General features: G+C 37.4%; 1 protein-coding gene across 2 annotated transcripts; it reads right to left on the bottom strand.

The window, feature by feature from the left end:
• Nucleotides 1-72376: 72376 nt before the first annotated feature.
• kdm4b (lysine (K)-specific demethylase 4B) lies at nucleotides 72377-141777 on the bottom strand. Of its 2 annotated transcripts, XM_079807001.1 has the most exons (22): nucleotides 141652-141777; nucleotides 134042-134447; nucleotides 132656-132831; nucleotides 132409-132523; nucleotides 130836-131029; nucleotides 126394-126443; nucleotides 121618-121721; nucleotides 115947-116084; nucleotides 109105-109301; nucleotides 105290-105531; nucleotides 103435-103616; nucleotides 103226-103349; nucleotides 100164-100342; nucleotides 98617-98815; nucleotides 89143-89219; nucleotides 89008-89063; nucleotides 88811-88919; nucleotides 83091-83276; nucleotides 82851-83018; nucleotides 80351-80470; nucleotides 75019-75111; nucleotides 72377-74855 (listed from the first exon to the last, which is right to left on the bottom strand). In XM_079807001.1, exons 2-22 carry the CDS (start codon nucleotides 134426-134428, stop codon nucleotides 74514-74516), a joined length of 3438 nt encoding a protein of 1145 aa, XP_079663127.1. In that variant the 5' UTR covers nucleotides 134429-134447; nucleotides 141652-141777; the 3' UTR covers nucleotides 72377-74513. The 2 variants fall into 2 exon arrangements, with proteins under 2 accessions (XP_079663127.1, XP_079663126.1); XM_079807000.1 differs by having other exon boundaries at nucleotides 82851-83276.
• Between the last annotated feature and the right edge of the window lie 2402 nt (nucleotides 141778-144179).

Genomic DNA, 144179 nt, shown 5'->3' with positions numbered 1-144179 from the left:
ACCTCTGAGACCTAAAGTGGCCGTAGTTGAAGAAACATCCACACGCTGAGCTCGACTCAAAAGAAACATCTTTTCTTGTAAATGAAGTACTCCATAAAAATGCTTTTTGAAAGCAGGACTTGTGGAGCCTTTTGTGCGACGGTTGTTTACCTGTGGTATTTTACGTGCTTTTGATGCGGCAACCATTTGTCCTTTCATTCCTGCTCGAGCTTGTTTGATGGACAAATAAATTCATAAGCAAGGGCTTTCTGCGCGCGGGGATCGATACATCAATCTGAGCTTTTACTGAGAGCGCTGTTCAGCCCAAGCTTGTTTTTATACCTCTAGATGAGCACCGGGGAACGGAGCGGGGGAGCCAATCAATCAATGAGACTCGCAACTACCTACAACAACAAGACACTTTGAGTCGAGCAGGAAGGGTCACACCTTACTGAAAAAAGAAAGTATTTCATCGTAATTGTACGAAACTGCAAATGTATAGGACCAAAATAAGAAATTTCCATGCCCAATTCTATTGAAGTTTCTCTCCAAACGTAGGTGTCTTTATGGTCTATGGGATGCAGCGGCTGAAGCACAGACTGATGTATTTTCGCTGTTAGTATCTCATGTGTTGAGGTTGGGTTGCATCACTGCTCTCCAGCGATCCGATGTGCTGACAGCATGTGGATTCCGGCTGCTGTAAATGAGCAAGTCAGACCCAGACCGACCGGACTTCACCACAGACACCAAACGCCAGGGCCCGGGATGGTCCTCAGGAGCTGCTCTAATGATGAAAGGAGGAGAAGGTGATGGCGAGGAACCAGAGGAGATCCGCAAACACCAGCTGTGGGTTTGAGACCGAGAGGAAGATCAGAGGGACGTCAGGCTCTCCGGTGAGAAACACAAGCCTCTGTCATTCTCCAGGGGTTTATGGGTCAGCAGGCTTCATCCCCAGACACAAACCTCACCACACCGACAACCTATTCTGGATCACAACATACCTCATATTGGTCATGATCAAAAGATATCCCAGAAGGCATTGTGACATGCTCAGTTTTTATCCAAGGCAGATAACAGAGTGAAGGAAATTGTCAATTATAACTTGCATACATATGTTAGATATTTATATAAACAAAAATTTAGATAAATAAAATGACTAATATTACTAAAGACACAAAATATTAATAAATATATAACTAATATAATGTAAAAAATTGAATTGATATAATAAATTATTATTAATAAATTAATAACATTTTGAGACGTTCCTCTTCCAGAACAGTGTCCAGGGGCCTCATTTATAAAACTTTGCGTAGGATTTGCGTCAGAAGTGGCGTACGGATGAATCATAGGACGTGCGTACGCACAGAAATATTCGGATTTATAAAACGGTGCGCACGCACATCCTATGCAGTTTTCCCTTAATAAATCACAATCAATTCTAAAAGTAGCACAGCTTTTGCGGCTTCATGTCACGCCCATAGTTGCCCATAAATAGTCCGTGAAACGCCCACAAGTTAATATTCATAAATTGCGAAATCATGGCAAACACAGAGAGGAAATCAAAAAAACGTAACTTCACTCAATGTGAAGTAGAAGTTATCGTTGGCGAGGTGGAAAAGAGGAGAAAATGTTGTTTGGAGGGCACAGTGTGGGCATTACTAATGCCAAAAAGGCTCTTGAGTGGCAAAAGGTTGCAGACGCTGTAAATGCTGTCGCCTCACAACCTCAGACCGTGGACGAAATAAAAAAGAAATGGTCGGACATCAAAGTCGAGACAAAAAAAGCGTCTAGCGCTCCATCGCCAGAGTGTGGGTGGGGGTGGGGGAAAGGGAACACCGGAGCGGAGCCCTCTTGATGAGAGACTGCGGCAATTATTGGGGAATCCCTATTAATCCCTATCCCTATTATCTACGTGGAAATGGGAAATAGTTCAGTGCAAATGTAATGTCTTGCAACTTTCTGAATGGTTGAGACATACGTCATATGTTATTTTATCGAAAATAAAACAAACTAAAGGCATTTGCATGAATACCATGATTCCGTAGCTGATGAAGAAATTTTTACTATGAAAACAACTTTCCCCAGTGGACAATTAATACATCTATCTATCTATTTATCTATATATCTATATATCTCCCTAATTATCTATCTATCAGTCAATCTAATTGCATCTATATCTGCTCCGCCAGACGGACACATTGACGAGAATATCAGTTTTGTACATTATTTCGTTCTGTTTACCATATTATTTATGAGGATGAATTGCATACCATGCCAATATTGTTGCAGAACATATTTCACTTTTTTTTTTTTTTGCATTTCTGTTGTAATTTTCGTTTGCTTTTGTTTGTTTTACACTGCAGATCGATCAAACGGGTGTTGGTGTAGGCTGTTAATTGTAAGACTTGCTTTGTGAAGTCTTCATGTTATTTATGAGAGGCAGTATTGCCATTTCTTTGACACAACGGTCTACAGTTTCACACAATTTCACGTGTTTCTTCATCTGCCGACGGTGTCGCCATTTCTCATTTCACCTGTGTTTGTGCGTACGCCTGGGTCAGAGCTTGCGTGAAGGACCGCACATTTTCCCGTCAAGTTTGCTTTTTATAAATACCAATTATTGCGTAGAGAGTGGCGTACGCCTTCTTTTGTGCGTACGCAACGTTTATAAATGAGGCCCCAGGTCACTATGTGATGCTGGTGGAAGAAAACATTTCGGACTTGTTCCTCGAAAGTGGCTCAAAAATATGTAGATCTGGTGACTGTGCAGGCCATTCAACTTCACTTTCACTTTCATGTTCATCAAATCATTTTCTAAAGTTTTGCTGGGTGTGTATTATCATGGTGATACACGGCACCCCCTTCAGGGTACAATGTGTAAACCATTGTAAACCAACACGCCACAACCGTCAAGAGTCCAACAAAAACATGCCACAACCGCCAAGAGTCCAACAAAAACACGTCACAACCGTCAAGAGTCCAACAAAAACACGCCACAACCGTCAAGAGTCCAACAAAAACACGCCACAACCGTCAAGAGTCCAACAAAAACACGTCACAACCGTCAAGAGTCCAACAAAAACACGCCACAACCGTCAAGAGTCCAACAAAAACACGCCACAACCGTCAAGAGTCCAACAAAAACACGCCACAACCGCCAAGAGTCCAACAAAAACACGCCACAACCGTCAAGAGTCCAACAAAAACACGCCACAACCGCCAAGAGTCCAACAAAAACACGCCACAACCGCCAAGAGTCCAACAAAAACACGTCAAAACCGTCAAGAGTCCAACAAAAACACGCCCCAACCGCCAAGAGTCCAACAAAAACACGCCACAACCGTCAAGAGTCCAACAAAAACACGCCACAACCGTCAAGAGTCCAACAAAACACGTCACAACCGCCAAGAGTCCAACAAAAACACGCCACAACCGTCAAGAGTCCAACAAAAACACGCCACAACCGTCAAGAGTCCAACAAAAACACGCCACAACCGTCAAGAGTCCAACAAAAACACGCCACAACAGCCAAGAGTCAACAAAAACACGCCACAACCGTCAAGAGTCCAACAAAAACCCGCCACAACCATCAAGAGTCCGACAAATACACGCCACAACCGTCATGAGTCCAACAAAAACACGTCACAACCGTCAAGAGTCCAACAAAAACACGCCACAACCGTCAAGAGTCCAACAAAAACACGCCACAACCGTCAAGAGTCCAACAAAAACACGTCACAACCGTCAAGAGTCCAACAAAAACACGTCACAACCGTCAAGGGTCCAACAAAAACACTCCACAACCGTCAAGAGTCCAACAAAAACACGCCACAACCGTCAAGAGTCCAACAAAAACACGCCACAACTGCCAAGAGTCCAACAAAAACACGCCCCAACCGCCAAGAGTCCAACAAAAACACGCCACAACCGTCAAGAGTCCAACAAAAACACGCCACAATCGTCAAGAGTCCAGTAAAAACACGCCACAACCGCCAAGAGTCAACAAAAACACGCCACAACCGTCAAGAGTCCAACAAAAACACATCACAACCGTCAAGAGTCCGACAAAAACCCGCCACAACCGTCAAGAGTCCGACAAATACACGCCACAACCGTCATGAGTCCAACAAAAACACGTCACAACCGTCAAGAGTCCAACAAAAACCCGCCACAACCGTCAAGAGTCCAACAAAAACACGCCACAACCGCCAAGTCCAACAAAAACACGTCACAACCGTCAAGAGTCCAACAAAAACACGCCACAACCGTTAAGAGTCCAACAAAAACACGCCACAACCGTCAAGAGTCCAACAAAAACACGGCACAACCGTCAAGTGTCCAACAAAAACACGCCACAACCGCCAAGAGTCCAACAAAAACACGCCACAACCGCCAAGAGTCCGACAAAAACACGCCACAACCGCCAAGTGTCCAACAAAAACACGCCACAACCGCCAAGAGTCCAACAAAACACGTCACAACCGCCAAGAGTCCAAAAAAAACACACCACAACCGTCAAGAGTCCAACAAAAACACGTCACAACCGCCAAGAGTCCAAGAAAAACACGCCACAACCGTCAAGAGTCCAACAAAACACGTCACAACCGCCAAGAGTCCAACAAAAACACGCCACAACCGTCAAGAGTCCAACAAAAACACGCCACAACCGTCAAGAGTCCAACAAAAACACGCCACAACCGCCAAGAGTCCAACAAAAACACGCCACAACCGTCAAGAGTCCAACGAAAACACGCCACAACCGTCAAGAGTCCAACGAAAACACGCCACAACCGTCAAGAGTCCAACAAAAACACGCCACCACCGTCAAGAGTCCAACAAAAACACGTCACAACCGTCAAGAGTCCAACAAAAACACGCCACAACCGCCAAGAGTCCAACAAAAACACGCCACCACCGTCAAGAGTCCAACAAAAACATGTCACAACCGTCAAGAGTCCAACAAAAACACGCCACAACCGTCAAGAGTCCAACGAAAACACGCCACAACCGTCAAGAGTCCATCGAAAACACGTCACAACCGTCAAGAGTCCAACAAAAACACGCCACAACCGTCAAGAGTCCAACGAAAACACGCCACAACCGCCAAGAGTCCAACGAAAACACGCCACAACCGTCAAGAGTCCAACGAAAACACGCCACAACCGTCAAGAGTCCAACAAAAACACGCCACAACCGCCAAGAGTCCAACAAAAACACGCAAAAACACGCCACAACCGTCAAGAGTCCAACAAAAACACGCCACAACTGTCAAGAGTCCAACAAAAACACGCCACAACCGCCAAGAGTCCAACAAAAACACGCCACAACCGTCAAGAGTCCAACAAAAACACGCAAAAACACGTCACAACCGTCAAGAGTCCAACAAAAACACGCCACAACCGCCAAGAGTCCAACAAAAACACGCCACAACCGTCAAGAGTCCAACAAAAACACACCACAACCGCCAAGAGTCCAACAAAAACACGCCACAACCGTCAAGAGTCCAACAAAAACACGCCACAACCGTCAAGAGTCCAACAAAAACACGCCACAACCGCCAAGAGTCCAACAAAAACACGCCACAACCGCCAAGAGTCCAACAAAAACACGCAAAAACACGCCACAACCGTCAAGAGTCCAATAAAAACACGTCACAACCGTCAAGAGTCCAACAAAAACACGCCACAACCGTCAAGAGTCCAACGAAAACACGCCACAACCGTCAAGAGTCCAACAAAAACACGCCACAACCGTCAAGAGTCCAATAAAAACACGCCACAACCGTCAAGAGTCCAACAAAAACACGCCACAACCGTCAAGAGTCCAACGAAAACACGCCACAACCGTCAAGAGTCCAACAAAAACACGCCACAACCGTCAAGAGTCCAACAAAAACACGCCACAACCGTCAAGAGTCCAAAAAAAACACGTCACAACCGTCAAGAGTCCAACAAAAACACGCCACAACCGTCAAGAGTCCAAAAAAAACATGTCACAACCGTCAAGAGTCCAACGAAAACACGCCACAACCGTCAAGAGTCCAACGAAAACACGCCACAACCGCCAAGAGTCCAACAAAAACACGCCACAACCGTCAAGAGTCCAACGAAAACACGCCACAACCGTCAAGAGTCCAACGAAAACACGCCACAACCGCCAAGAGTCCAACAAAAACACGCCACAACCGTCAAGAGAGTCCAACAAAAACACGCCACAACCGTCAAGAGTCCAACAAAACACGTCACAACCGCCAAGAGTCCAACAAAAACACGCCACAACCGTCAAGAGTCCAACAAAAACACGCCACAACCGTCAAGAGTCCAACAAAAACACGCCACAACCGCCAAGAGTCCAACAAAAACACGCCACAACCGTCAAGAGTCCAACGAAAACACGCCACAACCGTCAAGAGTCCAACGAAAACACGCCACAACCGTCAAGAGTCCAACAAAAACACGCCACAACCGTCAAGAGTCCAACGAAAACACGCCACCACCGTCAAGAGTCCAACAAAAACACGCCACCACCGTCAAGAGTCCAACAAAAACACGTCACAACCGTCAAGAGTCCAACAAAAACACGCCACAACCGTCAAGAGTCCAACGAAAACACGCCACAACCGTCAAGAGTCCATCGAAAACACGTCACAACCGTCAAGAGTCCAACAAAAACACGCCACAACCGTCAAGAGTCCAACGAAAACACGCCACAACCGCCAAGAGTCCAACGAAAACACGCCACAACCGTCAAGAGTCCAACGAAAACACGCCACAACCGTCAAGAGTCCAACAAAAACACGCCACAACCGCCAAGAGTCCAACAAAAACACGCAAAAACACGCCACAACCGTCAAGAGTCCAACAAAAACACGCCACAACTGTCAAGAGTCCAACAAAAACACGCCACAACCGCCAAGAGTCCAACAAAAACACGCCACAACCGTCAAGAGTCCAACAAAAACACGCAAAAACACGCCACAACCGTCAAGAGTCCAATAAAAACACGTCACAACCGTCAAGAGTCCAACAAAAACACGCCACAACCGCCAAGAGTCCAACAAAAACACGCCACAACCGTCAAGAGTCCAACAAAAACACACCACAACCGCCAAGAGTCCAACAAAAACACGCCACAACCGTCAAGAGTCCAACAAAAACACGCCACAACCGTCATGAGTCCAACAAAAACACGCCACAACCGCCAAGAGTCCAACAAAAACACGCCACAACCGCCAAGAGTCCAACAAAAACACGCCACAACCGCCAAGAGTCCAACAAAAACACGCCACAACCGTCAAGAGTCCAACGAAAACACGCCACAACCGTCAAGAGTCCAACAAAAACACACCACAACCGCCAAGAGTCCAACAAAAACACGCCACAACCGTCAAGAGTCCAACAAAAACACGCCACAACCGCCAAGAGTCCAACAAAAACACGCCACAACCGCCAAGAGTCCAACAAAAACACGCCACAACCGCCAAGAGTCCAATAAAAACACGCCACAACCGCCAAGAGTCCAATAAAAACACGCCACAACCGTCAAGAGTCCAACAAAAACACGCCACAACCGTCAAGAGTCCAACAAAAACACGCCACAACCGTCAAGAGTCCAACGAAAACACGCCACAACCGTCAAGAGTCCAACGAAAACACGCCACAACCGTCAAGAGTCCAACAAAAACACGCCACAACCGTCAAGAGTCCAACAAAAACACGTCACAACCGTCAAGAGTCCAACAAAAACACACCACAACCGTCAAGAGTCCAATAAAAACACGCCACAACCGCCAAGAGTCCAATAAAAACACGCCACAACCGCCAAGAGTCCAATAAAAACACGCCACAACCGTCAAGAGTCCAACAAAAACACGCCACAACCGTCAAGAGTCCAACAAAAACACGCCACAACCGTCAAGAGTCCAACGAAAACACGCCACAACCGTCAAGAGTCCAACGAAAACACGCCACAACCGTCAAGAGTCCAACAAAAACACGCCACAACCGTCAAGAGTCCAACAAAAACACGTCACAACCGTCAAGAGTCCAACAAAAACACACCACAACCGTCAAGAGTCCAACGAAAACACGCCACAACCGTCAAGAGTCCAACGAAAACACGCCACAACCGTCAAGAGTCCAACAAAAACACGTCACAACCGTCAAGAGTCCAACAAAAACACACCACAACCGTCAAGAGTCCAACAAAAACACGCCACAACCGTCAAGAGTCCAACGAAAACACGCCACAACCGTCAAGAGTCCAACGAAAACACGCCACAACCGTCAAGAGTCCAACAAAAACACGCCACAACCGCCAAGAGTCCAACAAAAACACGCCACAACCGTCAAGAGTCCAACGAAAACACACCACAACCGTGAAGTCCAACAAAGAAGAGTTGTGAAGAGTTGTTTTGAGCACACTTTTAACAAAAAAAAAATCCAATGATTAAATCTGAATGAAATATTATTTAAAAATACAGTCGTATGAATTAAAATAATCTAATTAAAATAAAGACTTTTTAACGATAACGAATTAACGAGTCCCATTGGCAAACAGGTTTTTTAGGTCTTTATTGTTTTTTAAAGTATAAACCTCAACATTTTATGCAATTATTGAAACAAAATATTTATATAAAAAAACTAATCAAATAAATGTAGCCTATATTGTTTGCGGATGTCTTGATATTTGACTTGAAAATCAGACCAAAATAAAGATTTAGCGAGTGCACCGGTGCACTGAATCACACGGCGGAACGGCAATTAAAGCGAACAGATTCATCTAATCTAATTCAAGCAGGGCCCGCGGGTTTGAACACCATCCCATCTGAGGTACGATAGAAAACCAAGAGATATTGAAAACAAATTTGACAAGGGAAAAATATGGAAACATCAGGCTTGCCGAATATCTCTCTCACATTAGCCTCAAAGCAACAGGAGAGATTTCACAGAACATCAACTCGATAAACAAGGATTGATCTGGAGAGATTTCCAAATCTAAAAGCAATATCGTCTCATTTTACCAGGTGTGTTTGCGTATCCCTCTGAGATCTGTGCGATTGGAAAAGCTGCCCATTCCAACGATAACCTCAGGAAGGCAGGAACCACCGAGATTTGAAGCCCAGGAGAAAGACAGGCTGATAAATGCAGAGAATCTGCACAAATAGCATCTTTAAATGTTTTAGAGGAGGCGTCCAGCGGCGCAGCGTTGATTGACAGCTCTGCTCTGTTCTGCCTTTATTGATGAGTGCAGAAAATAATGAAGTCGTCAAGCGAGAAGAAAACCCTCATTCCTTATTTATTCGACCCTTTTTCCTGTGAAAAAGAATGTATTGTAATCATCCCCAACCTGTCAGTCTTGTTTTACATAACCTGTTATGTAATCTGCACAATTATTTATATCATCTACTGCAGGAATATAAAAAGAGAGCGTGGGAGAAACTTAATTAATCTTCAATGAATTAACAAAAAATACAAATCCAGTCACACTGAGACGCGAGGCTCAAACAATAATTCCTAAGTGGCAAAAAGTGTTTTTTTTAAAACATTTATAAACAAATGATTGATTCATTTTTTATTTAATTTAAATACAGTCAAACCAAAGATGATTCAGACAGCAGATATCATTTTTGACTAGTGTGTGCAAGACACTAAAATTAATTTCTGTAAGTGAGGAGAGCAAAACAAAGTCAACTGTGACATATTATACCCAAACATTCTTCATACAGTGACTGCCAGTAACATTCAGACTTCAGATTCCGACACTTTGAGCTGAGCATGTACTGCTGAACTGTTTGTTCTTTAATTGCTAATGTGACCTTTGACACCACAGACTGAACACAATGAAGCACTGATTGGTCATTGGTTGAGCTAAATTGGTATTAACTAATTGTGTAATTAAAGTCCCACTGAAGTGCCTTGAAACGCTCAGCATTATCCAATGTGTTAGTGTAATTTCCACTGAAACAGGAAGAAGGGGCTGGGCATATCAAGCAGCTCCTCCCCTTTTTAAAAACAGCCAATAGCCTATCTCTTATTTAGCACACTGTCTGATCGTCCCCTATCCCCTATATAGTGCACTGTCTGATCATTCCTTATCCCCTATATAGTGCACTGTCTGATCATTCCCTATCCCCTATATAGTGCACAGTCTGATCGTTCTCTATCCCCTATATAGTGCACTGTCTGATCGTTCCCTATCCCCTATAAAGTGCACAGTCTGATCATTCCCTATCCCCTATATAGTGCACTGTCTGATCATTCCCTATCCCCTATAAAGTGCACAGTCTGATTGTTCCCTATCCCCTATATAGTGCACTGTCTGATCATTCCCTATCCCCTATATAGTGCACTGTCTGATCATTCCCTATCCCCTATAAAGTGCACTGTCTGATCGTTCCCTATCCCCTATAAAGTGCACAGTCTGATCATTCCCTATCCCCTATATAGTGCACTGTCTGATCGTTCCCTATCCCCTATATAGTGCACTGTCTGATTGTTCCCTATCCCCTATATAGTGCACTGTCTGATCATTCCCTATCCCCTATATAGTGCACAGTCTGATCATTCCCTATCCCCTATATAGTGCCCTGTCTGATCGTTCCCTATCCCCTATATAGTGCACTGTCTGATCATTCCCTATCCCCTATATAGTGCACTGTCTGATCATTCCCTATCCCCTATATAGTGCACTGTCTGATCATTCCCTATCCCCTATATAGTGCACAGTCTGATCATTCCCTATCCCCTATATAGAGCACTGTCTGATCATTCCCTATCCCCTATATAGTGCACTGTCTGATCATTCCCTATCCCCTATATAGTGCACAGTCTGATCATTCCCTATCCCCTATATAGTGCACAGTCTGATCATTCCCTATCCCCTATATAGAGCACTGTCTGATCATTCCCTATCCCCTATATAGTGCACTGTCTAATCATTCCCTATCCCCTATATAGTGCACAGTCTGATCATTCCCTATCCCCTATATAGTGCACAGTCTGATCATTCCCTATCCCCTATATAGAGCACTGTCTGATCATTCCCTATCCCCTATATAGTGCACTGTCTGATCATTCCCTATCCCCTATATAGTGCACAGTCTGATCATTCCCTATCCCCTATATAGAGCACTGTCTGATCATTCCCTATCCCCTATATAGTGCACTGTCTGATCATTCCCTATCCCCTATATAGTGCACTGTCTGATCATTCCCTATCCCCTATATAGTGCACAGTCTGATCATTCCCTATCCCCTATATAGAGCACTGTCTGATCATTCCCTATCCCCTATATAGTGCACTGTCTGATCATTCCCTATCCCCTATATAGTGCACAGTCTGATCATTCCCTATCCCCTATATAGAGCACTGTCTGATCATTCCCTATCCCCTATATAGTGCACTGTCTGATCATTCCCTATCTCCTATAAAGTGCACAGTCTGATCATTCCCTATCCCCTATATAGTGCACTGTCTGATCATTCCCTATCCCCTATATAGTGCACTGTCTGATTGTTCCCTATCCCCTATATAGTGCACTGTCTGATCATTCCCTATCCCCTATATAGTGCACTGTCTGATCATTCCCTATCCCCTATAAAGTGCACTGTCTGATCGTTCCCTATCCCCTATAAAGTGCACTGTCTGATCATTCCCTATCCCCTATATAGTGCACTGTCTGATCGTTCCCTATCCCCTATATAGTGCACTGTCTGATCATTCCCTATCCCCTATATAGTGCACTGTCTGATCATTCCCTATCCCCTATATAGTGCACTGTCTGATCATTCCCTATCCCCTATATAGTGCACAGTCTGATCGTTCCCTATCCCCTATATAGTGCACTGTCTGATCATTCCCTATCCCCTATATAGTGCACTGTCTGATCGTTCCCTATCCCCTATATAGTGCACAGTCTGATCGTTCCCTATCCCCTATATAGTGCACTGTCTGATCATTCCCTATCCCCTATATAGTGCACTGTCTGATCGTTCCCTATCCCCTATATAGTGCACTGTCTGATCGTTCCCTATCCCCTATATAGTGCACTGTCTGATCGTTCCCTATCCCCTATATAGTGCACTGTCTGATCGTTCCCTATCCCCTATATAGTGCACTGTCTGATCGTTCCCTATCCCCTATATAGTGCACAGTCTGATCGTTCCCTATCCCCTATATAGTGCACTGTCTGATCGTTCCATATCCCCTATATAGTGCACTGTCTGATCGTTCCCTATCCCCTATATAGTGCACTGTCTGATCGTTCCCTATCCCCTATATAGTGCACTGTCTGATCGTTCCCTATCCCCTATATAGTGCACTGTCTGATCGTTCCCTATCCCCTATATAGTGCACTGTCTGATCGTTCCCTATCCCCTATATAGTGCACAGTCTGATCGTTCCCTATCCCCTATATAGTGCACTGTCTGATCGTTCCCTATCCCCTATATAGTGCACTGTCTGATCGTTCCCTATCCCCTATATAGTGCACTATGTGCCATTGACCATATAGAAAAGTACATGTGTGAGCAAGTGACCGATTTCAAACGCAGCTTCGGCGTTTGTTTAGGGGGCGGGGCTTCAGATTCTAGAGAGCATTTGATTGGATGTGATGAGAAGCTGAAGTCCGCGGTGATGTCATTAAAATCCGTGATCCATTTTAGCGGAAGTGAGAGACTACGTTTCGAACGCTTATATCTCCTAAATGCAAATGTCGTCATTGTTTTGGAGTACACCAGCTCATTCAGAACCTTAAGGCAAACACAGTCATACTAAAAGACAAAAAAAACGTACATTTTGATTTCAGGGGGCTTTTTAATTTAACAGCTGATTTAGTCGATTGTAATCCATTACATCCCTTTCTATTAAAGTTATCCGACATTATCAAGATTTGTTGTGACACAGTTTAACTTAAATATTTTATTACCATGTTCTAAACTGTGATAATGTGAGGAAATGTCTGAATAAATTCTGGTTTGACTGTATATAATACATTTTTATATAAATAAATGCATTTCAAATTAAAACATTTTTTAAATATAAAATAAGAAGCACACTAACCCCAAGTATGAGTAATTCACTTAGCAAACAACACTAATCATTAATAGCTTGCTTGTCGTTTTCATAGAAAACACTTTTCCATTTGCCTTGCTCTCCATTAGTCCCTTGGGAGCCCAAAAAAAACAGACAATGGGCAGGAAAAGGCTAAAACAGACGATTATCACCACCTACAGAAAAAAAAAGGAAAAGATAAAGCAAATGGAGGAGTGAGAAATCTATTGGCTGGTCTGTGGCATGAAAGTGCAGCGGTAAGACCCGGAGTAAGGGCTTTCGGCCGCGCTCCCCAGAGACGCATGCTGTGCTGTTTGGACTTTCATTGGAAAACTGCTGCCTGCTCTTTAATGAAAACTATATTTCACACCATGGGGGATGAAAGGCGCTCTTACTTTCCTCTCGTACAAACACACGCTCGCTCTCCCTCTCTCCGTCTGACAGCTCCCAATTCCTCCGGTGTGTGCCAAGCGTTTGATTAGACGCAGCGAGAGGGCGAGTCGGCTGAGGCAGATGCATGATAACCTTACACTTAACTTCATTCGTTCACCGTGTTACCCGTCATTCACACCCTTGGCAATACAAAAACAAGTAATAGCAGCTTTCACTGCTCTGGGTTTAATCAGCTTCCAACAGGCCAACGGGCAGCAGGAGAGACCACACGCGCTGGTAAAGTCAAAGTCCAGAGGTTACAATCCCCAGAAACACTTCTACAGGTGCGACACGTTCACAGCTGCTAACATCAATGATTCTGGAGATGTGGAAATTTGCGGCATGGTAGGGATTTTTGTGATACTTTAGTGAGTATTGTGCAATTTAAATTCACCTCGGTTTACTATGGCTTTACTCCAAATATCTCAGTTAAACGATAGAAGTTTACTATGGTTTTAATCCAAATATCACAGTTAAACGATAGAAGTTTACTATGGTTTTACTCCAAATATCACAGTTAAACGATAGAAGTTTACTATGGTTTTACTCCAAATATCACAGTTAAACGATAGAAGTTTACTATGGTTTTACTCCAAATATCTCAGTTAAACGATAGAAGTTTACTATGGCTTTACTCCAAATATCACAGTTAAACGATAGAAGTTTACTCTGGTTTTAATCCAAATATCACAGTTAAACGATAGAAGTTTACTCTGGTTTTACTCCAAATATCACAGTTAAACGATAGAAGTTTACTATGGTTTTACTCCAAATATCACAGTTAAACGATAGAAGTTTACTATGGTTTTACTCCAAATATCTCAGTTAAACGATAGAAGTTTACTCTGGTTTTAATCCAAATATCACAGTTAAACGATAGAAGTTTACTTTGGTTTTACTCCAAATATCTCAGTTAAACGATAGAAGTTTACTATGGTTTTACTCCAAATTTCTCAGTTAAACGATAGAAGTTTACTATGGCTTTACTCCAAATATCTCAGTTAAACGATAGAAGTTTACTATGGTTTTACTCCAAATATCTCAGTTAAACGATAGAAGTTTACTGTGGTTTTACTCCAAATATCACAGTTAAACGATAGAAGTTTACTCTGGTTTTACTCCAAATATCACAGTTAAACGATAGAAGTTTACTATGGTTTTACTTCAAATATCTCAGTTAAACGATAGAAGTTTACTATGGCTTTACTCCAAATATCTCAGTTAAACGATAGAAGTTTACTATGGTTTTACTCCAAATATCTCAGTTAAACGATAGATGTTTACTATGGTTTTACTCCAAATATCTCAGTTAAACGATAGAAGTTTACTATGGTTTTACTCCAAATATCACAGTTAAACGATAGAAGTTTACTATGGTTTTACTCCAAATATCTCAGTTAAACGATAGAAGTTTACTATGGTTTTACTCCAAATATCACAGTTAAACGATAGAAGTTTACTTTGGTTTTACTCCAAATATCACAGTTAAACGATAGAAGTTTACTATGGTTTTACTCCAAATATCTCAGTTAAACGATAGAAGTTTACTATGGTTTTACTCCAAATATCTCAGTTAAACGATAGAAGTTTACTATGGTTTTACTCCAAATATCACAGTTAAACAATAGAAGTTTACTATGGTTTTACTCCAAATATCTCAGTTAAACGATAGAAGTTTTACTCCAAATATCTCAGTTAAACGATAGAAGTTTACTCTGGTTTTACTCCAAATATCTCAGTTAAACGATAGAAGTTTACTATGGTTTTACTCCAAATATCTCAGTTAAACGATAGAAGTTTTACTCCAAATATCACAGTTAAACGATAGAAGTTTACTCTGGTTTTACTCCAAATATCTGAGTTAAACGATAGAAGTTTACTATGGTTTTACTCCAAATATCTCAGTTAAACGATAGAAGTTTACTCTGGTTTTACTCCAAATATCACAGTTAAACGATAGAAGTTTACTATGGCTTTACTCCAAATATCACAGTTAAACGATAGAAGTTTTACTCCAAATATCTCAGTTAAACGATAGAAGTTTACTCTGGTTTTACTCCAAATATCACAGTTAAACGATAGAAGTTTACTATGGTTTTACTCCAAATATCACAGTTAAACGATAGAAGTTTACTATGGTTTTACTCCAAATATCACAGTTAAACGATAGAAGTTTACTATGGCTTTACTCCAAATATCTCAGTTAAACGATAGAAGTTTTACTCCAAATATCTCAGTTAAACGATTGAAGTTTACTCTGGTTTTACTCCAAATATCACAGTTAAACGATAGAAGTTTACTATGGTTTTACTCCAAATATCACAGTTAAACGATAGAAGTTTACTATGGCTTTACTCCAAATATCACAGTTAAACGATAGAAGTTTACTTTGGTTTTACTCCAAATATCTCAGTTAAACGATAGAAGTTACTATGGCTTTACTCTAAATATCACAGTTAAACGATAGAAGTTTACTATGGTTTTACTCCAAACATCACAGTTAAACAATAGAAGTTTACTATGGCTTTACTCCAAATATCACAGTTAAACGATAGAAGTTTACTATGGCTTTACTCCAAATATCACAGTTAAATGATAGAAGTTTACTATGGCTTTACTCCAAATATCACAGTTAAACGATAGAAGTTTACTATGGTTTTACTCCAAATATCACAGTTAATCGATAGAAGTTTACTCTGGTTTTACTCCAAATATCACAGTTAAACGATAGAAGTTTACTATGGTTTTACTCCAAATATCTCAGTTAAACGATAGAAGTTTTACTCCAAATATCTCAGTTAAACGATAGAAGTTTACTCTGGTTTTACTCCAAATATCACAGTTAAACGATAGAAGTTTACTATGGTTTTACTCCAAATATCACAGTTAAACGTTAGAAGTTTACAATGGTTTTACTCCAAATATCACAGTTAAACAATAGAAGTTTACTATGGCTTTACTCTAAATATCACAGTTAAACGATAGAAGTTTACTATGGTTTTACTCCAAACATCACAGTTAAACAATAGAAGTTTACTATGGCTTTACTCCAAATATCACAGTTAAACGATAGAAGTTTACTCTGGTTTTAATCCAAATATCACAGTTAAACGATAGAAGTTTACTCTGGTTTTACTCCAAATATCACAGTTAAACGATAGAAGTTTACTATGGTTTTACTCCAAATATCACAGTTAAACGATAGAAGTTTACTATGGTTTTACTCCAAATATCTCAGTTAAACGATAGAAGTTTACTCTGGTTTTAATCCAAATATCACAGTTAAACGATAGAAGTTTACTTTGGTTTTACTCCAAATATCTCAGTTAAACGATAGAAGTTTACTATGGTTTTACTCCAAATTTCTCAGTTAAACGATAGAAGTTTACTATGGCTTTACTCCAAATATCTCAGTTAAACGATAGAAGTTTACTATGGTTTTACTCCAAATATCTCAGTTAAACGATAGAAGTTTACTGTGGTTTTACTCCAAATATCACAGTTAAACGATAGAAGTTTACTCTGGTTTTACTCCAAATATCACAGTTAAACGATAGAAGTTTACTTTGGTTTTACTCCAAATATCTCATTTAAACGATAGAAGTTTACTATGGTTTTACTTCAAATATCTCAGTTAAACGATAGAAGTTTACTATGGCTTTACTCCAAATATCTCAGTTAAACGATAGAAGTTTACTATGGTTTTACTCCAAATATCTCAGTTAAACGACAGAAGTTTACTATGGTTTTACTCCAAATATCTCAGTTAAACGATAGAAGTTTACTATGGTTTTACTCCAAATATCACAGTTAAACGATAGAAGTTTACTATGGTTTTACTCCAAATATCTCAGTTAAACGATAGAAGTTTACTATGGTTTTACTCCAAATATCACAGTTAAACGATAGAAGTTTACTTTGGTTTTACTCCAAATATCACAGTTAAACGATAGAAGTTTACTATGGTTTTACTCCAAATATCTCAGTTAAACGATAGAAGTTTACTATGGTTTTACTCCAAATATCTCAGTTAAACGATAGAAGTTTACTATGGTTTTACTCCAAATATCACAGTTAAACAATAGAAGTTTACTATGGTTTTACTCCAAATATCTCAGTTAAACGATAGAAGTTTTACTCCAAATATCTCAGTTAAACGATAGAAGTTTACTCTGGTTTTACTCCAAATATCTCAGTTAAACGATAGAAGTTTACTATGGTTTTACTCCAAATATCTCAGTTAAACGATAGAAGTTTTACTCCAAATATCACAGTTAAACGATAGAAGTTTACTATGGTTTTACTCCAAATATCTCAGTTAAACGATAGAAGTTTTACTCCAAATATCACAGTTAAACGATAGAAGTTTACTCTGGTTTTACTCCAAATATCTGAGTTAAACGATAGAAGTTTACTATGGTTTTACTCCAAATATCTCAGTTAAACGATAGAAGTTTACTCTGGTTTTACTCCAAATATCACAGTTAAACGATAGAAGTTTACTATGGCTTTACTCCAAATATCACAGTTAAACGATAGAAGTTTTACTCCAAATATCTCAGTTAAACGATAGAAGTTTACTCTGGTTTTACTCCAAATATCACAGTTAAACTATAGAAGTTTACTATGGTTTTACTCCAAATATCACAGTTAAACGATAGAAGTTTACTATGGTTTTACTCCAAATATCACAGTTAAACGATAGAAGTTTACTATGGCTTTTCTCCAAATATCTCAGTTAAACGATAGAAGTTTTACTCCAAATATCTCAGTTAAACGATTGAAGTTTACTCTGGTTTTACTCCAAATATCACAGTTAAACGATAGAAGTTTACTATGGTTTTACTCCAAATATCACAGTTAAACGATAGAAGTTTACTATGGCTTTACTCCAAATATCACAGTTAAACGATAGAAGTTTACTTTGGTTTTACTCCAAATATCTCAGTTAAACGATAGAAGTTACTATGGCTTTACTCTAAATATCACAGTTAAACGATAGAAGTTTACTATGGTTTTACTCCAAACATCACAGTTAAACAATAGAAGTTTACTATGGCTTTACTCCAAATATCACAGTTAAACGATAGAAGTTTACTATGGCTTTACTCCAAATATCACAGTTAAACGATAGAAGTTTACTATGGCTTTACTCCAAATATCACAGTTAAACGATAGAAGTTTACTATGGTTTTACTCCAAATATCACAGTTAAACGATAGAAGTTTACTATGGTTTTACTCCAAATATCACAGTTAAACGATAGAAGTTTACTCTGGTTTTACTCCAAATATCACAGTTAAACGATAGAAGTTTACTATGGTTTTACTCCAAATATCTCAGTTAAACGATAGAAGTTTTACTCCAAATATCTCAGTTAAACGATAGAAGTTTACTCTGGTTTTACTCCAAATATCACAGTTAAACGATAGAAGTTTACTATGGTTTTACTCCAAATATCACAGTTAAACGATAGAAGTTTACAATGGTTTTACTCCAAATATCACAGTTAAACAATAGAAGTTTACTATGGCTTTACTCTAAATATCACAGTTAAACGATAGAAGTTTACTATGGTTTTACTCCAAACATCACAGTTAAACAATAGAAGTTTACTATGGCTTTACTCCAAATATCACAGTTAAACGATAGAAGTTTACTATGGCTTTACTCCAAATATCACAGTTAAACGATAGAAGTTTACTATGGCTTTACTCCAAATATCACAGTTAAACGATAGAAGTTTACTATGGCTTTACTCCAAACATCACAGTTAAACAATAGAAGTTTTACTCCAAATATCACAGTTAAACAATAGAAGTTTACTATGGTTTTACTCCAAATATCACAGTTAAACGATAGAAGTTTACTATGGCTTTACTCCAAATATCACAGTTAAACGATAGAAGTTTACTATAGCTTTACTCCAAATATCTCAGTTAAACGATAGAAGTTTACTATAGCTTTACTCCAAATATCACAGTTAAACGAAAGAAGTTTACTATGGCTTTACTCCAAATATCACAGTTAAACAATAGAATTTTACTATGGCTTTACTCTAAATATCACAGTTAAACGATAGAAGTTTTACTCCAAATATCACAGTTAAACAATAGAAGTTTACTATGGCTTTACTCTAAATATCACAGTTAAACGAAAGAAGTTTACTATGGCTTTACTCCAAATATCACAGTTAAACAATAGAATTTTACTATGGCTTTACTCTAAATATCACAGTTAAACGATAGAAGTTTTACTCCAAATATCACAGTTAAACAATAGAAGTTTACTATGGCTTTACTCTAAATATCACAGTTAAACGATATAAGTTTTACTCCAAATATCACAGTTAAACAATAGAAGTTTACTATGGTTTTACTCCAAATATCACAGTTAAACTATGGTTACAATGCAACGTCTATGGTAAACTTTCATAAAATACCATTTGAACGGAGTTTACTATGGTTTTACTCCAAATATCACAGTTAAACTATTACTGAGATAATCTGGGTTTGGCTTGCTCAGTCCATTTTCTAACATCAAATTCTTTCATTATGTCTTGCAAAACACACATGTTACTCTTATAATGATTAAATATAGACTTGATTTTGATGTGATTTCTAATCTCTTGGAAAAAAGACGAAACTCCCACCGGATGCTGAGGTTAATTCACAACTGCCCGAAAATAACTCATTATCCTTAAGTAACGAGTATGGAAAATCATTTAATTAAAGTGAAAGGTTCATTGTTTCTGCTGTAATATCTGGGCTCTTAAAGAGCTGTGGGAATGGCATCTCCACGATTTATTAGATTAATTTTGTTTGGTAAGAGGCCAGGGAGAAACACTTTAATAAGAAGGGAATTTTTTTCCCTTCTAAAATTAATAAAAATGTAATTTAAAAATAAATAAATAAATAATAGCTAATAAAATAATAAATTATGCTAATAAAATAAAAAGTTCAAAAATATATTATGTATAAATATATAAAAAATGGCTTATAATATAATAAATGAAACGTAATAAACAAAAAATAAGAATAAAATTTAGAATATATATAAAATATAATTTATAATCAACTATGCTAATAAAAATGGAAAATTATTGTTCATTGCCGACATTTTTAATGTTGGTTAATGTTGGCTATATCAGAAAGAGACATCTGAAGGCCACTCAGGCTCAAACACGAGCTCTTCTGAGTCTCTTCTGATGTCCCATCGCTGACAGCCATAAGTGCTCCCCATTTATCCAGCGCAGCTCGTGTTGTTAACCTTGCTAAAATGTGAGCGCTTCCCTCTGTAAGCACACTGCTGTTGGGACACGTGTACTGCTCTTGACAGTCTCATGAAGGACGTGAGGGGTGTTTCTGAAGACGTCACAGCATGCGTTCACACCGGGGGACTTTATTCCAGCGCACTAGAGGGTTCGAATTCTGCACTCGTACCCTGGCCGTGGGTCAGTGACGGGACCATAGAGAGACAGGGGTGTGCCACAGGTCAAACGATAGAAGTTTACTATGGCTTTACTCCAAATATCACAGTTAAACGATAGAAGTTTACTCTGGTTTTACTCCAAATATCACAGTTAAACGATAGAAGTTTACTATGGCTTTACTCCAAATATCACAGTTAAACTATATAATTTTACTATGGTTTTACTCCAAATATCTCAGTTAAACGATAGAAGTTTACTATGGCTTTATTCCAAATATCACAGTTAAACGATAGAAGTTTACTATGGCTTTACTCCAAATATCTCAGTTAAACGATAGAAGTTTACTATGGTTTTACTCCAAATATCTCAGTTAAACGATAGAAGTTTACTATGGCTTTACTCCAAATATCTCAGTTAAACGATAGAAGTTTACTATGGCTTTACTCCAAATATCACAGTTAAACGATAGAAGTTTACTATGGCTTTACTCCAAATATCACAGTTAAACGATAGAAGTTTACTATGGTTTTACTCCAAATATCTCAGTTAAACGATAGAAGTTTACTATGGCTTTACTCCAAATATCACAGTTAAACGATAGAGGTTTACTATGGCTTTACTCCAAATATCTCAGTTAAACGATAGAAGTTTACTATGGCTTTACTCCAAATATCACAGTTAAACGATAGAAGTTTACTATGTTTTTACTCCAAATATCACAGTTAAAAGATAAAAGTTTACTCTGGTTTTACTCCAAATATCACAGTTAAACGATAGAAGTTTACTCTGGTTTTACTCCAAATATCACAGTTAAACGATAGAAGTTTACTATAGTTTTACTCCAAATATCACAATTAAAGGGTTAGTTCACCCAAAAATGAAAATTCTGTCATTAATTACTTACCCTCATGACGTTCGACACCCGTCAGACCTCCGTTCATCTTCGGAACACAAATGAAGATATTTTAGTGTAAATCTGATGGCTCTGAAAGGCCTCCATTGGCACAATGGCACGGTTCACTCTCAAGACCCTTAAAAGGCACTAAAGACGTCGTTACAAAGTCCATCTCACTACAGTGGTTCTAAAATAACTTTATGAATCGGCGAGAATAGTTTTTGTGCGCAAAAAATCCCTAAATAATGACTTATATAGTGATGACGATTTCTAAACACGGCCTCATGAAGCTTCGAAGCGTTATGATTCAGTGAGTCGAATGAGCAGTTTGGATCATCAAATTTCAGCAGTTTGGCGGTTTGACATTCGTGACATTGACGTCATGAGGGTAAGTAATTAATGACAGAATTTTCATTTTTGGGTGAACTAACCCTTTAAAAGATGGAAGTTTACTATGGTTTTACTCCAAATATCACAGTTAAAAGATGGAAGTTTACTATGGCTTTACTCCAAATATCACAGTTAAACAATAGAAGTTTACAACGATTTTACTCCAAATATCACAGTTAAACGATAGTTACAATGCAATGACTATGGTAAACTTTCATAAACAACCATTTGAACGGAGTTTACTATGGTTTTACTCCAAATAATTTAAATGCTTACCATGCAAGAATCATGATAAATGTTCATAAAAGATCAATTCACCATGGCGTTTCAATTATGCTCCTACAAATACCACAATAAACCAATAGTTACCACACAAGTACCCTGGTCAATTTTCATAGAAAGTGATTTTTTCACAAATAACACGTTAAATAGTGGTTACCATCCAATAATCATCATGCCTCTATGATGTTGTAAATATAATCGTACTGATTAACAGGTGCTTTGAGACAAAAGCAGAGAATAAAATGGAAGCTCAGACTTGAACTCATTTTCAGACAACAGCACTTCGGCGTGTCTCAACCTCGTCTTCCTCATACACTCTTTCCTCTCACGAACATGTGTGCATTTTTTAAGGTGGGTTTCTATGGCAACTGCTAGAGCATCTCTTACAAGATGATGGAGAGACACAAACTCAGCAGGAGGAGAGAGAGAGAGAGAGAGGGTTGGATAAAAGCATGTCTTTTGTAAATGCCACTGAGACACGGGAGAAACTGAAGCGGCCGAGATCCTGAAACAAACACAATAACGGTCTGCCGTTTGCCAAAGCATGAACATCACGTTAAAGAGATCAAATTACATCAGTAAATCTGTTCAATGATCATATTTTTGACAATATTCAGTATCTCTCAAATGTTTTACTCTGAAAGCTTTTATTACACAATGTTTTACGCAACAATTAAAATACAGTAAAAACCTAGTTAAAGCAAGGCATGGTTTATGTAATGCTTTTAGAAAAAATAAATAAAATGTATTTAATTTATCATTTTTATTATGTACATTTTTATAATGATAATCTAATCATTTGTATTTCATTCATTTGAATTTATATTCACCAGTAAAATTATGTATAGGCAACAACATTTTCCACATTTACTTAAAACATTTTAATTTGAATCAGTTTTCCATTGGATTTTGATTTGTCGCTTCATTCAAACAGACAGTGTGAACAGAAATTATTATTATTAATCTCGCACAAAGAAAAGATAGCCAAGGGCCAATTAAATACTTTTTCATAAAAAAAAATACTTTTACATGCTTAGGGGTCAATTAAATACCATATTAAATATCATAAATTCCCATGTGAAACCCATAAATTCCCATATGAAACCCAAATAATCACATGTGAAACACATAAATTCCCATGTGAAACCCAAATAATCACGTGTGAAACCCATAAATTCCCATGTGAAACCCAAATAATCACATGTGAAACCCATAAATTCCCACGTGAAACCCAAATAATCACGTGTGAAACCCATAAATTCCCATGTGAGACCCAAGTAATCACGTGTGAAACCCATAAATTCCCATGTGAAACCCAAATAATCACGTGTGAAACCCATAAATTCCCATGTGAAACCCAAATAATCACATGTGAAACCCATAAATTCCCATGTGAAACCCAAATAATCACATGTGAAACCCATAAATTCCCATGTGAAACCCCAAATCACGTGTGAAACCCATAAATTCCCATGTGAAACCCAAATAATCACGTGTGAAACCCATAAATTCCCATGTCAAACCCAAATAATCACGTGTGAAACCCATAAATTCCCATGTGAAACCCAAATAATCACATGTGAAACCCATAAATTCCCATGTGAAACCCAAATAATAACGTGTGAAACCCATAAATTCCCACGTGAAACCCAAATAATCACGTGTGAAACCCATAAATTCCCACGTGAAACCCAAATAATCACGTGTGAAACCCATAAATTCCCACGTGAAACCCAAATAATCACGTGTGAAACCCATAAATTCCCATGTGAAACCCAAATAATCACGTGTGAAACCCATAAATTCCCATGTGAAACCCAAATAATCACATGTGAAACCCATAAATTCCCATGTGAAACCCAAATAATAACGTGTGAAACCCATAAATTCCCATGTGAAACCCAAATAATCACGTGTGAAACCCATAAATTCCCATGTGAAACCCAAATAATCACGTGTGAAACCCATAAATTCCCATGTGAAACCCAAATAATCACGTGTGAAACCCATAAATTCCCATGTGAAACCCAAATAATCACATGTGAAACCCATAAATTCCCATGTGAAACCCAAATAATCACGTGTGAAACCCATAAATTCCCATGTGAAACCCAAATAATCACATGTGAAACCCATAAATTCCCACGTGAAACCCATAAAATCCCATGTGAAACCCAAATAATCACATGTGAAACCCAAATAATCACATGTGAAACCCATAAATTCCCATGTGAAACCCAAATAATCACATGTGAAACCCATAAATTCCCATGTGAAACCCAAATAATCACATGTGAAACCCATAAATTCCCATGTGAAACCCAAATAATCACATGTGAAACCCATAAATTCCCATGTGAAACCCAAATAATCACATGTGAAACCCATAAATTCCCATGTGAAACCCAAATAATCACGTGTGAAACCCATAAATTCCCATGTGAAACCCAAATAATCACATGTGAAACCCATAAATTCCCATGTGAAACCCAAATAATCACATGTGAAACCCATAAATTCCCATGTGAAACCCAAAAATTCACATGTGAAACCCATAAATTCCCATGTGAAACCCAAATAATCACATGTGAAACCCATAAATTCCCATGTGAAACCCAAATAATCACGTGTGAAACCCATAAATTCCCATGTGAAACCCAAATAATCACATGTGAAACCCATAAATTCCCATGTGAAACCCAAATAATCACATGTGAAACCCATAAATTCCCATGTGAAACCCAAATAATCACGTGTGAAACCCATAAATTCCCATGTGAAACCCAAATAATCACATGTGAAACCCATAAATTCCCATGTGAAACCCAAATAATCACATGTGAAACCCATAAATTCCCATGTGAAACCCATAAATTCCCATGTGAAACCCAAATAATCACATGTGAAACCCATAAATTCCCACGTGAAACCCAAATAATCACGTGTGAAACCCATAAATTCCCATGTGAAACCCAAATAATCACATGTGAAACCCATAAATTCCCATGTGAAACCCAAATAATCACATGTGAAACCCATAAATTCCCATGTGAAACCCAAATAATCACATGTGAAACCCATAAATTCCCATGTCAAACCCAAATAATCACGTGTGAAACCCATAAATTCCCATGTGAAACCCAAATAATCACATGTGAAACCCATAAATTCCCACGTGAAACCCATAAATTCCCATGTGAAACCCATAAATTCCCATGTGAAACCCAAATAATCACATGTGAAACCCATAAATTCCCATGTGAAACCCAAATAATCACATGTGAAACCCATAAATTCCCATGTGAAACCCAAATAATCACATGTGAAACCCATAAATTCCCATGTGAAACCCAAATAATCACATGTGAAACCCATAAATTCCCATGTGAAACCCAAATAATCACGTGTGAAACCCATAAATTCCCATGTGAAACCCAAATAATCACATGTGAAACCCATAAATTCCCATGTGAAACCCAAATAATCACATGTGAAACCCATAAATTCCCATGTGAAACCCAAATAATCACGTGTGAAACCCATAAATTCCCATGTGAAACCCAAATAATCACATGTGAAACCCATAAATTCCCATGTGAAACCCATAAATTCCCATGTGAAACCCAAATAATCACGTGTGAAACCCATAAATTCCCATGTGAAACCCAAATAATCACATGTGAAACCCATAAATTCCCATGTGAAACCCATAAATTCCCATGTGAAACCCAAATAATCACATGTGAAACCCATAAATTCCCACGTGAAACCCAAATAATCACGTGTGAAACCCATAAATTCCCATGTGAAACCCAAATAATCACATGTGTAACCCATAAATTCCCATGTGAAACCCAAATAATCACATGTGAAACCCATAAATTCCCACGTGAAACCCAAATAATCACGTGTGAAACCCATAAATTCCCACGTGAAACCCAAATAATCACATGTGAAACCCATAAATTCCCATGTGAAACCCAAATAATCACATGTGTAACCCATAAATTCCCATGTGAAACCCAAATAATCACATGTGAAACCCATAAATTCCCATGTGAAATCCAAATAATCACGTGTGAAACCCATAAATTCCCATGTGAAACCCAAGTAATCACATGTGAAACCCATAAATTCCCATGTCAAACCCAAGTAATCACGTGTGAAACCCATAAATTCCCATGTGAAACCCAAGTAATCACATGTGAAACCCATAAATTCCCATGTGAAACCCAAGTAATCACATGTGAAACCCATAAATTCCCATGTGAAACCCAAATAATCACGTGTGAAACCCATAAATTCCCATGTCAAACCCAAGTAATCACGTGTGAAACCCATAAATTCCCATGTGAAACCCAAATAATCACATGTGAAACCCATAAATTCCCATGTGAAACCCAAATAATCACATGTGAAACCCATAAATTCCCATGTGAAACCCCAAATAATCACGTGTGAAACCCATAAATTCCCATGTGAAACCCAAATAATCACATGTGAAACCCATAAATTCCCATGTGAAACCCAAATAATCACATGTGAAACCCATAAATTCCCATGTGAAACCCAAATAATCACATGTGAAACCCATAAATTCCCATGTCAAACCCAAATAATCACATGTGAAACCCATAAATTCCCATGTCAAACCCAAGTAATCACATGTGAAACCCATAAATTCCCATGTCAAACCCAAGTAATCACGTGTGAAACCCCATAAATTCCCATGTCAAACCCAAGTAATCACGTGTGAAACCCATAAATTCCCATGTGAAACCCAAATAATCACATGTGAAACCCATAAATTCCCATGTGAAACCCAAATAATCACATGTGAAACCCATAAATTCCCATGTGAAACCCAAATAATCACGTGTGAAACCCCATAAATTCCCATGTGAAACCTGGTAAGCGCTTCCGTAGCCTGATGGCAAAGACTGAAAGACTCAGGAGGAGTTTCTTCCCCCAGGCCATCAGACTCCTGAACTCAGTCACGTGACTCACTTCACCCCCGCACACACATAAACATACAGTCTTTTAACATTAACATCCACATACTGCAATTGCACTGCACTTTACGTCCCTATTGTTACTGCGTAACAACCTGTAATAAACCTTGCACATTATACTTCTTTATATATACATATTATATATTTTATGTTAACCACTTATTTTTAAGTCTACAGTTTATCTCACTTATCATATCCACATATTTTTTATATTTTTATTTTTATCTTATTTCCTATTTTTATCTTAACTTGATTTATTTATAATTCTACTTATGTTAATACTTTTTATTCTAATTTTATTCTATTTCTATTTAATTTCTTGTAACTGTTATTTGCACTGTCCATGGAGCGGACCTGTTTACATTTCACTGCCAGTTGTATATTGTGTATATAACTGTGTATGTGACAAATAAAACTCTTGAATCTTGAATCTTGAATCTTGAAAACCCAAGTAATCACGTGTGAAACCCATAAATTCCCATGTCAAACCCAAATAATCACATGTGAAACCCATAAATTCCCATGTCAAACCCAAATAATCACATGTGAAATGTATACTCCCATATGAAACCCATAAATTCTCATGTAAAACTCAAGTGTTTTTTTTGTAAGGGTTTTCTGTAAAGTTTCTTTGAAACGATACATACTGCTTTATTTCTCATCAAATCCTCCCAAGACGAAATTAAATTGTCAATGTATTTGTTTATTCCTACAAAATAAGTAGCGACAAAAAAAGGCACTGGAGTCCATTGAAGAGTCCATAAAGTGTGTGTGTGTGTGTGTGTGTGTGTGTGTGTGTGTGTGTGTGTGTGTGTGTGTGTGTGTGTGTGTGTGTGTGTGTGTGTGTGTGTGTGTGTGTGTGTGTGTGTGTGATCAGAAACAACGGAATCTGCTCCTACAGGCGGCCGTTTGTTTAATGGCTTCCTGTGCTGTGCTAATCAAACATACGCTTGACGGATTCGCAGAAACCACTGCATCTTATTCCCCGCGCTTAAGCAGAGAGACTCACACAATCTGCTGCTGTAGCGACAAGGGCGGCCGAGGGCTTCGGCTGAGTGGAAATCCAGCGTGCTCAGCAAAAACCAGCCGGCGTTCGTGCTCGGGGTGCGCTGCTCTCAGATCAGTTTACTGTAGCCACAGATGCACTTCTCAATGGAGAACAGAGCAGTCTTCTCCAGCGCTTTGGCCAAACTTCCTGCTTTTATGACAGGGACTCGGCTAAACTCTGCAGACTGTAAAAGCTAGCAAGTTGTGTGAAACATTTACATATAAGCGAACAGTGAGGATTTATGAATCTCACACACAGTACACAGATAGGGGAGCCTAGTTGTAACACGCATGTTTTAACCCTTTCCACATATGCCAGAATGATGAAACTTAGTGTATTCACTAGTTGCCAAATCAACATTATTTAGAGAAAAATAGCGCCAAAATTAAAAAATCTCTGGAAGATATTACTGAACATGTTTTTAACCTTAGCAAAAGTACATTTCTTACTTAAGTTTAGTTTTCATCTCTGTTTTTTGTGTTTATTTAAAATAAGACAAATGTAATATTATTTTAATGTTATATCTGTTATTTAACAGTTGAGATGTTCTTTATAATGCTGATCTAACACACGAGCCGGGGTTAAATCCCAGTTGTGCAGATGTGGTGTGTGTTAACACTGCGTTACAATGAGCCCCTATTAGAAATATGCCATTATATTCTATACTTTTATGAATTCTTTTGAGAAACCATGAGAAAAGGGTGAATAATGTCTGAGAGGTAATGTTCAGAAATTATTAATTATTATTATGTTTTGAATAGGGCTGTCAAAAGATTAATCGCGATTAATCGCATCCAAAATAAAAGTTTGTGTTTACATAATATATGTGTGTGTACGCTGTTAATTATTATTTATATATAAATACACACACATTCATGTATATATTTAAGAAATATTTGCATGTATATACTGTATATACATTTATATAATCTATAATATTAGATTATAGATATTATATAATGTTAGACCTAAACTGCATTTCGTTGCCTTGTACTTGTACTTGTACTTGTGTAATGACAATAAAGTTGAATCTAATCTAATATATATAAATATAAAAAAAATTCTTAAATATATACATGCTTGTGTGTGTATTTACATATAAATAATAATTAACAGAGTACACACACATATATTATATAAACACAAACTTTTATTTTGGATGCGATTAATCGCGATTAATCTTTTGACAGCCCTAGTTTTGAACTATGCTGTATAGCTGAATTTAGCCATGTGTTTGTAGTCAAACTCAAAAATGCTTATATTTTTAATGATTAAAAAATGCCATTATTTTATTTTAAAAAGTTAATAATTGTATTTTGTTGACAAAATATTTTAGTTTTTCTTGGATATTTTTTTGATTATTTCAGGTAACATTTTAAGCTGTTATTTGGTCATGTTACAATGTACTCCACTTATGGGGCATGTTGTCACATTTGACTTCCATTCTTTCGGGGTAAATCAAGAAAAAAGTATACACTGTATTAATGAAACACAACCACATAATTGTACTAGACGTGTGCAATTAATGTGGGAACCAATAAATACGCGGAATCCCAAGTGGATTTACACAAACTGAGAAAGTCAAAAAGCGTTAGGTTGTGCCCCGCTCTCCCCTACGTTATTAAATGAGGTAGCGATGCTAAGAAAGGTACTTGTTTAGTCACTACGCTAGTCAAGCTAAGTGTCAGTTACTCAAATTGTAGTTTAAAGTTATCAACCCGTGTACTGACTCCAGGTCAGCATTAACAGCAGGACGGAGCGTTCGTCTTATTTATCTCGGGTGGGTCGTCAACCATGAAAAGTGCTGAAGACGGAGGACAGAAAATGGCGATCCATCACCGCGAGCCCGTCCATTGATCTTCATAAGCACTGACTTTCCCTGAGAGAGAAAGAACAGACGCGTTTCTATTTACACATTTCTAGACGAGCTTTCCTGCGTCTGCGACCCATACACATGTGTGCTTGAGAAGGACTGGTGTTTTTTCCACTTTTTAAGGGCAGCGGCGTCTCGCGACACACAAACGCAACAGATGTTCACACACTTTCTGCGCGAGCTAGCAAGATGTTTGATAGGGGATGAGGCTGAGAGCGCTAATTAGCCAAACATACCAGACCGGATACATTAACAGAGAGAAACGTGTGAGTGTGGAAAACATCAGCTAGCTGTTTGAACACAACTGAGGGAGAAGCTACACACACACACACACACACTTTCTCTTCAGTGGCCACACCATACGCACAACTTCTCTCCAGCAGCCACACACACACACACACACACACACACACGTTTACAGCCGCTGTCGCCATGACCGATGATGATGTGAACAGTATTTCTGGTCTGTGAGTAGCCGGCCGGGCCTCACAGCGGATGCTAATGCTGAGGCTGGCGGGAAGAGGAGCTGGATCAAGACTGACCCCTACAGGTCAACAGGGGATTACACGCGGAACTGCCTTTGGCTTCATGGGTCCTCTGACAGGTAAACAAGCCACAGCTAGGCTAGAGACTCAGAGCCAGTTAGCAGAACCTCAAATAACAGTGTTGGAAATGATCATTGCAAAGTTATAATGCTACAAAGGTCTATTATGATGGATTTTACCCCCCCAAAAAATATATTATTTACTTGCGCTCATGTCTTTTCAAACATGTATGACGTTCTTTTTCCCATAATGCACAAAATGTCCAAGCTTCTGTTTTCCATGCAACAAAAGTGCACCGTATTTCATCTTTTTTTCTGATTTAAGTAAAAAAGGATTTTTACTGCTTAATTAAAATGAGCTAAAGCAACACAACTGCTATACATTTGGTACCAACTTAATTTGATTGTTTTCAATCCACTTAAATAGAAGTCAACTTGAAGTTTACTTAATCCGTTTGTGTTGAGATTATCATGAATGATTCGTGTTACATTAACTGAAACTGGGCGGGGCTTGTTAGTTCCCAGCATGCACTGGGAAAAATGACTCTGTGGGGTTGTAATTGTAACAAAAATAAATTCTATATTTTCAACAAATAAATCTAGGTTTGGTACTTTACTTAATATTTTGAGTAACTTATTTAATATAATGTTGTAAACACATGTTTTTTACAATTAAATGGTGCGTATATTATCTTGAGTAATGTTTACTAGGCTTTTTATATGTGTACAATACCTCTTGTAGTACATAACATTTTTTTTTTTTTTTTTACTTGAAGTCAGCTTTATGTAAAGGTGAAAAAATAAGCTACTGTGTTTTGCACTGTTACAATGTCATTTTAAAGTGAATAAATGTTTTGTATTGAGATGCTGGTTTACTGTTTACTGTTTCATGGTACTTTAAAAACATTTTTAGAAAATAATAACATTTATATTTTTAAAAAAGTAGCTTGGAAAAAAGTAACTTAATGTGTGGCTTACAAGGAGACATTTGTAAATATTACTTAAAAGATTATATTGGATATACTTAAAACTATAATTTTCTAAATTGATAAAATTGAGTTGCTATTACTTAAGAGTCTAAGTTGAAAACATGCAAAGTCTAATAGGATAAACACAAATAAAATGGGTTTAAAATACTCAAAAAGCTGATACAAATAGTCAATTTTATTGAGTAAAACGGGCACAGTATTTTTTACAGTGCGCTGTCTTTTCAAACATGTATGACGTTCTTTTTCCCATAATGCACAAGATGTCCAAGCTTCTGTTTTCCATGCAACAAAAGTGCACCGTATTTCATCTTTTTTTCTGATTTAAGTAAAAAATATTTTTACTGCTTAATTAAAATGAGCTAAAGTAACACAATTGCTATACAATTTGGTCCTAACATAATTTGATTGTGTTCAATCCACTTAAATATAAGTCAACTTGAAGTTTACTTAATCCGTTTGTTTTGAGATTACATGAGTGATTCATGTTGCCTTAACTGAAACTGGGCGGGGCTTGTTAGTTCCCAGCATGCTTTGCATATGGCCAAATTAAGTAAATGTGGTTATTTTATATGTAAAAGTGTTATTTTATGTATTTTCGAGCAAGATGAGAAAGGGGGAGACTTGATTGTGTTTAATATTGAATTATGTTGGAATTATTAGAACAATTTAAGTGACAGTGCACTGAAAAAAATACTGTGCCTGTTTTACTCAATAAAATTGACTATTTGCATCAGCTTTTTGAGTATTTTAAACTCATTTTATTTGTGTTTATCCTATTAGACTTTGCATGTTTTCAACTTGGACTCTTAAGTAATGGCAACTCAATTTTAATTTTTTAATTTTTTTTTTTAATTTCAATTTTTAAGTATATCCAACATAATCTTTTAAATAATGTTTACAAATGTCTCCTTTTTTTCCCAAGCTACTTTATTTTATTTTTATGTATTTTCTGCATTTTTATCATGAAACAGTAAACCAGCATCTTAATACAAAACATTTATTCACTTTAAAATCACAATGTAACTGTGCAAAACACAGTACCTTTACATAAAGCTGACAAAGTAAATTAAACACCAATTTAAAGGGTTAGTTCACCCAAAAATGAAAATGCTGTATTAATTCCTTGCCCTCATGTCGTTCCAAACCTTCGTTCATCTTCAGACAGACACAAGATATTTCAGATGAAATCCCAGAGCTCTCTGACCCCTCCATAGACAGCAGTGCAATGAACACTTCCAAGGCCCTAAAGGAAAGACATTGTTAAAATAGTCCACATGACTCCAGTGGTTCAACATTAATGTTATGAAGCAGTGAGAACACACTTTATGTGTAAAAACAAACAAAAATAACAACTTTATTCAAAAATAGGCAAATTTAAGTCAATAATACAAACATTTAGCCTGATCATTGCATATCTACCTAAAGCATTAAACCATTAAACAGTTCATATGTAGTGTCATTCTTACCTTTTTTTAGTGTTGTTGGGTTGCCAGCCAAGCCAATTCAGTCACCAATCAAAATGACGTCTGTCATGAACATTTGTGTTTTTGCAACAGCCAAATCCAATTGTTTAGTCTTTTAAATAAATGTTACTTATCTAAAAAGCCTAGTAAACATTACTCAAGATAATACAAACACCATTTAATTGTAAAAAAAAACAACAACATGTGTTTACTACATTATATTAATTAAGTGACTCAAAATATTAAGTAAAGTACCAAACATAGATTTATTTGTTGAAAATGACGTTTTTTTTTCATGTCATAACGGCTTTGCTGAAGGAGCTTTAGCATTTATGATGTGCGCTATTACTAGCTAAAGGTTTGTCTACTAGCTAGTGCAGTATTATAATTCAGTTGTGTAACATTAAAATATATTAAATTGAAGTGGATGAACGAATATATGAAATTGAATGCCTGAATCATGTCAGGGAGCCGTATAAAATTCATTTCTATTCTATTAATTGGGTCACTTAAAATGTATTCGCTCTAGGATGTTGAAGTTACTTGAACAAATTATGTTTGTTTAACTTAATTGATTCATGTGGGACCGATGAACACAATTAACCCTCTGAACCCGCATTTTGCTGGATTTTTCCACATGTAAATCCAACAGACTTTTTTTTTCAGGTATGTTTAGATATTGTAAAACCAAAATACTGAGGGAAAAATCAAAAAAGCATCATAAAAGTAGTCAATAACAAACGTATACTTTATTTTGTAAGCATTCTGAAGTTGTATTGTAGTTTTAAGTTTTTATTTACTGAAAATATTCTCTCGTTCAATTAAACAGAATTACATATTTGACACTAAAAATGTCAAATTTACACATTGCTTTTAATCTGTTCTTCATACAAAACTATTCTGTCTTCAGAAGATTTGGAATATATCTCAGAAGTCATACAAACTACGTTTATGACTTTTTATTGTGGTTTTTAAATAATAATAATAATTGTTTTGCTCTATTTGGAGTTTGGACTTATTACAGCATAAATAATTAAATTTTTTGGTTGGAGGAACACGAGGATGAGCAAATAATGACAAAATATTCTGCCACTTTAGAGAGCAAACACCAGTTCTGACAGCACAAAACAAATCGTCTTGCTTAAAAACACACACTAGCAACCAAAACACTGTGTGTTTAGTGTGGAAATATATATGAATGACTAAAGCATATACATAAACATGCAAATCAAACGTCTGAGATGTGTAATTCTGCCGTTTTAGCGGGACACAGGGACACTTAAGGGTGACGAGAAATCAATATTCAAAGCTATTAATGCACAGATGTAATGTGAGATTACTCTTGACACAGACTGCACTTGTTTAGCATGCTATAATTGAATCATTATCAGCAAAACGTGACGTTCTGAAGAGGCTAATCTGAGATATAAATCAGGAGCAAGAAACACTTTGTACTTTGAAATGTATTATAACTAATTGCCATTAGTGTTATTGTTGACTAAAATGGAAAATACAACTAAAACTTTAAAATATATACATTTAAATCTGAAATAAAATTAATTGTGATAAACTTACATTTTATTTCAGTTAGTTAAGGAGGAAACATTTAAATTTTTTACATTGAAGTACTAAAATTACTAAAATTGATATAAAAGTAAAGCTAAATAGATATATTTCAATGAAAAACTAATATAAATTACAATATAAATATTACATGAAAAGCATAAACTTTAAAAAAAACGTATAGAGTAGAAATGTTGCTATAAGTTTTTGACAAAGTACTACAATTACTAACATCGAAATAAAACTAAAACTAAATAGATACATTTCAAAGAAAATCTATTGTTAATTACAATATGAATATTACATGAAAAACTAACTTAAAGTTAAAAAACGTATAAATTAGAAATGTTGCTTTGGCAACAAACTAAAATAACATTTAAAGAACTAAAGTTGAAGTACTAAAATTACTAAAAAATTTAGATAAATAAAGCTAAATAGATATATTTCCAAGAAAAAAACTAATTAAAAAAATTACAATATAAACATAAACTTAAAAAAACTTAAAGTAGAAATGTTGAAGTACTAAAATTACTAAAACTTAAATAAATAAAGCTAAATAGATATATTTAAAAGAAAAACTAATAAAAATACATTATAAATATTACATGGAAAAACATAAACTTTAAAAAAAAACTTTAAAAACATGTATTAGAAATGTTGCTTTAAGTTTTTTATGTTTAAGTATTAAAATAAAAATAAAAATAAAGCTAAATAGATATATTTAAAAGAAAAACTACTAAAAAAATACAATATAAATATTACATGGAAAAACAAACTTAAAAAACATCAATTAGAAATGTTGCTTTAAGTTTTTTACATTGAAGTATTAAAATGACTCAAGTTTAAATAAAAATGAGATAAATAGATATATTTAAAAAGAAAAACTAATACAAATTCCAATATATTACATGTAAAAACAAACTTAAAAACACTTTTTTCATACAACGTATGAATAAGAAATGTTGCTTTGGCAACAAATTTAAATTTTACCCGACCGATAAAGGATTTCTAAGGCCGATACCGATACAAATGTTTTGGTGATTTAAAAATTCGATATTCGATATATCGGCCGATATATATATACACATAAAACAGAAACACATTTAAAAAAACTTTCCCTTACATAAGTTATTTGTAGTTAATCATGAATCTCTAAAATAATATGATAATGTTTGTTTTATTGTCATAACAGAACAGAGGAACATAAAAATATATTCAAATTCTGATAAATAACATTTATTAAAAATACAAACTTAAGATGTGAAACAAAGTCCTTTGGATGAAAACACAATAACAAAAACAAAACAAGAATATCAAAGATACCAGTATTAATAGACGTGGTAAGCTTCATAAATATAACTTTGAGAAAGACTGGAAGTTCAGTTAAGTTCTGATAAATAACAACAGCAAAATATATAAGCTGATATATAAGCTGCCTGCAGTAAATCCATTATGTGATTTGTTGTGATTTTCAAGCGCATTAATGTTAGCGGTCTTCCACTGATAGCCATGGCATCAGCTAGCGTTGTGGTTAGCTAAAGTCTATGATAAGACATCATTTAGAAATGGACAACGTCATACTGCAAAATATTGTAAAACATAACTTTTCAAAATAACGGGCAGGGTGAGACGATACGTCTCATGCTGTGAAACGTCACGCTATAACTTACTAGCTAATTCCGTTTCACTCTTGGCCTCTGGTGGACAAACTATGAAACGCCATCACTCATAATGTGGTTGAGCAGTGTTTCGTCTGTTTTTATTATTTTTTTAAATATTCATTTATCGGCCATCATAACGGCCGATAATATTGGCCTGCCGTTATATAGTGGTCGGGCTCTAAATTTTATAGGACTAAAGTTGAAGAACTAAAATGACTAAAACTGAAATAAAAATAAAGCTAAATAGATATATTTCAAAGACAAACTAACAAAAAATTACGATATAAATAATCACATGTAAAAACAAAAGCTAAAAAAACTTTAAAAATGCTAAATAGATATATTTAAAAAAAAAAAGCATAAAAATTACAGGAAGCACATAAAATTACGATAAATAAATTCAAAATATAAAAATAAAAGCTAATTCAAAATATTATACTATAATGCTAAAATAATACATAAATGAAAACTAAAACAGCAGCGATGACTGATCTACGAGTAGCTAAAAGCATGTGCGCACGTTCAAAACTAACCCATAAAGTCTAGAATTTAATTTTGCTTTCCAGTCCAAATATCCACATATTCTTAAATCTAGACACCTTTACTTGAGAAGGACTGCAGATGAATAAATCCTAAGTCTTGTTGTCTGAGAATTAAACCAGTTTACACTTAAAACAAAAAATATCTGCCAGATGGGTAAGTGTGTTAGGTTTAAGTCAATAAAGCAAAACTTTCGAAACTTCGCATTTTCTATGAGTGGTACAAAAACGTCCATAAAGACTCTTTGGCTTTTCCAGAGGCAGACACTAAAAGCAGAGATGAAAGTCAGGGCACTTACGCCGGGTCGCGGTGAATCAGAGATCAGGAACAGCTTTCAGTGGCTTTCCATACATTCTGTCAGGTAGATGGAGTGGACGGGGCCAGCGGGCGTTTGACATTTCTTTGACATTTCTTTTTCATGCATTTCTGCTTTATCGAGGGGAAGGAAAACAGAGCATTTCTCCCTTTTACAAACATGAATTTAAGAAATCCCTAATGGAAACTGCTGAAAGGCAACCTTTGTTGAAGCACAGCTCAGAAACGGCGTCCGTCCTGCCGGAGAAAAAGAGTGTGAAACTGCAATATCACACTGCGTTAGTGTTGCTGTCACAATGGACAAGATTATTCCAGTCTAGTCAAATAACACGGCAGCTTTTAGATTAAAAGCCCAGCGAACACGCGCTACTCTGACAGTTGTGATGACGGCGAATGCTTGGAGAGAAACTGTAGCGTGTTCTTTACAATCCACCTGCACTCTCAGCTCCGGGGATTCATCGTCATTCTAGCACTTTACAGCTCTACTGTTAAAGCAGGACAGGAGGAAGAACTTCAGCCCAGCTATAAACACATCAGATAATACTCACCAAAACATGCATGACAATACAACACAACCTGCACTAGAAAAAATGCTGGGTTAAAAACAACCCAAGTTGGGTTGAAAATGGACAAACCCAGCGGTTGGGTTGTTTTAACCCAGTGAATGGGATGTTTTAACCCAGCGGTTGGGTTGTTTTAACCCAGTGAATGGAATGTTTTGACCCAGCGGTTGGGTTGTTTTGACCTAGTGAATGGGATGTTTTGACCCAGCGGTTGGGTTGTTTTAACCCAGTGAATGGGATGTTTTGACCCAGCGGTTAGGTAGTTTTGACCCAACGATTGGGTTGTTTTTACCCAGTGATTGAATGATTGAGATGTTTTAACCCAGCGTTTGGGTTGTTTTAACCCAGTGGTTAGGTTGTTTGAACCCAGAGAATGGGCTGTTTTAACCCAGCGAATGGGATGTTTTGACCCAGCGAATGGGTTGTTTTATCCCAGTGATTGAGTTGTTTTAACCCAGTGAATGGGATGTTTTGACCCAGTGAATGGGATGTTTTGACCCAGCGGTTGGGTTGTTTTAACCCAGTGAATGGAATGTTTTGACCCAGTGAATGGGATGTTTTGACCCAGTGAATGGGATGATTTGACCCAGCGAATGGGTTGTTTTAACCCAGATTGAGTGATTGAGTTGATTTAACTCAGCGATTAGGTTGTTTTAACCCAGTGAATGGGTTGTTTATCCCAGTGGTTGAGTTGTTTTAACCCAGCGATTGAGTTGTTTTAACCCAGCAGTTGGGTTGTTTTAACCCAGTGAATGGGATGTTTTAACCCAGCGATAGAGTTGTTTTAACCCAGTGAATGGGATGTTTTAACCCAGCGATAGAGTTGTTTTAACCCAGTGAATGGGATGTTTTAACCCAGTGGTTAGGTAGTTTTGACCCAACGATTGGGTTGTTTTTACCCAGCGTTTGGGTTGTTTTAACCCAGTGGTTAGGTTGTTTGAACCCAGAGAATGGGCTGTTTTAACCCAGCGAATGGGTTGTTTTATCCCAGTGGTTGAGTTGTTTTAACCCAGTGAATGGGATGTTTTGACCCAGTGAATGGGTTGTTTTAACCCAGCGAATGGGTTGTTTTAACCCAGCGAATGGCTGTTTTAACCCAGCGAATGGGTTGTTTTAACCCAGATTGAGTGATTGAGTTGATTTAACTCAGCGATTAGGTTGTTTTAACCCAGTGAATGGGTTGTTTTAACCCAGTGAATGGGTTGTTTGAACCCAGAGAATGGGTTGTTTTAACCCAGCGAATGGGTTGTTTTAACCCAGTGAATGGGTTGAATGGGTTGTTTGAACCCAGAGAATGGGTTGTTTTAACCCAGCGAATGGGTTGTTTTAACCCAGTGGTTAGGTTGTTTTAACCCAGTGGTTAGGTTGTTTTAACCCAGTGAATGGGTTGTTTATCCCAGTGGTTGAGTTGTTTTAAGCCAGCGATTGAGTTGTTTTAACCCAGTGAATGGGATGTTTTAACCCAGCGGTTGGGTTGTTTTAACCCAGTGAATGGGTTGTTTTAACCCAGCGAATGGGTTGATTTAACTCAGCGATTAGGTTGTTTTAACCCAGTGAATGCTGTTTTAACCCAGCGGTTGGGTTGTTTTAACCCAGTGAATGGGATGTTTTGACCCAGTGAATGGGATGTTTTGACCCAGCGAATGGATTGTTTTAACCCAGCGAATGGTTTGTTTTAACCCAGCGAATGGGCTGTTTTAACCCAGTGATTGAGTGGTTTTAACCCAGTGATTGAGTGGTTTTAACCCAGTGAATGGGTTGCTTTAAGCCAGTGATTGAGTTGTTTTAACCCAGTGAATGGGTTGTTTTAACCCAGTGAATGGATTGTTTTAACCCAGCGGTTGGGTTGTTTTAACCCAGTGAATAGATTGTTTTAACCCAGCGGTTGGGTTGTTTTAACCCAGTGAATGGATTGTTTTAACCCAGCGGTTGGGTTGTTTTAACCCAGAGAATGGGTTGTTTTATCCCAGTGATTGAGTTGATTTAACTCAGCGATTGGGTTGTTTTAACCCAGAGAATGGGTTGTTTTATCCCAGTGGTTGGGCTGTTATATCCCTAGAATAAAACAGGTTTGTTTGATTAAAAGCAGAGGCTCTGTTCTTTCTTTTGACATGATGCATGTTGATAAAATGCTGGCGCTGGCTGGCGTGGAAAGGGTTAAATGCCAACAGCAGCAGAGTCTATAATCAGAAATGTGTCCCGCTGTAATCTGACAGGGGGCGTGGCCTCACAGGACGAGTCCCAGCGTTATCCTGCAGTCACAGCCCCTGCTTGACCAGACGTGTAGCGCAAACACTTCACATGTGGAGAACATGGCACAAGAACAGCTCATTACCCTCATACACATCCTGATCCACCAATAACAGGCCCTGCTCGCCGCAAAGTCCTTTACAGAGGTTACCGGTCCAACTCAAGCGCATCCGGGGCACAAGAGAATGGATGTGTTATGATAATCACAGCATTTTTCATGGAAATGGAATTGACATATGAAGGATAAACCACGCCGCTCCATTATGAATGGTGCTATATGAATAAATAATGTGGATCTCAAACAGAACAATGCATCTTGGGCCAGCAAATCTAGTTTGCAGAGACACACCTGCCGGAAAATGATGCAGAACACATTAATATTTCTATTCGCGTGTATTCATAAGGTTTTCCTCCCAAACTTACTTAGAAAGCATTCAAACTCTATAATGCTGGTCAAGAACATGTCTAGGTCATATTTCAACCAAAAAATAATAATAATGTTATGAGTTAATGCTCACACTCACTCACACACAAATAAAAATCTAATTGAACTAAACCTTTATTTAAAAGACATTTTTCAAATTACAGAATTGATAAATTGGGTGACAACATGTCTAATTGTATTGGAAATAATGTCACAATACAAAAAAAACACACAATATGTTTAATTTTCTTTAAGCAAAATATAATTTATAATTTATTTATTCAGATTTTGTTTCTAAATGTTCTGTAGACTTACCCAATCCCCTTTACAGAAAACGTACAGAACGATTGTCATACTCAAGAACGATTCACGAACGAACGATTATACTCAAGAGCATAATTTTTTAAGGAACACTAGAATTTATACATATTAGTAAGATTAATAATTGCAGCAGAAGTATTGTTCATTGTTAAGCCATGTGAATGAACATAGTTAACTAATGTTAAAAGATGAAACATAATTGTAAAGTATTAATTACAGTTTTTATGTGTGAGATTATTGTGAACTAAATCTATTAAAAACATTTCTGATAATTGAAATAAAGCTGAAATAAAACAAAAATGTTGGTTGGAAAAACTTAAACTAAATTAAAATTTGACTGAAAAGTTAAAGTTGACGTGCTAAGATTATTAACTGGGAAAAAACTGAAATATAAAAATATTAATAAATGAAACGGAAACAATATATTGGCCAATAACTGATAATTCTTTATGTTTGAAAACTGATAACTGATATATTGGGCGATACGATAATTCTTTATATTTAAAAAACGATAACCGATATATATTGGCCAATATTGATAATTCTTTATGTTTGAAAAACAATAACCAATATATTGGCCGATACCAATAATTCTTAATACTTAAAAACGTTAAACGATATATTGGCCGATACGATAATTCTTTATATTTGAAATCCAAAAACTGATATATTGTCCGATACCGATAATTCTATATATTTGAAAACCGATAACCGCTATATTGACAGATACCGATAATTCTTTATATTTGAAAACAATAACCAACATATTGGACGATGCGATAATTCTTCATATTTGAAAGCGATAACCGATATATTGGTCGATACAATAATTCTTTATATTTGAAAACCGATAACCGATATATTGGGCGATAATTCTTTATATTTGAAAACCGATAGCCGATATATTGGCGATACGATAATTCTTAATATTTGAAAACTGATAAACGATATATTGGCGATATGATAATTCTTTATATTTGAAACGGATAACCGATATATTGGCCGATACCAATAACCGTTAATTCTTTATATTTGAAAACTATAACCAATATATTGGCCGATATCAATAGTTTATATTTGAAAACCGATAGCCGATATATTGGCGATACGATAATTCTTAATATTTGAAAACCGTTAACCGATATATTTGCCGATATGATAATTCTTTATATTTGAAAACCGATAACCGATATATTGGCCACTAACTGATTATTCTTTATATTTGAAAACCGATAACTGATATAATGGCCGCTAACTGATAATTCTTTATATTTGAAAACCGATATGTTGATCAATACAATAATTCTTTATATTTGAAAACCGATAACCAATATAATGGCCGCTAACTGATCATTCTTTATATTTGAAAACCAATAACCGATATATTGGTTGATACAATAATTCTTTATATTTGAAAACCGATAAATTGGTCGATACGATAATTCTTTATATTTGAAAACCGATATAATGGCCGTTAACTGATAATTCTTTATATTTGAAAACCGATAACCGATATAATGGCCGCTAACTGATAATTCTTTGTATTTGAAAACCCATAACCGATATATTGGTCAAAAAGATAATTGTTTATATTTGAAAACCAATAACCAATATATTGGCTGATCATTCTCTATATTAGAAAACCGATATATTGGCTGATACCAATAAATCTTTATATTTGAAAACCCATAACCGATATATTGGCCAATAAATCGAAATCCAAATTATATCATTTTTGAGAGCCTGATTACAAAAACAAAAGTTTCACCATTAAAAGCCATGTCCCAACATAAATCACACAAATACAGTACCGTGGTCTAGTTTGAACCGGTGTAAGATTTCAAATTAATTTTACACTCCAATGGCTGAACTTTTGACTTTTGACCGATGAACTTTTTTCATCAAATAAAATCTGTTGCCTTACAAATGAATAAAAGAATGCCTAAATAATGCAAACAAGTGATTGGACAACATTACTTGCGTACAAAGAATCAAAATACATGTGCCATGCATTTTATATCGGCCAAATTTTCTTATCGTTAAAAATTTGCATATCGGCTGATATGGTGGCCGATATATCGTACCTTCCTAAAAACTCTTAAAACCGGGTTAATGTTGATCTTAGCTGGCCGCCATGCTGGTATACACTAGTCAGGCTGGTCTGGTTTGATGGTTTAAGCGGGCAAACTATTCATAACATAAACAACCGTACGTTGTACTTCCTACAATATCGTCAGACAGGAAGTAGCCAAGCTCTAGTGTGTCCTAGCCCTTCAACAGCAGCCGTCAGCGTGGCCATCCACAGCAGGAAACTTTTAATTGTTTCTTTGAGTTGCTGGTGTGCGTCTGACACTGCAGAAAAGCCCAGCGAGAACCGCTCACAGGTGACGAGGGGAAATCGATAGCCTTCCACTGCTGCGTCGCCGCCACAAAACACGCTATTCATTTCCGGCTTGCCGTGTATCTGTCAGGTGACGAGAATTTCTTTCTGATGACACTCTTTTTGCCTTGTGTACGTTCTCTTTCTGTTCTGTGGCTTCTGCTGACTGCTTGTTTTAGAGGACGGGGGGGGAGACTGTGTCTTTCATTCGCTGCTCTTTTATCATTTATAGCCAGACAGACAGAACTAGAGGTTGCGTAATAGTCCGTTATAAGCATTTATGCTACTGTTGTCATTTATTAAAGAAAACAATTGGTGCTGTATATCTTTTGAAACAATTTTCAAATTCCACAGATAATTTAAGAAAAGGCAAGTTACATTGGATTAAATGTGAATCCTGAAGGAGTGTATTTGGCACAGAAATACTCGTTTTTTTAAATGTTGTCCATGTTTAGCATGAGAATCAGCTCTTTAAAGTCCAAATGCATGAAATAGCATTAGACCCCCCTTTAAACGATTGTATATCCGGGTCAAATTGACCCACTAACAATCCGAATGACAGTGAGTAGTGACGGTTGACGGAGAGATAACCAATATATTGGCCGATAACTGATAATCATTTATATTTGAAAACTGATAACCGATATATGAGCCGATATTGATCATTCTTTATATTTAAAACCGATAACCGATATATTGGCCGATATTGATAATTCTTTATATTTAAAAACGTTAAACAATATATTGTCCGATATACCGATAATTCTTTATATTTGAAAATGAAAGCAGAATTATTGACCGATACCAATAACCGATAATTCTTTATATTTGAAAACCGATAAACGATATATTGGCCGTGACGATAATTCTTTATATTTGAAACCGAAAACCGATATATTGGCCGATATCAATAACCGATAATTGTTTATATTTGAAAACTATAGCCGATATATTGGCTGATACTGATAATTATTTATATTTGCAAACCGATAACCGATATATTGGCCAATAAATCTAAATCCAAATTATATCATTTTTGAGAGCCTGATTACAAAAACAAAAGTTTCACTATTAAAAGCCATTAAGACCCGCTAACAATCCGAATGACAGTGAGTAGTGACGGTTGACAGAGAGATAACCAATATATTGGCCGATAACTGATAATCATTTATATTTGAAATCTGATAACCGATATATGGGCCGATATTGATTATTCTTTATATTTAAAAACCGATAACCGATATATTGGCCGATATTGATAATTCTTTATATTTGAAAATGATAGCAGAATTATTGACCGATACCAATAACCGATAATTCTTTATATTTGAAAACCGATAAACGATATATTGGCCGATACGATAATTCTTTATATTTGAAACCAATAACCGATATATTGGCCGATATCAATAACCGATAATTATTTATATTTGAAAACTATAGCCGATATATTGGCTGATACTGATAATTCTTTATATTTGCTAACCGATATATTGGCCAATACGATAATACTTTATATTTGAAAACCCATAACCGATATATTGGCCAATAAATCTAAATCCAAATTATATCATTTTTGAGAGCCTGATTACAAAAACAAAAGTTTCACCATTAAAAGCCATTAAGACCCGCTAACAATCCGAATGACAGTGAGTAGTGACGGTTGACGGAGAGAGAGTTCTGCTGAGGGGGGAAACGCATCAGTTTTCATTTGATTTCAGGAGCAAAAAACTCTGACAGGGATCAAGCCTGAGAGTGACGGCGGCTCATCAGACAGTCGAGAGGAAGCCGAGCTTGAAGCGGGACGTCCGCGAGACGAACCCAGCAGAGCGTCAAGCGGCACATACATGGGATGTGTGGATGCTTGACATGATGATCTCGAGAGGAAAGAGTCAATGTTCACACCCCAAACGGATGGATTTGGAGACAAAAGCAAGCACACTGGACAGTATACACTACCTGAACGCTCCAACAAACATCTCAAACGGTAGTACGCTACATTACTGTCAAATATGCATTGATTAGCAAGTTGGGCGCTAAACAAACTTGTCCACATGGGTTCTTGGTATCGTCCTGACTCAAACATGACCAAAAGACAAAGTTAAAGTGGTTTGAAAATGGTTAAAAACAGTGACGAAAGAGCAGTTAGTTCACAAATTAGTGCGTGAAATCTGCATTCACAAACAAACCATGATTCATCAATAACATTCACACTAAAACTTTTTCTAAATTTTCGGAAAAATGTAGGAATAACTTAAACCAAACCAGGGTTAATATAGTTAACTAAAACTAAAATGATGAGAAGTGAGAAGTTCTCCTGTGTGATTCAATGACTCACTCATGAAGACTTCACTCGTTTAATTACTGGACGAATCAGTGTTTTTGAACGAATCTCTTGAATGAATGATTCAATGACTCGCTCATAAATACTTCACTTGTTCATTACTGGCTGAATCAATGTTTATGAACAAATGATTCAATGACTCACTCATGAAGACTTCACTTGTTTCATTACTGGACGAATCAGCGTTTTTGAACGAATCTCTTGAATGAATGATTCAATGACTCGCTCATAAATACTTCACTTGTTCATTACTGGATGAATCAGTGTTTTTGAATGAATCTCTTGAATGAATGATTCAATGACTCACTTATAAATACTTCACTAATTTAATTACACAATGAATCTGTGTTTTTGAACAAATCTCTTGACTGAATGATTCAATGACTCACTTATAAATACTTCACTCGTTTAATTACTCAATGAATCTGCCTTTTTGAACGAATCTCTTGAATGAATGATTCAATGACTCACTCATAAAGACTTCACTTGTTTCATTACTGGATGAATCAGTGTTTTTGAATGAATCACTTGAATGAATGATTCAATGTCTCACTCATAAAGACCTCACATGTTTCATTACTGGATGAATCAGCGTTTTTGAACAAATCTGTTGAATAAATGATTCGATGTCTCCCTCATAAATATTTCACTTGTTTCATTACTGGATGAATCAGCGTTTTTGAACAAATCTCTTGAATGAATGATTCAATGACTCACTTATAAAGACTTCACTTGTTTCATTACTGGATGAATCATTGTTTTTGAACAAATCTATTGAATGAATGATTCAATGACTCACTTATAAAGACTTCACTTGTTTCATTACTGGATGAATCAGGGTTTTTGAACAAATCTGTTGAATAAATGATTCAATGTCTCACTCATTAAGACTTCACTTGTTTCATTACTGGATGAATCAGTGTTTTTGAATGAATCTCTTGAATAAATGATTCAATGACTCACTTATAAAGACTTCACTTGTTTCATTACTGGATGAATCAGCGTTTGAGCGTTTTGATAAATGCCTTTCTCTGGGTTGTTCTCAAACTTGAATGTTCCGGTGTGTTTTTATAAAAGGTTTATAGACACAGATGAATCGTTCTCATTTAGGCATAAGATCGCATGGGTGTTTGAATGGAGAACACACTCTTTCAACGATTAATCGTGCAGCTCTATTAACTGGTTCATTCAGAAATGCAACCTTAAAAACTATATGAAGTGCGTGACAGAAAACACTTTTATTCTAAGAGTGTAAAAAACCCCAAAATATGGTAATCCAAACTTTTGTAAGACATTTTCTGACATGCATTTACGGATCTACAGTGAGAAAAAAAACGACAAATTTAGCTCATCGACGTTGGAAATGCATGCCTGCTCAGAAGAAAGCTAAAGTGAAGGACGGCGGTATAAATAAACTAGGGGATGAGCAATCTTTCTGGGTAGTTATCAATCACTGCTGTGTGCTCACTGAGCCCAGTCCGCACCATGACTCACTGCTGTAGCGAGAGCAGCGGTGTCCGTATCCCAGCAGTCACGGGTCAAACCACACTCTCTCACTCTCGCAAACACCCGGTGTTGTGCTTATTCACGCACACGCTCCACTGAGCTCTCTGGATGGCAGGAAACGAGGCAGTCAATAGAACGAGGCCCAGGCTGTCGATAGGGGCTCTGTGCTTTCGGATTTGTGCCCTGCTAAAGAGTCCAGGGCTAATGCGTGTGCCAGCTCTAACGGAGAGGTGAAGTGACCTCTACCTGCCACTGAGAAACTAGCCACTGCGATGGAAACCTGGCTTTAAGTGCACCTGGTTACACTAGACTTCAAGCATCAAACATTATTTTGAACAACGGGATATTGTCACACTCTAGTGCTCTCCTTCTATAAATGAATGGGTGGATGGATATCTAACAAAATGTTTAATTCATTAGCATAATGCAAACTACGAAGGGCAAACTATACGACACAATCATAAACAACATCTGTTATTGAAATACTGAAACATTGCAAAATCATTCACGGCCATCAACCCCACAATCTTTGACGTTGACGCGCCCATTTTTACGAAATATCACCACTAAATATAAATATGCGTTGTCATTTGTGTGCACAAAACTACAATATTTGAGAGCGAAGACCAAACATAATAAAGCCAACCCTACATGACAACAATGATATACAAGCTGGGTTATAGCTAACAATATACTGATACTATGCTATACAATAACCAACGCCAGCTCATGATTTCTAAAATACTTGCAGTTGAAATGAACAAATCTAGATGTAAAATGAAGATGAACACTATTTAGGCAATAAAACCCCAGGAAAGGTTTCATAAACTTGCCCTTATTTGTTAATTTATTAATAATTGATTATGAATGGTCAAGATCAGTGCAGTTTGAACAGTCTCTTTAACTCCCTATGAATCCAAATGATAGTTTATAGCATCAGCATTTATTTCAGCAGCAAATCATATTCAAAACAGCTATGCAAAAAAACATGCATCTGGTGAATAACAAACAAGTACAGCAGCAAAACTTGGATCAATTTGCCCATATAGCCGGGCTATCAACTTTATTTGAACAAATTAACAATAATCTGCTGTATCAATAGCTGAGCACTAGCTACCTCTCTAACCAGTGGTTTATTATTCACCTGTGATTTATTATTACCACACAAAGACAAACTATAGCATTTATTTCAGAAGCCATATTAAAACACAATGCCACAGAGAGTACAACCAGCAAGCACAATATTAAAGAAATCTAAAATGGCCGACCTGGTTTGTTTGGTGTGATTGCCGCGATCGACGAGCCGCTTCCATTAGATGGGCGTGGCAGGAAATCGTTTGCGTGTAGTCCGGTGCTTTAGTTTAGGTGTGTTCGACTTCTGGTTAACTAAATAAACACTTATGAATTCCTCTTTACTGATGGTTAATAGTTTGGCTTGTCCTGTGCTGTAATATGTATTTGGCAAATGAAGCCAAACAGCTACAAACAACACAGTCATAAGGAAGCCATTACTTCTCTGAGCGCTGAGAGGCTTGAACCAATCACACGCATTTGTTGTTGCTGGGCGGTAAATTGATTTTTCTGTCCCTTTTTTTTCCTTCTTTCAAAAGAATAGAAAGAATTTGCATATTTACGTATTCTATGCAATAATTTGCTTTGTATTATAATGAAAGGTATAAGAATATACATGTACTGTCAAATCGATTAATCAATTCCAAAAAAAGTTTGTGTTTCCATAATATATGTGTGTGTACTGTGTATAATTATTATGTAGGCTATATATAAATACACTCATTAATTTATATATTTAAAGGAATATTTGCATACTGTATGTATATTTATAAATGTAATATTATATAAATATTTTATAGGCTATTTAAATATAACACATTTTTCTTACATATATACATTAATGAGTATGTATTTATATATACATAATAATTCAACACAGTACACACACATATTTTACGTAAACACAAACTTTTATTTTGGACGCGATTATTCATGATTAATCGATTTGACAGCACTAATATATATCTTTTTTTAAGAATAGATAGAATTTGCGTATTACGTGTATATATATGTATTTTTTGTGTCCGAATTCATTATTTTCCTAAAAAAATAAAAAATAAATACATGTCATACATGATAATTAATTCAAAATATTTCCTTTATAAGAAACCCTTTTCATTTGTTTGAAATTCAATTGACTTTTTGAGTTGTGGTGTTTGAAAGACCAAAAATGTCAGGTGGTGCGACTGTCCGAACGTACAAGCAGAAAACAAAACTGCAATAAAACGGTTCATTTTCTCAGTCAAATTCTTAATTAAATAGTTTGGCATGATTATGTTAAATTCCTAGTGTATCCATCCTATTTGAAAACTATTCTATTACTTAAAAAACTTTTGTCCGAAACATTTACTTCTTCAAATGTCAGGGAGAGCGACCGACATAAAAATGCCATTTTATGCACTGTTTCTTTAAGAAAACCAGCATATGCCATCACAGAGAAGACCCCAGAGGAACAATGTTAGTCACCCTCCCATAAATATCAGATAATTTGACATTTTTGAATAATGATGAGGTTGATTCAACTTGTGTCAGGTGGTATGACCCCTGGAAAACTTTGAAAATGTGTTGTTATTATAAAAATGTGTATTTGATTAAAAAAAAAAATCTGTATAACCCTGAGCACATGGTCAAACATTTGTATAGGTGTCCAAGTTAATGCCTGTTAGATTTGAATTGAGTTTGAAATCAGGTCAGGTGGTGCGCCCAGCAAATTTACATTTAAAACTATCAATTCCCACTGCAATTGCAAAATGAAGTAAGAAATATAACTGTAAACTGTTATATAATGTATACCAATAATTGATAAAAAACATAAAAACTATTGGGTGTTTGAACGCATAGAAAAGTGTCCGTTTATATGAATTGGACTAAAAGGGCAATACATAAAGAAATGGAAAGGGAATTTACCATGTGATATGTATTTTAGACACTACAATGATTCATATTTTAAAACAATATGGTCGCACCACCTGAGGTTTTCTGGGTGGTAAAATCTGAAATCTTGTTTGATAATGAATTAATAAAAGCTGTAAAACCAATATGAATAATTTTTGGACTGTTTTGCCTGTTTTTATCTTGAAAACCTTATTTGTCATTGACCCATAACAAATTATCTTTGTTTTGTAATGATATAAAAATACATTATGTAGGTTTTTGTAGATATGCAGACATATCTAAAATGATGCAACAGTGCGTCATGGATAAGTCATTCTGTGGGAAACTACACTTTTTGGGGGATTCTGGCTCAAAACTTTTGTTTATAGCTGAATCATTTTTCCAGAGACAGGTTCGCCCTTGCAAGGACAGTCTTGACTTCGGGGGAAACTTTAAAAAGCTAATTATCTGCAAACTCCATGACGAATTGCTCAGATAACCTTATCCCTGGTGTGGGGGGAAAAAAGAAAAATAAGGCCATCAGCAGTTCTTAGAAAGGGCTGCGGCTTCCTTTTTTGGGCGAGGAAGCCCAGCGCGCGAACAGAGGAAAGCGCAAACCATCCGTAATGTTTGGTGTCAACCTTGCAATTAGGAGAGATAATGTGCCTAACAATGCCATGATCACCTGTGCTTTGGAGAGCAGGGAACATGACTAAATGGGCTATGGTTAAAGGACGACCGGAGGCCAGGTGCTCGGCTGTAATTTGGGCGTTATGAATGAATATCGTTCCTTTTATAGCGCCTTTGTCAGCGTCAGGGCCACATCCCAGTGAAATCTGACTACTATCATAACCCACGGACGTGAGAGCAAACAAAAAGCCATCTCTTTAATTCTGCCTCACATCGCGATATAATGGATTTTCAATCACGATACGAACGGTAAATTAAAAAGACGTTATTGGCATAACCAGCAGCATGTTGCTAGAAGACTGACAGGAAATAGTGCATCAGCAAGCAAACATCTCCAAAAAAGCTTGATATTGAATAATCATCTGCGCTCACACGCAGAGGGAAAATGATTTAGATTCGTTTTATTGACCGAAAGACTGTTAACCCAACAAATTAAGGGCGGGAAAGAGCGCGCGTTGCCTCCCGGCTGCGGGGACTTCAATTACATTTGAGTGCGTGTTTGCAGTTCTGTCTGCTGGATTTTCCCTCTTTCCATCTGACTTTCCACAAATCAATTTGTCATATGCAGGAACATGTATGAGAAGCAATTTATTCTACACTTGCGTGAATTAGACGTCCCCCATTCCGCTTGTTGACATTTGAGTTCTGGGAGTTAACGATATTCAGCCTCCGCGAGCGGGTAAAGGTCAATTAATTATCAAAAACATATTGAATATGAAACAGGTAAAGCTCTCGGTTCATAATCCCTCGTGGTTGTTTACACAGATGAGAGAATTGGTCGGGTATTGTGCTCCTAGAGTTCAGAGTTTGAGGAGATTTGATTCATAGCGCCCAAATACAACTGCGAGCACGTGACTCGATCCCTCGAGGTTATTTACACGTTATTTCAGAAACTGTTGTGCTACTCGACTAAACGAGACATGAAGATATGAATAATCAAAAAGGGCGACTAGCTAGTTCATCTTAGCTGCTGCTGAGTTGAAATTGAATTTCCGGTGTAAAATGAGGTGATGTGATGATTGTAATGCGAGTTCAATGTGTTTGCGGCTTGTCTGAGCGCACACTATCCACAGCAGAGCTTTATCACCTGTGTGTGTGTGTGTGTGTGTGTGTGTGTGTGTGTGTGTGTGTGTGTGTGTGTGTGTGTGTGTTAGTGCTTAGTGGCACCCCTCCGTATTCTGTGAAATGAAATAGATGGCAATAAAACGGGATTAGGTTAGAGTCAGGTTTAATTCCAGTTTCCAGAATAACATCCACGGAAGCGATTGCACAAAGCCGCCACACACAGACTAGAGGAGAGAGAGAGAGAGAGAGAGAGAGAGAGAGAGAGAGAGAGAGAGAGAGAGAGAGAGAGAGAGAGTGTGTGTGTGTGTGTGTGTGTGTGTGTGTGTGTGTGTGTGTGTGTGTGTGTGTGTGTGTGTGTGTGTGTGTGTGTGTTCAGATGGACTTGATGGAAAAACATAAATAAAAGTGCCCTGGTATTATGTTTTTTGCACATGTAAATGCCATGTTTTTGAGCTTTTATCTAAATATTATAATATAGCATTCATTCATGATTAAATGCCATGGCATTACCATAGTACAATGTCCAAAACATGATAATACCATTTTGGTAAGATCCACATTTAAAGTGATTGCTCACAACACCATGGTATTGCCTTTTTTTTTTACCATCTCTTAAAAAGAAGTGCAATTATTTTTTAGACACAATACCATGTGAAAGGGGCCAAATGTAAGAATTTCCATACGAATCGCTTTTTTATGGCAATATGAACAGCTTGTAACAAAAATGTAAAAACAAGCTCTTCTCTAGGTTGTTTACGAAAGCCTGTAAAAAGATTTTTATGTGAAAGACTCGAGATGTTTTTGCTGGGAAAAATCAAAAGGATGTGACAATCTATGACACATCATGCAATTAGTGCATCCATCCATCATAAATGTGCATCTATCCATCATAAATGTGCATCTATCCATCATAAAAGTGCATCCATCCATCATAAAAGTGCATCCATCCATCATAAACGTGCATCCATCCATCATAAAAGTGCATCTATCCATCATAAAAGTGCATCCATCCATCATAAATGTGCATCTATCCATCATAAATGTGCATCTATCCATCATAAAAGTGCATCCATCCATCATAAAAGTGCATATATCCATCATAAAAGTGCATCTATCCATCATAAATGTGCATCTATCCATCATAAATGTGCATCTATCCATCATAAAAGTGCATCCATCCATCATAAAAGTGCATCCATCCATCATAAAAGTGCATCTATCCATCATAAAAGTGCATCCATCCATCATAAATGTGCATCTATCCATCATAAATGTGCATCTATCCATCATAAAAGTGCATCCATCCATCATAAAAGTGCATCCATCCATCATAAACGTGCATCCATCCATCATAAAAGTGCATCTATCCATCATAAAAGTGCATCCATCCATCATAAAAGTGCATCTATCCATCATAAAAGTGCATCCATCCATCATAAAAGTGCATCTATCCATCATAAAAGTGCATCCATCCATCATAAAAGTGCATCTATGCATCATAAAAGTGCATCCATCCATCATAAAAGTGCATCTGTGCATCATAAAAGTGTATCCATCCATCATAAAAGTGCATCCATCCATCATAAAAGTGCATCTATCCATCATAATAGTGCATCTATTATTCATAAAAGTGCATCTATCCATCATAAAAGTGCATCCATCCATCATAAAAGTGCATCCATCCATCATAAAAGTGCATCTATCCATCATAAAAGTGCATCCATCCATCATAAAAGTGCATCTATGCATCATAAAAGTGTATCTATCCATCATAAAAGTGCATCTATCCATCATAAACGTGCATCCATCCATCATAAAAGGGCATCTATCCATCATAAAAGTGCATCCATCCATCATAAAAGTGCATCTATCCATCATAAAAGTGCATCTATCCATCATAAAAGTGCATCTATCCATCATAAAAGTGCATCCATCCATCATAAAAGTGCATCTGTCCATCATAAAAGTGCATCCATCCATCATAAAAGTGCATCCATCCATCATAAACGTGCATCCATCCATCATAAAAGTGCATCCATCCATCATAAAAGTGCATCCATCCATCATAAACGTGCATCCATCCATCATAAAAGGGCATCTATCCATCATAAAAGTGCATCCATCCATCATAAAAGTGCATCTATCCATCATAAAAGTGCATCCATCCATCATACAAGTGCATCTATCCATCATAAAAGTGCATCTGTCCATCATAAAAGTGCATACATCCATCATAAAAGTGCATACATCTATCATAAAAGTGCATCCATCCATCATAAAAGTGCATACATCCATCATAAAAGTGCATCTATCCATCATAAAAGTGGATTAAAACAACCCAATTGCTGGGTTTGTCCATTTTCAACTCAACTTGGGTTGTTTTTTAACCCAGCATTTTTTAGAGTGTATAAAGTTTTAAAAATGGATATTCTTCTTACACAAACGCATCGCTTCGCTGGTGCAGGCCTTTATTAACCCCCGGAGCCGTGTGGAGCAGTTATATGATGGATAGATGCACTTTTATGGACTTCATAAACGAGACAACAATTGAGGGTGAGTAAATCATGGGCTAATTTTCATTCAAGTATATCCTTGAAACGCGTGCTAGCAGAGCAATAAGTTGCTGGCTGCAGTTCACATACTGGCCACAGGTGTCGCTATTAACAAGGGTTTCTGAATTGTACATATATCCCCTTTAATATTATTAGACATGATTTATAGTAACTTCATGGTTTATACCATCAATATCATGGTGCATGAATATGGTTCCACAAAAGTGCCAAAGCCACATCTGAGTACTATATAAAAGCATGCATGAACCATGGTATGCATAAAAACACTGCACTTTTTTGCCATGGAATGCAGTTTCATGCCCCTCAGAAACATTAACTACGCATTTGATAAATAAGCATAAATAATATTTCGTGTTGTGTTTGGGCGCCGTCTCTCTGGGTAGCTTTGCTCAAGCGCTACAGCTAAGTGGAGGAAGCACTTTTTCCCTTTGAAGATCTCCGGCTGGGAAGCAAATGCCGTTTTTAAGTTTAAAGTCTTGAACCCTGGGATTCTTTGGATGTCAGACATGTTCTCGAGTTAACGCAGATCTTGGCTGCCCTCTCGTGAGATCCAGCGAGGCGCTCGGGTCCTGTCAGCCGGCGGAGCGCGGGCCCTTTCGTGAGCGGGGGGCCGACAGATGGAAGATAATAGCATTTCCAAACTTTCCATTTAGAGGATTAAAATGCAGCAGTGGCCACGACCCCCTTCACATTCAGACAGGAGGGACCGCTGAGGCCGGGAACATATGCCTGCTGCGGACAGCACAGCCAGAGGGGCCGACAACACGCGTCCTTCAGCCCAATGACCCCGCAATCTCTCTGGCACCGTTCCTTCCTTCCCTCTGTCCCTTCCTCTATCTCTGCAAGCTGTTTGCTTGTAAGTAGAGCTCTCAAACCAATCATTCGGTTGTGCTCAGTGTTTTTCAACTGGTTTTGCTTCTGGGGCCAGATTTTACATTGGAAATTTACAGGGTTAAAATATGTATAATATACAGACACAAATATGAATAAATAAAATATGATTTTGGGACAGGACTGCCAGTAGCCTGATGGTTTCCATTAAAGATTTGCGCATAACTTTTGCAAAATTTTCTAAATGTCGATAAAAAAATGATTAAAGCTACACTGTGTAACTTTTTTAGTTTATTCTTAGCTAAAAACACTTAGTTCTTTCAAAAATATATGTGCTCATTAATGTTTATTTACTTCTTTCAAGTAATAAAGTATTCTGGTAAGTTTATAATATGCCATTGTAAACACATACGGGTGAGGGTTAGAATGCGGGTCGCCATGTTGCCCCTCCATCTTGAAAGTACATTAGCCAAAGAGGGACATATCCGTAAATTCAAGCTTCGCCTTTGGCGTTTTAACACTCGATGGCACCGTGTCGAATGTGGACGAGGTCGAACTGGAAGCCATGTTAATCTTGGACTAAATCGGCCACCGTAGGAGTTAAAACGAAATCGGAATTAGAATCAGAAACTAAAATTCACTGGATGGTCATATACCTTTTCACCAATAGATGGGGGAAAATATCACACAGTGTAGCTTTAAGTAATGATGGCGTTTCCATTAAAGGATCACAACGACTTTTTGGGACTTTATCTTACCGTATCCCCAGAGTTAGATAAGTCCATACATACCATTCTCATCTCCGTGCCATAACTCTGTCTGACGCACCCACCGCTAGCCTAGCTTAGCACAAAGACTGGAGGTAAATGGCTCCAGTTAGCCTACCGCTCAATAAGAGACAAAATAACGGCAACAAAGTTGTGATTTTCTAGACTGATATGGCTAGGAACTATACTCTCATTCCTGCATAATAATCAAGAGCTGTGAGCCATCCCATGAGTGCGGCGGCGCAATGATATTACACAGCGCCTGAAAATAGTCTCTAGCGATCCCTGTGTAAGCCGGTTGTCACGTTGGTTATTTTGACGGAAGTTAGCCTATTTTCAGACGCTGTGTAATATCATTACGCCGCTGCACTCATGGGACGGCACAAAGTTCCTTGATTATTACGCAGGAATGAGAGTATAGTTCCTAGACATATCGGCCTAGAAAATCACAATTTTGTTGGCGTTATTTTGTCTCTTATTGAGTGGTAGGCTAGCTGGAGCCATTTACCTCCAGTCTTTGTGCTAAGCTAGGCTAGCAGTGGGTGCGTCAGACAGAGTTATGGCACGCACGGAGATGAGAATGGTGTATATGGACTTATCTTACTCTGGGGGAAAAGTAGGCGTGATCCATTAAAGGCACAATATGTAATTTTTTGCTTATTCAAAACAAAGGCGTGGCTTGAAGACGCCTTGATTTCGCAGATTTTATGATGCGGCAGACGAGAATTTCCGCTCATGAGTTTCTGTCCATCAATGATCCAAACAGTGTCTAATAAAACACATCATATAATAAAGCGTGTTTGGTGTTTCCATGGTTTCTACAAAATCAAACCGGAAATCAAGGGTAACACGGGAATGGTCATTGATGTCCGTATCCCGCTTGTTTCTTTGGATTTAAACATTCCTGGAAACATCTGGGATAATGTAAATACACAAGTCAACAAAATTCTTTCAGTGGTTTTTTGGGCAATGTTGTTGGCCTCCAAATTCCCCGGATCTCAATCCAGTCGAGCATCTGTGGGATGTGCTGAACAAACAAGTCCGATCCATGGAGGCCACGCCTCACAACTTACAGGACTTAAAGGATCTGCTGCTAACATCTTGGTGCCAACCGAGCAACAGTACGTCAAGGAACCGGACCAAGTCTTTTTATTTTTTTTTCCTCTCTCCACTCTCTCGTCTTGTCGCTGTCTGTCTCTCCATCTCCCGTTTCTCTCGTCTCATCTGTTCATACCCCCAGTCGCGGGAGATGCGGGAGAAGGAGAGAATGGCCCCCCGGGGGGGGCATCACGGGTGTACCCCCTGGCCTGCGAGGGGCGACAGAGGCATGTGGCGAGGTTGACGAGTGAGACACGTGGGAGGAGCGAGCGAGACCGGTGAGTGATTAAGAATGAGCGTCACCTGCGAGGCACACCTGGAGTCCTTACATGAGGGAGCCTGGAGGCATATAAGGATGAGCGACTCCAGTGAAGGACGAGAGAGGACCAGGCCTGGACTTTACGTTGTTTTTTTTGTTGTTGTTTTTTATGTGTGTGTGTGCACGGCAGTCGTCCGTGAGGGGCTGGCGCTTTAACTTTCATTTTGTGTTTATTATTTGATTAAAGTCTTTTAACGTTCGCCGGTTCCCGCCTCCTTCTTCCCATATCAACGAACTTCATTACACTGATGTTATGCGACTAAAGCGTATTATTTCCTCTCGTGATGTCATTCCAAAACTCATGGCGAAGGATGTTGGTAGGTTTACATATATCGCAGCCACCGTACTTGCCATTGTTTTTAATCGAAAGAGATGTAGCCGTGTTATCCAAGCGTTAATGCCATGGAAAGCACTTATACTTGAGCATTCATAGATGAGGTCAAATGCATGAGGTCCACATCAAGATGTTGGGTCTGGGAACACACCATTGCCAGGGCTCAATCCGAGGGGTGGGATAAACGGTTGTCTTTCAAATTCCCTCTGCACGCAATAGGATAGCGCTACAACCAACCAGAGCAACGGAGAAGGTGAAGCGGAGCTAGTTGATAGATTAAACTTTCGCCGTATCCAGTCGGCAAAACTCTGAACACATCTTCCTTTCTTAATAATTACTTCAGTGTCGTTCTTTGTTCTTTTCTCAAAGAAAAGCTGAACTCCAAGTCTTCCAGAATCACGGCCAAAGCCGATTCGAAAGACCACTGTTCTCCTGCTTCTTTGTTTTCAAGTAGCAAGCGGAACCGCGGCAACTCTGCCATCATTATGTTAAGCCCGCCCACCGACTCTATACACGATGTGATTGGCCTCACCAGAGTTTGTTTTTTCCAGCTCGCAAGCCAACAGAGAGTTGCGAGACGACCCTGGCTGCAAATTAGATTAGCTGCCGCTAGGGTGCATCTAGATTTCTAGGCTAGCGAAAAACTGTTTCCAATGCAGTTTTGCGAAACATTCCTTTTTTTAATTGCTTGAAAAAACACTATTTTTTTTTCAATATATGGGATACACTTTCCTAAAATTTAGTTTTCAAGTTCAATTTGCGCAATTTGAAGGCTAATGGAAACGTGACTAATGGTAGACGGGAAGTATTTGGGAAATCTGTTTGAAAACTATTTTAAATACTGCGCTATTTGCTCATAAATGGCACACCTTAGCTTTAAAGTCAAACACTGAATTGTACTACCAGTAACTAACAAATGAACTTGCGGTAAAACATTGTTTGAAGCACTGAAGTAAAGGCCGGTTCACACCGAGGATGATAACAATGACGATATAGTTCTGAAAAATCGTTCTAAATATAAAAAAATTGTCCAAACCACAAGTTTAACGATAACGGCACAGAGAAATGATACCGTTGAAATCACTTTCAGAGCAATTTTTTATTCAAAACATTGACAGCCAATCAGAATCCATCCTGCTTTAAAGAGCGCAAGCATTTAAAGTAATAGACGAGCTTATAATAAACACAACTATATGGTGTGTTGGTGTGGACGCTATATAGTATATAGTTATCGTTATAGTTATCGTTCTTGGTGCGTGGGCTTTAAAGATGGGCATTTCGACCATAAATGTCACTGGATTAGCATCTAGTGTTTGATAGCAGCCAGCAGATGATTATCAGCTAATTCCAAAATGTGTATTCTTTAGGTTTTGCTCAAGAACTAAAATGATCTTGAAGATATTTAATATGCATTCCCGGCTCCTACACGCACATTCATCATTATCATAAGTAACCACTTCAGTTCTGAAGGATTTCCTGACCTGTTGTTTAAATAAGGGGGTATTTCAACACAACTGAAATGCCACTCTGCCCGTTGATGTCCACTCTAGGCTATTCCGATTCATTAAGACGTTTACGAACTGCCACAAACAGAATTACATTATGCGCTCTAGACGTCTGTTCCTAAAGAGGGCAAGGATTCGCACTTCATCCTTATCGCATTATTGCTTAATGGAGAATTATGTCAGAGCATCGTGGCTTTAATTATCTGGCCAGCAAGTCCATTTATAATGTAGTGAGACCAGGAAGAGGCCGCATCCGTCTGCCGACCGCAAAGCCGTAATGAATTTACAAGCCCCCTCGCAAAGCAGGGCTTAAAACACGATTAAGAGCGCTTGGAAAAAAAAGCAGAAGGAGGCGGGTGGTGCGTTAGCATCTCCTTCCAGTTAACAAGGAACACAAAACTTCAGTCAAAGGAGATGAAAGTTGTGTGAAGTCTCAGTGCGATGACAAGGAGAGGTGCAGAGCTCCAGAGAAAACTTTTTGGGGCAGAATATTTGATTAGACGTTAATCTGGGGAAAAAGCTCAAAATCAATGTGTACATTGTAAGCCAGTGAAGCGCAGCCAGTCAAATAACTAAAACACAAAATAATAATTTCTCCCATTATAATCAACAAAGGTGTCTGCATTCTTAAAGGTGCAGTGTGTAGTATTTGTGAGGATCTATTGACAGAAATGCAATATCATATACATAACTATGTTCTCAGACTTTACATAATCCTTTATCCAGATCCTTTAAGTCCTGTAAATTGTGAGATGGAGCCTCCATGGATCGGACTTGTTTGTTCAGCACATCCCACAGATGCTCGATTAGATTGAGATCTGTGGAATTTGGGGGCCAACAACATTGCCCAAAGCATCACCGCCACGCCTTCTTCCCATAGTGCACCTGGTGCCATGTGTTCCCTAGGTAAGCCACGCACACGTACCAGAACCAGCATTAACTTCTTGAGCAGTTTGAGCTCCAGTAGCTCGTCTGTTTGATCGGACCACATGGGCCAGCCTTCACGTGCATCAATGAGCCTCGGCCGCCCATGACCCTGTGGCTGGTTCTCCACTGGTCCTTCCTTGGAGCACTTTTGATAAAGACTAACCACTGCAGACCGGGAACACCCTACAAGAGCTGCAGTTTTGGAGATGCTCTGACCCAGTCGTCTAGCCGTCACAATCTGGCCCTTGTCAAACTTGCTCAAATCCTTAAGCTTGCCCATTTTTCCTGCTTCTAACACATCAACTTGGAGGACAAAATGTTCACTTGCTGTCTAATATATCCCACCCACTAACAGAGATCATCAGTGTTATTCACTTCACCAGGTCATAATGTTATGCCTGATCGGTGTATATCTATACACACCGTGGGTCCCCTTACAGTGAAGTCGCCATTTTGTAGCATTATGTTTCTACAGTAGCCCAAAACGGACAAACTTCTCTACAGAGCGCTAGCTACTCTCTGCTGCCTCCGATGACGACATCTTTGTCCAGTGTGGGCCACCGTAGCTTCTCTATGTGCTTTGAAAGGGAGGGGTGAGCGCGGGCTGTTGCAATCATAGATATACATAATGGCTAGATGTCTCGTCCGCGCTGCTGGCCAATGGGGGTCGACGTCCGCACCTGGCGGCCATCTTGTCACAGTTAGCTCGCTCACTCCTAACATTGTGTTAATCTCCCCCACATTTTTGAATGGGTTTTGTTTCACAATCCTCTCCAGGGTGTGGTTATCCCTATTGCTTGTACACTTTTTTCTAGCACATATTTTCCTTCCCTTCGCCTCTCTATTAATAGTGTGTGTACTTTTTAAATAACCATGACTTGCTCAGTTTTCTACCGATTTTCAAACTGTTTGGTTTGTTATAAACGTCAGAGATGTAGTTATGACACTGCATACTTATGAATAATTCATAATTTGTTCAAGCATCCACAATTATAGCCTTGTTAATAACGTTTGTAAGAAACCAAACCATTTGTAAATCTGTCAAGATTTCAGCGAGATAAGAGTATTTGTGTTCAAATCACTCACCTTACATCAGGAGCCCGCCAGAAAGCTTGCCTGTGACAAGATGGCCGCCGGTGATGACGTTAGAGACTCCGCCGTAAGACTTCTAGCCTTTATTATGTATCTATGGTTGCAATTCCCAATGCTAAAATTCACCTTTAAGGCAACGATGATAACTATAACGATAACGAAATAGTTTTAAAGATATAAAAGAATAGCAGAGTCCGCACCACAACTATAACGTTAATGGCATAGATAAACAATATTTGTGCAATAACTTTCAGAACGATTTTTTCCAGCTGATGAACGATAAAAACATTAACAGCCAATCAGAATCCATCGCGGTACTTCCGCATCTACAACGTGATTACGCAATCCGTGGTGTGTCGCAGAGCGGCAAAAGATGAGCAATTTAGGTTAAAAAAAAGTATACAAATGTTGTTTTTTCCTCTTGTAAAGGGCAGATTGTCTCGCTAGATCAGACTCAATTCCTCGTGTGGGATTGGTCAGAGCCTCTGAAGCCCTTCCCTTGATTTGGACCTTCAACCGTAGGTTCCCATTGAAGTCCATTATGTGGAGAAAAATCCTGGAATGTTTTCCCCAAATACATTACACGAACACCTTGGATGAGACGAGGGCGAGTAAACTTAGAACATTTTCATTTGAAAGTGAACTAATCCTTTCAGAACTTTTAAAAACAAATACTTACTTAAGTAAAAATCTGTTTTTTAGAACATTCACTTGTAACAGAGTCATATTTGACCAGTACTTTTACTCAATTAGAGTTGTGTAGACTTTGTTCACACCTGAAGATGGCCTATGTCTCCTTAAATACTGTTTAGAAATACGCGGTTCTGAAACGACGCGTGAAATATGTTTCGCGTCATAATCAACAAAACCATCTGCAAGAACAGCGCCGGCGTTAATCAACAACCACACACTGGGCATGATATTAGATTAGATGTTAATTCGGGTAAAACCGCTCACAGGACGTAAGCAGGCAGATGTCAAAGAAAGGCGAGGGGGCAGAGAGAGCTAATATTCCCGGAACAGAGTGAAAAATTTGTTCACACAGCAGCAAATACAATTTTGCAGCCCCCTCCAGCTCCACGGCACCAAACAGGAGAAATATGTTTACTTGTTTTAATTTCTTTTTCATGTAATGTTGACCCTGAGGGCTGCAAATGTTTCCCCTGCTCTCGCGCTCTCTACATGGTGATTAAATTCAATTTTATTCAAATGAAATCTCCCACTCCGCGCCGGCACACACAAACACACAAAGGCTTCCACAGATAATTAAGGAGAGGAAGCGTTTTCTAGCCTTCCTCGCTCTTCTCTAATTACAATCCTGAGAGAAATACAGAAGGAAAAGCAGCGAAACACGGAGGTTTCCTCTGAGGGGAGCGCGCGCTGACAGACACGCGCTATAATAACGGCGCGCGTGATTACAGTTATGATTACACCATGACCCACAGATACCAGGAATTAGATCATACGGCATATTTATCTACATGTCAGACTGCCATGGAGGTTTATTGCTACATGAACGCCGAGACCCAGCAAAACTGAGGCCGTGGCAAAAACCTGAGAGCTTTTATCAGTGCACATTCATATCTATCTATCTATCTATCTATCTATCTATCTATCTATCTATCTATCTATCTATCTATCTATCTATCTATCTATCTATCTATCTATCTATCTATCTATCTATCTATATCTGTCTGTCTGTCTGTCTGTCTGTCTGTCTGTCTGTCTGTCTGTCTGTCTGTCTGTCTGTCTGTCTATCTATCTATCTATCTATCTATCTATCTATCTATCTATCTATCTATCTCGAATGCTAGCTGACTTGCTATTGCTAGTCAGCGGTATTGGAGACATCATTCCCATTTTGTACATCTGCTGAAAGTTTGTTTCGTCAACTTCGATGACCTCAAAGCTAATGCTAATAGACATGGACTAAAAGCCACAAGATCCTATTTTTATTTCATGGGATCTTCCAAGGCTTTTCACAAGTTAAAGGCTAATTGTATCTGAAATGAGGTTTTAAGCAGCAGAATTAGTTGAGGTTGAAGGACACAGAGCCAAATCTGAGACCAGTTTCTCCGTCTGTTATAACCAGATGGACAGAGTTTTATTGTAGCCTACAGAAAAGTTTGTCTATTTGTACGGTTAGATGAAGGGATTACCTGTTAGCTAAAAATTAGCTTACTCAAAGACTTCTCTTTTAGGGTTTTGTGTTAGCTACTGGAATTAGCTAAAACAAAAAAATAGCTCAAACATGATAAATAACATCTTTTAGGGTTTTGTGTCAGATACTGCAGCTAAAAAAATAAATTGCTTAAGCATGGTTAAAGGCGTCTTTTAGGGATTTTAGTTAGTTACTGCAGTTAGCTAAAAAAAATTAGCTTAAACGTGATTTCCTCAAAGACTTCTTTTAAGGGTTTTGTGTTAGTTACTGCAATTAACTTTATATATAAACAGAACAAATGGCCTCATTTAGATAGCTAAGCAAATGTGTGTGGCTAGCCATTTCAGAGACGCTAATAAATAGAGCCGAGCTCGGCGTATCAGATCCCTCATCCACTTCTGGACTAATGGAGCGTTTAGGAGCGTTTGGAGGAGAGAAGCGATTAGTTTGCCGTCCCTGACTGGACAAAGATGCTTCATTAGCATGCCAGTAACTCACAACGCTGTTTTTCATTAAACTTAGAGGACGACTTGTATGTCTCTCTCTCTCTCTTTCTCTCTCGCTGCCTGTCACACACACACAAACTCTGCAGACATTTGTATTCAAACCAACACTCGAACTGTGTGTAACATTGCATACTATGATACTATAAGTACCATTTTTGCAGTATGTATACTATGAAAATAACCCTATATGTGAAATGATAACACCACTTGAACATTACATTTACATTTAATGAACTAAATGTTTATCATGTGTTCTGTTTCACACACTAGTTTAAAAAAAATTCAGGCTATAATATTATATATATGTACTATATGTTCAGTACATACAGACGATGAATACATTCACACTCCAGTCCAGAAGGGGGCGCGCATGGTAACGCAACGCTGTTTGCTAACCGCCACAACAGGGAAAAGAGCAGGAAAAGAAGAGACAATCTATGCACCAACGCAAAACAAGAGTTCAGATGCACGCAAGAGCTTGCTAGTAGCCTGTACGCTGATACATTTTTGTGACGCGCTCCACAAACTTCACAGAAAGCGATTTTTTCCCCCCCTTATTTTACAAAAGCACAATGTTTTTGTTTTTATCATGAGGGTACACACTTAAAAATAGACTCTAAGCAGTTTGGAATGATGTCTTACTCTTATCTGTAAGAGCATTAATGACGGAGTATTTTAAGTTGTTTCCGCTGTTATAATGAGAGTAAATCATTAGTCGTTGTGTTGATTTGTGTCGTCTCACTACAGTCCAGTGATGAAATATGTGTGTCGCGTCACTCGCCGTCTCCTCGTGGAAAGGTGAAGTAGACTTTTTTTCTCCTTCTCGCTCACCGTTCCGTGATTTCTTTGAAAAACGTAATATTGAACTTTAAGGGGGAACTTTTGTTTGGGGGTGGGGGGGTTAACACGCACAGTTTCTGCCAGTAGAAGTATCTATAGAGTAGTGTTGATTCTTCATATCTCCCAAGAGTTTTTAGTTTTTTCAGATATTTATAAAAGACTGATACACTGTACTGATTCTTTCTGAAAACAGCCGAGTCCGTGGAGGCGTGCAGTGGGCGGAGCTAAAGACACACACACACACACACACACACACACACACACACACACACACACACACACACACACACACACACACACACACACACACACACACACACACACACACACACACACACACACACACACATCAAGGCATTATCCTTGGATAACTTTCTATTCACTATACGTTAGTGTTGTTCACATTACATCCACTTTCGCACCGATTGCCAACAAAACACACACATTTGATGCAGTTTCCACTCATGACCGGGAGCAAACACACACACTTGCAGAACTCCGGAAACACAAACTGCATCCACTGTTCCCTTAACTCTGGGTTATTTGTGAAGCTGAACAAGGTGATCTTTCCCTCACACCAGAAACACACTTCTTTAGTGACATTGACACTGCCGTCTCATTGATGGACGCACACTGGCTCTCGCTCTTACTGGAGAAAAGCCCATATAAGGAATTCCGCCCTTTATGATGTCATACAGGGCCATCCTCGAAAAAAACTTTCCAAAACTTGTTTGAATCCTGAAGGAGTGTATTTGGCACTGAAATACTCCGTCATACGTCCAACTGGTTTTTTGAAATGTTGTCCATGTTTATCATGAGCATCAACTTTTTAACAGTGTAAATAAGTCAAAATGCATGACATTTTTCATTATTCTATTTATTTTGTACTTTTATAACACAAGAGATGCTTTTCAGTTTTGTAGCTATTGTGTCCAAATACCTTTAGTTTTTTTTAATCAACCCTACAAAAAAATGAGCTATTCTGCTTTCTGTTTACTGCTTAGTACACCGTAAACCTGAATAAGTTGGCAAAACTCACATTTTTTAAGTTAAGAAATGTACAGTTTAAGTTAGCAGAACTTGCAGATTTGTATTTTGTACTCATGCATTTTAATTGCTCTTAACTTCAAATATTTGAGTAAGCCAATTTCATACAATTTAATGAAAGTAATCAAATATTTTAATATTTTAGTAGTGGAAACTTGGCTAGATTTAACCAGTTAATTTTAAGTTTAGAAACATTTTAAGTCCCTCCTCTCTTGCCTCACTGTGGTTTGATCCATCGCACACCTCACCTACACACACACACACACACACACACACACACACACACACACACACACACACACACACACACACACACACACACACACACACACACACACACACACACACACACACACACACACACACACACACACACACACACACACACAGACAGTGGGAGTCCAGTGGGAGAGAACAAAGTTCTTCAGTAGTTGTGGAACTCCTGTAAGTCTATGTCAAAGATATTTTATTCACTTTAAACATCGGATGAAGTGATTCTTTTCTCTTTAAAACAGACGATGCTGAGTTATTAATAAATTGGCAATGACAAAAAAATGATGATAACAGATGTGTTTTTCCATGAGTCTGATATGTTAGCGATTATAGTTTAGTGGCTTGTTGTAAATCCCCCACTGTGTACTGATATTAGGCTGTGTTGAGTTTTTCTCAATGCTAAGTGGATGAAGCAAGACAAATTAATAATTGTAATATTACCGCGTGGTGAACCTATGAAAACTCATATTTAAACAACTATTGCTTTGTTTTGTTGGCCAGATAAAATGACAGAGAAAAGAAAAACGGACATAAGATTATTTTTCAGTGCACCAAAACGCCACACATATCCTTACAGGTACAATTTTGGCTGTATTATTTCAAAAATTGCCCTTGAGAAATTTTATGTTTATTGCCCCCCCGCTGTTAGCCCATGTCGTCAACCCCCCAAAAACACGAACATGACAGAAACTCTTCTAAACTAGCATAGCAAAACATTAAACACTTAATCTTGCACAAAAAAAAACATAATATAACACTTAATTTTGGCATTTACTCTCCTTTTTTAAGTGTCATGGCAAAGCATGCTGGGAAATTGAAGTCACAGCCCAGTTTCAGTTAAATTTAAATTAGTCTAAATTAAAAGAAACAAGTTCATAAAACTCAAAACAGTGAAGCAGTTCAGATTACTCAAAATGTGTCAGTTTTGAGAACTCAAAAGAAAAAGAAAGTTTTAAATACTAATTTGTTTGAACTAATTTGTTTAATTTGAGTTGGCTCTACTCAAACCAACTCATTATTTTGAGCGTGAGGGTTTACAGAGGAGGCTGTACCAACTAGGGGGCTAATGCTGCTAGGTGGAACAAACTGTCATTTGAACTCTTCTGTCTGCTCGATATAAATGAAGTGAGGCCTACCATTGTAGATTTGTAGCTTTTTGCTCTTGTACTGAACTCGTAACGAACAATGATCCCAAAACTGAGGTGTGTACCAAACTTCACACCCCTAATTTATACAACTAAAGATATACTGTACTTGACCTGCCATTCAGTTATCATCTTCTTTTGCATCTTTAATCCATTTTTGTGGATCTCAACTTTTGGAAGTTTTAACAAACGACGAGTCAAGAAAATGATGTTAAGAAATTGCAATAGAAACAACATAAAATGCTCCAGCTGGTTCTCAGTAGCCACGCTTGTGACTCAGCAAGGCTGTTCATTTCCTGTCACATGACGGGTGATCTCACTTGGCCGGCACTAAATTCTCCTTTAGTATTTCACTGCCCTGATCCATAATATCAAAGCCTGCCTTGTCTTTCTCTAAATGCATTTTAATATCTGTAATTGCGAATCTGGCACGATCCTAGCGCCCCGTTCTGGCCGTGAGGACGCGAGTGGAATATCAATCCGCCCGCTCCGGGAGAGAGAGACAGACGGGTCAAACCGCCGCTGTCACTTGCAGCTCCGCTGCGCGGGCAGGATTTGTCTAAGGCGGTGCCGGTCCGGCGACTGTAATTAGGGGGGGAGCGGCTCACATCAAACGGCCCCGCTGTGGCGACGGGGTCACCGGGGGTCACGCAGACACACCCGCTCTCGACACGCCGGCCCTCGCTTCATCTGCTCACTTCAAAACAACTTTCACCAGCATCAAAGATGAAGATCGAGATGCTGATCACGTCCCAGAGAGAGAGAGAGAGAGAGAGAGAAAAGGACAGACAAACAGGATAGATAGATAGATAGACAGACAAATAGACAGACAGACAGACAGACAGACAGACAGACAGACAGACAGACAGACAGACAGACAGACAGACAGACAGACAGACAGACAGACAGACAGACAGACAGACAGACAGACAGACAGACAGACAGACAGACAGACAGACAGACAGACAGACAGACAGACAGATAGATAGATAGATAGATAGATAGATAGATAGATAGATAGATAGATAGATAGATAGATAGATAGATAGATAGATAGATAGATAGATAGATAGATAGACAAATAGACAGACAGACAGAAAGAGATACAGATAGATAGATAGATAGATAGATAGATAGATAGATAGATAGATAGATAGATAGATAGATAGATAGATAGATAGATAGATAGATAGATAGATAGATAGATAGATAGATAGATAGATAGATAGATAGATAGATAGATAGATAGATAGATAGATAGATAGACAAATAGACAGACAGACAGACAGAAAGAGATACAGACAGATAGATAGACAAATAGACAGATAGATAGATAGATGGATAGATAGACAGACAGACAGACAGACAGACAGACAGACAGACAGGATAGATAGACAGATTGATAGATAGATAGATAGATAGATAGATAGATAGATAGATAGATAGATAGATAGATAGATAGATAGATAGATAGATAGATAGATAGATAGATAGATAGATAGATAGATAGATAGATAGATAGATAGATAGATAGACAGACAGACAGAAAGAGATACAGACAGATAGATAGACAAATAGACAGATAGATAGATGGATAGATAGACAGACAGACAGACAGACAGACAGACAGACAGACAGACAGACAGACAGACAGACAGGATAGATAGACAGATAGATAGACAGATAGATAGATAGATAGATAGATAGATAGATAGATAGATAGATAGATAGATAGATAGATAGATAGATAGATAGATAGATAGATAGATAGATAGATAGATAGATAGATAGATAGATAGATAGATAGATAGATAGATAGATAGATAGTCAGACAGACAGACAGACAGACAGACAGACAGACAGACAGACAGATAGATAGATAGATAGATAGATAGATAGATAGATAGATAGATAGACAGACAAGAGAGATAGATAGATAGATAGATAGATAGATAGATAGATAGATAGATAGATAGATAGATAGATAGATAGATAGATAGATAGATAGATAGATAGATAGATAGATAGATAGATAGATAGATAGATAGATAGATAGATAGATAGATAGATAGACAGACAAGAGAGATAGATAGATAGATAGATAGATAGATAGATAGATAGATAGATAGATAGATAGATAGATAGATAGATAGATAGATAGATAGATAGATAGATAGATAGATAGATAGATAGATAGATAGATAGATAGATAGATAGATAGATAGATAGATAGATAGATAGACAGAGAGATAGATAGATAGATAGATAGATAGATAGATAGATAGATAGATAGATAGATAGATAGATAGATAGATAGATAGATAGATAGATAGATAGATAGATAGATAGATAGATAGATAGATAGATAGATAGATAGATAAAACCGCCAAACCCAGACTCGTCCATGGGATTGTTAGACAGAGAAGCGTGATTGGTCACTCAGAGAACACGTCTCCACTGCTCTAGAGTCCAGTGGTGGCTCACTTTACCCCACTGCATCCCACGCTTTGCATTGCACTTGGTGATGTAAGGCTTGGATGAGCTGCTCGGCCATGGAAACCCATTCCCTGAAGCTCTACACACTGTTCTTGAGCTCATCTGAAGGCCACAGAAGTCTGGAGGTCTGGAGCTCTTGGCGACTTCTGTGACCCTCAGCATGCGCTGACCCCGCTCTATGATTTCACTTCGTGGCTGAGTTGCTGTTGTTCCCAATCGCTTCCACTTTGTTATAACACCACTAACAGTTGAGCGTGGAATATTTAGTATAATATTTGGACTTATTGCACCGATCACGGCCCCACGCTTGAGTTCTCTGAGCTCCTGAGAGCGGCCCATTCTCTCACTGATGTGTGTAGAAGCGAACACACACACACACACACACACACACACACAGACACACACACACACACACACACACACTCCTGAGAGCGGCCCATTCTCTCACTGATGTGTGTAGAAGCGAATACACACACACACACACACACTCCTGAGAGCGGCCCATTCTCTCACTGATGTGTGTAGAAGCGTCTGCAGGCCTAGAGCTTGAGTTATACACCTGTGGCCATGAAGTGATTGAACACCTGAACTCAGTGAGTTGGATATAGTGTATATATAGATAGATAATGTCTTTAGCAACAGCTTCATTTCCAGCATCTCGTCTATTATGGTCGCAGCTGTGCGTGTTTGATACATGTCGTGCTCCGTCGGGTTAAAGTCATCGGAGCTTGAACTACCACACACACACACACACACACACAGAATGAATGAACTAATGAAGATACGCAGCAGGTAATGAGCGCAGGTGTCATTTCACATTTCTTCAGTTCGGCCCCTACAGAGTCAGCTGTGTCTCAAAATATCTCCAAGTGTAGGAGGACTCATAACTTCACCAAGAGTTTGTGTGAAGCTCTCTCTAATGCCGTGGTGTATTATGGGATATACAGTGGCGCCAAACAAATCCTGACTGACATTTCATTTTAGTCGCGCGAAACAATTAGACGGCATTTTAAAAGCCTAATTGTTTTTTAATCAGATAAAGGCACATTTAGAGCAGCTGAACGTCAATACGAGGGTTCGATCTGACAAAACAACTCTCAGGCGGATTAATGTTTTTCCCTCGGATGATTCATGGCATTTTTTCCCCCCAATGGTTTATTTTTAATAGCGCCGGTCTCCGAGAAAAGCTTTTAATATGTTCCGATTGTGATCGTCTGCAATTCATAAACAGCAATTTACTGACCTCTGAACTGCAGGAAGCACTTGGGTGGAGTTTTCACTAAGCAATTTATAAAAACAAAGAGCAAAACGTGCATTTATGATTGACACACTTATAGAGCAGCGCGTGTCCATGACCTTCACCGTGGATTGTGATGACTGGATACCGGTTTGAAGGACTAGTTTTATTACATTTGGGAACGGATTCACCCTGCCCTTTTTAGATTTGAGAATGCACTGTCCGAACGTAAACTGTTGCGATTAATGAACCCTTTGTAATACAGACGTAAGGTTTGTCTAATTTTAAAGACGACAATCCGCAGATAAATATAATTAAAAAAAAGATAACGTATAAAAAAGTTATAGACGTTTACAGTAAAGAAAATGTACTGTACTATACATTTATATTTTATATACAATAAACATTTTACACTATATGTTTTTCCCTGAAATTGCTCTAAAATAAAAGCCATGTGTCTAAATAAGTGATGCTCCCAATTTCAAATTTATATAAAAACAAGTTTGATTTTATTTAGGCGTTATACCAAAAACAGCCACCGGGTGAGACCCAGACATTTTCCTGTCACAAATGTATACATTTCTTTTGCAATATTACTTCAACCACAAAATAACCACCAAATATGAGACCTTGAGACTCAGACCTTTCAGACGATATGTATTTTGTCACGATTACAAAAAGTTTTGGTTATAATACATTTCGTAATATGACACTTGACCCCGCCCACTAAGGGGGAGGAGCCTGCTAAGATTTTAAAGTACCGTTTCCATGGTAACACAATGTCCGATTTCAAAACGGTTTTCACAGGATGAATCTTGCATTTTTAAGCTTTCATATGATATCGAACTTATGGTTGGTGACAGTAAAGGTTTTTTAATTTTAGCGGCATCTAGTGTTGAGGTTGAGAATTGCAATCACCCACCGCTCAAGCCTTTCTTTTGACGCACATAGAGAAGCTACGGTGGCTGACACAGGACATATTGTTGTCGTCGGAGAGAACAGAGAGTAGCTAGCGCTCTGTAGAGCAGTTTGTCCGTTTAGGGCCACCGTAGAAACATGGCGGCACAAACTGGCGACTTCACTGTAAAGGGGACCCGCGGCGTGTAGATAGAAAACGTGTAGATGTAAGGTCATTATACACCACTGAAAACATAGTTATGTATATCATATTGCATTTCTGTCAATAGATCCTCATAAATATTACACACTGCACCTTTAAAGCTGGTTTTTGACCAGGGAAATAAGCACAGTGAACACGAAGCACAGTTTCACTTCACATTTTATTAGAATCTTTCCTAGTAGGCCTACTTCTGCACAGATAAACATTTGCCATCATCAGTATGCAAGCTGTGGTGGGTTATATCATTAAACTCGCCTCTTGTGACGTTTCTGTGTTAATGCAAAGCAGAAACCCCAGGAACAGAGGAGTACAAATGCCATCGACACACTGTGTCTAGCCCTGGAGCGGCCGTAGGCGTCACCGACAGGTGGAAAACAACAAACGGTGTTCAGTCGTGAGACGAGAACAACGGCGGTCGCGTCAAACGGAAGGGAGAGGATGTGCTCGCGACGGCGGGAGAGGTTCAAACCTCGCCCCTAGAGATTTACGATCTTTGAGGTGTAGTTCGGATCAGAAAAGATAGTCTTATTTTAAAAAAGGAGGAGGAATTATGGTACGAGCGGGACGAAAATCACAAAACACATAAAAAAAAGCCCATTTAACGTTTGACTTGTCAACCACAATGTCGTCTTAAAGGGATAGTTCACCCAAAAATTAAAACGACCCTCTCCGTCAAGTCATTCGAGATGTACATTCTTCTTTCAGACGAATAAAATCAGAGTTATATTAATAAATGCTAATGCTAATCCAAGCTGGGTCCTACGTCATAAGCTGGAACGCCAGTCTCTCGTGAACGCGCGGACGACAGCTAGATTTCAGTTTTAAATATGGATATTTTAAAACACATTGATTCGGAAGGCCTTTATTAACCCATTTTTTAATATAACTCTGATTGTGTTCGTCTGAAAGAAGGATGTCATACACATCTCGGATGGCTTGAGGGTGAGTAAATCTTTTTTGGGTGAACTGGTCTTTAATTCGGGGAATTTCGTGCCTGAATTTATCCTGCGTCTTGGACAATTCTCAGAAATCTTTGGCATGGGGCGTCTCACACGAGCGTTCGTTTCCCAATGAATCGAGTGGGCGGGCGTTGGAGCAAATTCGCAATGCTATCTGGACGACAAACCTGCAAGCACCGGCGGACGATACACATCACAAGACAAAACAAACAACAGAAGAGGAGAAAACAAATCCGAAGCGACAACCAGACCCTTTATTTGTGACATGGCATTTTAATAAGACTCTAGAAATGACACTGAAGAATGTTCAGTTTGGTGAGCAGGACGTCTAGTATGTACACCTCGTGGTGGGTCACGTGACCCGGAGCGCCCCTCAGTAGTCTAAGACCTCTATAGCACCTTGAGAAGGCCGGCTGCGTATCTGTTTAACATCACCTATGACTATATGCTTAAATGTACGCCACTTCAATCTCTGATAGAAATGATAAATTCAACGTATTTTTTTTCATCATCTTTCAACATTGCGTTGCAAAGTTTCACCAAAATAAAAATCAATACAAATAAACCATAACAACAACGGTAATTATAATATATATATATAAAAAAAAAACAGACGAGGTGAATAGTATCCCATATAAACGTCTACCAAGTATGCTACAAAAACAAATCCAATCATCTGGCGCTGAAAAACCTTAAACCGTCGGGTATAGTCGAATACATAAAGATGCGCGACTCTATCATAACACGTACGCGTGTGCGCTAACTGAAAACCGTAGCTTCCGATGCTGTCATAATTGTGATTTTCTTTATACAAATATTAAATCTATATGTGACAAAAGACATTTAAATACTTGTTAAATCCCATGAGCCCTGCTAAAACTTCCTGTGACCCCCCCCCCACCCTCTCAAACACTTGAGTACAGAGAAAAATACCTGAAACTGTACAGATATAGACCGTGTGTTTGTTCGGTGACCGGGTAGCGTAACGTTTTGGCTTGAGTTAGAAAAATAGTTTGCACTCGTTAGAGAGAAAAGAAAATCAGGTATAAAGTAAACAGCAGACATTAATGATCATTCCATCGGAAAGCGTTCCGTTGCGCGGAAGAGGCGGAGCGAGGGATGGCGGAAAGGGGTCCGGAGAATGCGGCGTCCCCCAAGGCTCTGTACTGGGTCCGTTCGGGCTTCAGTCTATAATGACACACATGCGTCCCACGGAGGACTCGGATTAGCACGACAGCGAATAAATGAAACAAAGACATGCAGTGGATGAATTTAAAGTCAGTAAGCGTCGACCGAAAGCTGCTAGCGCGGGGCGGCGCTTCAATACATCGGCTCGACGCCTGGTTCGCCCTCTTCTGGAGGAAAGTCAGAGTTGAGGAGAGACTCCATGTAGGCGATGTAGCTGGAGCTGTGGGTGTAACTCTCGCTGGGTTCCGGAGCGGGAAGTGTGGGCGCTGAGACGGGAAGTGTGGCGGGGGGCAGGCAAGGGGCGGTGCTGGTGTTCAGAGTAATACTAGCGGGCAGGAAAGCGGTGACTAATTCAGGAGGTAGCGCTGAGGGCTCGATGGCTAGCGTGGGCGGCGGCGTTGGCAGACGTGGGCGTTTCGCGGCCATCGGTTCGTCTGACGGTTGGGCCTGAGGTTGCTGTTGGTTCACAGATGCCTGTCGATGAGAAAAAAAACCTGATTACCCTTCGGTGACGTCAAACAGAGCTCTCAAAATAGGCTTAGCTTGAAAAACATTCCAGTTTGACGGTGTTAAACTTGCACTCCGACTGTGTGCAGAAACATACGGTTCTCGGCCTGAAGCGAATTAAAGCGCTCACCAGACGGGACATGACCCTCTTGGGCAGCTCCTGGTTCAGAGAGTGGATCTCACTGCGCTTCAGTAAGATCTGCGTCTCGTCCTGGAACTCCACCTGGAAAGAAAGGCAGTCAGTTTACATGCTTCACCGCTCTTGGAAGCAAATGATATGATGCGATCCAGAAGAGTGGATAAGATACTAGTGTCGATTCCAAGCTTGTGTGTCAGTTTGCTCAGCGGCCACCTTTACTAACACCCTCGGGAAGCTGTTTTCCAGTTATACAAGTACAGCACCATCTGCGTAAATCTACAAACTGTTGGGCCAGATCCTTCAGGAAGGGACATGAACTGACAATACATAACATGCACAGGAATTACGGGAACACTTTATTTTAGGGTTCAATTCTCGCTATTAACCCTTAAACGCATACCTCTGGGGTTTAGTGACCCGGGACATCACTCACCACCCTCCTCCTCGTTCATGAACCTTCTTAGTATTCCTCAAAACTACATTGTGTTACACAATAACAGTAGTATTTTTAAATTACGTGGGTTTTCTCGTCCGCTATTGACTTGCCATTCGTTTATCACCACGTGGCAGCAGCAAGCAGGCTCCTGATTGGTTAACGTGGAGCGAATTGACACCAAAGTTCAGATTTTTTAATGTCAGGCGTCAGACGCAAATTCGCTTAAAACGAGTGAATGCACAAAATTGAGTCCTGAAACTCAATCAATTCATTATAAAGAATAGAGCTAGAAAATAAATATTCAACTATAAAAGAATACCTGTTTTTCCATTCATTTTTTTGTGTAAAAATTGTATAGGGTCTCTAACACCCCGAGGTGAAATGCTGCATTCACACCGAACACGAATGGAGCGTCAAATTCGCGTTTAGTTGGACGTAGGTATAAGAAGCTATTAAAATAAATAAAGCTAAAAATTCAGTGCTAGTCGGCTACAACAGTAAAGTTAAATAGCCTAAAAATATAAAGTTATGAAACTTCTCTTTGCCCTCAGTCAAAACGATTTGCCAGGGAACAAATAATGATCATGAGAGCAAAGATCGGCCGTTACATCTACACAAGATGAATTATATCTCATGTTTAACCACCACAGAGACATCAGAGCCAGCGGCAGACGGCAAAAGGACTTGCCGAGGAAAGGTTGATCTCGCCGGGGTTAATGAGCGCTGAGCGCCGCTGAGCGCCTGGAGCTCACAACTCCACACACAGAAGATCAAATGTTCAAATAGACGCTCTCTTTATAAATAAACCACAGATTTGAGCTTTACACAAGTACATTCTTGCCTGAAAAAGTCTTAAAACTACATTGTGTTACACAATAACAGCAGTATTTTTAAATTACGCGGGTTTTCTCATCCGCTATTGACTTGCCATTCGTTTATCACCATGTGACAGCAGCAAGCAGGCTCCTGATTGGTTAACGTGGAGCGAATTGACGACAAAGTTCAGAGTTTTCAACGTCGGCTCGTTCAAAAAGCACCACTCGCGCGAATCGCACAAGACGCTCAATTTGCACAAATTTGACGTGCGAATGACGCGAAATGGCGTCAACCGCGGCACGCTAAACGTGTCTATCGCGCCTCAGGACCTCCAGACGCGCGTCAACGTGTATTTACATTGACTTAACCTGGAAATCACTCGCTCCAGACGCTCTATTCGTGTTTGGTGTGAACGCAGCAGCAAAGTGCAATTATAGTTTTTCTGCACTACAATAATTCACCCTTCGCCGCGAGTTTGATTGACAGGCGATCTGACCAATCACATCGCCGAATCTGCCGTTTTGTCCGACAGAGCAGTCAGGAGAGTTAGTAGATTAATGTCGCTGGACTTGAACTTGGAAAAACGGTGTGTGCTGGCGTCTTTCCGCGGTTGAAACAACATTTCTTTTAGTGTTCATTCATGTTTATTTCATGCTTATCAATGAAGGAAGAGATGATCGGTTCACGGGCAGCTTTAACTGAGGCGATCACGACACATTAAAGAGCCACAAAACGCTATTTATTGTTTACATTTCTTTAAAAAATGACAATTTCAAAGTTGAGACTGTTTCATATCAAGAGTAACTTGCTCTGTCCTGTCTGTCGGCGTGTTGTCAGTGTCCTCTTTGCTCCGCGATGTATTTTCTCTACGTGAGAACGTGTGTGTGGTGTGAGAGCGCCATTATCTTTATTCCTCAAGGTGGCGATGTCACAGCGATGAAGTGACGTTTCACTCATAGTCAGCGCAGGCAGAAAACAACAGAATAGAAGAATCATCATCAGCACTCAGCGATTTACTGAAGTCAAATATCACTGTCACTGACGGTGGATCGGCTGAAGAAGCTGTCAGACATCAAAACATTGATTTTGAAGATGTAACATGATCGTTTTGAGATTATGTTTGAGATGGCGAATATGAGGCAGAAGCTGAATGTGCTGGAGAAATGACGAGGACAGTGATGGTGTAAAACATCTGCTCAAGCTGAACCCGTACAAGCTCCAAAAGGTCACAAAATGTGCTTTATTTTATCCTTCTGTAATTGTTACTCTAATATCAGGAGAGTTTTATATCATCACGACAGGTAGAGATCCATCCGTGTTAGATATACAGTAGATCCGGGTCGCTAAAGACCCCAAAATGTAATAAAATGAAACATTCACGCATTTAAGGGTTAAACAGTTGCTTATTAGCATGCATATTACTAGGATATCGCACATGTTAAGGCATGATCATTTTCTACATCCTTAATCCTAAACTTAAACGCTACAAAAACAGGCTTGCTGCAGTAAATTAGGAGTTCATTAGTTAATAGTGAATGTGTGTTGCCCATTCTAAAGTGTTACTTCTCTAATGCTAATGATGGAGCTGTAAAAACTGCATTTAACCCGGAATGTTTCTTTACAACTCTTATTTTGGGAACAGAAGAGCATCCGACATAACAAGCTCCAAACTTTCCACCAGTCTGCAATCAACACCCTACTCCAGATCAACTCCCAGCGGCTTCAAGAGCTGTCAGACTTCCCATCATGCAGCAGCAGATGGCCTGGGGTGGCTGGGAACGGTAAGCGTGACGTCACGGATCTGCGGTTGTTATGGAGGGCCGTGACTCACGCGGCTCTGATAAATAATGGAGTCTTGTGGCGGAGGAGAGAATCAAACGGTTCGTTAATGCTGACAGAGGAGTCTCTCAAGGGTTCAGCCGAGCAGCGAAACGCCGTATCGAGTGTGTGTGTGTGTGTGTGTGTTTGGCTTTTAATGAGAGAGAGGCTGACGTGAACCAAAACTAGCTCATCCAACGTGTCAAACAATGCATTAACGCAGTTTGGCGAGCCTTGTTTTAGGAGGAAAGCTGAAAAGGCATGTCTTCCTGGTAGTTTCTGAGTCACTTTTCCATTGAAATGTGACCCAGATGTGAGGAGAAACATGTGCACGAGAACACAGAAGCACTTCCTGTGACGAGGAACAGCAGATGAATGGCGGTCTACTCTCGCTGTCTGCGGTCCATCACACCTCATAAGCTTCATATAAAGACTCCATAAATCCCCCGAGCGGCACATATGCCTAGTTTTCTCATTTCCCCATTAATCTCTCCTCCCTTTGGCTCCTCTGTGTACAAGGAAAGCCAACTTAACACCAAACCTGGACTCGTGAAAGACTCGGACAAGGGCGGAAATCAAGAGGAACTTCAATGGAGGATTTAGTTTCCTAACCTAAAAATCGTGTGGCGCTAAATACACGTGTATTTGAGGTCCACTTTCAACCGGATTGCTTTCCTAGCGTATGCACTCGAGATCGCCTACTCTCCGGCTTCTGACCCAATGGGACGCGCACTAGTGAGACGGGATTTAACCCTCTGCTGCTCTTCGTTTAGGGGTTGCATTGGTCGTCTTCCCGGTCATAAGTGACCCGACACCTAAAAATTAAACTTCCTCCACCTCAGTAAAAAAACCAATGCAATTTATTTTTCTTCAATAATATTTTTTCTTTTTAATTTTGTATTTTGAGATGATTTGATGGGATTTTTTAATATTTATGCAATAATTATGGTCTATTTTTGCCATTGAAAATTATACAAAATGTTTTAATTACAATTTTTGTATATTTTTTTTAATTATTGCAGTATTTCAGGTTAAAATAGAGACTAGGCCTTCAAAATATTTTATTTTGAAGGCAGATTAGCACCCTCTTTTGGAATTACTTAAGAAATCATGCAACCATGGGTGTAACCACTAGAGGCTTGAGCATTCCCTAGTTCTCTTTTGAACACATTTAATGATTTTTTTTGATGGATTTGAATATATATTTAAAAAATCTCAAAGACTATTTATTATAAAGTTTTAGATATTTTTTTTGTTAGAAATATAGATTTTTTCTGTGAATTTGGGTTTTAGCCGATTTCCCATTCAATTCCTATGGTGGTCATTTTTGACCAAAGAGCACAAGTGGGAGTATTTTTTTTACGACCAATTAGCATTGCTCGAATCATGCCCTCAATTCTTTCGTGTGTTTACATACATAATGCTAGAAAAGTCACCAAGTTTCATATCATTCTGATGAAGCTGTGATTTAAAAAAAATTCAAAATGTGGTTCATAGGTTCAGTTTTTCATAGGTGTGGGTGTGTGTATATAAGTGTGTGTGTGTGTGTGAGTGGATGTGTCAATATCACACTCTTGATGTTTTAGAGTGGTCACCCCTTTTTTCAGCATCGTGGCCGATTTGTAGATTGTACACACAAATATTCTGTGAATTTTTGTGTTTTTGCCGATTCTCCATTAATTTCCTATGGTCGGTCATTTATGACCGAAGACAATGAACCCTACTTTTTTTTTTACGACCAATTAGCATGCTCGAATCCTGACCCAAATTTTTTTGTGTGTTTAAATACCTAATGCTAGAAAAATCACCAAGTTTCATATCATTACGATGAAGCTGTGATTTTTAAAATTTCAAAACAGAAAGTTTTCCGGTCAGAAATGACCGAAGAGCACCAGAGGGTTAAACTTTGTCAGCTAAAAGACCCAAGTTTGGTTTGAAGAGGAAAAACGTCCCAAGCACAATGTTCTCTCTCCACTCCTGACGTCTTACACACGCTCACAGCGTTCGGCTCGTCTGTTTTCCCGTCGTCTCCGGTCATATTTCCACTATCTATTAGATCGAAACACCTGAAAAAACCCATTCATTTCCCCGCCCATAGATCATTCTGAAGTGGTAAAAGTGGACTAAAGAGAGACGCCAGGTGTAAAGGGGAATGTGTCGCCCTCGTCCACTCGTGATCCGATCCACCAAAACGCATCTCAATACAAATGTGGATAAATAAACACAGAAATGAATGTAAGACGTCACAGTTACCTGGTAGGACCGGTGGACGTGCTCCTTGACAAAAGACGCGTTGAGAACCCGTCCTTCGATTGTCTTGACCACCACAATTTCGCCCGGTTCCGGAGGGCCGTTCCGCAGGCAGTCGTGACTCTGAGACACAAACCAAAGAGACGATCACATCTGATTGGATGAGCCAAATTAATGCACCAAAAGCCAATTGGCAACCTAGAGTTACAATTCAACCAATCCAGGACCAGAACTAATGGTGCGTTCACACCGGACGCGAATAAATCGTGCTATTCGCACAAAGTTGGACGCTTGAACATTTTGAGTTTACTCGCTTCATCCGCGCGTGGGACATTCACTGCACAACAGACGTGAATTCGCGTCATGGGAGGGGCTTCTGCCAGCGTTGAGAAATGGCTGACATGGGCTGTGTTCACACGTCTTTTTTGTTAAAATCTACTGTTAATGTGTGACAAAACGTAGTTTTAAGACTTTTTCAGGCGATAATGTAGTTGTTTAAAGCTACACTGTGTGATATTTTCCCCCATCTAGCGGTGAAAAGGTATATGACCATCCAGTGAATATTAGTTTCTGTTCCTCTCAATTCCGATTTCGTTTGAACTCCTACGGTGGCCGATTTAGTCCAAGATTAACATGGCTTCCAGTTCAACCTCGTCCACATTCGACACGGTGCCATCGAGTGTTAAAACGCCAAAGGCCAAGCTTGAATTTACGGGTATGTCCCTCTTTGGCTAATGTACTTTCAAGATGGAGGAGCAACATGGCGACCCGCATTCAAACCCTCACCCGTATGTATTTACAATGGCATATTATAAACTTACGAGAATACTTTATTACTTGAAAGAAGTAAATATACATTAACGAGCACATATTTTTGAAAGAACTAAGTGTTTTTAGCTAAGAATAAACTAAAAAAAGTTACACAGTGTAGCTTTAAAGCTCAATCTGTGGTTTATTTATAAAGAGAGCTCCTATTTGAACATGTGATCTGGCGTTTTCGGCGAGGGCAGCCTTTCCTCGGCCAGTCCTTCAGACATTTGCCGCTGGCTCTGATGTCTCTGTGGTGTGTCTCGAGCTATAACTCGTCTTGTAACGGCCGATTTTTGCTCTCATGGATCTATAATTTGTTCCCTGGCAAATCGTTTAGGCTGAGGGCAAAGTGAAGTTTCATTACTTTTTTATTTTTAGGCTTTAACTTTACGTTACAGTTGTAGCCGACTAGCACTGACTTTGAATGTTTGACTGAATTGTTTGCTTTATTTCATGTATAGCTTATTACACCTTTTACTTATACTTTTGTATTATTGATCAAACATAAACGTGCATTTAACAAAAAGAGACTGGGTTGTGTTTCATGTCATTTAATGTTATCACAGTGATAATCATATGCACACTTGTCTGAACCAGATATTAATATATGATTAATATAAACCAGATTTTCTCCTCATTGTTGTCACTACTAGAGCAAGCTCCTGATTGGTTAACGCGGTGCGAATATCTGCCAAAGTTCAGATTTTTCAACTTGCGCGAATCACACGTCAAACGCTCAATTCGCGCCGCAGAATGTCAATTGGCGTCTTTGCATTGACTTAAAGGGTTAGTTCACCCAAAAATTTAAATTCTGTCATTAATTACTTACCCTCATGTCGTTCGACACCCGTCAGACCTCCGTTCATCTTCAGACACAAATGAAGATATTTTAGTGTAAATCTGATGGCTCTGAAAGGCCTCCATTGACCCAATGGCACGGTTCACTCTCAAAACCCTTAAAAGGCACTAAAGACGTCGTTACAAAGTCCATCTCACTACAGTGGTTCTACAATAACTTTATGAATCGGCGAGAATAGTTTTTGTGCGCAAAAAAACCCTAAATAACGACGATTTCAAAACACAGCCTCATGAAGCTTCGAAGCGTTATGAATCAGTGAGTCGATTCATGATTCGGATCGCGTGTCAAACCGCCAAACTGCTGAAATTTGGCGATTCAAACTGCTGAATTGACTCACTGATTCATAATGCTTCGAAGCTTCATGAGGCCGTGTTTTGAAATCGTCATCACTATATAAGTCGTTATTTAGGGGTTTTTTGCGCACAAAAACTATTCTCGCCGATTCATAAAGTTATTGTAGAACCACTGTAGTGAGAAGGACTTTGTAACGACGTCTTTAGTGCCTTTTAAGGGTCTTGAGAGTGTAAAGTGCATTGTGCCAATGGAGGCCTTTCAGAGCCATCAGATTTACACTAAAATATCTTCATTTGTGTTCCGAAGATGAACGGAGGTCTGACGGGTGTCGAACGACATGAGGGTAAGTAATTAATGACAGAATTTTCATTTTTGGGTGAACTAACCCTTTAACATGTAAATCACTCGCACGAAACGCTTCATTCGCGTCTGGTGTGAACGCACTACAAGTGTTTTATAAGGCAATTGGCAACCTAGACTTAGATTTCAACCAATCAGCATCCAGGACCAGAACTAAGTGTTTTAGAAGGTCGAGCTCACCAGCAGGTTCTCTGGGAAGACGTTATCACAGTAGGAGCCGTCGTCAAAGTTGACCTCGTAGTAGTTCTGCGTGCCGATGCCGGTGATGGTGCAGCGATAGAACCAGCCGTTACTGCTCCTCCCGATGACCTCCTGCCCTAGAGACAGCTCGCGGGAGCCGCTTTTGACCTGCACCGGAGGCAAACCGTCAGCTGGAGCAACACCGCGCTCTCTTTTTAGCGTGTTACCGAGGCTACGCACCTTCTGATTGGTCTGTTTGTGTTTGTGGCAGGTGACGGACACCACGTACGGCAGATCGGCCGGCTTCATGGCGACTCCGGCGAGGAGGGCGCAGGGGACGTGGAAGGACGTGGAGCAGTTGTCCCGCGAGCACTGGATACACGCGCCGAAGATCTGCTTGGTCGTCTTGTGGCAGTAGACGCATTTCTGAAAATCGTGACAGGGAAATGGAAATATGAAACATACATAACCAGGTCAAGACACAAACTTTGAGAAAGCCTGACCAGAAAGTGTGAATACGTTTGAAGTTTACCGCTTAAAATACAGTCTATCAGAAAACATGTGTGTTTTAGAGAGATAGGGAGTTTTAACATGTTGCTAAAATGGTTTTACACATTGCTAGCATGCTTTAACATATCCTTACATGAATTAACATGTTTTAATCATGGATAAACACATTGCTAGCACGTTTCTAGCATGAATTAACACGTTGCTACCATGTTACTAGGCATCAATTAGCACATACCATGTTTTAACATGTTGTTAACATGAATTAGCACATTGCTAACATGTTTCTAACATTAATTAACATGTTGCTAGCATTGTTTAACTCATTGCTAGCATGGTTTAACACATTGCTACCATGTTACTAGGCCTCTATTAGCACATACCATGTTTTAACATGTTGTTAACATGAATTAGCACATTGCTAACATGTTTCTAACATTAATTAACATGTTGCTAGCATTGTTTAACTCATTGCTAGCATGGTTTAACACATTGCTACCATGTTACTAGGCCTCTATTAGCACATACCATGTTTTAACATGTTGCTAGCATTATTCAGAAAATTCCTAACGTTTCTAGCATGAATTAACACATTGCTACCATGTTACTAGGCATCAGTTATCACATACCATGTTTTAACATGTTGATTACATGAATTAGCACACAGTTACTGGCATGTTTCTAGCATTAATTAACACATTGCTAGCATGATTAAACAAATTGCTACCATATTACTAGGCATTAGTTATCACATACCATGTTTTAACATGTTGTTAACATTAATTAGCACATTGTTAACACATTTCTAGCATTTATTAACATGTTGCTAGCATGGTTTAACACATTGCTACCATGTTACTAGGCATCAATTAGCACATACTATGTTTGCTAGCATGAATTAGCACTTTGGTAACATGTTTTAACATGTTGCTAGCATTATTCAGCAATTATGTATGTTTCTAGCAAGAATTAACACATTGCTAGCATGTTTAAGCATTTTGCTAGCATGATTTAACCTGTTGCTAGTATTTTTCTAACATGAATTAACACATTGGTAGCATGTTTAATATATTGCTAGCATGAATGAGCATGTTGCTAGGATGTTTTAAAACATGGCTAGCATGCCAACATAATGACAAAAAGTGATTCAAGGGCGTGAGTTAATGCTAAATAGCTATTTGGCTAATGGTGAACAGCTAAAAAAAAGAACATCGTTTCGTCAATAAAAGAAAACAATTATGAATGATTATCCATGTGCAAACTATAACAATCACCAGAAACAATTAAGTAGAAAAAAAGGAACAAACTAAAAGAATGAAAGAACAAAAAAGACAAACGTAACAAAGAAACGAAAGGAATAAACAAACAAAAAGTATACTTTTTGTTAATTTTTTTTGTTCTTTTGTTTGTTTTCTGTTTTTGCTTGTTCGTTCATTTGTTGGTTCTTTTTTCTATTTTCTTTCGTTCGTCTTGTTTTTTCATTCTTTTTCTGTTTGGCTTCTACTTTTATTCGTTTCAGTTTTTCGCTCACACTAGTTTGTTCTTTTTTATTCCTTACATTTTTTTGGTTTCATCTTTTTTCATCCTGTTTGTTTCTTATCTACTTAAAGAATGAAAAGATGAAATAAACGAAAGGTATAAAACAGAAGAGCAAAAATCTTTTGCTTGTTTGTTCATTTGTTGGTTCTTTTTTCTATTTTGTTTCTTTCTGCTTGTTTTTTCATTCTTTTACTCTGTCTGGCTTCTACTTTTCTTTGTTTCAGTTTTTCACTCATTTGCTGGTCTGTTCCATTTTCTCTTTTGTTCATTCTTATTTTGTTTGTTTCGTCTTTTTTCATTAATTTGTTTATTTTCTATTTAAACAATAGAATAAACTAAAGATGAAATGAGCAAAAGAACGAAAAGGAATAAAACCAACAGAATGAGCAAAAAACTAACAAACTAAAACAAAAGTAAAAGCCAAAACAAGAACAAAAAAGGAATAGAAATGGAAATAACTAACAAATGAATGGATTAATGAAAACAAAAGTAGAAAACAAACAAACTAAAGGAAACAAAAGACAAGAAAAAGGACAAAAGAAACACAAATAATGGAAGAAAGGAAAAACAAACACAAGGAAAAAAACAAAATAAACGAAAGAACTGAAACAAGTGAATGAACCAAAACAAACAAAAAAGTGCATAAGTATAAACAACAAGGAAATATAAACATCAACTCTAGTGTAACTCAATGAGAGGAGTGTTTTATTCATCAGGAAATGGAGCCTGAGGCGGGTGCGAGTTTGCGAAGTCAATGCTACATATATATTTGGCTACTGCTTAACATTATTTTCATGTGTCAGCTGGAAAGGAAAGTCATTTCAGGAGCGCAGAAGTTTACATTTCCATGAAAGATTAGACAGAGGAACATTTATAAACGGTGAACAACAATAAAAACACCAGAAGTGTCACAAAGACAGTGGATTAACACGCAGAAACAAGGGCTTATTTTGAGGCCAATGAAGTCGCTTGTTTTATGCGAATATCCTCAGAATGGAAAACATAATTCCCTCTTTCTTTGTGTCTGCTCTTCCTCGTCTCTCTCTCCTCCATTTCCCCATAAACCACCTCCACACACACACACACACAGCGCACGGGGATATCGACGGGAATAAAAATTCTTTATTAAATTGTCAATACTTCATTTCAGCCCCCTGTGGCCAAGCGGCCGTTATGTACGACGGCCTTTCGATGCGGCGCCGGCTCGGAAATATTTCATCGGCTGGTGAAAGGCTCTGATTTATCATTCCTCAGGGATTGATCACAAGACAGGCCATCGGACAAGGGAGGGGAAAAATATGTGATTTATGAGCATCAACCTCTCAGTTATTTATTCATACATCAAGACCTGGCGTCCATTTTGTGTTGCAGTGAGCCAGAAGAGACTTCCTTTTAATCTTCAGCATGTGCAAGTAACGAAAGTAAATGTTTGATGTTCATATAAACATTCACAACAAACGACCGACATCGATTCGCTCCAAACCTGCTCTAGTCCACAGGCTGACGTCAGGCGTGTATGAAGGTTTATGAATCGATTAAGAATGAAAAAAAGACAAACTCTGAAAAAGTACAAACAAAAAAAGAGAACAAACCAGCAAATAAGCAAAAAACTGAAACAAAGGTAGAAGCCAAACAGAACAAAGACTGAAAAACAAACAGAAGAAAAGAAAAAGAAACACAAATGAAAATAGAACGGAAAAAAACAGAAACTGAAAGAACCAACAAATGAACGAACAAATGAAAAAAAAATGATAAAACGTACAACCTAAAAGAAACAAGATTAAAAAAACAAAACACAAGAAACAATGGAACAAATAAAAGCAACAAGTGCATGAACGAAAACCCCTCCCTGAAAAAAACAAACAAAATATGAAAACCCGGCAAATGAGCAAAAAAAACCCTGAAACAAACAAAGGTAGAAGCCAAACAGACAAAAAGAATGAAAAAAAAAACAGAAAAAAGAACCAAAATAGAAACCAAAAGAACCAACAAATGAATGAACAAACGAAAACAAAACTAAACAATAAAAAAAATAAAAAAAATTAAGAAACAAAATTAAGAACGAACACAGGAAACAATGGAACAAACAAAAGCAACACGCACATGAATGAAAACAAAAATACAAAGTGCAAAATTATAATCAAAGAAATTTAAACATGAAATAGCTGAAGTCAGACGTATGAATATTATTATGAAAGGTTTATGAAACTATAAAGTGGAAAATAAATAAAAAATAAAGAAAAAGACAGAAAAAAAGAAACTAAATAAGAATGAACAAAAGAAAAAAAAACAGATGGAATAAAACAGAAACTAAAACAAACGAATAAGTGGAAAAAACTAAATTAAAACAGACAAAAGTAGGAGCCAAACAGAAAAACAACAAAAGAATGAATAAAAGAAATAAAGAATGTAATAAGGAAAGAATCAAGCACTAACAAACGAATAAAGGAATAAGAAACGGAAAGAACGGCAACACTTTAGTGTTCAATCCTCACTGTTAACGTTGATTATTATCATGCATATTATAGGATACTGTCTGTTATAAAGCACATATTAATGCCTTATTCTACATCCCATAAACATAAACTTAACAACTGCCTTACTCACTAAAAATAATCATAATAATAATAATGAGCAGTAATTAGGAGTTCATTGAGGTAAAACTCGTAGTAAATAGTGAATATTCCCCATACCGAAAGAACAAACAAAAGAAAAAGAAACAAAGCTTTTGTTTTTTACTCTTATGATCATTATTGTGTTCTTTCTATTTTTGTTTCTTTTGTTCAGTTGTCTCTTCCCCTTTAATTTTTGTTGTTGTTCATTTCTACTTTTGTTGTTCCTTTTGTTCGCTCTTTCGTTTGTGCCCATTTCTTTCATTCTTTGCAGTTTGTTTTCTTTAGTTTTTTGTTCATTTCCACTTTAGTTTGTTCTTGCTGTTTCTGTTTCTGTTTCTTTCGTTCGTTCGTTCGTTCTTTTGTTTTCATTCTTTGGGGTTTGTTTTCTTTCGTTTTCTACTTTTGTTTGTTCTTTCTGTTTTTGAATCTTTTGTTCGCGCTCTTTTGTTTGTGCCCGTTTCTTTTTTACTCTTTCTTTTTATTTGCGGTTTCTTTTTTTGATGTTCTTTTTTTCGTTTGTTTGTTTTATTCACTCTCTTGCTTTTGTTCATGCCTTTTCCTTTCATTCTTTGTTTCTTTTGTTTTTTGTTTTAAACTTTTGTTTGTTGTATTTCTGTATCTTTGTTCACTATCTTTTGTTTGTTCCTTTTTCTTTCATTCTATGATTTTATTAATGAAAACAAACAAAAGTAGAATCCAAACAGAAAAATACCCAAAAAAGAAACAAACAAAGAAACTGAAAGAGCAAAAAAAAAGAAGCATAATTTTAACTAAAATACGAACAAAAAATGAAAAAAGAATTAAATAGTTAAAGTATGGAAAAGACAAACAGAAAGAAATAAACAATGAATGAACAAAACAAAAAACAAAAGCACAAACAAAAAAAGGAACGAACAGACAAATTAATGAGTGAAAAATAAAATAAAACAAATAAAAGTAGAAGCCAAACAAAAAAACAGACGATCGAATAAAATAAATAAAAAAATGAAAGAATAAAGGAATAAGACAAAAACAATAGTGGACAATGAAACAAAACAAACAAAAGAAGAAAAACTACCAGCAAATGAATGAAAGAAACAAAAAAGAAAACAAAAGACAAACGAAAGGCCAATAAGAAACAGAAAGAACTGAAAACAGCAGAAAATGAGTGAAACTAACATATGAACAAAAAGGGCAAAAGCGAAAAATAAGAAAAGAATGAAAAGAAAAACTGTGAGGAGCACAAATCAATGGATGCGCAATGAGCGAACGAACGGAAACAAAAGTATGAAACAAAGCAAAGGAACCGAGAAAGCTCACCAAACTCTTCCTGGTGTCAGGGACGGCGCTCACGTCCACAGGCTCTCGCTCCACAGCGTTCACGAAACGAACCTCGGCCACGGCCACGGCACAGATCACGTGAACCCACCTACGGACAGACCGGAAGACAAACGTTTGGTTTACATGTGAAGTGTCAGCATGAGCAGAAGCCGCTAATAGAGCTGAAGATGTGAGACCTGTCATCTGTGGTCTTCTTCAACGCTCCTCCTCTTAAACTGCACAAACAGCAGGCCTGCAACCATTACACAATCATTACGCAACGGTTAACGCAACAATACACGAGTCTCCTGTGTGCGGCGTTCAACACTTACGGCCGTCCACTCCATCGAGGTACAGCGAGAACACATCCAGCCTTCCTGCTTCGTCTCAGGACTGACGCCGTAACAACCTGACGGAGAACAAACCAAAACTTCATTAAACACATTCTGCGCAAAACAACAACAAAACAAACATCTTTCAATTCAATTAATAATGTTTATGTCATATTTTGTAGGGGATTTTATGGTAGTTATGGTTCATGTATTACCTGTGAATCACTTTTAGAGCACTTTTAGTGGAAGTTTAATTCAAGTTTATTATGAAAAATGCGCTAAAAATAATTTTTTTTTTAAATTTTATGTGAAATATATATTTTCCAAAACACGTTTTACACTAGAACTGGTAGAAAAGTAGAAAATCAAAGCCATAAATCTAAACAAGTTGTGTTCCAAATTTGAGGTTGATATCTCACAAAATGAGCTTTCAGTGAGTTTGAGTTTGTTTGGGCGCAGTACCAGACGCTTCCACTGGAAGTAATTTGTTTCCCATTTGTTTCATTGCGAACAATACAAGTGTGACTGTTTTTCTCAGGACCATTTAACCTTTTCAAATCATGTCCAGGATTTTATTGTGGGTTCACACAGCAAGAGCCAAAACCTTTGCCAAGTTTCGTACCATTCCGATGAAGTAAAAAAAATCTACGTTTTAATCTAAAAACCTAAATAGTTCAAACTTAACGTCTGGAAAAACTCAAAGATTATGGTTACCAACTCTGAATATTCAGATGCAAAAGTTATATCACGAACGAGAATAATGTGTAATTGAAAACGTAACCAAAATGGAAAAACTCAACGATTATGGCCACTATCGCTGAATATTCAGTTGGAAGTGATTTATTTCACAAAATATGAAGGGCGTTTTAACCGAAAAACCTAAATAGTTCAAACTTAACGTCTGGAAAAACTCAAAGATTGTCACCACAGACGAATATTCAGTTGAAAATCACATATTACAAAAAATGTATGCTTTACGAAGGACGGTTCAAGTCATTACTCGAAAATCGTAAAAAAAAAATAACTTCACATTGGAAAAACTCAATGATTATGGCCACTATCGCTGAATATTTATATGCAAAAGTTATATCACGAATGAGAATAATGTGTAATCGAAAACGTAACTAAAATGTAAAAACTCAACGGTTATGGTCACAACAGCTGAATATTCAGTTGGAAATCACATATTACAAAAAATTAATGCGCTACGAAGGACGTTTCAAGTCATTACTCGAAAATCGTAAATAAAATGTAAACTTGGGAAACGTTGGGAAAAACTCACTGATTATGGCCACTATCGCTGAATATTCAGATGGAAGTGATTTACTTCACAATATATGAAGGACGTTTTAAGTCATTCATCAAAAAACGTAAATAAAATTTAAACTTCACGTTGGGAAAAACTCAATGATTATGGCCACTATCGCTGAATATTCAGATGGAAGTGAGTTATTTCACAAAATATGACTGGTACGAAGAACGTTTTAAGTAATAATCGAAAAACAAATACAATTTAAACGTCATGTTTGGAAAAACAATGATTATGGTCACCATCCTTGAATATTCAGATGGAAATCAGTTATATTATGAGCGATAAATGTGTTACGAAGGGCGGTTCAAGTCATTAATACAAAAACGTCAATGAAATGTAAAAACTCAACGATTATGGTCACCATTGCTGAATATTCAGATGGAAAAGTTATGTCACAAACGAGAATAATGTGTAATCAAAAACGTAAATGTAAAAACTCAACGGTTATGGTCACAACAGCTGAATATTCAGTTGGAAATCACATATTACAAAAAATGTATGCGTTACGAAGGACAGTTCAAGTCATTACTCGAAAATCGTAAAAAAAACGTAAACTTCACGTTGGAAAAACTCAACGATTATGGCCACTATCGCTGAATATTCAGTTGGAAGTGATTTATTTACTAGTAGTTCAAACTTAACGTCTGGAAAATCTCAAAGATTGTCACCACAGATGAATATTCAGTTGGAAATAGGTCATATTATCTTTCCTATAGCTCAATCAGTAGAGCATGGCGCTAGCAACGCCAAGGTCATGGGTTCGATTCCCAGGGAAAGCAAGAATTGACAAAATCTAAAATGTGTACCTTGAATGCAATGTAAGTCGCTTTGGATAAAAGCGTCGGCCAAATGCATAAATGTAATATGATTGTGATTTCATGAACTGGAACAGCCCATGATAGCAATTTTATTCCCACAGATTGCCAATGGCTGCTCCTTTCACATTTACTAAATGTGTACTTTATACATTTACCTTTATGCATTTGGCAGACGCTTTTATCCAATTATTACAGGGACAATCCCCCTGGAGCAACATGGAGTAAAGTGCACACTGGTAGTGACCGCTGGGATCGAACCAGCAACCTTCTGTGTACCAGTTCCATGGTTTAACCCACTGGACCACCTTCACGATATCTTCAATATCAAATTGACTGACCCAGCACTTTCAAAAAACAACCCAGCCAATGGGTTAATGTATAAAACTCAACAAGCTAACCCAGCATGTGTTCTGTCCGATATTGACCCAGCGCTGGGTCGCCAAATAACACCGACATGGTTGTTTTTAACCATGCTTTCCTATAGCTTTCCTGTGCTCAAACAGTAGAGCATGGCGCTAGCAACGCCAAGGTCATGGGTTCGATTCCCAGGGAAAGCAAGAATTGACTAAATGTAAAATGTCTACTTTGAATGCAATGTAAGTGGCTTTGGATAAAAGCGTCTGCCAAATGCATAGATGTAAATGTAATGTAAATGTTAACCCAATAATTAAAGTTAATGCATTAAATCGACAGGCCTAGTTACGAGTGACATTTTAAGTTCACGTTCAACCCATTATCCGAGCTGTAAGCCAAAGGAAGAGTTCCCATCTGAAGCTGAAGCCGGTCAGCGCAGGAGAAGAGATGCCGTCTGAAGGTGTGTGTCGTTCAGGACCTGCTGTTTCCTGTAATTACACCCGGCACCCTTCGATCGCGAGGCACAGAAACGGATTGTGATATTGCGCGCGCGACCCTTTCAGAAGAAGCTCCTGCTGCAGGTGAAAGCTCACACAAACGGAAAGCTCGTTTTGACATGCTGTCATTTCCCCCCCGTCCCCGTCTTATCGAAATCACCAGCTTTCAGCAGCTGTGCCCAGCTCATCCGCGCCAGGTAAACACTACCAGCGGGAGCGGCGCGTCCAAGCCCAGCTCCAGCCATAACGGCCTCCGCCACGGCCCACGGGACACACACACCGCCTCCGGGCATTAGTTTTAATATGCACGCAAGCACAAACACGCGCTTACACGCGTTCAGGAAAGTCATTTTCATAACCGCTGGAAGAGTGTTTGTGAGTTCAAGCGCTTACGAAACCAGGCGGGCAGAAAATAGCATCCCGAAATGAGGAGGCAAAGACAGCACAACTAACAAGCTGTCTTTCACTTCACCGCCCGTACACAAGCTCGACATGTTGCTGTTGTCTTCCTCTAGAACGGTTCGACCGGTGGATCCGAACACACGCTTTATTAGACGGTTAGTCGAAGAAAAGCAGATCGTTAACGGCCGGTCCTTAATGTCGGGCAGGAAATCCAAACGTTTGCCCATCATCCATCGACCTCAAATATGGCTTATCATTTGAAACATGTGAGTAGCAGCAACATCACACGGCCACTCGTGCTCACATTCACCGACAGATCAATGTGCACTAGCCTATATAGCATATAATACTCTATAGAAGAAACTAATACAGTCGGCAAATGTCTAAATTAGTGAGTCACCGAGTCATTCATTCATTCGTTCAGATTGCTGATTCATTCAGAAGTAAATGGCTCGCTTCAATAATTGGTCCACCCGACTGATTCATTCAGGAATGAGGCAAATGGCTCTCTTTATGACTGATTCATTGAATCACTGGTTCACCCGATTGATTTGTTCAAACGGCTGATTCATTCCGAAGTAAATGGCTCTCTTTATGAATGAGTCATTAAATCATTGGTTCAGCCGATTGATTCGTTCAAGCGGCTGATTAATTCAGGAATGAGGTAAATGCCTCTCTTTATAAATGAGTCATTGAATCACTGGTTCACCCGATTGATTTGTTCAAATGGCTGATTCATTCGGAAGTGAATGGCTCTCTTTATAAATGAGTCACTGAATCATTGGTTCACCCGAATGATTTGTTCAAACAGCTGATTCATTCAGAAGTGAATGGCTCTCTTAATGAATGAAACATTGAATCATTGGTTCAGCTGATTGATTCTTTCAAACAGCTGATTCATTCAGAAGTAAATGGCTCTCTTTATGAATGAGTCATTGAATCATTAGTTCAGCCGATTGATTCGTTCAAACCGCTGATTCATTCAGGAATTAAGTAAATGGCTCTCTTAATGAATGAGTCATTGAATCATTAGTTCAGCCAATTGATTTGTTCAAACGGCTGATTCAGTCAGAAGTAAATGGCTCTCTTAATGAATGAGTCATCAAATCATTAGTTCAGTCAATCGATTCATTCAAACGGCTGATTCATTCAGAAGTAAATGGCTCTATTTATGAATGATTCATTGAATCACTGGTTCACCCGATTGATTTGTTCAAATGGCTGATTGATTCAGAAGTAAATGGCTCTCTTTATTAATGAGTCATTGAATCATTGGTTCAGCCGATTGATTCATTCAAGCGGCTGATTAATTCAGGAATGAGGTAAATGGATCACTTTATAAATGAGTCATTGAATCATTAGTTCAGCTGATTGATTCTTTCAAGCGGCTGATTCATTCAGGAATGAGGTATATGGCTCACTTCATAAATGAGTCATTGAATCACTGGTTCACCCGATTGATTTGTTCAAACGGCTGATTCATTCAGAAGTAAATGGCTCTCTTTATGAATGAGTCATTGAATCATTGGTTCAGCCGATTGATTCGTTCAAGCGGCTGATTAATTCAGGAATGAGGTAAATTACTCTCTTTATAAATGAGTCATTTAATCATTGGTTCACCCGAATTATTTGTTCAAACAGCTGATTCATTGGAAAGTGAATGGCTCTCTTAATGAATGAATCATTGAATCATTGGTTCAGCTGATTGATTCTTTCAAACAGCTGATTCATTCAGAAGTAAATGGCTCTCTTTATGAATGAGTCATTGAATCATTAGTTCAGCCGATTGATTCGTTCAAACGGCTGATTCATTCAGGAATTAAGTAAATGGCTCTCTTAATGAATGAGTCATTGAATCATTAGTACAGCCAATTGATTTGTTCAAATGGCTGATTCAGTCAGAAGTAAATGGCTCTCTTTATGAATGAGTCATTGAATCATTGGTTCAGCCGATTGATTCTTTCAAGCGGCTGATTCATTCAGGAATGAGGTATATGGCTCTCTTTATAAAGAGTGATTGAATCATTAGTTCAGCCGATTGATTAATTTAAAAGGCTGATTCCTTCAGAGGTAAATGGCTCCCTTTATGAATGAGTCATTGAATCATTAGTTCAGCCGATTGATTCATTTAAAAGGCTGATTCCTTCAGAGGTAAATGGCTCCCTTTATGAATGAGTCATTGAATCATTAGTTCAGCCGATTGATTCATTTAAAAGGCTGATTCCTTCAGAGGTAAATGGCTCCCTTTATGAATGAGTCATTGAATCATTAGTTCAGCCGATTGATTCATTTAAAAGGCTGATTCCTTCAGAGGTAAATGGCTCCCTTTATGAATGAGTCATTGAATCATTAGTTCAGCCGATTGATTCATTTAAAAGGCTGATTCCTTCAGAGGTAAATGGCTCCCTTTATGAATGAGTCATTGAATCATTAGTTCAGCCGATTGATTCATTTAAAAGGCTGATTCCTTCAGAGGTAAATGGCTCCCTTTATGAATGAGTCATTGAATCATTAGTTCAGCCGATTGATTCATTTAAAAGGCTGATTCCTTCAGAGGTAAATGGCTCCCTTTATGAATGAGTCATTGAATCATTAGTTCAGCCGATTGATTCATTTAAAAGGCTGATTCCTTCAGAGGTAAATGGCTCCCTTTATGAATGAGTCATTGAATCATTAGTTCAGCCGATTGATTCTTGATTCCAGGAATGAGGTAAATGGTTGATTTTCATTCATGATATTTAGCTACAATAAGTAAATGTGAATGATACGTTTTCGTTTACGTTTTTGAAATTCTAAATTCGCGGAAACCCTGCGCATGGAGACAGAAAATGAAAGGGATAAGCCAAAACTTTACGAACGACAGAACCAAAAAACATAAGAAAAGAGTGATAGCAATAAACGATGCTTCCACTACAAACCTGTAGGCCGTTTAGCATAACTGACGGAGACACACATATCAGCTATTTTAATCGAACGTGGGACTTGCGAGCCAGAAATACCTGTTTTATGAGCGCTGCGTCTTCACAGAAAGCTTGAATGGAGGTGACAGATCTGGAGGTAAATATGAGCGTGTGCTTATGAAAGAGAATCCGCTCTAATCACTCTGACAGAGTGAAAACAGACTGACGGTAAACTGATTAGTGCAGCTAAAAGCAGACTAATAAGTGACGGCTCATCCCGGAGCGATCTCACGACGTCTTCCCGCTCGGCGTAATGAACTTAAGAAGAAGCCGACATACGGCGAGCCGCACTCTGGAAGTATCCGAGCGAAAAGTCTTGTTTTGATGGTAAATATAATCATACATCACGGCCGGATGCTTCTGGAAAACACAAAAACATCAGGCAAAAGTTGAAGTAGTTCCGCCTGAACTGTCATTTCCGTTTAAACGGGCCAATCAGAGCGCGGCGCCACTCACACACACACTCACACTAATTGGCTACGCGGCTTAGACTCGCGCCGAAGAGAAACAAACAACTTTTGCCATCTGCGTTTTCCTCTTCGGGAGGTTTTTTCTTTGCCCCTCTAAATAAATTCCAGCGCTGGAGTTCAGCCTGACTGACGGTAAATTGGCTGGAGTGACGTCCGGGTCTCCGTGAGAGGCTCTCGAGGGCCCGGCGACGAGATGAAGAGAGAATCAGGGGCCTTTATTAGCACACGCCTCCTGACTGACACACAGGAATATGAGGATGGGCGGCAAGCGGCGTGATTTTGAACTACTTCTTGTTTTAGGAGCAGGACCACTGGACCAATGAACACTTGTATTATCTGTTCTGAAAACACACACTTCATCTGTTCAAACTCTCCTTTCAGGGAAATATGTGACGTATTGCATCATAATATTCCAAAATGTTGGGTATTTACGATATACAGCTGGTTACAGAAAAACCAAACGGTCCTTTGGACATATTCTTTTTATTTATATTACCATGTTCCAAAAATAGATTAAATTGAATTTTTTTCAGGAAAGAATGAAAGGAACTTTTCACTCGTCCAAAAAATTATCCAATAATAAAACAATAATATTATATTATGATAAATTTTTTTATATATTTTATTTGACCTAAAATAGACCATTTATCTAAAAACAAAGAATTAATAAAAATATATATTATTTAATATTATTATTATTACCATTTGTCTTTATATAGATATTGTTTTTAGATAGACAGACATACGTCTAGACAGACAGACACAGACATGCATCTACACAGACAGACAGACTACAGACAGACGTCTAGACAGACAGACAGACAGATGTCTAGACAGGCAGACAGACAGATAGATAGACGACATCTACACAGACAGACGTCTAGACAGACAGACACAGACATGCATCTACACAGACAGACAGACTACAGACAGACGTCTAGACAGACAGACAGATGTCTAGACAGGCAGACAGACAGATAGATAGACGACATCTACACAGACAGACGTCTAGACAGACAGACATAGACATGCATCTACACAGACAGACATCTAGACAGACAGACAGAGAGACGTCTAAACAGACAGACAGACAGACAGACAGACATCTACATAGACAGATGTCTAGACAGGCAGACAGACTACAGACAGACGTCTAAACAGACAGACAGACATCTACACAGACAGACATCTAGACAGACAGACAGAGAGACGTGTACACAGACAGACAGACTACAGACAGACGTCTAGACAGACAGACAGACAGACAGATGTCTAGACAGGCAGACAGACAGATAGATAGACGACATCTACACAGACAGACGTCTAGACAGACAGACATAGACATGCATCTACACAGACAGACATCTAGACAGACAGACAGAGAGACGTCTAAACAGACAGACAGACATCTACATAGACAGATGTCTAGACAGGCAGACAGACTACAGACAGACGTCTAAACAGACAGACAGACATCTACACAGACAGACGTCTAGACAGACAGACAGAGAGACGTGTACACAGACAGACAGACATCTACACAGACAGACGTCTAGACAGACAGACAGACAGACAGACAGACATCTACATAGACAGATGTCTAGACAGGCAGACAGACTGTACAGACAGACGTCTAAACAGACAGACAGACATCTACACAGACAGACGTCTAGACAGACAGACAGAGACGTGTAAACAGACAGACAGACATCTACACAGACAGACGTCTAAACAGACAGACAGACATCTACACAGACAGACGTCTAGACAGACAGACAGACAGACAGACAGACATCTACATAGACAGATGTCTAGACAGGCAGACAGACTGTACAGACAGACGTCTAAACAGACAGACAGACATCTACACAGACAGACGTCTAGACAGACAGACAGAGACGTGTAAACAGACAGACAGACATCTACACAGACAGACATCTACACAGACAGACAGACGTCTAGACAGACAGACAGACAGACAGACAGACATCTACACAGACAGACAGACGTCTAGACAGGCAGACAGACAGACATAGATTGATATTATAATAAATGTTTTATATATTTTATTTGACCTAAAATAGACCATTTATCTAAAAACAAAGAATTAATAAAAATATATATTTATTATTATTATTACTATTTGTCCTTATATAAATATAGTTTTTCTTTTCAAATAAACATTATATATACATATACAGGATTATATATTTATTATTTATTTTTAAAGAGAAAAAAATTTAAGGGATTGTTTGAGTTGTCCAAAGGGTTATTTTTCATCCAAAAAAACAAAATAATAATAATACTTATTATTATTATTAATAATATTTGATTAATAATTTTTTTGATATATTATTAACATTACATCATTTTTTTTTATTTTTTTTATTAATAAATAAACAATAATTAAAAATAGAAATTATTATATTAATCTGCTCAGCATCACTTTTTGAAAACTAGCAAGGAAAATTCTCTCCCTCTCTTTATATTTAACAACAAACAAAGGACAGCACAATACCCAAAAACATAGATAAATAGTCAAGTCCGGTCTGATACACATGTGAACAGCAGTGAGACCTGGAGTCAAAGGCGTTCATCGAGCACAGTGAGCGTGTGTGAACCGGATATCGCTCTCGGGCTGTTTGGCGGTGCTGAACTCACTTGCGTGGACCTGTAGGCCGCAGCTGCCGCAGGACAGCAGGACGCTGGTGCCGTCGTCCCCGATGTGGGAGTTCGCCGGCAGGGGTTCGGTGTTCTCGGCGCCGGCGCTGAAGCACATCTCTGGAACCAGCGGACGGGTGCGGCAGCCGACCCGGGACACCAGCCCGGACGAGTCGGAGATGTGGAAGTCCTTAACCGGCTAAACACACACACACACACACACACACAGGAGAGAGGTGAGCATGTTAACCCTCTGGGGGTCTTCATTTATGGGTCACACTCAGGGCCTTCGGGTCAAAAATGACCCGGAGGGCGGGATTAAGATAAAAAAGATTTGAGTAAAATCTATGAAATATATTTTTGTTCAATAATATTTTTTCTTTTCTTTTTTGGTGTTTTGAGATCATTTTATGATTAATAATTAATATTTATGCAATAATTATGACCCATTTTTTCCCATTGAATATTAAAAAAAAATATATATATATATATATTTTTTTATTTTTTTTATTTTTTTTATTAAAGCTGTATTTCATTTTAGAGTCAAGCCTAGGCCTCATGAAAGCAATTCTTTAAATGAGATCGGTGCCATCCGGTGGACACATTGAGCATTTTTATCACACAATAGCACATTTTTACCACCATAGTGGATCTTGCGTTTTATAAATAAAAAAAACAAACATTACTTGATCGGATTGGTCCGAAACTTGATGACTTTATTGGTACTTGGTATATGAACACCCCCAAAAAATTGGGGACAGGATTTGAAAAATCTAAGTGGTCGTAAAAAAAATAGTCACACTCAGGACCTTCGGGTCAAAAATGCCCCCCAAAGGAAATGAATGGAAAATTTGTTTTTTTGTGCAAACAATCTACAAATCAGCCAAGATGCAGAAAAAAAGGACTCAACAGTGAAGGGGTGACTCTCTAAAACATCAAGAGTGCAAAACAGACAAAAAAACACACACACACACGCACACACAAATTAACGCGTGCCATTCCAAAAGCTAATTGTGTTTTGTGTGTGTGTGTGTGTGTGTGTGAGTTTTTTTGTCTGTTTTGCACTCTTGATGTTTTAGAGATTCACCCCTTCACTGTTGAGTCCTTTTTTTCTGCATCCTGGCTGATTTGTAGATTGTGTGCACAAAAAAACTCTGTATTTTCATATTTTTGCCAATTTCTCATTCATTTCCTATGGGGGTCATTTTTGACCCGAAGACCCTGAGTGTGACTATTTTTTCAAATCCTGTCCCCAATTTTTTGGTGTGTTCATATACCAAGTACCAATAAAGTTACCAAGTTTCGGACCATTCCGATGCAGCTAAGATGTAAAAAAAAAAAGAAAAAAAAAAAAAAAAAAAAAAAAAAAACGGGTCAGAAATGACCGAAGACCCCCAGCGGGTTAAAGACGACCTATTCGACCTATCAGCTCCTCTCTTCCCAGTCTGCTGTGTTTAGTTCCTGTGCTCTGATTGGTCGGCTGGACCAGTGTGTTGTGATTGGTCAAGTGCTTCTGAAGTCTCAGTGTTTAGTGATGCATCCGTTACCTGCGTGTACGGACAGAACAGCGAGCACACGGCGCAGTGTGGCTCAATGGTCGCCATGGCTGCGTTGAACTGCTTCTCCGCCAGGAAGTTTGGCAAGCAGTTCTGCAGCAGGTTCTGCCACAGGGCCTTCTTGCTCTCCGGTACCGCGGCTCCGCCTGCTGGAAGCCCAGAGGACAGCTCTACAGAGAGAACACACACACACACACACACACACACACACGTGAGGTTCACTGCCTTTCACACACTTCAGAAGAGCTGCACAGAAATAACTAGATCTTCTTTACTAGACAGACAGACAGACAGACAGACAGACAGACAGACAGACAGACAGACATAGATAAGAGAGACAGACAGATGTCTAGACATGAAAAACGTCTAGACAGTCAGACAGACGTCTAGACAGACAGACAGACAGACATAGATAAGAGAGACAGACAGATGTCTAGACATGAAAAACGTCTAGACAGTCAGACAGACGTCTAGACAGACAGACAGACAGACAGACAGACAGACATAGATAAGAGAGACAGACAGATGTCTAGACATGAAAAACGTCTAGACAGTCAGACAGACGTCTAGACAGACAGACAGACAGACAGACATAGATAAGAGAGACAGACAGATGTCTAGACATGAAAAACGTCTAGACAGTCAGACAGACGTCTAGACAGACAGACAGACATAGATAAGAGAGACAGACAGATGTCTAGACATGAAAAACATCTAGACAGTCAGACAGACGTCTAGACAGACAGACAGATAGACATAGATAAGAGAGACAGACAGATGTCTAGACATGAAAAACGTCTAGACAGTCAGACAGACGTCTAGACAGACAGACAGACAGACAGACAGACATAGATAAGAGAGACAGACAGATGTCTAGACATGAAAAACGTCTAGACAGTCAGACAGACGTCTAGACAGACAGATAGACAGACAGACAGACACAGATAAGAGAGACAGACAGACAGACAGACAGACAGACACAGATAAGAGAGACAGACAGACAGACAGACAGACAGACACAGACAGATGTCTAGACAGACAGACAGACACACACAGACAGATGTCTAGATAGACAGACAGACGTCTAGACAGACAGACGTCTAGACAGACATACGTCTAGACAGACAGACATACGTCTAGACAGACACAGACAGACGTCTAGACAGACACATACAGACGTCTGACAGACAGACGTCTAAACAGATAGACAGATACACATAGATAAGACAGACAGACAGACAGACAGATAGATAGAGACAGACAGATATAGATAGATAAACAGATTGACAGACAGATAGACAAGATACACATAGATAAGACAGACAGACAGACAGACAGACAGATAGATAGATAGAGACAGACAGATATAGATAGATAAACAGATTGACAGACAGATAGACAGACATAGATAGATAGACAGATACAGACCTAGATAGATATAGATAGACAGATAGACAGACAGATACAGAGAGACAGACAGACATAGATATAGAAAGACAGATCGATCGACCGACAGTCATAGACAGATTTGTTTTATTTGCAATAATGGTGTAGAAGCCAAATAAAAATGTTAATATTCTGCCTTATTAACACTGTCAGCACAGATAGTTTAGAGGTTAATGAATGATCTCCAGAGTTAAACAGGGCTGATGTTAGTGTCCTCCTCTCTCTTTGATCAGGACTCTACAGACAGCAGGTGAAGATGTATTTTTGGAGGGTTTTGATGCCCCTCTGTCATGTATTTTGCCCCCTACAGTGACAGCAGGCGGTGCAGGTTTACAGCTGTCTGTCTGTTCATAACACCCAGCACAGACAAATCAATAACCGTCTTCCAGCCGCTCGATTTTATAAAGCGCTTATTGTTTGTGGCTGCTTTCTTTCATACTTTATTGCTTTTGCTCTTTGTGCTCGCAAGTACACACTTTCACAGCAAACAAACAAACTCTCCACCAAAGCAGAACACTCTGAAATGAAACAGCCAAATGAAATGTTCTAGAAACATTCATATTGTAAAAACTAATCTAACTTTTAAAAACTTTCTCCTCAGTGGAAAATTTACCATCAGACATTAATCCAGGATGACAATATTTCTCATATTACCCTATTTACAAAGAAACCAGCGCAACAGTTGTGCTATTCATATAAGAACAGACGTCCAAACTATTTTACCAGGATTCAATTTATGAAACTAGCACAACAAATTAGGTAATAAAACTATTCTAATGCAAATGTATGCATTAAATTAAATGATTTATGAATGGTTTCACGAACATCATTTGATTTTACGGACATTATTACCAATAAGTAAAACAAACATTTTATGATTTAATTCGATTTTATGACCAAAAGACGAGGAATTCGGGTAAATCTTTCGTAAAGGTATTATTACATAAATTACTGCATTCAATTTAACATTTTACGCAAGAGCGGTTGTATGATCAACCTTAAGAACATTATTAGACTTTTCAAAAATTATTCGAATGTCACTTTACGTACGTCATTACAAACTTCAAAACTTAATTTTAAACATGAGCAAAACAAGAAAATCTTTAGTAAATTTCGATTTTACGAAGAGGAATGAAACTAATTTAGGTACGTATTTAAAACGTAAAGGTTTACGCAAGAACGCTTGTACGATCAACCTTAAGAACATCATTAGACTTTTTGTGTTATTTTGAACAATTTTACGAACAATTTAAAAAATATAATTAGACTTTACGTCCGTCGTCTATAAAAGAGGAGCAAAACGAATGCGGGTAAATCTTTCGTAACAGTTCACGCAAGAGCGGTTGTACGAACAACGTTAACAACATTATTATACTTTTTGTATATTATTTCAAACGTCATTTTTGAAATGCGCATGCAAGAATGGCTTCATAAATTAACGTACGTAATTTTAAAGAAATCATTCCCAAATCTTTCTTAAACATATTCTTACGTAAAATGTCGAATTTAATGTGACGTATGAAATGAGGACCAAAATATCAATAAATATTTTTTCATACTGCGTATTGTGCGTTTTGCTCTCGCGCTGATGATGTCATGGTACCCACCCTCATCGCTGGAGGCTTCCTGTTTGACGATGGAGTGAGGCGAGCGCATGGGCGGCTTGCTGATTGGATGCCTTCGGCTCTTCTTCACCTCAACTTTCTTCTTCAGCTTCGTGAAGGGACTCGGCTGAGAACAATAAAATACACATTTGACAATAATTAACCTCCATGTTTGCGTCTGTAGGCCAGAATTAATCGTAGAAGTCGCTCACCTGCAGGCCGGACAGAGGAGCGGCCCCGTTACTCTGGTTCTGCACCTCGTTGACCGACGCGAACTGCTCAAACGCTTGCTGGAAGGAGATCTCGTCGGGATGCTTCAGCTTCTTCTTTTTCCTCTTCTTCTTCTCTCCGTTTTCTGGCGGAGGATCCGGCAAATCTGTTTTTCCATCTTCGCCTGGTGAATGAATGGGAAGAAAATACCATCAGTGGACTCAGGGCAGTTGCTAGGGTGCTACTATGTGGTTGCTAAGGTGTTCCAAGTTCCTTCAAATGCATTGCTAAGTGGGTGCTAGAGTTTACTAGGTGGTGGCTATGTTGTTGATCTGGTTGGTAGTTAGGGCATTGTTATGTGGTTGATAAGGTGTTCTAGATGGTTGCTAGGGTGTTTTGAGAGGTTGCCAGTATATTATGTGGTTACAAGGGCTTTCTGAGTGGTTGCTAGAGAATTGCTATATACTGTTGCTAAGGTATTCTGGGTGGTTGCTAGGGTGATTAAGTGGATGCCAGGAGTTTGCTATATACAGTTGCTAAGGTATTTTGGGTGGTTGCTAGGGTGATTGAGTGGTTGCCAGGAGTTTACTATACAGTTGCTAAGGTATTCTGGGTGGTTGCTAGGGTGATTGAGTGGTTGCCAGGAGTTTTCTATATACAGTTGCTAAGGTATTCTGGGTGGTTGCTGGGGTGATTAAGTTGTCGCCAGGACATTGTTATGTGGTTACTAGGGCTTTCTGAGTGGTTGCCAGAGAATTGCTATATACTGTTGCTAAAGTATTCTGGGGGGTTGCTAGGGTGATTGGGTGGTTGCCAGCAGTTTGCTATATACAGTTGCAAAGGTGTTCTGGGTGGTTGCTGGGGTGATTAAGTTGTCGCCAGGAGTTTGCTATACACAGAAGCTAAGGTATTTTGGGTGGTTGCTAGGGTGATTGAGTGGTTGCCAGGAGTTTGCGATATACAGTTGCTAAGATATTTTGGGTGGTTACTAGGGTGATTGAGTGGTTGCCAGGAGTTTGCTATATACAGTTGCTAAGGTATTCTGGGTGGTTACTAGGGTGATTGAGTGGTTGCCAGGAGTTTGCTATATACAGTTGCTAAGGTAATCTGGGTGGTTGCCAGGACATTGTTATGCAGTTACTAGGCCTTTCTTAGTGGTTGCCAGGGGATTTGCCATATGGTTGCTAAGGTGTTTGGGGTGGTTGCTAGGGTGTTTTGAGTGGCTGCATTTCTGTGCGGTTACTAGGGCTTTCTGAGTGGTTGCCAGGGATTTTCTATATTGTTTCTAAGGTGTTCGAAATGGTTGCCATGACATTGTTATGCGGTTACTAGGGCTGGTTGCCAGGGGTTTGCTACATACAGTGGCTAAGGTATTCGGTGTTGGTTGCTAGGGTGATTGAGTGGTTGCAAGGACATTGCTATATAGTTGCTAAGTTGTTCTGTGTGGTTACTAGGGCTTTCTTAGTTGTTGCCAGGGGTTTGCTGTACGGTTGCTAAGGTTTTTGGGGTGGTTGCCAGGATGTTGCTAGGTGCATTCCAAGTCGATTGAACTGTATTTTTTCTGCACATTTTGTCATTCATCATGATCTGATAATTATAGGTTTCACTCTGTATTTGTGATGTTATTGTAAGGCCGTGTAGAAGATGTTTCCCTTTCAGAAACTGCCTTTTCCAAACGCATCAGGGGCTTTCATCAAACTCACGGCACTCTTCAGGGATTGATTTCCCGTAAAAACGTTAGAATCCCTCACATTAAGATGCAAATGTGTCTTTTAGCATTAGTATTCATCGGCTGCGTGGGATTTAAGCTTTGAAGAGCGCTTTAATAAAAGATGTTAAAGGTTGATTCTCTGTCACCTGCTCCCCGGAGTGCCGCCTCCGCCTCCGCCTCCGCCTGCTCCTGCTCCTCCCTCTCCAGCGCCTCCAGCGTGAGCATGGCTTCCCGCGCCATCCGCTCGTCCCGCTGCTGCCGCCGCTGCTCCTCGCGCTCCTCCACCTTAATCATATACTCGCTCATGTCCAGCTCCACGCCCTCCTCCGCCAGCACCTTCACCTCCTCCAGCTTCAGACGCCGGAACTGCTTCACCTTCGCCTGAGCCCTGTGACGAACAATCCATAACCAAAACATTTCACACTAGTAGTTGTGGATACAGTTACTATAGTTAACTAAAAACAAAATAGTTTTTTTTTCCAGCTACATTAAATAAAATACACAAAAATGTAAACATATTTTATTTCAGTTTGATGTACTAAAATAAACTAAAAACTTAATAGACATGGTAAAAATAAAAAAATGCCAAAACCATTTAAAAAAAATTATAATAAAAGCTACTTTTTTTTTTAACCAAAATTAAAATCAAACAATAAATAGTGTAGCATCTAAATATATCTATAACATTCTCTAAATTATACTAAAATAACACTGGATAGTATTTAGGTAGTTTTATTTATTGATTCAAACAGTAAAAGTCAATTCACGGCTATGATAAATTTCCGCCGAGACGTCGTTAAAATGAAAATGCATTTGCGTACTTTTTCCCACAGTGAAAAGCAGCTTTACTATTTTCGCAGAGACATGTCGTTAAAACAAAATCTATTTCCGAAAAAAAAAAAAATAAATTCCCAGCGAAATAAGGTTACTACAACAGCTTTACTATTACTATAATTAATCATAAATGTCGGTATAACGTGACATTCCTACATCCTGCTATCGCATGAAACAATGCATTTGCGCACTTTTTTGGTCAGCATCGGTACGATTTTTAATTCAAAACAAAAGTTTTCCACTAGTTTTTACGTATTAAGATTGGGGCAGTAAGAGTCAATTCAAGGCTGTCAATTCAATGTTCGCAGAGAAATGTTGTTAAAACGAAAATCCATGCATTTGCGCACATTTTCGGTCAGCGAAAAGACATTCAGCATCAGTGCGATTTTTATATCCAAACAAAGATTTCCACTAGTCGTTAGGAAGTAAGATATTTTTAAGTTTCGAACAGTTAAGGTCAATTCGCTGCTATGACAAATGTTCGCAGAGAAATGTTGTTAAAACGAAAATCCGTTTGCGAAAAAAAAAAAAAAAAAGCTTTTTTTCCAGCTAAATAAAAGCATTTTTATTATAACAGCTCTACTATTACTATATCTAACCATAAATGCCGTTATAACGTGACATTCCTACACCATGCTATCAAATGAAAATGCATTTGCACACTTTTTCAGTCAGCGGAAAACAATTACACATCAGTACGATTTTTATATCCAAACAAAAGATTTCCACTAGTCATTAGTAAGATATTTTTAAGTTTCTAACAGTTAAGGTCAACTCGCTGCTATGACAAATGTTCGCAGAGATGTCGTTAGTACGATTTTTATTTCAAAGCAAAAGGTTTCCACTAGTTTTTACTTGGTAAGATTGGAAGAGTAAAAGTCAATTCACGGCTACGACAAATGTTCGCAGAGAAATGTTGTTAAAACGAAAATCCATTCGTGAAAAAAAAAGAAAAAAGCTTTTTTTCCAGCTCAATAAAAGCATTTTTATTATAACAGCTCTACTATTACTATATCTAACCATAAGTGGCGCTATAACGTGACAGTCCTACAGTATTCCAGCCTGTTAGGGCTGTATAGGCTGCAGTTTCATTCCTCACCATTGGGGGGCGATCTATTGGTGCTTGGGGTAAAAGTTAATGTTAATTGATCAGTAGAGGAAGAAAGTATGGCTACCTCTCAGGTAGAATGCCAACATGCTGGCTGTTGTTTGCAAAAGTCCTTGTTGGGAAACGTTTGTTTTCATGCTCAACGGTAAGTAACTTTTATTCTCTGTTTATTGCTGAAGAAATGTATGTTGAACTATAAGGTTGTTCATGGATTGCTTTTTCATTGAGTGTCATTGTCATCAGACAGGCAACTCTGGACATCATAGTAACAGATAAGACATTCTCTGACTCTTTAACTCTTGCACCTTGCCTTACCCAATAGGGAAAGCGCTATAGTCTGAGCAATAATGTTGCTGGAATGTATAATCTCTGAGATGCGCATGTCATGTTGCGCATTTAGTTTCTTTTTGCTGCTGTTTGTTTGGGGTGCAGATTTAATGGGGTTTCTTTGAGATGAATTTGGGTTGGGGTTCATATAAAAACAAGGAAAGAGTTTGTGGCTGCCTTATTTACTACTAAGTGGTTTAAAATATGTGAAATGTTTATAACCCTCCCTAAAATCAGATCTATAACCAGCGTTTGTTCAAGGTAGTACGTGCAGTTAATGCATTTGCGCACTTTTTGGCAAGCGGAAAATATAAATCTCAGCATCAGTATGGTTTTTAATTTCAAAACAAAAGTTTTCTATTTGTTAGGTAGTAAGAGTTTTTATTTATTAAGACTGGAAGAGTAAAAGTCAATTCACGACTATGACAAATTTTCGCAGAATATGAGGGAAAAAATTGTGAAAACAAAAAAAAGCTTTTCCCCCATTGATATAAAAGCATTTTTATTACACCAGCTCTACTATTTCTATATCTAACCATAAATGTCGTTATAACGTGACATTCCTACATCGTTATCCCGCGAAACAATGCATTTGCGCACTTTTGGTCAGCGAAAAAATTCTCAGCATCAGTACGATTTTTTATATCCAAACTAAAGATTTCCAGTAGTCGTTAGCAAGATATTTTTAAAGTTTCTAACAGTTAAGGTCAATTCGCTGCTATGACAAATTTTCGCAGAGACGTCGTTAGTAAGATTTTTATTACAAAACAAAAGATTTCCACTAGTTTTTTTCTTATTAAGATTGGAACTGTAAAAGTCAATTCACTGCTATGACAAATGTTCGCAGAGAAATGTTAAAACAAAAATCCATTTGCGAAAAAAAGTTTTTTTTCCAGCAAAATAAAAGCATTTTTACTACAACAGCTCTACTATTACTATATCTAACAATAAATGTTGTTATAACGTGACATTCCTACATCATGCTATCGCACAAAACAATGCATTTGCGCACTTTTCGGTCAGCGAAAAATATCTCCGCATCAGTACTATTTTTATATCCAAACAAAAGATTTCCACTAGTTTTTTTCTTATTAAAATTGGAACTGTAAAAGTCAATTCACGGCTATGACAAATTTTCGCAGAGAAATGTCGTTAAAACAAATCCATTTGCGAAAAAAAAAATTTTTTTCAGCTAAATAAAAGCATTTTTATTATAACAGCTCTACTATTACTATATCTAACCATAAATGTTGTTATAACGTGACATTCCTACATCATGCCATCGCACGAAATAATGCATTTGCGCACTTTTCCGGTCAGCGAAAAATATCTCAGCATCAGTACGATTTTTAAATCCAAATAAAAGATTTCCAGTAGTCATTAGTAAGTAACATATTTTTAAGTTTCGAACAGTTAAGGTCAATTCGCTGCTATGACAAATGTTCACAGAGACGTTAAAACCCTGCGTGAAAATGTTTTGTTAAAACCAAATCCATTTGCGTATTTTTTCCCCAGCGAAAAAAAGCTGAACTACAGTGACACACCATGAAAACATAATGAATCTATGAACACAACACTTTTTTTCACTTAAGCTTTTTAAAGACGAAACTGAAAACTCGCTGTTTTTTGACTCGTAATGTTCCATTGCATGAAAAGTGTCGGTTTGTTTTGGAAATGTGGGGCATGTGGCACCTGCGCAGGAGCTTCTCTCTGAACGTGACTCTGTTTTTCCTCCAGTGCTCCAGCTCGGGGCTGGAGAGGCTCGTGGGCTTCAGGTGGTCCAGGACCGTGACATCTTTCCCCTGTTTCCACAGATTGTAGCGCTTGGGCTGGAGTTGGCGCACAAACACGTCCATGGAGATCTTCACCATGTCCTTACGGCACGAGCACTGCAGAGAAGACACAACTCTAAATAAACCACATCAACTAGTGTGAAACAGACAGTCCTGATTGGATGTGAGGTGACACAATCGCAGCCAATCAGAACAGGGTAGTTCACAGCTATGAGGACTGACCAATGAGATTCCACAGTGGGCGGGGCTACTAGGCACAACAACGAATATTTAAATTTGCGAATAAATAAATAGTTCTGATGTTGTGAACAATTTAACAAATTTTCAAAACTGGAGGAGAGAAATAAAATCAATTAAACTTAAATTAAATAAAAAACAAACGTATATTAATTCATATATTTAAATTAAATAAACAAAATAATGAATAATATTAAGTATTCTAAATAAATAAATATAATATAATAAAATTGTAAAAAATTATAACTTATTTCTATAATGAAAAATAGAAAACAAAAATATTAATATAATTAAATTAAATAAATGAATGATGAATAAAATAAAGTACTCTAACTAAATAAAATATAATGTATAATTGTAAAAAATTATAATAACTTGTTTCTATAATGAAAATAGAAAACAATATATTAATAAATATAATATAATTAAATTAAAAAAATGAATGATGAATAATATAAACTACTCTAACTAAATAAAATATAATGTATAATAATTGTAAAAAATTATAATAACTTGTTTCTATAATGAAAAATAGAAAACAAAATATATTAATATAATTAAATTAAATAAATGAATGAATGATGAATAATATAAAGTACTCTAAATAAATAAAATACAACAATATATAATAATTGTAAAAAATTATAATAACTTGTTTCTATAATGAAAAATAGAAAACAAAATATTAATTAATATAATTAAATTAAATAAATGAATGATGAATAATATAAAGTACTCAAAATAAATAAATATAAAATAATATATAATTGTAAAAAATTATAATAACTTGTTTCTATAATGAAAAATAGAAAACAAAATATATTAATTAATATAATTAAATTAAATAAATGAATGATGAATAATATAAAGTACTCAAAATAAATAAATATAATGTATAATAATTGTAAAAAATTATAATAACTTGTTTCTATAATGAAAAATAGAAAATAAAATATATTAATATAATTAAATTAAATAAATGAATGATGAATAATATAAAGTACTCAAAATAAATAAATATAAAATAATATATAATAATTATATTATTATATTACATTTATATAATTTAAAAAATAAATTAAATTATTAAATATAATTGAATATTTTTTTTTTTAAATGCTAATATATATATATAACGAAAAAATATAAAAATGAAAGAGAAATCTAATACATATGCAAATTACCAAAAAAAAAAGTCTGTAAACCACACAATTTTGGGGGCCAAAAAGATTGTAGAATCCTGCTAAACATACATGAATTAATGTGTAAAATCCAGTTGCTAAGAACAGATTTAAAGTAAAGTTGTAGTGGAATACTCTGATAATAATAATAACAACAACAACTACTTACATTATTCTATGCAAATGACCTAAAAAAGTCCTCAACTACAAAATATTGGGGTTCAAAAAGATGAAATCGTACAGTTACACGCATAAGATCAGAATCAAAGTGACGGCGTCGCGTCAGAGATGATTGCAGTGAAATTGAAGGCAATGGAGACGAGACGTGATGATCAGATGAAGCGCGCAGACGTGCGATTATTAAATCATCAGCAGGGGGAAAAACTGGCTTTTAATCGCAGAGTTTGTGCGGCGTGGACTGAAGTGAAAAACACACAAATCAACATCTCTCAATCAACACCGAGAGAGACAGAGAGAGAGACGGATGAGAATAAAAGTCATTTCCTGCGCGCTGCGTTTGTGTGTATTACATCTGCCGTTATTTCCAGAGCTGCGCTGGAGCTGCTGTTCAATTACCAGAAACATTCTGCAGCTGAAGAGAAGACAGCCGCACGCAAACACTGCTAACCCTGAGTGTGTGTGTGTGTGTGTAATAACGGCAACAAGCGCTGTTCTTCACTCCCAAATGTCAACGGCTCGCAGCGTAACTCCAGGGCTTGGCATATTATACTCAGAAACGCAATTGCAGCCCGACTGGAAGGATCTGAGTCCACCTGGAAAACAAGCCACGCTGAAGAACCAGCTAACACTGGAAAAACTGATGATACGAACATTCATCAGCAGAGTAACAAATACACACACACACCGATCAGGCATAACATTATGACCAGGTGAATAACACGGATGATCTCTGTTAGTGGGTGGGATATAATAGGCAGCAAGTGAACATTTTGTCCTCAGAGTTGATGTGTTAGAAGCAGGAAAAATGGGCAAGAGTAATGATTTGAGGGAGTTTGACAAGGGCCAGGGGCCTCATTTATAAAACTTTGCGTAGGATTTGCGTCAGAAGTGGCGTACGGATGAATCATAGGACGTGCGTACGCACAGAAATATTCGGATTTATAAAACGGTGCGCACGCACATCCTACGCAGTTTTCCCTTAATAAATCACAATCAATTCTAAAAGTAGCACAGCTTTTGCGGCTTCATGTCACGCCCATAGTTGCCCATAAATAGTCCGTGAAACGCCCACAAGTTAATATTCATTGATTGCGAAATCATTGCAAACACAGAGAGGAAATAAAAAAAACGTAACTTCACTCAATGTGAAGTAGAAGTTATCGTTGGCGAGGTGGAAAAGAGGAGAAAATGTTGTTTGGAGGGCACACTGTGGGCATTACTAAAGCCAAAAAGGCTCTTGAGTGGCAAAAGGTTGCAGACGCTGTAAATGCTGTAGCCTCACAACCTCAGACCGTGGACGAAATAAAAAAGAAATGGTCGGACATCAAAGTCGAGACAAAAAAAACGTCTAGCGCTCCATCGCCAGAGTGTGTCCTCGTTTGCCAGCAAGTCTTCTTGTCTGAAGATGCGTTCACTCCGAATCCTTCCATTTGCCACATCTTCTAAGAGCGCAAGATCAGCGTTTGCGTCATTACGCATTGTGATGGGGCATTTTATTTCCATCCATTTAATTGCATCTGACAAGCTACAGATGTCGGTTATAATCTACGTGGAAATGGGAAATAGTTCAGTGCAAATGTAATGTCTTGCTGCTTTCTGAATGGTTGAGACATACGTCATACGTTATTTTATCAAAAATAAAACAAACTAAAGGCATATGCATGAATAGCCTACCATGATTCCGTAGCTGATGAAGACTATCTATCTCCATCTATCTGTCTGTCTGTCTGTCTGTCTGTCTGTCTGTCTGTCTGTCTGTCTGTCTGTCTGTCTGTCTATCTATCTATCTATCTATCTATCTAATTGCATCTATATCTGCTCCGCCAGACGGACACATTGACGAGAATATCAGTTTTGTACATTATTTCGTTCTATTTACCATATTATTTATGAGGATGAATTGCATAACATGCCAATATTATTTCAGAACATATTTCACAAATGTGTTAATTTGCATTTCTGTTGTAATTTTCGTTTGTTTTACACTGCAGATCGATCAAGCGGGTGTTCGTGTAGGCTGTTAATTGTAAGACTTGCTTTGTGAAGTCTTCAAGTTATTTATGAGAGGCAGTATAGCCATTTCTTTTACACAACAGTCTACAGTTTCACACACTTTCACGTGTTTTTTCATCTGCCGACGGTGTCGCCATTTCTCATTTCACCCGTTTTTGTGCGTACGCCTGGGTCAGAGCTTGCGTGAAGGACCGCACATTTTCCCGTCAAGTTTGCTCTTTATAAATAACAATTATTGCGTAGAGAGCGGCGTACGCCTTCTTTTGTGCGTACGCGACGTTTATAAATGAGGCCCCAGATTGTGACGGCTAGACGAATGGGTCAGAGCATCTCCAAAGCTTCATGACGAACGCTAACCTGCTGTAATATTGTGTGTTTTAAGCATAGACTGTAAAAAAATATGGACGTAGGATTCTGAAGAGCAGTTTTGAAGTGTAAAGTCGGGTCGAGCTGGCCATCGCCATCTTGGCAGCGCGTCATCAGTCTCTATCAAAAGTGGTGAACCGGCCACACAAAGCACAAATGCTTCAGGAATGGTTTGAGGAGCACAACAACGAGTTTGAGTCCAAATTCTCCAGATCTCAATCCAATCGAGCATCCCAACACAATATTAGTTAGGTCATAATGTTCTGCCTGATCGGTGTATATACACACACACACCAAAAACAACCCATTTCAGATTATAACAATGAAAATATGAAACGAAAAATGAACGATAAAGACAATGTTACAGAGTAAAATGAGAGAAATTATGCAAATAAGGGAAGAAAAAGAAAACATTTATATTCACACGAGTCTCTGGGATCAATGTCTTTTATTGTTTTATTCCTCACTGCTAAATGAATAAATGGAAACGGAGAAAACAATCAGCCGGCCCTGAGGAGAGCGGAGCGATGATGCGCCTCATATCGGAGATGAAACATGTTAATAACTCACTCTCACGAGAGCCGTTCGGACGTGATGCAGGTGTGTTATTACGAGCATCTCCGTTCGTTCGGCGGCTTCTCGGGATCTCAAACACACACAGACTACAGGAGATGGGCGAAATATTCACAGGACATTCACAATGAGGGACAATTAAACAACATCACAACAATCTGAATGCGCTAAAGACTAGTGTTTCAGTCTGACTTGTGTGTTTTAATAGCATCTGAGTCAATAAAGTCAATGAATATCAGTTCAGTTGTCTCTGATTCAGGGATTCATCTGCGTAAGCACTCAAATGTTAATGTATAAAAATGTATATGGTAAATATTTCCGATTTTTGACCAAATATTGATATATCGCTGCACATAAACTACAAATTAATATAAATCAGATAGTCACACCATTTTTCTTGGTTCATTTAGTGGAAAAATCAACCATTTTATGCCATTTAAGATCAAATACTTTAATATTATTGACATATATATACACTATATTGCCAAAGGTTTTGTGACGCCTGCCTTTACATGCACATGAACTTCCCATCCTTAATCCGCAGGGTTTAATATGGAGTCGGCCACCCTTTGCAGCTCTAACAGCTTCAGCTCTTCTGGGAAGGCTTTCCTCGAGGTTTAGGAGTGTGTTTATGGGGAATCTTCTAGAAGCGCATTTGTGATGTTGGACGAGAAGGCCTGGCTCTCAGTCTCTGCTCTAATTCATCCCAAAAGTGTTCAATCGGGTTGAGGCCAGTCCAGTTCCTCCACACCAAACTCGCTCCTCATGTCTTAATGGAGCGACGCTTTGTGCACTGGTCAGTCATGTTGGGACAGGAAGGGACCGTCCCCAAACTGTTCCCACAAAGTTGGGAGCATGAAATTGTCCAAAATGTCTTGGTGAAGCATTAAGAGTTCCTTTCACTGGAACTAACCCTTGAAAAACAACCTCACCCCATAATGGGATTGTCAGACAGAGAAGCGTGATTGGTCACTCAGAGAACACGTCTCACTGCTCTAGAGTCCAGTGGTGGCGCGCTTTACCCCACTGCATCCCACGCTTTGCATTGCACTTGGTGATGTAAGGCTTGGATGAGCCGCTCGGCCATGGAAACCCATTCCCTGAAGCTCTACACACTGTTCTTGAGCTCATCTGAAGGCCACAGAAGTCTGGAGGTCTGGAGCTCTTGACTCTGCAGAAAGTGGGCGACTTCTGTGACCCTCAGCATGCGTTTTCATGCCCCCAAAATGCCGTGGTCATGTAAATAAACGGCCAAAACGCATAAAAAGTAGGCGTGTGAACAGCCCCTCAGATGCATTTTTGCTGTAGTCCACCATTATCACACACAAAACATTCAGCAACATGTTAAAAGTCAGTATTTTGAGATGAATGTGCAGGTTTAACGATCTCTGACTAATGAGCTGCTCTATCAGAACTGAAATAATGACTGTGAAGACGCCGCTGCTGCTCGTGTGGTTTAATTAGCGGCCGCCGCGCGTCCCTGACCCTCGCCGAGCTCTCGTCTCTTCAGATCTCTCTAATCATCATCCATAGACTCCGTGTGCTTAACATGAGCTGGGGAATCTGTACATGCCAGACGAGATGATCTAAAACATGTCTCGTGTGTTATATATATAAGAAAAAGAAAGAACGAAAGAAAAATTTTGAACACCCATGAATACAAATTCAATGTGACATAATTGCTTATTACTTTCGACCAATAGGTGGCGCTGTCACCAAACTGATGTGGCGTGGTCAGTGTTGGCTGGCGATGACATGCACCAAATTTGGTGCCAATATGCCAAAGTCTTGCAGAGATTCGACCTTAGATGCATTTTGGCATCATGCCATCAAATTCGTAGATGCGGAAAAAAGAAAACGGTTTTGTTTATTGGCACGAAATCCATATATTTTTGCCGGCATAGTCTGAAGATGATCCGAGTCAAATTTGGTGGAAATCGGACCAAAGGCTTAGGAGGAGTTCGAAAAAGTAGGTTTCAAAAATAATTCAAGATGGTGGTGCCACAACACTTTTTGAGTATCTTCAGATAATTCTGCCGAAGATAAATACCAAGTTTTGTACGGATGAATGAAGGAACGAATGAAGAAAAATTAAACAAACAAGACTGAACTACTGAACAAACAAATGAAAGCAGTGCGAGTGAAAGAACGAACAAACAAATGCGAAATAAAGAACGTCAATTGCGCTCACCTGAGTGGCCATCTTGCCGTAGTCGATCCAGCGCAGGGTTGCGAAGTTGGTGGATTCGGCGCAGTTGAACCCGTGGTTGAATCCGGCGTGATATCCGTACGGGAACGTGATCATGAACTCGCCCTCTTCTTGAGTGATCTACGAGAAAAAGAACAGCAAAATCATTACGCGGAACACACACACACACACGTTTTCACGTTATCTGTGCGGATTTTTCCGCATAATCTCGTAATTCCACAAAATTGTATTTAATAGTTAAATATGTTAAACTGAGAATTTTACATTCTTACGGCTATTGAGTCTGTAACAATTACAGCGTTTCGCTATTGCCAAAAAAAAGCTAAAATAGTTTATACGCAAAAAAAGCAAATAAAAGAACGAAATGAACAAATTAAAGAAAAGTGATGTGAACAAAGTCAATAAATTATTGAAATTAAATTAAATGCAATTTAAATAAAATGTCAGGTATTTATAAAAAATTCCGCATTTTGTTGTGAAAAAAAGCTAAAGTAGTTTATACGCAAAATGAACGAATTAAAGAAAAGTGATGTGAACGAACAAAGTAAAATGAAAAAATTACTGTATTACTTTTACTATATGAATAATAAAAACAATTAAAAAGTCATCTAAATTAATACAATTTAAATAAAAACACTAAAATAGATAAGCAAGAAAAAAGAAAGAATGTTAAAGAAAAATAATGTGAACGAATGAACAAAAATGGAACAAACACCATTTCTTTTATGGCTTTTATTATTTTATTTAATAGAAATTCAGGTATTAACTAAATTGTATTAATTAAAAAATAATTAAAAGTAACATTTATTACTATTATTTATTTAATAAATTAATTTAAATAACTAAAAAGTCAACTAAATTAATAGAAAATGGCTTAAAATAACTAAAAAACACTGCAAAGAAGTTATTACTTTAATAACTTATCAATATATTCATATTTTAAAAAATAATAATAATAAATACAATTAAAATAAGCCAGGTATTATGGTGTCAATTGAATATAATTCTATAATTGAATTCTGCATGTGTCCTGAAGTTAATAATCCTGAACGCCTCTGAAGAGGGTAGTTTTAGTTCAGCCCTCGCGCCGCTACCCCACGTTATTAATTTCATTGAGCTCGGGTGGCAGTAATCTCGCTGAAGGACTCAGTGAACTGTACTTTGATGAAAGAGCCAATAACCGCTGAATTAAGCTGCAAACGACACTTCAGAGGGGGAACCTGACGCGGGAAAACCAGCCGAGACTGAGAAACATGTCGGCTTCCAGCGTTAATATCTGTAGCCATTAGCGGCTGATGGGAAGAGAGATTTGCTGGGAGAAATCTTCCCCCTCCCCTCTCATCCGACGCACGTTTACTCCCTCCATTCATCGTCTCCTTCAAACCTGTCGCTCTTCAGCTGCCAGCGGCCAGAGGAAAGGCAGCGAAGACATTTTCAGGCTGTACGAGCGCAATTAAGGCGGAGCCGCTGAGCATGGCGCGAGTTAGCCGGCCTTAGCTAATGAATGCTTTCATTTCCCTCCGTTTTCTTTGCGGCGGTTGAAGCTCCGGGTCGCGTCACGCCGGCGGCCATTACAGAGAAAGTTACATTCATTAACGGCATTCAGAGCGAGACGTGTGTGTGTGGTACGTCCTCAGACGAGAAATCAGGTTAACTGCACAATATATAAAATACATAAAGATAAACATCAAATATATACTCTTAAAAATGAACATTAACAATTAAAACATTTAAAGTGATTTTTTTTTAAATTATTACAAAGTTAATCAAGATAAAAACATTAATGATAAACAAATGTTAAAAATAAAAATGTAACATTTAAAATAAATAATAAAAATATTAAATTAACATTATTTACTGTAACATACCAACATAATTGCTTTTTAAAAAGGTTTTTATAAAGTTTAAAATAAGTAAAATATTAATTAAAATAACTAAACGACACTTAAAAATAAAATATTTTTAAAATGGTTTATTTTTTAAGTAAATATAAACTTTCTGTATACTTATTGGTGTCAAATAAATAAATATTTATAAATAAATAAAATGTACAATATATAAAATGCATAGTTTTAAAATGAAAAGTTAAAAAATAAATATTTAAAAGTAAAACATTTAAAGTGATTTTTAAATAATAACAAAGTTAATCAAAATAAAAACATTTAAAATAAATTAAAAAAATAATTACAAAAATAAATGCTAAATGTTAAATAAATACTTTTATAAATAAAAGTTTTAAAAAAGTAAAATATTAATTAAAATAACTAAATATAAATAAAATAAATAACCTGAAAAATATTAATATAAAGTAATAAAAATAAACTTACTGTATACTTATTGGTGTCAAAAAAACCTTTACAATATATAAAATATATAATTATAATGTATAGTTTAAAATTAAAAGTTAAATAATAATTTTATAAATAAATAATAATGTTTTTTAAACAAATGTACTTAAACATACTAACATAATTGCATTTTTTTACGTTTTATAAAGTTTAAAATAAGTAAAATATTAATTAAAATAACTAAATATAAATAACTTAAATATTAATATAACTGTATACTTGGTGTAAAATAAATAATATGTACAATATATAAAATACATAAAATAAAATGTAGTTTTAAAATTAAAAGTTAAAAAATAAATAATATTTAAAAGTAAAACATTTAAAGTAATTTTTTAATAATTACAAAGTTAATTCAAATAAAAACATTTAGAGTAATTTTAAATTGTTTTTTACATAAAACAAACGTTAACTAATAAAATAAGAGTTAAAAATAATTACTTAAACGTACTAATATAATAACTTACACTAAGTTTTCTCAAGTTTAAAATAAGTAAAATATTAAATATTAAAATAACAAGTAAAACTAAACATACATTTATTTTATATTAATAAAAATAAATATGTATTTCTATTAATTTAAAATGCATGTAAACTATACTTATTCCAATACATTTATTTGCACTTTTTAAGTTTGACATTTTTAATAGTTTTTTCCCCGAAAATATTAAATGCAACTTTACAAACAAAAAACTGCTCTGAACTGAAAAAAGTATCCCAACTATAAAATCCATTAAATGGATTACATGAAATCTTTCACAACCAACTTTGCTTCCGTAAGGCGTCCTAAAGCGAGTGTAACTGGTTATTAAACAAGAAAAAAAGTACATTTAGATTACATGTTGACTCTGTTATTGTATAATACTTCCAAAAACAAAACAAAACATGTTAATATTGCCTAAGAAACGTGAGATGTGTTGGCGTTATATATGGTATTATGTTTTGTGATGGTTTACAGGTCTTAAATGTCACCGCACTGGTGTCGCAGATGAGATTTAATATATTTTTTTTTCCTTTCTGGATTCCTGCTCACACTCTGGGTTCCTGACGATTGTTCCCTAGCAGGAGTTTTGAGCTGGAAGCTCTAATAACGTCCCCAGACACGTCGAGAGAGAGAGAGAGAGAGACAGGTTACCTGCTGAGATCAACACTTCACCCGTCTCCCTCTCGGTTTTATCTCACTCCAAATCCACCGAGTGTCACATCGACTCAAACCTGACAATAACATCCACCAGCGGAGCGGCAGGAAGGGAGAATCAGCGCTGACGACAGGAATAAAGCAGACTGCGAGAGTTGAGCGCAACGTGTAGCGCCGCTGAACTTTATCTAGCCTCATTAAAGAGATTTATTCCAGTTTTAATCTCCTGCTTGAAATCACCACGAGGGACTCGAGCCCCTGACAATGGGAATTACCCACGGAGAAGAAAAAACCAGCGCGCTGACTAATTTGCGAGGACAGAAATCAGCGGCGGAGTAAATTGAAATGTAATCCGTGGCGCGGTCGCTAGCAGGGTCCTGTGGTCGGAGTATAAAGCGTGTTTGCTACACAAATAAATGTGTGTATACACAAAAAAGTATGTGTGTGAGGGTCACAGTCCTTTAGTTTAACACCCTCGTCGTGTTTGTACGCGAAGCTTAGCGCTGTCGCCACAAAGGTGGCCTCCGGGCTGCATTAGCATTAGCATAACGCGCCTTCACACACTCGCACAACTGTGTGAAATGGCCATGTGCGCACATTCCAGGGTTTTTATCGTTAACTAAAACATCTACTAAAATTTACTAATGCTAAAAAAAAACGTATTCTAGTGTAGCTACCTAAAAGTTATCGAAAACCTTTTACGAAGTTAGGTTTTCGTTAACGCTCTGACTTTTACAAAAACGGTGAAATACACTAAGGGTGCAAGTTTGTGTAAAACCGTTGTAATGAAAATTGTCGCATTCACTTAAATTAATTAGCATTATGGCACACACTATGGACTGCATAAACATTACTGTGCGAAAGAGCAAAAAAAAGTTAACAAAAAACTTTTACGGAAAGTTAGTCAGCGATTAAAAAGAAAACATTTTACGAAAATACTGAAATACACAAGAAAAAAGTGTGTATAAGTGTGTCTAAAGTGTGTGCGTGTTGTGTGCGCAACACACCTTACATTTGCTAAAATGTGTAGCAATTTTTCGCTAGCTATGCTAATGAGAGAAGCTAATAAAATTAGCTTTATTAGCTTCTTTTACTGGCGTGCTAATGAAACACAAGCAGAAGGTTTGTGTAAATTGTTTGTAAAACTGTCATTACTGTGCGAAAATGCGAACAATTAAGAGAAAAAAATTAAAGTTAATGAAAAACCTTTACGAAGTTAGGCAAAGAGTTCACGAAAACCTTTTACAAAAACTTTTGTGTAAAACCATTCTAATGAAAGTTGTCGCATTAACTTAAATGAATTAGCATTACGGCACACACTATGGCCTGCATAAACATAACTGTGTGAAAGTGCTAAAAAAAATTGCGTAGCTACCTAAAAGTTAGCGAAAAACCTTTTACGAAACGTTAGTCAGCAATTAAAAAAAACATTTATGAAAACTGGAATACAAGAAAAAGTCTAAAGTGTGCATGTGTTGTTAGCGGGGTTGATATGTGTATATATATCCTCATCCCGCAGCTTTTACAGACTTAAGTCAATATAAACGGCACTGTTGGGTTGCTATGGAAGCGCTAGGTCCCATCAGAGTATATACCTAAAACATTGATTTTGATTTAATTTTTATAAATTGTTATGGTCGTTAATGCGTATTATTGTTTACTTATAATTAATTAAACCTATTATTCATTTATTATTACACTTTTTAAATATATTTTTAACATTTGTATTACTATGCAAATTATCACATTTATATGAAATGTAATCTTTATAATCTAAAAATAATAATATAAGTACTATTTTATTTTTAATTTAATAATAGGTATATATATATATATATATATATATATATATATATATATATTATTAAATAAAAAATAAAATAGTACTTATATTATTATAAGTAAAAAATATTACATTATAATATAATTATATAAAATATGAATCATAACTGTCATATAAAACACATTATTAATAAATAATTGTTGTTTTAATATATTTTTTTATTTATTATTTATTTATTATTTTAATGCATTTATAACTTACTATAAAATGATTAGATAATTATCACATTAATTAACATTTGCATAGATAAAATCTTCGTCCGTTTATTCCAACTACATGATGAATGTGTGTGACAGGAAGTGATGTCATCCAGGAATAACTCACCCTGTCGAAGGGGATGCTGTACTTCTTCAGGATGGATGGAGAAATGAGGGTCATCTTGTGACGGAGAAACGCGTCGCAGCCCTGAGAACTTCCTGGGAAGAAACCTGCAAACAGGAAAACACCACAAGCATCATCATCTGCATAACAATAACACATTATAAATACATTAATTAACAACAAAAACAAATGTATATATTAGATCGTTATACATAAATGTATTATTATGAATAAATGTCCGAGGCTCCAGCACTGAACTCGTCCTCTGTGGAGACGCGAGTGATGATGATGATGATTACGAGTGTTACGTATAATTGGCGTTTGCAGGTTATCGGTAAAAGCTCTGCGTGCGTCAGTCAGGACCGGTCCGGCTCTGAAAGCCTTTAATTATTATAATCATCTCCCTCATTCCTGCCCACAGACTACAATATAGGTTATTACGACATGGCCAGAACGCCTGACACACACACACACACACACACACACACACACACACGTCCTCTGACGGATCACATGGGGCTTCAGCTTAAACATGTCGTTCATTTAGAGGAGCCTGGCCTGTTTGCCTCGGGTTTCCGCTCTATTGTTTCCAAGATCTCCATAAAACAATGAGGCTTGGCATCTGTGTGTCCATCCATTCTCCTTTAGTAAGAGAAAGAGAGAGTGTGTGTGTGTGTGTGTGTGTGTGTGTGTGTGTGTGTGTGTGTGTGTGTGTGTGTGTGTGTGTGTGTGTGTGTGTGTGTGTGTGTGTGTGTGTGTGTGTGTGTGTGTGTGTGTGTGTGTGTGTGTGTGTGTGTGTGTGTGTGTGTGTGCTAATAAAAAAGAAAAATAATAATTAAATACATGTAATATATTAAAAATAAATATAAATAAAAAGAATAATTATATCCATAATAAACTGATAAAACGGCATGTGCAAAAGATAAATAAATGAAATTAAATGGTTATAAAAAATATATAATATTTCATATAAATAATAAAATTAGACACATATACTATATTCAAAATAAATATACATAAATACAATTAATAATATTTTTAAATCATATTGGGTTAACATCTTTAATGAACGGATGAAACATGTTCAAAAATAAATACAAGAATAACATTTAAATTGTATAAAAACATTATAAGAATATATATATATATATAACTAAATTGAGCAAATATTGATTAAAAAAATAAAAATAATACTCTTGGGATTAATATCTATAATGAATGGATGAAAAAAAAACTATAAAAATATTTTTTTATAAAAATGTATTTTACAATATTTCATATAAATATTTATATATATATTTTAATATAAATAATAATAGAAATTCTATCTTATATAAAAAAGTATTAATTTTATTAATTTTATGTGATAATAACAACAACTATTTGTTAATATTGTCTTTTATATAACAGTTATGATTCATATTTTATATAATTATATTATAATATATCTTATATATTGTTTTCTTATTATTAAATTAAAAATAAAATACTTATTATAAATTTTAGATTATAAAGATTACATTTAATATAAATTGAATGTGATAATTTGCGTAATATGTTACAAATATATAATTTTTTTTATAATAAATGAATAATAGATAATGAATTATAAATAAACAATAATAAGACGCATTAACGACCATAATTTATATATATATATAAAAATAACACACACACACACACATATTGCTTTATTTTATTTTTTATTTCATATATTTTATTAATATATGTTTTTATGTATTTATAATTAATTATGCAAATGATCACGTATTAACATGACAAACTACTTATTGATTATTAGTATATATGATATATATTTAAATATCATTTTGGGTTCATATCTATAATGGTTGTAATTAAAACAAAAACAAAAAAACAATTGAAATACATTTATATAAAAATATATATTACAATATTTAATATAAATCCTTATAATACTTATTCTTCTGTGCTGCAGAACTTTCACAGGCAAAAAATTCGACAATCTTGCTAGTTTACGAGACTTTTCTCCGGCTAGCACGCTTCTGTCGCGCACAATTGATTTCCTCCTGTTATTCGTACACCAGAAAGAGAAACAAGGTACAGCACATGAAGAGAAGAAGCCTCACATTTTCACAACAACATTAAACGTCTTCCGCAGCCGAAGAGGGGATCGTCCATCTGAGACGCGTCTTTTCCCGAGCACCGCAGACGAACGCTGCTAGTCACCGCGACTGATCATATATCGTCAGACATTTTGTCATTTGTTAAGACCATTAGAAGTGCACGAAAACAGCTCGGATTGACTCCCGGAGGTGTGGAAAAGCTGATCGTGAGGTATGATTTCGCCGGCACACATCATTAATTTATCGTAAAGAGCCGGGACTGGCTTTGTTTTGTCCTTTAAGGCAGATTTAACAGATGTAAAGGACGCTCTGATGGTAAAAACGAGGCGACTGACGCGATGGAGTGTGAATTCATGTGCTTTTATGCGAGGATGTGAAGTACAGGAGTTTTGCATAAACCATTAGTGGGTGTCACGCCTTGCATAAGGGAAAGGTTCATCACACGAGAAGCCAGAATGTGTGCGTGTTTCTTCGACTCTCCTCAGGATCGATGCAGACCAAAAGAGGGCCAAGAAAAGACGAGTCTTGATGGCGTCAAAACTCTCAATACGCCGATAAAAACCCAGCGCTCGTACTCGTGTCAAGCACACAACTGCGCTATTTGTGGGGTGTTTGTTTAAGTGGGACAGGACCGGTGTTATATAGGTTATGGTACTTCCTCGCGCTGTAGCGTTTTGAAGTACAACAGCACACAGATGCTCTCACAGCCTCAGATCTCAGACAGGCACAAACACATCTTCACATCTCATAATCCAAACAACCAGAGGGAGACGTGAGGGCTTTCCTAGACAGCGCGTCAAAATTTCGGGAGGGTGCAAAGAGGATTTTTCTGTCAGCGCCAGCTCGCACCTCATTCAGGATTATAACGATGTTTCTACAGGATTTGGGGCCGGAAAAACCCCACGGAACAGCCTTTTTCCTGTTCTAGGGATGAAATAGCTCACCCAAAATTGACAACACTGTCAATGCCCTCAAGGTTCCTACATGAACTATTCATATTTTATGCTACTGTACCTTTAAGATTTCTATATGTAAATGAGCTTAAACTGCAGCTATTCCCGATTCTCTGTCAATATATGGAAAGCAGCTTGAACATTTAGTGAAATATCTAAATTTCTTGATGCACTAAGGAAAGAAAATTTGGAGCAATAAGAGATTAAGGTTCCTACATTAACTATTTGTGTGTTATGCTACTGTACCTTTAAGATTTATATATGTAAATGAGCTTAAACTGCAGCTATTCCCTATTCTCCATCAATATATGGAAAACCTCAATTTCTTGTTGCACTAAAGAAAGTTTGGATCAATAAGAGACTGATATTCCTACATTAAATATTCATATTTTACGCCACTGTACCTTTAAGATTTATATATGCAAATTAGCTTAAATGGCACATTTCTATTTTCTATCAATATATAGAAAGCAGTTTGAACAAATAGAGAAATATCTCCATTTCTTGTTGAATTGAAGAAAGTTTGGTGCAATAAGAGACTGCGATTCCTACATGAACTATTCCTGTTTCTGCTACTGTACCTTTAAGATTTATATATGCAAATGAGCTTAAATGGCACCTATTCCCATTCTCTATCAATATATAGAAAGCAGTTTGAACATAGAGAAATATGTCCATTTCTTGTTGAATTGAAGATGGTTTGGTGCAATAAGAGACTGAGATTCCTACATTAACTATTCCTGTTTCTGCTACTGTACCTTTAAGATTTCTATATGCAAATTAGCTTAAACTGCACCTATTCCAATTCTCTGTCAATATATGGAAATATATTGAAAATCTAAATGTCTTGTTACACCGAAGAAAGTTTGGATCAATAAGAGACTGATATTCCTACATGAACTATTCATATATTATATGATACTGTAGAATATTTCTATATGTAAATGAGCTTAAACTGCACCTATTCCAATTATATGTTAATATATAGAAAGCTGCTTGAACATATAGGGAAATATCTCCATTTCTTGCCGCACAGAAGAAGAAAAGTTTGGATCAATAAGAGACTGATATTCCTACATGAACTATTCATATATTTTATGCTACTGTACCTTTAAGATTTCTATATGTAAATGAGCTTAAACGGCACATATTCCTATTCTCTATCAATATATAGAAAGCAACTTGAACATATAGAGAAATATCTCCATTTCTTGTCGCACAGAAGAAGAAAAGTTTGGATCAATAAGACACTGATATTCCTACATTAAATATTCATATTTTACACTTCTGTTCCTTTAAGATTTCTATATGCAAATGAGCTTAAACAGCACCTATTCCTATTCTCTGTCAATAGAATGAAATATCTCCATTTCTTGTTCCACCAAAGAAAGTTGATCAATAAGAGACTGATATTCCAACAATGAAATATTTACATTTTATGCTACTGTACCTTTAAGATTTCTATATGTAAATGAGCTTAAACTGCAGCTATTCCCTATTCTTTGTCGATATATGGAAAGCAGCTTGAACATTTAGTGAAATATCTAAATTTTTTGTTGCACTAAGGAAAGGAAGTTTGGTTCAATAAGTTTGGAGACTGAGGTTCCTACATGAACTATTCATATTTTACGCTACTGTACCTTTAAGAGTTCTATATAAGCGGCCTCTGTTTTGATCAGCTAAGCTTGAAGACATGATAACGAACGGATGTGAGGTCTTACCTTGCGCCAGCCTCTCCAACCTCTTGCCGTGCTCGGGAGGAATCGCATACCTGCGGGGAAGAGGGAAAAAAACAGAGATCAATTAATGGGATCAATAGAAAAGACGAGCGGGAAAGACACTGGAGGGACGCGCAGCGAGACGCCTCTATGCGAATCACCCTCTGATCATCATGCGCTTTTCTACAGCCCTCGAAAACATGAAACGCGCCTCGCAGAGCATTTCACCCCTATTTCACATTCACCAGTCACACGCTAGTTTAAAGACAAATGTATTCAAATGTCACTAAGACAAAGCCTGGAAAATTACTGCGCGAAGGCCAATTTATTTAGGCTAATCGGCTCAAACACGCGCAATAATAATATTCCCCCCCAGCTGCAGACTGTGCTTCATTTGAAATTATTTTGCTGGAGCTGGAAACAGCACAATATCTTCTGTGCTGCTAAAGGTTCAATTCGCCTGACGTGGTTATTGACATTGTCTGTATTAGCCTAATTATTTCCTCAAGTTTCCGGAGAGCCGAAACCCTCCCGAGGCCCAGAACAGCAAATGTAAATCCGGTGCATCACCCTCCCCTGGGCTCCAGCTCCAAATCACACATTCACAATGAGGAGAGCGTGGCTTTAGGAGGCTTTTGAGCTGCGTCGCACTGCCCTCTAATGGCGACCGGTGACAAAACAGGGGTTTTACGGGCACTTTCCAGCTAAACACAGGCCAATTTCACAGCAGTGGTTTTCCCAACACAGACGGAGGATCATCTGAAAGTCAACTGAATACCAAGTGGACAGATTAAAAGGCTGTGTTTGTATGCAGCTGATGGGATTCACATGAAGAGCTTGTTTTATTTCATAATGTGCTGTGGCTTTTACTGAAGTTAAAGGAGTAATCGTACAAGAAAGGACTGGAACTGAAAGAACACCATGGGTTAGCATGTACAAGAACAGGACGGAAATAGATGAAAGATCTATGGATCTAAGGCGGCTAGTTAGCAGTAAGTGATTCACATATTCATATTTATCAAATTAGCCGTAGCGTGATATGGTTCAGGAGCTCGAGGAGTGCTACTCTTGAAGAGCACCATGTGTAGAAAGCAAACTTTTCAAAATAGAATATAACTGGATCTCGAGAAAGTTGAGCAACATTAAACTTTAATACATTCATAGAGATGCAAAGGACCTGAACATTTCTGGTACATGTCCAAAAACTTTCTAAAAGTTTCCAAAAAGGAAAAGTTTCTGGGTACTTTGCAACCCAAGACCCTACAAAGCAGCAAAGACAGCCCAAAGTAGACCAATAGCACAATTGCTAATCTCTTCCCATGGTGACGTGCATTTGTTGCAGGTATTGAGCCTTGAAAAACCAAAGACGGAGCCATCAAGAAATCGAACGGCTGCCCACAAGTGCCCCTACCGCCAACAACTCTGAAGGCATTGGCGGTAGTGGATTTAATTTGGTGTTTGAGGTGCCACCACAGATCAATAATAATTAGATGTGTCTTTCTCTCCTTTTCCCTCGGATAAAAGCCGGATCTGATGGGTGGCTGTAATTAGGGTACAAACACTTCCTGCCAGCAGGAGTATCTTTACACCCCACTAGCCCCACCAGATCAAGTTGACAGTAACTCTATCTGGCAACCAAAATATGCAGAAGTTCGACCGGGAACTGTCTGGGGAAGAAGGCAAGTATTGATGAAAATCACAACGGGGGCGCCAGAAATCAAGCCAAATCCAAGGGGTTTGACTTGGTGTGACTGGAAACGGCCCCTTGGAGAAAGGCCTCAAGTCTCTTGAGGTTCCTCATGTACCACCGGAACTACGAAATTAACAAAAAGCACCCAATAAACACCGTTTGAGATTTTGACATGGCGTGGTTATGTGCCTGGGCGTATGTAAGGGACGCATCCCATTTACCTTGTTTACGACCCATGAAACAATTTCGTACTTCACTTCCCAAATGCGATATCTCTCCAATCCCATGCCGGCAACACAAAACCCCAACCTGCAAATCGGCATCGACGCCACCGGCAGCGTTAAGGTTTTATTTGTCATCATCTTGAAGAGGACAGGAACAAGAAAACAAGCAATAAGAATCACGCTATTCCCTCGGCTGCCGCACTCCCTCTCACAGCGATTATTTCCGGCAGCGTGCGCACCACTTTGGGCCACTCCGCAATCTTTAAGAATCTGACACTAGATCTCAGGAGGCGGCGAGAATTATGACTTTGATGGGAGGAGAGTTGGAGGCGAATGAAGTTAATTTCACAGTGGCTGAACAGAGGGTTAGGCAAACAGCTACCACACACACGCTTTAACATACTGTAATTACCAGAAAAGTAAAACGGATTCAATTTCAAAAGCGGAAGGGGGTGTTTGGGTGGGGAGGACGAGCGCACACATAGTTGCATTAAGCCGTGTTGAAGGGTGAGTAAATTCTCCTCTTTCCTTTTTTTCCCCCACCCTAAGCAAGAGTCTTGCCGTTCTCTGTTATGCTGAGAAGCGAAGGAAAGTTAACTTGAGATAAGGCCTCCGGAGAGCGAGAGAAAGAGAGAATGCTTAGCTAGAGACATCAAGAGCTAACACTTCAGAGAGATATGAGGACACAGAAGAAATGGAGACAGAGAGATACTCAAGAGAGCAAGTGAGACTTGCACAAGACCTCTTAAAGAATCACGGATTTGCACTCCTATCCTTTTGGACACCTGTGCGTAACGGACCAGGACCCAAACACGCTACAACCCTTTCACATGATCCATGACAATGCATTAAGCGTCAAGGAACAGCATACAATCTAGCCCTAATGCAACTTTTAAATAAGGAATCCTTGATGTTACTATTTGCATTTACGTTCACTGTTATAGGGATCCCACATCATTTAATCAGGGATTATTTTTACATTCAGACTTTCAAGTTATAGTTAATAACATCCTTTTAACTTTCCGGTTGTAGCTTATGCACCTGTGAAACATCTACACATTGATGCGTTTATGTACTTCTGACTAAATTGAGAGGATAAAGGCAACGTTTGATAGAAAATACATATTACAAGGTTGTTTGGGGTACAAACAGCACTAGTTGTTGTCCATGCGCTCTTAAAAGGAAATCTGAAAGTTCACAAAAACCTATAGAATTAAATAAGTGGTTTTAACCAGTGCAGAGCATCATTAAAGGATATTTTAGTGATCATGGGAACCCTGTTGTTTACGCCGTAAACGTCCTACTTTCAACCTAAGTCTTAAAAACCTTCCTTTCGTAAAAGCAATCTATTATGCATTTCAAGTCACGCACAGACTTGTGTGTTGAAGCCCTATACAGTCTCCACAAAGATCCAACATTGAACAAAACAGCCTTGATTGACTACTGCTTTCCAGCTTGAGGAAAAAGACACGGAACGCACAGATGGATGAAATATCACTCTGTACAACAGCCCGAGATACTGACAAAACAGCTGCGTCTAATGAACGCTCAAGTTTGAGAGTCAAGACGACACAAGCCAAGGGCATCAAGGACTAGTGTGAGTATGCAAAACACACATGCATCCTTCTCAAAAGAGGGGGGAAATATAAGGGGATACACCAGGGAGAAGACCAAACACAAGAGTTAGATTCTATAAAAGAAAAATGTGAAGAAGAATAAAAGACAGAAATGTCTGTGGTGAGCTCACATGTGGAAAAAGGACACTGAAAACATGTTTATTTGAACTCTTCCATCACAGGGAAAGACATCCAGCTGGAAAATTGTGTATTCTGAACCTCAAAATTCCGTATTAAAGCCTCTCTCCGCAAGAAAGGAGAGTCAAGTTCAACTTCAGGAAAACAAACCAACAGAATACCAAGTCATTTCAAAGGCATTTTGCTTTCAATCGAGGGATGTTACGCTTGGTTTACAAACCTTTAAGTCAGTAGCTGTTATCTTACTTGATTTCGATGCAAAAAACATGGCAAATACTTCAACATATGTGGCACAATACTTCTCATTTATGTACATCTAATACTCTAGAGGATTTACTTCACAACGAAGTGTGCCGATAACAATTTGCTCCATTATAAAGAGCCTGTTGTGTACGAGCGAGATACAGTGAGACAAAGCACACATGATTCATCTTTCTCGATGATGTCATCCTGAATTTTCACAGGTGAAGTGAATGACAAGGGTGCCCCCATGTGGTCAAACGCTGATCTACATTTGAGTTTCTTTATATTGTGCCCAGAGATTATAGTACAGGTGGGTACTGTAAAATAAAGCATAAAATCTAGTTTTGTGAGACATTTTATCTTCACACGACCCAAATATGCCAATTAACTGGCATTAAATGCTGCCAAAATGTCAAAATCTGAACATATTTAGCCACTTTAATCTCGTCATGTGTTCAAAAAGTGGCGAACGTACCCCTTTGAATCTTTTGAGTTCAACTAAATGAGCATACATAGTAAATGTAGGACGCTCACCAGGACTTTGGCTGCCCGAAATGCAGGTAGTTGATACTGTAGAGGTCCATGTCCTCTGTGTGCCAGGCAAAGGTGGTTTTCCACATGCCGAAGTACAGGTACGGTGTGTTCACCCCCTCGATGACGATCCCACACTCCTGCTCCACCATGTCCAGAAGAGTGTTCAGATGGCCGATGTTCCACTCCGCAATGTCCTTTACAAGGAAAAAGCATAGTAAAAACATTCATGCACAAGAAAAGAAAGCCAATAAAACATAATAATTCAACTGCAATGACTTTATAAACACTCCTGATATGGAAATATTTCAACAAAACTTTTTCCGACAGCATGTGTGGCATAATATTGTTTACCATATAAAAAAAAAATATTTTAAGTAAACTAAATTTGATTAAAAAAAACTATTTTATAAAAAAGATCATTTAAAAGAGCCATGAACAAAATTATAAGCTTCACATTCTATTTTTTAAAAAAAAAGCACTAAAAATTTAAGGAGCCATGAACAAACATACAAGCTTCATAAAATAAATAATATGCTATTAAAACACAAAAATGCCTTTTAAAAAACTCAATTTGATAAAAAGAATTTCTAAAACAAGCTTCACAGTGGTAACAATCTTAAAATTATGCTATAAAAATACAAAAATACCTGTAAAAAAACAGCATTTGATCAAAAACATGTTAATAAAAACCAAAAATTAAAGGAGCCATGAACAAAAATACAAACTTCACAAATAATACGCTAAATTATATTACTAAATTATTAATAATATGCTATCAAAACACAAAATGTTTAAAATGCCTATTAAAAAACTACATTTACTAAAAAGAATTGATGAGAAAACAAACAAATATATATTTAAAAAGGAGCCATAAACAAAAATACAAGCTTCACAAATAATATGCTATAAAACCCTTACAAAATAATAGGAAAAAAAAAACATTTAAAAGGAACCATGGACAAAAATACCAGCTTAACAAATTCTTATTTGAACAAACTTACAATAATGCTATAAAAATACCTTTAAAAAAATGGATAAAAACCAAAAGGTTAATTTAAAAGAACTATGAACAACATACAGATCCCAAAATACCTTTAAAAAAAAAAAATGTTATCTGTAAAATTACATAAATCATAATTTTTGCAATAGTTACACAATGATACACGTCTAGTTATTCATCACTGATGTAATTTCTGCTTGGACTTTTCTACAAGTTCTCTTTTTTTAATACATAAATATTTCTATATATTATTTCTTCTTACTGTGGGCTTTACATGGCCAAGACAGGACTCATATTGGTTATGACTTACAGTCAAGGTACGATCAATCAATCAAATTAGTCTGGCTTTAAACATACGTTTTGTTAGCTATACTTTTGACACCATGTTTATTTTCACACTTATAACACACTGATGTAACGGTGATTTTTGTTTTAGAAATGTCCAAAAAGGTGTTTTAGAGAAATCAAACTACATTGCGCTTCAAGTAATCGCTGCAGCTTAACTTGTTCTGAAATCGGATCGAATCATTGAATAAATGTGCTGAAGACGTAAGCGGATGTTTCGTGACTCACCGGGTCGTAGATGGAGCCGCTGACGTCGGCACCGTAAATAGGCGACACGAACGTCAGGTTTTTCCAGTACTTCCTTTCCAGGTCGTCAAAGTCCTTGTGTTGAGGGGTGCAGTACCTGCCATAGGTCAAGTTAAAGAGCAAATTACGCCTTTTTACTAGCCAAACGGGGCATTTCAATGACATTATTGACAGATAAGAAGGCAAACTTTACAAAGAAGCCACATTATAAAAACGGGTAATAACAAACCTTTTACTATTGGCCAGTTTGCGATATTCTTTGACCGTCATGGACTTCTTCTGGATGTTGTATTGAGTGAAGAGTCCCGACTGGCCGGTCACCACTTGCATGATGGGAGCGGGAATGACCATATCTTCAATGCTATCATAGGAACGCCGTGGCTTCCACTCCTTCGGTGGAATAACCTGAGAAAATAACGAATGTTATTAACGACGAATGTACTTTAATAAAGGTGTACCATTAGATAACGACACTTCAGAAGAATTTATAAATATACTATTGTTCATCACCATTCAAAATTCATTAATGTTTATTATGTTAGAACATACATTAACCCAGATTAATAAATGCTGTGAACGTATTATTTATTGTAATTTTATGTGCATTTATTAATTTTTGGATATAAGTTAGATAAAAAGTTTAAAATTTGAAGTAGTTAAGGCTCTTAAATATTATTCGATAAACTGTTATTAATGGCAAACGCCGATACTGATATACACACACAAAACTTAGACAAAAGTATTTTAATTGTGTTGCATTATTATGGTATATAATAATAATTATTATTAATAAATTGAGTATTGAACTACTTAAAATTAGGGATGCACGATATATCGGTCACTATATCGGTATTGGCCGATACATGTAAATCTTTAATGATATCGTTATCGGTCCTATAAGAAACTTAGTCTGATATATTAAAGCTGATAAATAATGCATTATTTCCTTCAGCTGAGACACTTCAGATGTGCACTGCTGATGGGTTGAATTGCTTGAAATATGATTTAAATCACTTAAAAAAAGGAAAATATTGTAACAAGTGCAAGTCTGTCAAATCGGCAACATACAATTTTAAAGAGAACATCATAATTGTGTGTTTGGGACATGGATTTAATGGAGAGACTTTTTGTTTTTGTAATCAGGCTCACAAAAATTACATAAAAATTTTGATTTAGATTTAACGGCTGATTTATCGGTTATAAGGTTTCAAAATAAAGAATTATCGGTTATCTGCGAAAATATTCAAAAAGCACTAAAGTTTATCGTTATTACTATTGTCAGTTTTATAAGTCATGGGGGTAAAACTTTTCAATAAGATTGAATGCACATGAATGAAATATGAATTACAATAAATCATGTTTTTACGGCATTTACTCGTTTTTGATTTATGTTTTTTACATATACTAAGACATGTTTAACATTTCAAGTAGTATAAATTAACTGTAATAACTTTTTGAATATAAATGAACATGAATAAACAAATGCACAATAGCATGTTTATAAATTAACATGAACCTAGGTTAATAAATACTTAGCGTTCATTGTTATTCACGATACATAACTCATTATTTGACTGAACCATCATTAAACTAAAGGTAAACTTTCATCCGATACCTTCGCCAGACCGGCACGATGAGCTCCTTGGGTCTCGATGTAAGCCATGTACTTTCCGAAGTCCTTGAACTCCTCCATGGTGGGTCTGAAGGTCATGATCTTGCAGGAGGAGTTTGGCGCTGGAGGAGGTGCTGGAGCTGGGATTGGTGCTTCTGGTGTGATTTCTGGTGCAGACGGTTCTGGCTTTATTTCTGGGGCCAGGGTTGGCTCTGCAGATGGCTCCTGGGCTGGCCCTGAAACCGGTTCCTCGCATGGCTGCGGATCCGAATCCAAGGTTGGTTCCACAGGTGGATCCGGAGCGGCATCTGCTGGTGGACTCACGTCTAAAGCGGGTTCCGGCTCCGCGAGGGCCTCTGGGTTTGGGTCTGGAGGTAAAGACGGGTCCATGACTGCAGGACAGCTGATGCTGCGGACGGAGATACAAAAACATCACAACTCAAAAACTATCCTGATTTAATAACCACACCACTATCCGAAAACATTACAAACATGTCTATTCAGAGAATTTAATTATAAGTATAAAACTAATCTATGAATCAATGTACTATAACTTTTCCTTTAATTCAGTGGTATTAGAGGAATAACTTTTCTGCAATATTTTTATTTTCTAACATCAATATTTTAGGTTAGGTTCATTTAAGTCTGAATTAATGAACTTATAACTTAAGAATAAAATGAATCAAAACATTGTTCTTCAATTCAGTCGATCAGAAATAATAGTTGATAGTTGAGGAATAACTTTCCTATAATATTTTTTATTTTCTAACATTAATATTTTAGGTTACAATATGAATGTACATGGGAAAGTGTGTATATTTCATGTCCTTAAAGAGAAAATACAAAAAAAAAGTAAAAGAAAAGAAAAATAAGCCTGAATAAATGAACATCAATATAAAAAACCGGTAGATTTTCTGCAATTGTTTATTTTCTAACATCAATATTTAAAATAAGCCTGAATCAATGAACGTACAAACTTAAGAATAAAACTAATTTAATCTTTTTTTTAAATTTAGTCAATCAGAAATAATTAGAGGAATAACTTTCCTTTAAGGTTTTTATTTTCTAACATCAATATTTTAGTTTACAATTTAAATGTGGGCAATAAGTGTGTATATTTCACGTCCTTGAAGATAAAAATTTACCAAAAAAAATTAAAACGAGCCTAAATCAATGAACACATCACTATAAGAAACTTGTTATTAAGGGGTGTCAAAAAAACAAACAATTCATACTTTCAAATAAACACATTTAAAGTGTTCAGAGAAAAACTGTACGGAGATGAACTAACAAGCTGAAAAACTAATTATATTTGCAGAAAATCTACTGGCTTATAAAACTAATCTATATGAATCAAAACCTGTTTTTCTTCAATTCAGTCAATCAGAAATGACAGCTGGTATTAGAGGAATAACTTTCCTGTAATATTTTGTATCTAAGATTAAAATGTTTAGGTTACAATATGAATGTACATGGGAAAGTGTGTATATTTCATGTCCTTAAAGAGAAAATACAAAAAAAAAGTAAAAGAAAAGAAAAATACGCCTGAATAAATTAACATCAATATCAAAAACCGGTAGATTTTCTGCAATTGTTTATTTTATAACATCAATATTTAAAATACGCCTGAATCAATGAATGTACAAACTTAAAAATAAAATTAATTTAATATTTTCTTCAATTCAGTCATTCAGAAATAACAGCTGGTATTAGAGGAATAACTTTCCTGTAAGGTTTTTATTTTCTAACATCAATATTTTAGGTTACAATTTAAATGTGGGCAAGTGTGTATATTTCATGTACTAAAAGATAAAAATATACCAAAAAAATAAAAATACATAAAAACGAGCCTGAATCAATGAACACATCACTATAAGAAACTTGTCATTAAGGGGTGTCCAAAAAACAAACAATTCATACTTTCAAATTAACATATTAAAAAGTGTTCAGAGAAAAACTGTACGGAGATGAACTAACAAGCTGAAAAACTAATTATATTTGCAGAAAATCTACTGGTATTTTCTTTTTTTGTATTTTCTAACTTATAACTTAAGAATAAAACTAATCTATATCAAAACCTGTTTTTCTTCAAGTCAGTCAATCAGAAATGACAGCTGGTATTAGAGGAATAACTTTCCTGTAATATTGTGTATCTAACGGGTGCACCGATCCGATATTAGGATCGGATATCGGCCGCGATACTGACAAAATAGCTGGATCGGGGATCGGAAAAATTAACAGATCCACAAGCCGATCCAGGTGTTTTTTTCCGTCGCAGCAGAACCGACGTCATTCGTCAGCTTCACGTGTGTCGCATGCTAGAAGGGAGCGAGCCAGAGAGTCGGCTGTGTGGAGGAGATATTTCACGCTTGCCACGCCAACTAGTTCGTCGCTGTTTCGAGGGTATTACTGCAAAGTCAGGGTCTTTCCTGCATTGACATTTTTTTGACGGCCAAAGCCTAATTTGATGAGTTATTGTGATTTACGAGTGATGTAGAACAGATGCTGCGCTTGTGACTGAGTGACAGAGAGACCGATCTGAGAGCTCCTCTCCCCCGCGCGCGCTCTCTGGGTCTTCAAAATAATCAGTGTTCGCTCTCATATTTCACATATTAATCCAAATCAAAAGCTCGGAAGACCGAAACCATGTTGCACGTGACACATTCGGACAATTTTGTCCTTGAATTATCACTGGGTGTGCATTGCGCTCAAAAAACATTGACTCTTCTCTGACCAGCTGACATAAAGCATACTTTCAATAAGCGGGAGACAAATTATATCCAGTTATGAAGTGTTTTCTGTGTGTTGACATCTTTCGCGATGTTCTAACAGACGGGATTCGCACACAACGCGTCTGCTAATGTCCGATTCGTGACCTGATGACTCATTTGAACCGAATCATTTTAACGACTGGCCAGAACAACTGATCTGTCCAACACTGAACTCATGAACTCAGTTTATTAATTTACTCAGAACGCAACTGAAATGAGAACACAAGTGTGCTTACCCATTTTAGCAAGAGTGGGTAGTAAGAATTATTTTTAATTATCAACAGTATTTCATCTTATTTCTGTTGACAATGTGTAGTAAAATAAATAGGCCTAGCCTACAATCATTTAATCTGGAGTGAGGTGAAACCAGAACAAAGTTGTTATTAGCTAGCTGAAAATTTTTTATTAAATTGCATATGGTAGAAAATTAGACTATTTGTTAATTTGTAATGCTACTTTTTAATATTGATATGATTATATACCAAAACAATTATCTGTAGTGTAAAAAATGTTTGGTAACTGTCAGATTACTATTGTATGTTTGACCAATACACTGTTTTTTGTTTCCACTGCTACATTTTATTTATTTAAAGAAGTTAGATTACATTCTATTTTAGATTTGAATGCACAATTGTTTTTTAAATAAATAAGAATTCAACACCTTACATACATCTGTTATTTTGTCTTAGTTATGTTTAGTTAGTAAAGTCTGGTGCCTTTAGTCTCTTCAAGGAAGGTATAAGGTGGAAGATATACAGTTTATTATTAATTCAACAATATATCGGATCGGTATCGGGTATCGACAGATACACAAAGCCCAGGCATCGGTATCGGTATCGGGACTGAAAAAGTCGGATCGGTGCACCCCTAGTTACAATATGAATGTACATGGGAAAGTGTGTATATTTCATGTCCTTAAAGAGAAAATACCAAAAAAAAGTAAAAGAAAAGAAAAATACGCCTGAATAAATTAACATCAATATCAAAAAACGGTAGATTTTCGGCAATTGTTTATTTTATAACATCAATATTTAAAATAAGCCTGAATCAATTAATGTACAAACTTAAAAATAAAACTAATTTAATCTTTTCTTCAAGTCAGTCAATCAGAAATAACAGCTGGTATTAGAGGAATAACTTTCCTGTAAGGTTTTTATTTTCTAACATCAATATTTTAGGTTACGATTTAAATGTGGGCAAGTGTGTATATTTCATGTCCTTGAAGATAAAAATATATACCAAAAAAATAAAAATAAATAAAAACGAGCCTAAATCAATGAACACATCACTATAAGAAACTTGTCATTAAGGGGTGTCAAAAAAACAAACAATTCATACTTTCAAATAAACACATTTAAAGTGTTCAGAGAAAAACTGTACGGAGATGAACTAACAAGCTGAAAAACTAATTATATTTGCAGAAAATCTACTGGTATTTTCTTTTTTTGTATTTTCTAACTTATAAATTAAGAATAAAACTAATCTATATGAATCAAAACCTGTTTTTCTTCAAGTCAGTCAATCAGAAATGACAGCTGGTATTAGAGGAATAACTTTCCTGTAATATTTTGTATCTAACATTAATATTGTAGGTTATAATAAGAATGTACATGGGAAAGTGTGTATATTTCATGTCCTTAGAGACAAAATACAAAAAAAGAAATAGAAAAGAAAAATACGCCTGAATAAATTACCATCAATATCAAAAACCGGATATTTTCTAACATCAATATTTAAAATAAGCCTGAACCAATGAACGTACAAACTTAACTAATTTAATCTTTTCTTTAATTCAGTCAAACAGAAATAACAGCTTGTATTAGAGGAATAATTTTCCTGTAAGGTTTTTATTTTCTTGTTTTTTGTTTTGTAAATATTTTAGATTACAATTTAAATGGATTTGTATGATAAAGTGTGTATATTCCATGTCAGAAATACAAAAAAAAGAGAAAAGATAAGAAAAATAAGCCTGAATATATGAACATCAATATCAAAAACCGGTAACTTATGCACATTTTTATTTTCTAACATCAATATTTAAAATAAGCCTGAATCAATGAACGTTTAAACGTAAGAATAACATCAATTTAATATTTTCTTAAATTCAATCAATCAGAAACGATAGCTGGTATTAGAGCTATAACTTCTCTGTAAATTTTGGATTTTCTAACATCAATATTTTAGGTTAGATTAATTTAAAATTCAATGAATTTATAACTTAAGAATAAAAACTAATCTATATGAATCAAAACCTTTTTTTTTTCAATTCAGTCAATCCGATTTGATAGATAGCAGCTGAATAACTTTTCTTTAAATTTTGTATTTTCTAACATAAATATTTTAGTTAAGTTAAGTTAGGTTAGGTAGTTAACTTTAAATAAGCCCGACTCAATGAACACATCACTATCAGTTTTTAAATGGTGACAAAACACACTCAATTAATAAAAAAAAAAATAAAAAAAAAAAAATATATATATATATATATATATATTTTTATATACATACTAGGGCTGTCAAAAGATTAATCGCGATTAATCGCATCCAAAATAAAAGTTTGTGTTTACATAATATATGTGTGTGTACTCTGTTAATTATTATTTATATATAAATACACACACATTCATGTATATATTTAAGAAATATTTGCATGTATATACTGTATATACATTTATATAATCTATAATATATATAAATATAAATGTTTTATATATAAAAATAATATTTTTTTCTTAAATATATACATGAATGTGTGTGTATTTATATATAAATAATAATTAACAGAGTACACACACACATATTATGTAAACACAAACTTTTATTTTGGATGCGATTAATCGCGATTAATCTTTTGACAGCCCTAATATATACACATAGATATAAATATATATATACTGCTCTGAGAGATGAAAAAGCTGGAAAACCCTACAAACTTAAAAATAAAGATGTAAATCAAAACATGTTTTTCTCCCACTCAGTCAAACAGAAATGATAGTTGGTAGGTGGGGAATAACTTGTTTATGTATTTATATCTTCACTAGTTCATGTCAAAGGCCCTGCGATGTGACATTAATTATTAAAGTACAAATATTCCAGGAAGTGTCAAAATTAATATATACTATCAAAAACCGCATGAATACAGATCATTCAAGATTTTTTTAAAAAGAGAAAAATGTTGTTTAAAGCACTTTTAGATTCTGGCTATAGCACGTCACCTCTTAAAACGTCATTTCAGAGCAAACCACGTGTAAAATGTAGAAAAGAAAGCATAATAAACTAACAAACTCCCAGACATGACGACTGTCACCATGCGGAAATCCTCGCCTGACCTGTGGCATTGCACGCGCTTTCATCAGAAACACACACAACATGAGCCAAACCAATGAAAACACACACACACACACACACACACACACACACACACACACACACACACACACACACACACACACACACACACACACACACACACACACACACACATTTATGAAAACAGGATCTGTGTGGAGACATGCCATAAATTTACTATCGGTTCTGCACTGGATTTGCATGTTTTAGCAAATGCAAATATTTCTCCTCATTCTTTAAAGCACATTTTGAGACAATTTTAGAAGTGCATCATTACAAAGCAAGACATTTATACACTGATTTTATCATTTTACATTATAAAATAGCCAACTAAATAAAGCTAACTAAACTAAAAGAGTTCATTTGATGAAGCTTTGCATGATATTTTCTTATGCACATTTAAATATCAGGTGATTTAAATGCCACGCAAATACAGAAGCGTACAACTAGCTAAAACGAACAAAATATATACATTAATAAATGATAATATCATCAATAATAGCTAGAAAGTTTTCCCTTTGCTTGTCACTTCTTAGTCCAGACGGCTAAAACTTTAATCCACCATCTTATATTGGATTATATTTTAATGACAAGATTATGCATGCATGAAATAAATAATCAATAACTTCATCCCAGCTCACGAACAAACCACGCACACATGCATTTCCACAGCTTTATTCAACTATTAAAGGATATTAATAATCATGCCATGGCTGATTTTTTACAATAAAAAAAATATTGCATTCATGCAATAAATCAATAACGCCATACAAAACTAAATGGACGTGTTTAGCTTTCACTAAATATATAACATTCAACAATATAATATTGTTATTAAAAATCACATAATAGTCTAAGATCATGCATGAAATAAATAAATATCTAAATATATAAGGCATATTTTTCTCATTTTCATCTATTAATAGCCATATTATAACGACCTATGCATAGAAATAATAATAAATACTGCATGCAAAACAGCCCAGCTCAGGAACAAAACAAAACAAGTGCCTTTCCATGACAGCTTTCAGCTAATGGCTTTCAATTATCACATTTAATTCGATTCGTTAGTATTAATCACACTAATACCATAAATATTAGGCATGAATTCAACAATTATTCAGTAAATGTGTGCAGAATTGAGCTCAAGTTCACACAGCTTTAGATATGGAGGGGTTTAAATGGCCTTTGTGTATGTGTCCTGCCTATAGCACAATCCATCATGGCTACCATTGTCAAATGCACTGAAAATAACCCGATAAACTATTAAATAAGCACATAAACATCCCATTCTGAGGCTTGTGGAACAAACACACGGACGTGTGCGCGTGCATGCGCTTTAATGTGCCCTTATTTCTCATTAGTAGCGTTTCTGCCTTAGATTTGACAAGCATCTCAACACAGCTGCTCGATAGCATCTCAAATGACAATAAAAACTCGCCCCATGCGCGCGGACTCGACCCGAAACCACCACATGAACACTGTCTATCGCTTTACCTCCTGCCCGGGGTCGTTTCTCGCTCTTTTCTCGCCGTTTTCGTCTCGATTCTGTCCGTTTTCTGGATTCGAAAGGCTCGATAGTGTTACGGCAGCGCTGGGCCGCGTCTCCGCCCACTGCAGCGCGACGTGTGCCGTGATTGGCCGGAGCGCCGCGTCGCGTAGTCGCCCATTGGCTGGCGCGTTTGATTGATGGCTCAACGGGCCTATCGCCTTGTGTTTGTGCGTTTTACTATCACGGAAAACACGTACCTCACGAAATTATAATGTCTTCCGGTATGATCAAACGCTTACGTTTGATGTATGTGTATACATATACGTTTCCATCTCAAGTGCTTCCCATTTCAACCGTGTTTTGAGCGCAATACGTCAAAAATGGAAGAAAAACTCGACGTTAGACGAATATAGAGCACATTGACTATCATAAATATACACACGAACAATATTTAGACTATAAAAGCTATATTTGTTTCACAAAGAAAGGCATTCAGTATTACAAGATTATACTTTGTGCTTTCAGCTTTTTAAAATCTTTGCTTTGACTCCATGAGCCTCCTTGGTTAGTTAAAGGCGCAGTAAGCGATTTCTGAGAAACGCTGTTGAAGGTGCATTGAACCAATCAGCAGTGAGGGGCTTTAACCAATCAGCAGTGAGGGGCTTTAACCAATCAGCAGTGAGGGGCTTTAACCAATCAGCAGTGAGGGGCTTTAACCAATCAGCAGTGAGGAGCGTGTCCACTAAGGAGGGGGCTTGAGGACAGTTCATGATAGGGTCACTCAGGTCACCCTGTATGTATATTTTAGGCAACAATAAAACGAAATATGTCATATAACACCACTCTTGCCTCTATTTTATATATATATAAAAAAACTTAAACATATTCATAGCCACACAAATGTGGTTCAGGCTTGATTATTTTCAATGCATGGATATTTATAACAAAACGAAATATAAAACAACCCTGACGCTTTTCGTTTACATAAAAAAAAAAAAAAAACATTAAACGTGTTAATATATGGTTCAGGCGATAAGTGTGCACACATCTGATTAAAATAAAATTGCATATGACATAAAACAACCCATGTCCGTTTTAATGGTCAATAATAGCCATTATAAAAGTATAAAAGAGTAAAAGAAATAAAGCAAACATATAAAGTCAGCTCTAGTAGACTACAACGGTAATTTGGAGCCTAAATGTAAATATATAAAGTTATGAAACGTCACTTTGCCCTCAGGTAAAACAATTTGCCAGGGAAAATATTATAATTTGTTGTGTGTTTATCTAACGAGTGATCTTTGGTCTCATTAAAGCTGCACTATGTAACATTTTTTCAGTAAAATACCCCAAAACCCCTAGGCCAGTGTTATATATTTTGTTCAGAGTACTTACAATATCCCAAATGTTTCCAACTATTAGCAAATCGTGAGAAATTGCTATTTTACCCGAGGAACCGGGACGTGTGAGGGCGTGGCCTGTCGATGACATCATATCTGCGTTCCCCTCGGTTTCAGAAACGCTTTCCTCTCACTGCAGTGTGAACAAGTATCGTAGCAGAGTAACGCCATCCCATCATCAACACACTCAGATGTGTGTAATATGATCAGCAGAGCTGCGTTACCTCACACTCATGAGCGGAGGAGCGGAAGTGGCGCCGGCGACTGTGGCTTCATAATAAAAGTCCCGCTGCTCGCGAGGCGTGTGTTGCGTTCATCTTATTAACAATCGCTCCAGCGGTTCCTCAGCTCCACAACACTCGCTCCTGCTCTGCTTCACTACAGTAACGTTAATAATCACATCAACACATGGAGCCATTGTATGTGTGTGGGACAAGACCCACCCACTTTTTACGATCAATGATATTGGACCCACTCACTTTTATCGTCTCTAACATTCAGCACGTTTGTTTACCCACCTCTAATCGATAAACACTTATTATTAAACACGTTAGACGCTTTATTTCCACTTTTCTAATATTTTCGTCATTTTTTTTGAAAATAAATGCCTTTCCGATCTGATATGTGATGGGAAAAGGGAGAAGATTGAGCTCGTCGAAAGCCAGACTCGAACCGCGGGTTGATTTGTGTCAAAACTAAATGCGGTGCGTCTTACCCCTACACTACTACCGCTCTCACGATTTCCATAATTGTCTTTCCGAACTATATGTTTAGCAAGCAAAGCGGTATATTTGTACCTAATGTAATTGGCATCTACTCCAGTAGAAAATTTCTGAGGACCCACCCACATTTTTTTTGCTTCAGACGCACATGCATCAACATGATTTCTGCTCGAGTCCATGTCCCATGATTCTGCGCTCAAACGTCCCATCATCAAACTACGCCTTTGTTTTGAACAGGTGACCTCTAGTGGACGGAAAAGTTACATAGTGCAGCTTTAATCTATAGCTTTAATCGCTCTCTTTATAAATAAACCACAGATTTGAGCTTTAAACACATACAGTCTCAACTGAAAAAGTCTTAACTACATTGTGACAAATTAAAAGTAGTATTTTTAAATTACGCTGGGTTTC

This window comes from Gobio gobio (genome assembly GCF_949357685.1).
Source record: "Gobio gobio genome assembly, chromosome: 24".
Classification (NCBI taxonomy): Eukaryota; Metazoa; Chordata; class Actinopteri; order Cypriniformes; family Gobionidae; genus Gobio; species Gobio gobio.
Note: the sequence above shows the minus strand (reverse complement) of the source record. Positions and strands in the feature narration are given on the sequence as shown.

Bases quoted from the DNA above. Each gene is read 5' to 3' on its own strand.
- kdm4b (XM_079807000.1), bottom strand. From the start codon at position 134,428: ATGGACCCGTCTTTACCTCCAGACCCAAACCCAGAGGCCCTCGCGGAG. The intron at 89,064-89,142 runs GTAAGTGTTGAA...TAATGGTTGCAG, and splicing joins CCTCGATGGAGTGGACGGCC to GCCTGCTGTTTGTGCAGTTT. The intron at 83,277-88,810 runs GTGAGCTTTCTC...CACGATTTTCAG, and splicing joins CTGACACCAGGAAGAGTTTG to AAATGCGTCTACTGCCACAA.